The sequence below is a fragment of the Blennius ocellaris genome, assembly GCF_963422515.1.
Source record: "Blennius ocellaris genome assembly, chromosome: 10".
Taxonomy (NCBI): domain Eukaryota; kingdom Metazoa; phylum Chordata; class Actinopteri; order Blenniiformes; family Blenniidae; genus Blennius; species Blennius ocellaris.
In genome coordinates, this window is record NC_137659.1 from 16,036,349 (window position 1) to 16,180,527 (window position 144,179).

The following is a 144,179-nucleotide window of genomic DNA, read 5'->3' on the forward strand; positions in this document are numbered from 1 at the left end:
TGAGAAATTTGTTGAGCACTTCATACCTGGTACTGCTGAAAAGACACACACACACACACACACACACACACACACACACACACACACACACACACACACACACACACACACACACACACACACACACACACACACACACACACACACACACACACACACACACACACACACACACACACACACACACACACACACACACCTTGGTAAAGAATTAAGAGAGGAATGGCTTCTCTCCTCCGCTGACAGGGAAGGTTGAGCGGGCGTAATCACCAGGGGTAATTGAATGTAGAAGCAACAGTGCACAGTTTAGCACGGGGATTAACCCTTGCACCGTTGCTCTCTCAGCTACTGTGCCAATGAAGTTTGCTACAGTGCGACGTTGCACTTGTGATGGTTGGGAAATATTTAAAGTTTGGGGCCTGCGAGACCGACATAGTTCAGCTCAGTTCATTGTGTGATTCATCATGAGTGACAGGTAGGGACCGAAAAAACACCTCTCTGTTTGAGCCATGGAGCTGTCTTATTACCCACAGTCAGAACTTGGGTGCTCACGAGAGTTCTTTTCTCAAAACAACAGAAACAAGCAACCGTAATTCATCTTCATCTACGTGCATATTTTTTTGTGTTTTGTGGGGGGATTTCACTATTTTGGTGGAATCAGACAGCAGATGTGGAAATGGACTTGAGAGAAAGGGAATTTATTCTTGAGTAGTCCGTGGTGAAGCAAAGTAGTGACATTTTGTGCAGCGCACTTGACTTGAACTCATTTTACAACCATCATTTTTATTACAACATAGCAAAAAGCTGATCTAACCTTACCATGTTAAGGTCAGGTCCCCTACAAGATTCTGTAAGCATGAATTTCCATCTAAAAAGTTTGTGAACCTTAGTAGCAGCATGTGGCTGTCAGGAGGTTGCTTACGGAGTGTGAAATGTCCTCTCAGTGGTGTCAGAAAGACAGCAATTGCTTTGGGCATGTCATAAAACTGTGAGGTGAGATTGTATGATCTCTTATTGACTTGCGGGAATGTAAATTACGAGGCAAGAGCAAAGATACAAACATTCAAGTCTACCAGGACTGCACTAGAAAAGAGGGTGATGAACACAAGTGAAAAGTAATCTAATTGCTCCAAGGAGAAAACATTGTGCACATGAGTAGGTTCAACAATACATAAAGTAAAACTCAACAAGAATCGAGAGTCAAAAGAGCCCGGAAATGAATGGAGGCAGGGCGGGATGGAGTGAGATAAAGACAGGCAAAGTAGGAGAGACACAGACTAAGAGGGCTACTATGTCTCCATTTCCATGGAACCACAGACCGAGCTAGTTTCCACCAATTACATTCATGTCAGTGTGCGTCCTGGATTCAAAATGCAACAACACCCTCGAGGGGCCTTCACTCTCTCGGTACACGCCGCTCAGCATCTCTCCCTGCCTGTCTGCCACTCCCGCCTCTCCTGCACGCACGCACGCACGCACGCACGCACGCACGCACGCACGCGACACTGTGAATGCACATATCACACTCACGCACGTAATAATGTTATCACTCCCTCTAGCTTTGTCTCTTGTTGTCACCCACTCACTCTCACTCACTCTCACACCCACCTACCAAACAGTGAAACACTTTACTATCCGGCATCCAATAACACACACACACACACACACACACACACACACACACACACACACACACACACACACACACACACACACACACACACACACACACACACACACACACACACACACACACACACACACACACACACACACACACACACACACCTCCTCTGTCACTCCCCACCACTGTCTTCCAATTCTATTTCTCTCACTCGCTTCTCCTCAGGCTCTCCATCTATCCATCCACCCCCTACTTGTCTCATACTGTCTGCACATGCAGTCTCTGCTTCCCGAGTGTGTATGGTGCGTGCATGTCTCAGTGCGCGCCTGCCCTCCTCTCCTCTCAGATGATAGTAATAAGGCCGGTGATTGCCTGAGATTGAGATGAGGGATGGTGGCGATTGATGATCGTGCCTGTGACAGCCTGGCAGCATACTCGATGTCGGACCTTCATTATTAGCTATAACAATAACAGCAACACTCCGGCCTTAATTGAGTGAAAAACACTGGTGGCAGCCGGCCTTATGAACTGGAGGAGGGTTAGAGAGTTGGGGGGGGGGGGGGGGGGGGGTGACAGTGAGGCATAGAGGGAAAAGATTATGTGAGAGAGGCTGGGAAAAGAAGACAGGAATAGGACCTACAATGACGGGAAAGAGTGTGAATGCCCAGAGAAAAAGATGGAGATGGAGGAAATACAGAAGACATGAGGTGTGGTGAAAGGCAGAGGCTTGGGGAGTGCTCTGGGAAGAGCGTGACGAGGCGCGCGAGAGAAGCGTGGACAATTAGGACACTTTTATTGAGTGGTGAGATGAATAAATAATTGACAACATTCTGTTTGAGTGGGGAAGAAGGAAAAAAAAATGAGGCTATTAAAGCAGAAAAGAGGCTGCCCAAGACGACAGGGAAGCAGCCGAAGGAAAGATGGAACCAGGTTGGATTTTAAACAGTGAGTCATTTAAATTATGAAAATACTACACATTTTCTCACTTTGACATGAAATATATATATTTTGCTTAATATGTGCAGTCTTCAGTAATCCATTTGAGCTGACGAGGAAGATGCTGGAACTTTGAGTGGAGGGAAGAAAAAATAAATGTATCATTAGCTTTGCTTGTTAACTCTTATCTGTTTTTGGTATTTTGATATTTAATATGGGAAAAGCAGGTTGGCTTTTTCGTATAATTGTGCTGTTCCCTTATTAGTGCGGTTTACTTCAAAACATGTGAACACACCCGTCCAAACTTGGTTGCACAACAAAGAAATTGATGCCAGACCCACTTCCAAATCGATTCAAGTGTAATTCTAGTGGAGTATAAGCACGACAGGGACCAAAAAATATCTAAATATACCAAACACAAGATGGGACTGACATCTGACTTTGACCTCTCCGTGCAGCTGGAATTTTGTTGCCGTTTACAACAAAATCATTTTACAAGCTTCACAATGAATTCTAATAAAATGCCCCTTCAGTGATATTAAACGTTTTGTTTGGGATGTCATGAAAGTTTCAGAGTACATTTTGCTTCTTTACATTTTATGTGAGCTCACAGGAAGTGTAATGAATTTTAGCATTTTGACCCTAAGTGACTATTAAAAAAAGTCAAGTTCGTGTAAAAAGTGAAAGCTCTGTAAACTTCATCCATTTTCTCAGTTTGCTTGAGCCTTACAGCTATAAAGCAACAAGTTACATGCCAACATTGCATCTTTCTTTATTTTCTTATTAAATGGGCGTGACACTGGGATACCAAGTCCACACAATTTGTCCTGAAAACATAATTGCTCCACCAACTCCAGACTTTTAACTGAAGAAGAACTGACGGAAACAGCTTGATCGTGGTCGAGGGTGCAAACATTCACGGGTCAAAGTTGGCCTGAGGCATTTATGCTGACAAGCAAATGTATAACATTTTGCCTGTTTCTCTGAAATAATCGAGCAGATTTCTGAAATGCTAAAGCTGCACTTATTTGAAACAGTGCAACACAGGTCTGTGTTTGTAGACTGATGCGCACCAGAGCTCACCCCATCATTATCAGCATGTCGTGCACATGGCACTGAAACAAAATCCACAGGATCTGTGGAAATTTAAGTCCATACAGGCCAAGGTCAGAAGTCTCTGCTGATGACGAGTTACCTTTGAGCCTCCATCACTGAAGAAACAGCTGTGCCACTCTCATAAATACAGTCATACAGGCTCGGGAGGATCTCAGAAAACACGTCACTCAACTTTTTACCCTCTGGCATTAGGAAATAAAACCTGATACACTGTTATTCAAAGGGGAAGTCTTATGTAGCGGAGTATATTTATGTCTAAACTCACCTCAGATGGAACAGGAAAAAAAGGGGAAATGTGCATTTTAATCAATAAATCTTTAGACTAATGTTCAGGAACAGATGCTGGTGTGTATTAAACATAAATTCTCATTGACGATATCAGGACAACTTGTATAAGTTAAAAATATTGAATTACCTTTGACAGAGAAAAGTAAATACTGAGATTTCATATGAAGCCAATGTGCTTTCTCATCATAGTTATTTTAGATGATGCCAGAGCTCAGTACCTTCATTATACAGCAGCATGGCTTTGACTGTCTACAGTTCTGTTGAAGATATGTTCTGGAGAAGAATTGTGAAATTCAACCACGATAACAAAGAAACAGTTGTGTATTTTCTGTCGTATGTCAAGGCCAGCAAAACCAAAGCAACTGTGTAAGTTTGAAACACTGAAAAAGAAAAAAAAGTGAGTTCCAGTGATGAAATTCTATTTTATCTGATATTTGGAAAAATGTGTTGATGTTTACTAAAGCCAATAGATTTAGTGACTGAAAACTCGAAATATATTTTCTTTTGGACTTTCATTTCATAAAAGGTTCCAGAGAGATAATCGCATATTCGTGGTTGTAATGCATTTTTCACATTTCTCTTTCTGTAAACTGGGTTTGAAGTTTGAATAACAACTCACAGTGAGGTCTATGGAATATTCAAACGAGCTTGGAAAATATGCTGTGAACACCACAAACTCCATTCAGTTAACGTCCATTGATTTGCAGCCGAGACAAAAATCCTACAACCGTGGCAAAAACCACAGCTCAGTCAGAATTGTGTTTAATCGTAGTGGAGCAGCCATGATGTGTAAAAGAAAGTGAGTCCATTAACACTGTACAGACACATTTTTATGAAGAGGGTGATTTGTGATCTTTTTTTTTTTTTTTTAAAGCAGAAGCTATAAAAACATTGAGTTTTAATGACTGTCGGAGCACATTTTGTGTTTTCCTGCAATACGTGCAGTAACTGTGCAGGTATAGTTGTGTGCCTTGGCGCTCATGCCCGTTTCTTTTTTTTTTTTTTTTATCACAATGAATTTGTGAGTCAACATGAGATGGCAGTCAATCTGGGCTCTGCTCTCTCTCCTCTTTGACAGACTTGATTTAGCATCTCAGAGGCTCCACACCCAAAGCTGCTAATCAAATTGTCACGGCGAGCCGCAAACATGCTAACAACGTGGTGGTGACAAGTCCGCGGATCACACTAACGACATCATCACTCATATTAATAACGCAGTGTACCTCTCCAATGCCCTTCCTCTCTCTGCTGCCATTAAAAAACAAAGAAAAAAACATAGCTGAGGAAAAATCAATTTCTGCATCTGCACCTTGTTTCCGCTCCGTCGCTGAAGAGCGAATACATTAAAACATTAATCAGGGTCAAATCACACAATGCCTGACCCCAAAAATAAAATGAGAAACAAGAAAGAGAGAAGAGAAGAAGGAAATTGAAATCATGCTGAAGGAGTGGAGTGAGGACGATTGAGCTCTGATGAAGTGAAGGAGGAGAGACCAAATCAGAGCGAGCAGGCTGCATATTGAGACGATCGGGATAATTGCTGGAAATGAAAAATGGAAGGGGAAAAAAAAAAAAAAAAAAAAAAGGCGAGAGAGACAGGTACAGCAGGCTGCTCCGGAGGTGCCTTAATGACGGAGGGAAGCTCTCTGGTGGCGACGGCAGCAGCTGCCCTGAATTTTTATCGAGGGCCTCACAGTGAGACGGCTGAGCGACACTATGATATGTCTCACCCATGTTCCTGAGAGAGCAGCCTTTCATTAGCTGCCTCCCGACCCGAGGTGAGGGCGGCGGGGAGATGAAGTCAGTAGGAAATAAAAGTCGAAATTGTTTTGAGAAAGGGGGCAGAAAAGAAAGTTAATACTATAGAAGTTGTGAGTGTATTTATGGTCCTCTGAAAAATAAAAGCATTCGGTCTTCGCTGTTGGGAGCTGTTATGATGGATTTTGGGTAATGGAGTTTTGATGGATGAGCGGCGTCTGGCTGGGGTCTGAGTGGAGGGCGGGATCCAGTCGCTGAAGTGATATCTGACCACCAGATATCACAGCACCTCCTGGGTCTGGTGCTCTATCCCAACATGCTTAACGCTAACTAAATTTTGGAGGTATGCAATAGTGAATATCGCATAACCTTTTAACGCGTGCTATAAAATGACTGATAATCCTAAGAGACGAAACCACAGAGGAGCCCCAGAATTTCACTTTCCCTGTGATCTAGAACATCCAAATTCCCTTTTGGCCCCCTCATTTAAAGACTGCAATTAGACGGGGCAAAATGATAATGTTTTCGTCTTTAGCATCCCATTGGTAAACATTGCCGTGAGGATCAATTAACCAGCGGCTAATGAGCAAAGTGGGGGTCTGCCTCAATATTGCATTATTGTTCATTGGCGATTTTTAATTAATGGGTTTTGAAGTAAAAATCGCAAAAGTTTTTAATTGTTTTTCTTTTTCAAATGGGGGGGGGGGGGGCAAGATCAGAGTGTTAATTATAAAGTAGGGGCTTTAAAGTGAGGAGGATTTAGACTTTTAATTAAAGAGGAGTTTGATGCGACCAACAGACTGAGTTCAGTTGCCATGAAGGCCTCCGTCATTCTTCGCCTGCCTCCTCCACTGTTTTGCAGCCTTCCATTTTCTGCCACTCATTTGGCTCTCTCTCCACCCCTGCATGGTGTTGATGTCTCCCTCCTTGCAGGGTGTTGCTATCAGAAGCCGGATTAGGGACTTTGAGAGCTCTGCTCTCAAATGGTGAAGATGAGGCCTTGGTGGGGAGGAGGAGAAGGGAGGAGGGCAAGGGGGAAGGCTCAGTCACTCCATCGGATTTCCAAGATTGAATTAGTGAGCTTTAGACAAATCAGAGCCCTTTTGGACATGTTCACAATGTTGCTTTCTCCATTTTGCCTCATTTCATTTTATATCCCGTCCCACAGCCTTGCCTCCTTCTGCTCTCCTCCTCCTCCTCCTCCTCCTCCTCCTCCTCCTCCTCCTCCTCCTCCTCCTCCTCCTCCTCCTCCTCCTCCTCCTCCTCCTCTCTCTCTCTCTCCCTCTCTCCTCTGTCTCCCTTCCTCTTCATCTGCTCTCCCATAATAGCGAATAAGATTGTTTTCATAGCAGTGATAAATTAGACTGAAGTGATTAGCATGGTGTGAAACGTGATTACATACTGTAGCTTTCCTGATTTGTTGAACAGATGCCCTCTACCAGCTAGACTTTGGTAGGTTACAGTGTTAAACTCCATCTCTCCCACAGCTGGAGATCCCAGCAGACGTATACAGGTTAATTGCCTTGATTGTGGATATACCCCCACCACTCCTTCGGGATTGCAACTTGCAGCTCATTTGTTATTGCGGTTGCTGTGAACGGCCGCACTCGCCTACTCACACATGCAATAGAAAAGCCTGTTTGTGGTCCACTTCTTACATGAATCAGGAAGGGTGGAAAAATAGTAGCGGCTGAAGAGCAGCATTGACGTGGGATACTGAGTCAGGATCCAGTCACTTGACATCAAAAATTGATGAAGTTGTTAAAATTAGAATGTAAGAACGCAATATTTGCCAATCACGAGGATTAATAGGTTGGCTGTATTACTTCCTCCTGCAAAAGACGGATGTGAGACACAGTGCTGCTGCTTTTTTTCTTGAGGAGCCCCATCAACAGGGGGCGGGATAACATGAAAGAATAATAATGGGAGAAATGGCTGACCTCCTGTTGTCTCACCCCTTCCGCCCGTGTTGCTGTGATTACGCCAATCACTGTCATTAGCATTCCCTGCGATTAATGTGATTTCTGTGCTTTGCGGCACGCATGCTAATGACTAACACCCAGCTCCCTGCTCACTTCAGCAGCTGAAGCCGTCCGTGGTTCTCTTTTGAAACCACTCATGTACTGAATTAACCCAACTACCTGAGTTTTACTGTATTTATACATTCAGTGCAGCCGGCAGAGCCGCTCCTGATTAAGACAACAACCTGACCGAGCATTCAACTACACTGTAATCAGCCTTTATCAATTCTAGCTCAGTGTGATTCTCAACCTTCATCCGTCTTTTGCTCCCTTTTAAACTCGTCTCATTTGCCCCCGATATCCAGGAAAAGGGCATAAAACCGGAGGAGGAGCTGGGATTACCAAACGTCATTCTCTCTTCTCACCACTCTGTCTTTTTGACTTTGTTGCATTTCATCACGTGGGTTCTTCCTTTATCTGTTCATCCCTCTCTCGCTAATCTTTATTTCTTTTTAACCCGCTTGTTCTTTGCTTTATTGCCTTTTGTTGGTTTTATCTTATGCTTACTGTCTCCACATCTCATGTGTTCCTCTGCTTTGCACAAGGTTTCTCTTCAGTTGTACATTAAGCACATTCTTTACTGAGCAGATCGGAAGCAAAGGAACTAAAATACATTGCAGTTTATTATGGCAGCAAATATTCATGTCTCAAGGGAAAATTTATAACACAAACTGGATTTGGAATGTTTATCTGAAGCAACGGGACATCACTGTGAGAAGATTACAGCATTTTTTTTTTTTAACAAAACCGCTTAAGTCGGCTATTTTTCAGAAACCGTTATGTATGTGTTTTGTACATAAATTGTTATATCCATGTTATATCCACATCGCTAAATTTAGGGTATTTAGTATTAAATCCACAATCTCTGTCCCTTTAGGAGACCATCGTTTATGATGTCGATGTATGAACAATGTTTATTGATGTTGGTGAATGCTGGGCTTCAGCGTCTTTCTTTGCATGGTTATCATGTGTATTGACACAGGGTGCTTTTTGGCTTGATTCAGGCTTTTTTGAAATGATTAAGTTGAATATCATGGGAAAAGAACATGAACCCAAAGAATGTTATTAATGAGCCATCTTCTGGCTTCATTCATTGAACTGGTCAAACTTATGAGAACGAAATCATTAAAATCTACTCTGTCTGCATAAGAATACAAGTGTGTCACAACTTAGAGCAAATAACAAAACGACTAAGGGGCCGTTCGGGCCTGGCGTAAACATCCATTTCGGTTGATCCGATCACAAGTGGCGAGCCCTAATGAACAGCATGCGTCGTGAATGCATCCCGGGACGGTGGCATTGCAGGAAAATAGGTCATATGTAAAGGTCATCAGTGCATGCCATGTTTTTTTTTGTTTTTTTAATAGAATGTGCCAACTGCTCAGAGTTATACAGTCTTTCCAATTTTCCAATGACACTATGAAAAATACCGTCACTGTCCGTGGCCTGGGGGGGTCTTATAGCAGCCTGGGCAGGGGATACCATCCAGTGCAAGCTGGATGACTCATAACTGCGCCATTTGGCAGAAGTGACATGGAGGTAGTAATACATTCTGAACTCAAGTAGTTATCTCAAAACACACGATACGGACAAGTGTAAACGGTCTGCGTCAGGGCTTGCTCCATGCAGTCGGATCACCCCGAATGCATGTTTGACGACCAGGTCTGAATGGGAACACTCCACTACAGGGGCTTAGAAGGCCATTTACGTGACTGTCACTTCTTAGTCTTTTTGGAAATGCTCATTGTGTAGTGTGAATGCTATTACAGCAAGCAGCTCTTTAAGGTCAAACCTGAAAAGCTGCTTTTCTTTGGCCTCACCCCCCCCTATCTACTTGATGTACCATTTTTCCCAGCATGAGCTGCTACTTTCTGTTTTTCCGATCCTGAAGGCTCATTTGATGCAGGAGCGCATTCATCATGATTATGCTGCCCTGATAATGAGACATAGTGGAATTAATATTCATTTGTCGCTCGCCATCCACAGGGACTCTAAAATGTAAATGGCTGTACTCTTCAGTGGCACACCAGCGTCTGTCTGCGAGTCTAATCAAAGTGTGAAAGTGTGCGGATATTTCAGCAACTTCGGGAGCCAGTCAACCATACAGTTTGGTGAATATTTTTTGTTTGATATTACAATGTAATTAATGTGCAATCAAAAAGTTAAAGTTGTACAATGCTGGCGAGACACGGGAAGCATTCAGAGATGGGTTTTTTTCCTCCCTCCGTAGCACTTGTGACCAAGGCGCTTCGCTAATTAAGTGGGGGAGTTTACTTTTTCCGAAGACACAAATGACTTTTATTGGCACAACTTGCAGTTTAAAAAAGAAAAGAAAAAAGGCAACATATTTGGATTTTTAAAACTGTACCTAATTATACTGGTGACTGCTCACGCGTTTCGCTTGTTGCTGTGTTTCTCCCGAGCTCCGTCGGCGCTTTCAACTAAAACGCTCCGCTGGGATTTTGAAGTTGAAAATAACATCAGGTGTGATTTGGGCAAACTGAGTGTTTCCTCCCCACGCAGCGTTGACACAGAATCCTGCGAACGGTAGTAAATGAGAACAGTGAATCGGACATAATGTATTTGTAATCGCAACATGATTTATATACGCTGCCATCAGCTAAAATAAGTTGCAGTGAACACGCTTCATTTCTGAATTTTCGCACTGAAAGGGACCGCTGTCATTCCTGGCCTTGGACTTTGCAGTTTTTTCTTTAATTCCTCTCCGTGATGCTGTAGCCTGCCAACAGTCTTCACTGTTGCGTCTGTTGATGGTTGTGATAAGAGCGCTCCGACACAGTGAAGGGTTGGGGGGGGGGGGGGGGGACTCTGAGTGCAATTTAGTGAATTCAGCAAAACTTCAATCAAATCACACATCCTGGGAAGGTTAAAAATGAAAAGCTGCTTTTGAACTATGGGACACGCTCAAATCAAATGAATGTGTGCTTTTTAATGTAGGATTTATTCCTGAAATCAATGAAGCCTTTCATGAATGTGACTGTAGCAAAAGTAAAAAAAAAAAAAAAAAATAGTGATTCAGTGTGTTTTAAAGTGAGCCTTAACTACTGCTTTCTCACAGTGTTTGTGTTGATGAAGGACAGCAGGTAAGGCGCTGCTTGCTCAGGCTAAACGGGCTGGGTTGAATGCAAAGGTCCTGAGAGCCTTTTGAAGAGAGAACGAGAAAAAAAATAAAACAAGCTTGAGGGGTGGAAATGGAAAGAGAAGGCGATGCAGGGAGAAACCAGGGTGAAGCAGAAATGACCTCTGTGGTTGTGTTGATGACATGAAGTAAAATAAAAAAAGAGAGATGAGGAGAAGAGGGGAGACAAACTGAGCAAGGAGGATTAAGAAAGCAGCTGGTGAGATGATCCGGAGGAGAGAGAGAGCGAGAGGCATGAGGAGAAAAAGGAGATGGTAGAGGGAAGAAGAAGAAGAAGAAGAAGGGGAGGTGCAAGAGATTGATGAGGGAGAGTGAGAAACTAATTCTCACTTCACTCTGGGCTGGAAGATTAAGGAAGATTAGAGAGATAGAGTGAGAGAGGGAGCGAGATGGGGTGATAACTTGTAGCACATGCCACAGAAAGATCTTTCAATGCCTAATACAGAGAGAGAGAGAGAGAGGGAGAGGAGATGAGAGAGAGATTGAGAGAGAGAGATGAGAGAGAGAGAGAGAGAGAGAGAGAGAGAGAGAGAGAGAGAGAGAGAGAGAGAGAGAGAGAGAGAGAGAGAGAGAGAGAGAGAGAGAGAGAGAGAGAGAGAGAGAGAGAGAGAGAGAGAGAGAGAGAGAGAGAGAGAGAGAGAGAGAGAGAGAGAGAATAAGGAAGGAGACAAAGGGCTGGAGTGACAAGATCAGAACACGAGCAGATCAGGCTCAGAGGGGTCCTAATGGCGGTGATCCTTGAGCGCATAAATGTCTTTTATAGTGAAAGTCATTGCTAGCATTGTGCAATAATCCATGCCATGGGAATGCAGAGGCAAAATCCAGGTCATCTATATACTTCTCCACCACTCGCTTTTCCTGAGACTTCCCATCGGGATTCATTCTTTTGCAAAGTGCAAGTCTGTGTGACGGTATATTTTACTTGCTATTTTTTTTTTTCAACTTGCAAAATGGAAAGCCTATTTTCCATTCCCTGTCACTGACATCTATTTATTCTCTTGCTTGACTGTTGGTGCGAAATTTTCCACAGACGGAGCCATAGGATGCTGCTATACTTTTTAAAGCAAAAAAAAAAGTGATGAGATGAACACACAAAAAACACACAGAGATGCACACATGCGTGAGGTGAATACACACACACACACACACACACACACACACACACACACACACACACACACACACACACACACACACACACACACACACACACACACACACACACACACACACACACACACACACTACTTTGACGGATGTATGTGCCCACATGTTCGAGCCCCCGCCTGCTGCCACAGAAGTTTTCTGTAGTGAGCGAGAAGGGAAAGAAAGAGCGGAGGGGAAAGGGAGGGAGAGTGCTGCAGTAGCAGACTCAATCCGTCATGCAGGATTACAGTGTAAGCTTCTCCACGGCCATAGATGTGGTTTTTATGGGAGAAACACAGGGCTTTTCTAAACGCAGCAGCCCCTGCTATCCCCGCACCATATTAGAGACAAAAGCGGAGAGTTGAAGAGGGTGGAGGGGATTCTCTCCATGGGATCCTCACTGTTCAACGGCTGTCATCTACTCTCCTGACACGGGGCAGTAAGAGGGCTTGAGGGGACAGGTTGGAGGGCGACCTCAGCTCTCACCGCCGTGCCCTCACACGCTTGGAAATGGGATCATTACTGCTCCTACACTGAGGCAGAGGTGACCTTGAGAAATGACAAGACCCTCAATCGCACTGCAGTTGATGCTGAAATTGATATTTCTGTTAGCTGACGGGTTTTGACCTGCTCCTCACGTTATAAACTAAATTCATAGTCTCAGTACGAGAGCGATGCCAGAACATCCCAAATATTACACAGCATGAATGCGCCCCGCAGTGAAAAAAAATAAATAAAAAAATCGCCCTGAAAGTATAACACTGCCAAACTTTGATCTCCTACATCACCCTGCTGCATAGCAGTCAGACGGGCAAATGCAGCTTAGAAATCTTCCCTCAACGTACACCCACAGCTTTGTTGTACTTCTCTGAACTATGCAAGTGGAAGGTCCCAACAAAAACAGTGCTGCTCCGATCGCTGTCTTAATAAGAAGTGAAAAGGTGGAGGATGGCGAGCCGATTCGCCCATATAGCGGAGCGACTGATTTAGCTGTCGACTGCTGCACTGCTGATTCTCCACTGGCTGTTGCGCAACATCTTACTGCACAAAGCACTCAGTTTTAATTTCCACATCTTTTATCCGATCCTCACCCAAGGTGGCCCCGCAGTATAACCTGCCAGAGAGAGCGACTTAAACATGTTGCAATCTGTTCAGTTGCTCTGAGCCACTGCAAAAAAAAGAAAAGAAAAAGGAATAGATAAACAAAACAACAAACTGACCCAAATAGAGAGAGACAAAAGCGAAATGAATCTGGGATTGCAGCAACGTCATTAAAATGACATAAATACGCTGTCTGTTATGGTGCTGAAGCAGGGGAGGACCTCGGACGCATGAAAGTCGTGGGGGGTGGATCCTTTTGGGGGGGGGGGGGGGGGTATATGCTAATGAGTCTGAGACTTGCTTACTTCCACAAGGGGGGGATTAAAAGCGATGACAGTACAAGCTCCCAGGCCCGATCAGGCAGCAGAGCAGAGGCGTAAATGATGCAGCAAGGCGATGATAAGGGAGCAGGACACAACAACAACCCCGGGACAGATGGTTCAGACAAAACAGATACAAGTCAGAGTGGAATAGATGTGTGAAAGATGACCATTGGGCTCCGTCCAGTCAGTAAATGCACAAGTGGATAGGTGCTGTCTGGAACCTGAACCCAAGACCCTAACCCATGAGTGATATTGTATATTTAAATTGTTGAATGCAAGTTTTTTTTTTTTCCAGCTTTCTGATTTTTATAAATGTAGTCAGTTGTTCTCGTCGAAGAAAATTGTTTACACATCTCATTTGTGTCTCATTAAAAACAAATCAGTTTCTTTATTTTGGAAATTCTCAATTCTGACTTGTTTAAACACTCCTTTAGGGGAAAAAGGAATAAATCTGTCAAAGACAAATGATCCTATTCAGGTAAAAACTAACAAATGAAACAGAAGAGAAACTAGAGTTGTTTTGGTGTCCTCTGAGGCTTCATTGACGCTTTTCCCTGGGTGATGACATTTTAGTGCCTTTCTGTGAAAGTGGAAGTGGAAGTGGGAACCTGCTCTAATGCTTCGCTCAAACCAGGATTTCAATCAGGAATTCTTTGCTTGCTGACTGACATGATTTGAACCTCAACCACTTGGCAACTGGGTTAATAGTGTTTTTTTTTTTATGTCTCTTAGTTTAAAGAATTAGAATAGAATACATGTGAAATGCTTTATTAATCTTAGAGGGAAAATCTTGTATCATAGCTCCACATATAAAAATAAAGCACAGAATAAATAGCATTTAAGTTAAGAAAACAACAAAATGAATTTAAATAAGTAATACTAAGTATTAATATAATGGACATCATGAGGAATATTGCATTTTGGACTGGCTCATCCTCCGAATGTGTATTGGTTAACCATGCAAAACATTTCACTCCCTCTCTTTAAAAGAAAAAAAAAACAGTAAGTGAAATTCATAAATAAAGTCTGATTTACACATTTGCAATTTGTAAGAAGGAAAACAACAAATCCCCATTTTGCTTGAACTTTCCAAATCATGCTTGGAGTGTTGCGCTTTGAGTTTTCAGTAAATATTTTGTTCTTGTACATTGTCAAGATGGGTTTTGTCACAGTGCATCATCTCCCTCTGAAACTCTGTCTCCTGCATCTATAAACCTCCTCACTCTTCTCATCCTCAGCGTCCTTTTTCCATACGGAGCAATCATCTTTCCTGCATACCTCAGCTGCCCTTCAAACGTCCTCTGTAAATATCAGTGTCATAAATATGATGAGGTTACATTTACAACTGTACCATACATTATAACTGACATGTAACAGATTAGATTGTTAAAGACACCAAAAACTTGACTTGCCAATGTCCTAAAAACAAAAAGTCGCTCAGTAAGATTACATTTGTACGACAGTCACCAACTGTACTTATATTTTAAAATACATTTAATCTGTGCGTCTTGACAGGTCTGGTGGTTAGGTTTTAATATTCAGGATTCAGATTATTCACAGTGAATTTCTCCAGCAGAAGGCCACATGGTTCCCTGCTCTCTCTCTCATCGTCTCCCATTAGAGGTGTAACAGATACCTCCAACTGGGAGGAGACCCGGGGTCGGCCCAGGACCACTCAAGAGATATTAGATCTTTCGGTCGGGCTGGGAGCGACTTGGGGTCCCTTCAGAAGAGCTGGAGGAAATTTCAAGGGACAGATGCCTGGGTTCCTCTGATCTCCATGCTGCCAGTGAGACCCCATGTGGACGAGACAGGAAAGAATATGGATGGTTGGATTACTCAGTACAGAGTTGAGGAAAATCAATCACATCCTTGTTGAGACTTGTGAATTTGATCTTTCAGGAAAAAAAACAAAAAAAACATCTGATAAAAATTTGTGCTCATTTGTAAACCAATCAATTTTTCTTTTGAATCTTGCATGTGTTTAAAGAGTTCCCTTTTTTAGTGTAGATAAATAAAGATCAATGCTGTAAGGGAAGAAGAACATCTTAAGGTTTAAAATTGGGATCAAGCTGAAATGAGTAGACGGTTGTTTCTGAAGAGCTGAATTGATGAAGTATGACAAAGTGGTCAAATTCTAAAATTGATGTTAATTGAGCTCAGGTAAGTCTTCCAGAGATGAGCTGGTTGAAAAAAGGAGCTTATTTAAATATTATTTTCCTTCAGGCTGCTTAATCTTTCACTCTCGAGAAAGAAAAAGGATGGATCACTTTCTGACATTTTACAGAAGTGCATGTTCATCCGAGGATGACGCTGTGTTTTATAATGACAATGCATTTCGTCTGATCTTTATGACTGACTTTATTGATTTTTTGAGATTTGTTTTACCAAACGTCCCTCAGTAAAATGAAAAGTTTTGCACAGAGTAAGCTTTAATTAAAGAACTTACTTGCATTGCCCTTCATGTTCACATTTAATCTGCAGCCCTAACTCGACTGAATTGCCACCGTCAACTGAAAATAACAATTACTTTGTGACAGAAACTGCAGAACGGGTGACATTCCCTTCTGTGTCAGCTGCGTTTTGTGTTCGGTGCTAAGAAGCCTATATTATCTGAGTGAAGAGGATGTTTTTATTTAGTGTGTTGTGTTTTATTATTCTTAGAATGACCAAAAATATTGAAACGTAATCCACTCTAATTCCAGTGTTAGAAAGTGTGGGCGGTTTCAGACACTACTTGACAAGCACTAAAGCACATTGATGCATTAAGTACGGTCTTGCTGTGGCTGTAGACGTTTTATAATGCCTGTAGGCAAATGTGTACTAAACATATTCTGTATTTGTAAAGAAACATTTGTTCTCAGTCATTTGACAAATAAATGAATACAAGAAACTGCATTTGGGTATTGGCACAAATTCTAAACCAAACATGTTCAGTTCAGTGTTTTGCCTCTGGTGCAACTACAAACTGAACAAACATCTTTCATCATTTAAATATCACGCATCTGCCTCTGCACGTAGCCTCACCGGGGATTGTCGGTACACACCGAAACCCTGAACACCAGTGATGAACACATTCAGGGAAAGTTTTTAGCTCACAGTTGAGTTTCATTGATTTCATCAGAAGGCCATTAAAATCGAACCAACTCAGTCCTTCCTCTTTTCACATTCTCTTCCTGCCTGGCTGGGAGATAAACATGAAAAAAAAAGATCTTTAAATGTAAATTGAAGAGAGAATGAGGCCGATTAAGGTGGAGTATTGAGCGTCATTATCCACTCCTATTGGCCAGTAGCCTCGATGCTATTTTGAAATAGGCCATCTCCCCACTGCATCACATATTATCACCGACAACCTTGGACGTGTTGTGTTTATTAATCTCCGAAACGACCTTCTCCTACCTCACCGTGTCCTCTCTGCCACCTTCATGTCCAGCCTCAGTGCCTCTCCAATGGATCGCCCTTGAGACGTAAACAGCGGAGATGGAGGGATGCTCAGACAAAACATCTTAATGTTTAAGTACTGTGCAGTGAAGCGCTTGTCTTTTGAGCAAGGGCTAACTTTATTCACCTGGTCTATGATGTGTCGCGGCTCAGAGATGGCAGGGATAAAATTCCACGACTTCAACAAGCTTTTTTTTTTTTTGTGTGAGCGATTTTCTCTCATCGCCTGTCTCCTTCGAACATCTTAATGCAGACATCATATTCACATGTGCAACTTACGGGAGACAAAGTCCATCTGCGGTTTCTGAGGACTTCTGCGGAAAATGTCAGCACAATCTGATTGCCTTTTGATGATGCTCAGGCAGTCAGGCAGAAGAAATGAAGAGACAGCCTTGATAGGCATCAGGTGTAATTTTGGTAACTGCTTTGGCAGCTGATGACTCACCATTCGGAGAACACGGGCTGAGTACCTACCTGGAGAGACCTTGGCTGTAACCAGATGAGCTTCCTGACACAAAGACATACCCTGACCTTTACGCATGAAGATCATTGAAGCTGATCAGCTCTTTCGACTTCTCTGCAGAGAATCAGCGGAGAGGCCCAGAGGTGGAGACATGTCAGATGTTGTTACAGTTCAATGACACGGTAATAATTTGCCACAGCAACATGATGGAAACAGAACAAGGCTCATCCATCCTGAAAATAGCCTTATCTGGTATTGCGATACAAAAAGACACAAGTTTCTACACTGGTGCGTGTTCATAAGTCAGAGAAATTACAACGCTTGTGACTTGAAAATTGCAAAAAAGGTTTCAGATCAGACATCAAAGATTATGGAAATATTTTGCATTCACATACATTTTTTACTGTTTTTGGAATCTAACAGAAAGTTTAATTACTTCTTTGGGGTAAAACGAGGAGATGCCCAAAAATTACATAAGAAGGTATGATTTACTTAGAGGGACCTGACCTTCGACAATGCTTCATGATGTATGTAGTTCACGCAGTTTAATACAATTTGTGCATAATAATATACAGTTTACAATGTTAAGATTTTATTATAGTATTACTAAATCAAAAAACAATCCAGTGTGAATGTTGCACACTGAGAAAAAAAAATCTAGATGCAACTTCTGTTGATTTTTTTTGCTGCGTTTTCTACGGATTATGCCAACAGGCTTCACTTGTCACTGTATTGTTAACAAAATTTGTCATTCTGCTGTGGTGGACATCAAACATGTACTGTATGTACGGTGTACATATAGCCTGGCGTTCAAAGATGGTGTTGACTTTACAGTTTTAAAATTGAAAGTGACAGTAGCTGTAAGTAGCTGCTGTTGGATATATCATAAAACACAAAACATGGGCACAGAAAGAAAGCACTGGGAGTATGCACACCCTCTGCTATCTATGCATAATTTATGGGTTTAAAAGGCCTCACTGGTGAGCAGAATTTAGCAGTAAATCAGAGGCCTTCAGTGGGTCAGCGTTGTCACTGTTGGTATATCCACACGCTCTTAGCCAACACTTTACCTTATGACCAGACAAATCAGACTGAGAACTATTTGAACTCTTGCCAAGGCAGTAAAATATGGGCCACAAATGTTGTCCCCGTCATGACCTACTGGCACATCTCCTGGCACTGTGATTCTCTAGACTGTCTCTTGTCAAGATTTATTTGATCTTTATGGCACCTCTCACAGTTTATATACTGTAGCCTAAGATAAAGCAGCAGCACTAGTGCTTACATCGGCTGTGTCCAGTCAAGCTGCAGCTGGTTTCACCAGTATAAACAAATATGAGTACAATCTTAAAGGTTTATTTCTAAAATAAAAAATGGTTACACAGCGCCAAGTAATTTTTATGTTGACAATATTGAATATTTACACACAGTAACTTTTATCACTGTGGTATGGCTTACTGAATTACCTATTGTGGATATTTTACAGAGGTAGTCAAAATTATTTGAAATAGCGTTGTACGTGTTGGAAGTGAGTACATCGTTTGAGTCAACATGTCTTCACGTGGGAAAAGCAGGCAGTTCTACTATATTAAAGGTAAACATAGGATGTCTTCGTACACAGTGTTTTAGCTACCGCAAACAAAAATTATATCAGTTCAGGTGAACACTATATTTGAGAAATGACCTAACATTTCTGTCAGAAAGCCCCTTTTGGACGGGCGTGTAAAGCTTTGCAGGGCTCTCTTCTTTCTTCAAAGGAACCAGGCTCCAATGACACTGTCATTTTACTTCAGACCTTAGGAGTTCGCAGTCCACTGATGCTCCTGGCGCTTGTATCGTGTCATTATTGCATGACTTTGGTGTCACATTCCCAAAGTCACATAATGGGACACCATGACACACTTTGGTGGGATGACAGTCACACCGACAAACTGACTGCAGCAACTTCTATTTGTGGCCAGGAATCTTTTTTTTTTAAATACTTGACATTTATAACAAGAACAAAAACAGAAAAAGCCACAGAATGCCACACAGCCCAAAGTTCAAAGGTTCAAATCAAAACAAGGTTTCGTTAAAATAGTTGTTTTGACTTATTTAAAGTGTAAACACTGAGAAACTATACTTTTGTTGTAAGACTGGTGGATTTAATGAGACGGCTATAGCAGCAGTTAATCATTAGTAAGGCTTCTGTGATGGAGAAATAAGAGCAGAAACATCAAAAATGGTGCAGATGTTTTGATATACTTTTTCACTGGAGACATTCTGACCTCCCGTCCTCTGCAGGCAGTAATTATTTTCAAACAGTCTGATTTAAATTTTTTAAATTTTTTTTATGGAGATATTCATCATAATTTGCCCAACAATTCTTTCGTTTGAATTCTGATCATTGAGTATACAGTATATACAGAGGACACTTACGTATGCTTCATTTAGTTTTGGCATTCACTGAGCATGATGCATCTTTTTATGCATTTTCTGTACAGCTTCATTCAATATTAGGTCGCAGTGTGCTGGAGTTGATCCCCGAGGACTCTGGACGAAGGCAGGATACACCTGAAAACAGTCCAATAGTCCTTCACAGGGCAAACACCAAGAGACAGACCATCCCAAATCCACTCCTACGGGCAATTTTTAGAGGCAGCAATTCACCTCAAACACATTCTTTTTTGGAGAGAAAATTGGAGTACCTGGAGAAAACCCACGCATGTGCAGGGAGAACATGTAAACCGTCCGCACAGGAAGAGCCATCAAATCGAGAGCCTTGTGGTGGTGCTCGTCAGTCACTTAACTGTGGCCCTGTGATCTTCCCCTGTGGAGGGAAAATATTTTATGATCTACTTGTGTACTGGATTGTATTTCCCTCCTCGGAGCGTTGACTGAGCAGTTTTGCTAATACCTTATCTGTTTCAAAGGAGGACTGAAAAAATGTTATAAGGATTATGCTTGCTTTTAACATCTTTTATGACACTTAACATTATGCTATTCATGAGTGAAAGGGGGGTTGAAAAACTGATAAAACCACTGTTTTAATTCTTTTTTTCTTGGAGCAGTTCACTACATATGGGTTTGAGTAAATGAGCGTTACATAGCAACACTAATGAGAATTGACCTCGCAGCAGTCGTTACCCTTCAGTATGTTTTCTCTACGTTACTCCAGCCAATTGAAGCACTGTGAGAAAATACATTAAGATGCCCTATTTCAGCAAAAAAGCCCCACACTTACATGCAAAGTGTAGAGAAAGTGTAGAGACCAAAATCAGGGCAAGTTACTGAGAACTTTGGCGAGACAAAGGAGACGCTGCCGGACATTTATCTGTCTTCGGAAAAAAATATTTCACAAGCGTGAACTCTCCAATCTCTTGTATTTGCTGTGTTCATTGCACATTCTGTATTTCAATAGCAGCATTCTTGTGTTTTGTCCTACAAGCTCTGACTCTTGCCATTTATTGTAACCCCATTGATCTAGCTGAAAGCCAAGCAAATCCAAAGCCCCCTGTCGCTGCTCTGTTACACTGAGTATTTTTAGTCTTAATCTCACCAACAGGCAAACAGCCACCCTTAAGTGAACTGAATTCAACAGCTCTTATGCTTGCAAATGTATACCACTGGTTTTTTTTTTTCTTCATATTTTAACTGTGAAATGTGCCATCACATTGTTTACCTGTATTTGTTTCACGGTTTGTCCTCTGCAAAGCTCGGGTCTCAGTGGAGTTTATCTTATGTCCAGAGGCTCATGCTGGATGCTCTCCCAGGGGAGGTCAGCACCCGCTGTCAGTATATCAGTAAGGCCGAGATAGAGACAAGGCTGGGGACACAGTTGAAAGAAGGTATTTATACATTAACAGGCGAGCGCTCTCGTTTCTTCTCACCTCCACTCACTGACAGGTCCGCTTTTATCTGCCAAGGTTCAAGGCGAGGACGGAGTTACTTTATGGGGTTTGCACTTAAAAACTGCCCATTCGATCATCCAAGAAGGGTGCGACTCCCCTGTCCCCACTTCCCACCGCTGCCACATCCTCTCTTCACACACATGCTTACACAACCACAACCTTTCCATAAAAAAACACTGCTGCTTTTCTTCCTTCTCTGCGTCTTTTCTGGAGCTCTCCTTTGTTACCCCATGCATAATTCTTTTGGGGTGGCTCCTTTTTCTTTTCCCTCCTGGTGTGAAAGAGCACTCCCTTTCTTCTCATTGACTTGACTGTGTCCAGCGAGGCATCCCCCTGAGCTTTCTTTATTTTCCTTCCCAGTGCAGATATAAGTGGTATTTCTGTGTGTTCACATTTTTTTTTCCTCGTGTGACTTCATCAATGTGCATTTGAGAAGACAGATGAATGGGGCTTTGTGAGTTGAGGCATTTTATGTGTGCGCATAAGTAAATAAGTGTTTTATTTTCTGGAGGATGTTTTGTCAACAGGGCTTAAAGTAACACAGCATGTGTTTGCTCGCTGCTATGGAGCATATGAGGATCGGCACACTTGTGCTGTAGTGGTCTTTGCCTGTTTGACAGGACGGATGTCCAGAGAACAAGACAGGAGGTAAGGTGGTGAATTGTAATTAATTTTCCTTCTGCCTTAAAAATGGAAGATAATTTGAATGTGGAACATAATAGTTATTTATGACTCCAATTGTTCAGTTTACTTAGAGATAGGCTATGGGCAGATATAACTTATAAAGAAGGAAGCACACCAGTAATCACATAGGCTTTAAACTCTGAGAATATACTTATACTATACAATTTCTAGAACTCTAATTAGTTAGGGAGAACTCCCCGGAGCCACTAACTGCATCGCCTTATCATCCTTATTTACTGTACTTGAAATCATGGCACTGTATGCAAAGGCTATGGGTAAAATCCCCATCTTGATCCTAGCTAGTTTCACAAGAATGAAAACAACATTTTCCCCGTATTACATTATAAAACTCTAATGAGGAAATATGAGCTCCCCCGTGCTTCAAACTGGAGCACCCAATTATCCTCACTTACTGCCGCGGACACCCGTGCACCCGGGCTAATTGCGTAACAATAGCTTTCCCCAAAGGCGCCCAGCACAATGTAAAAAGTTATGACATAGATCAATACATTACAGGAGCCTCTGCTGCTTTCTGAGTGATATTCCTCTCTGAAAATGGTGTAAAAGATTAAAAAAAAAAAAAAAAACGAAAGTGGTTTCATTCTAACTTTGGTCCTTCAAAGAAAACCCCACACTGACAGAACCTCCCACACGAAAATGTTATAAATCTGTGCTCAGCTGGCAACAGTGCCATGTTGATATTCTGCCCTGCATCCCGCCACCTGCCCCAGGCTTGTTAACAAGGTGCCCGTGGCAATGATTGCCTGGCCATCAAACTCCCAGCTGATAAGTTCCTCTGGGAGGGAGAGGAGCTCTGTCATTGAATTCACCCCAATCACCCCCTCGTGCTGTACATTTGAGATAACATTCAGCCAAACCCAGCTTCACATCTTCCATAACAACCCGTGTGACGTGTATATATGCCTCATTTTACAGAATCTCCCCAGCATTTTGCTGCTGGACTCTTAACTACTGGACATATTCAGCTGGCCGCATTTTATCATATGATGACTGGATATACAGTATATTCACAATTATAGTGCTGCACCCTCTCGTCAAGACAGTAGCCAGCGAGTCACCTGTCAGTTCCAATGTTGCAAGGCCGAGGGAAGACATTGGCTGATTGATTGAAGCCTCGGTGTGTCGGGGGTGAGGGACGTGGTGACGGGCCTGTGATTGACACAGATGAAAGACAGAAAGAGAATGGAAAGGAGCAGCCGGGAGGATGGGATACTAAAACAATAGCATGCTAAAGAGTGGGAATAGAGGGAGATTTATCACGATGGAATGGAAAGAAGAGACAGGTGGTGAGTGGGAGAGGCGGGAAAAGTGTGCACAGAGGAAAAGGCAGGGTGGAAAATCTTTTTCTTTCATCTTTCTTTATTGTTCATCAGAATAATTTGTTTAGAGAAAGAGAGACAGAAGGAATGGAAGTGGAGGACATTTAGGAGAAGATGAGAGAGAAAAAAGGGGTGGAAAGTATTCCAGAAGGAACATCCCAACCTCAGTCAGGCTCCAGTGAATGTGCTGACAGGGTCTGTCTGCACCACAGAGGAGCAAGTGTCATACACCCAGGAAAACCACACCAGGCGGCACAGGACAAGATGAAATCGGCTCTGCCCAATCATCACTTCCAAGTTTCAACACCTATAGAAACAGTAATCACAGCTTGCCTGAGTTTGATACTTTTGTAAACAAGAAAACCCACAATCACTTTATTTAATCTGGACTTGCACTTCAACTGCATCCAATTAGGAAGCATTTCTAATGTTTTGGCCCCATACATGAGAGGGACAGGATATTAGAAATACCTCAATATGCCACAGAGCAGTTCAACAGCACTGCAAGATGTGGCCTTTGAAATAAACAAAGTTAATTTAAAGGCCCTGCTATGATCTCAAAGGATGCTGAACATTATTACCTTTGTAAAGACAGAAAATGTAGCACATCTGTTATAGCGATATTGAATCACATTAGACTCTACCTAATGAAATGGCAGGGGAGCATAATTTAAAGGAAGATTTCAGGTCTACAGTATGCGGAGAATAATAAGCGATCAATAATGTTAGCTTCTTATTCTTGTGGTGATGAAAAATGAAAATAACCCTCCTGATAGCAACAGGAACCACTCTAGAGTCACACATAGATTCCATGCTGTTGCAATGAAAAAATAAACCAAAAATCATCTATTTTATTCACCACATTAGCCGAGCTTATGTGCTTTGATTTCACCGCTCTTGTTGGTGTTATAGTCAACATCATTTGATTCGTACACACTTGGCTCTCTGTGCACTATACAGTGGTTTGTTTCATTGTAATGGAATCTGGCAAATTGTCACATTATTGACGTTCAAATGTCGAGGCTGATGTTTACCAAACATCGCTCAAGGGTGCCTTCTCTAATCTTAAAACAAGCACACCGATTGATATCTGACATTTTGATTTGCTGTAGCATTTCCATTAGAGGCTCGAGTGCATGTGAGACATGCTGAAAGTGCGAGTGAGACACCCGAGAATCTGGGAACCTTTTACATCACTTAAGGCACTGCGTGTAAAAAAGTGGCTCTGCTTGTGCGTCTTGCTTTGACATCCTGACTGATCAAGGATTTGTATCAATGGAGCAAATTAATCGGCACATCAAAGTGATATGAAGCTGGTTTCATGTAGTGTGGTCTCTTTTGTGCCGCAATCAGAAATTCTTGACAGTGGTTCATGTTAATCAATGCTCAGAGGGTTTTCTAATACGTGATATCCTATCTTTTTCCACGTACAATGGTGTGGTGATAACTTTGTCCCTGTCTATCTATTAGATGTGAGGAGGAACACTTGGGTCATTATGAAGGTTTAAATTGAAGTGTGTTCTGGGCCCAAAAAGCCCTTTGTACTTGAGAAAATGTGATTTCTGCACTGTTTAAAGGTCTGTCTTCCTTGTCTATGAGTCCTCCTACCTGTCTCTGCTGTTCCACTTTTAATTAACAGAACGCTGAATGATTAAAGTTTTAACTTAATTATCTTTATCTTTTCTCTCAGGGTGTTCAACCCTCCGTGGGAAACCGAATGAGACACCTCGCAAGAGGAGTGAGGAAAAAACAGCAGACAGCGGCTTGGCGAGATTGAGGGAGATATTAGACTACGCGGAGGAAAAAAAAAGAGAAAGAAGAGTGACTGACACCTGCCCTCCAGCTCAGTGTGAAGGGCATATTATGAGAGAGTGAGAGGCGGGGCATGAAGAGGGGGAAGACTGGAGAGAGAATGAAGACAACCAGAAAACAAGGCCTGCCTCACAGCAAACCTCACTCAAATTAAAACATCTCGCCACAAGACAAGATGATTACAAGAAGTTTGCTCCTATTGCTTTTCCTCTGCATGCGGGAGGGGCTTGTGGATTTTGGCTCGGGCAGTAAGATTCTACGAAGGCGTGGAGTGGGTGGATCGCACTTGCTGAAACTTGGGGAAAGCAGATCTCCGGACCAATGGGATGCAACAGTGGACTCGAATGCTATGCCTGTAGTGACTCTTAGAAATCTGATTAGTCACGAGCAGGCGGGTGACAGTGGATCGCTTTCATACTCCACCATGTTGCAGAATCATCCTTCTCCGCCAGTGACTGACAGGGAGCGGCAAGCCTTTAAGCCCAAGCGTGAGATTGACTCTGTCAAAAAGAAAGAAGCCACTTCCCATATGTTATCTGGTAACAAGAACATAAACCAAGACATGAAAAAAGTAAAAAACAACACCAAGAATGTTGACACTGCAAAAACAGGGAGGTCAGAGAAGACTTACACAATCCATCACAAGCCTGATCTACACTATAATAAAACGAGGTCTAAAACAAGCTCTCGATCCAGGAGCAGACCGGATTTAAGTGTTCATACTACTGGCGTGCCAGGAAAAGGATTCAGCATAGATTCAAACCGAAAGCTAAACCTCACTGGCAGCTACGGAGTACTGAAGCTGCTGTCTAAAGAGAACCTTGTTAGGATCGTCAATTCCCAAATGCAGAGTGTTCCCGGCCTGAGCTTTCCGAACAAGGGCAGTCGGAGCAGGAAAAGGGATTTGATTGACGTTAATCACGGACAGTTAGAGGCTCAGAGAGTGCCGAGACAAGATATGGCTGTCACTCAGTCTCACGCTGGATTTGATAATCAAACTGCATTTCCTTATGTAAGCCCAGTCACTACTCCAGATCTCAATCGAGACCGGGGCTCTAACACTCATATTAATCCTCTAAGTGAAGTCAAACCAGCTTTAAGCAAAGGGCAGGACAACTTGGGAATACAGGGCACAGATAGTGCTGATGGCAAGAGCAAACACCTGGGTCGTTTACTGTCAACACCTCGCAGCGAGGTCAGCTTCAGCCTCGAGAAAGAAGTGATGATGAGCCAAACAGAACCACCATTTACATTGACTAGACATCTCCCACTGTACATACCCTCTGAAACAAATGAATCACCATCTGTGCTGACAATGCAGCCCCTGGGAGTGCGACCAGGGAACAGAGAGGCAGATTCCCAGCGAGACCCATTAACAGAGTCAGCGAACACCGCTCAAACAGAACTCAGCACACCTCAGTACCCCGCAGATGAAGACAGCAAACTTGTCAACAGCACTCATGTCCTGAGGCTCCACCCTGCCTCCGAATGGAGTCACGGAACAAAAGACAGTGAGGTTCAAGCTGTCGATCCAGAAAATGGAAAGGGCCTTGTGTTTGAGGAAGCCGAGTCAGAGGTGGATGAGGACGTGCGTGACCGGATGGAGGGGAAAGGGCCTCGCTCTCGCAGCAGGAGGAGCTGGATCTGGAACCAGTTCTTTGTGATTGAAGAGTACGCTGGGCCTGAACCTGTGCTCATCGGACGGGTAAGGAAAAAGAAAAACTTCATTTATCATTTAATAGGGCTGTGAACTATTTTATGAATGTTTTATGAATATTTAAGACACTGTTACAAGTCTCTTACATGGCTTATTTAACCTCGGGTCATTCACTGAGGTACATGTCTTAAACAAAAGGTGATTGGAATAATTTAACCCCACAGTCACGCTCCAAGTTTTTTTGTGCATTATTATAAACCAGCAATTGGAATTGATTTACATTCCCCCATTGTGCTGTGGTGCCTTCCAGGTAGCTGTAAAACCTTCAATGAATCAATGGTGTACTGAGGCGCAGCAAAAGCCCCAGATCCCGCCAGCCCATGGGGCTAGTCATGATCTCTACCAATCTGTGCCCGCCAATGGGAATTGACATATCCAGGAGAATTAATAGCTTTACTTTTCCCTTCCACCATTGATCCTCCCCCCAGGGCAGAAGGCAAGAGTAGTCCAAGTGTTCCCTCATTTCCCTGTAGGTCAGACCTGTCAGCTGCATGAGCTCTTGGTCCTGAATCCTGCAAGGTCTTGCTAATACTATTTCATTCGGACTGAATTACACTTGGTTTGACAGGATTTATCACTGCGTTCTACATCAGCCCAACACATACAATACTATAGACCTTATAGCTTCTGCTCTGTAGTTTATTACAATCATCAACGGGGCATATCTCACCCTCTTACCTCCTTTAAAAAGAGTGAGCAGATGAGCATGTAAGAGGTCACGTTGACTGGACAGAAGGTGTCTCGGAGCGCCGCACTGTAATGGCTGTGCTCTCAGTCCTCAGCATGCGCCAACTGTCTCCGCACCCAGCTGCGGTAGATGAGCTAATTTATAAGCCTGTGTGGCCAGTTTGCTGAGCAAATGAATAGTAATGATCCCTGTGTGACTGCTGCGGGCTGTTGAAAGCCATAGAGTAAGACGTTGTTTTGCGTGTGTGTAAGTGCTTGAAGTAGGACTGGTGTTTTAAAAAGCCCCGGCTCAGCAGGCGGTGTCTCATACTTTAGGTAGACAAAAGGGCTCAAATTGTTTACTGTTTTTTTTGTAGGTTTAATGTCCAGATGAGCGCAGATGGCCAGGATCTTACGGGCTGTTTGCGCAGCCTCCCTGATGTTTCGCCAACATTTAATTTGGCTATTTTTGCCTTTGCACTATGACTGATGATGGTCTGAAGTGAATGCTGTGAAGCACTGTTAGTGAGCATGGAGAGGATGCAAAAGCCAACGGTCCAGCTTACAGATGGCACTGCGTGTAAAGCCATTAGTGCCAATCTGCTGTGTCAAGCAGGTATTTATGCCAGCACATTGTATGGCACTCAGGAAGGGAACAACGCCAGGCCACACACACACACACATACACACACACACACATGCCCATATGATAGTGCTGACACTTGGAGTTCACCCAGAATGCTATTGTGCATGTGCGTTTGTGTCTGTTGGGTTCGAGATGTGTGTGATTAGTACCCTACTGTATCACACGGTGATGGCACACACATGAATAATGCTCTTATAGATTTTAATGCGCTTATGAATTTTTAATCTCCTGCTCTGCTCCAGTGTAGGCCGGCGCTATAGGTAGCGAGATCAATGCGGACACCCTGGCTTGTGGTTTTTGTTTTATTTATTTTTTTCCGCCATCAAGGATCTGACTTCATTGTAATGGAGTGAGCTATGGTGGAAAGCTTGAAGAAATTGACTGTACTAGTCAGAACAGCTCCACCTGCCAGATCAAACTCAGTCCAAATTCAGGCTCATTCAGCTGCAAAGGCCATTGCCTATGACTCACAACACATTTCTCAATTGAAGGCAGTTATTGTCCACACTTTAGCACGCAACCTGTGTTCGTCTGAAGGTGCGATGCAGCTTTTTGCAGTATGTTTTTTTTTTTTTTTTAAATCCGCCTTCTCCCACTGAATCATGTTGCTTTTTACTTTTGTTAAACATGTTAGTCAGGTCACTGTAACTCTCCACTAAAGCTAGAAACATAAGCCATGACTATAATCTGTGATGTTGATAAGAGACAAAGGCTCTATTGCTAAACTGATAATGAATGAACGGCCAAGTCTGTGGACACAGAGTAACCTTTCAACGATATTTATAAGCACCTCCTGTATTTTCAAGTCTCTAAAGAAGACATTAGTGAGATTATGTTGTTACTGAAATGACCAAAGGCCTTTTTACCTGTCAGATCAGTTTTTGTTCATGTTGACACCCTGCTTTTCTGGAGATGTTCCTGTTCATGAGAGTTTGCCTAAAAGAGCAACCCCCCCCAACATTTTCACCAATGTATTGTCTGCTCTCTATTAACACTTTGTCTGAAACGAAGCTGTGTTACTATATTTTCTCACGCTGAAGTGTTTCTGCCCCATGATAATTGTGAATTTAATTGATGCTGTCACATGGTCTGTAATGGGGTTTGAAGTGATTGCAGAGGCAGTGTGAAAGAAACACAGATTTTTTTTTTTCTTGTGGAGAAAAGGCGCCTCAGCAGAGCTGGGATTAAAAAAGAAAAAACTCACCCCTTTCTGATTAGCTTTTCTTCTCCCCTTTACTCTCCTCTTGAAATGCTAACTGCCTCACACCTCGTGTGGGGAGAAAATGTGACACATAAAGCAGTTGCTTCCTGTCTTTTAGGAAAATCCATCTTTCCAGCCTCTCACCTTTTCAGCGACCTGTGTGTATGAGCTACCTGGCATGCCAGCAAATGTGCATATCTATTTCACCAGCACAAGAGGAAATGGACTCAGGCTATCATCATTATTAGCATATCATTAACATCATCATGAGCATGTATTATTCATATTAGTGAAATATGCCAGAATTAGACAATTAACATTGTCTGAAGCATACGCGTAACACTATAGCACAGTATGAATATATAACATTTTTGACATCAATGTGAAACAGTAATTAAATTCTTTTAGCGTCTGACACGTCAAACAATACCTATCAGTTCCCACAGTGGCACACACTTAGCTTTCTTTATGCTGAATCATTCGTTAACATTCAGAATCGAAAATTACTGTGCAAAATACAGTTTAAAGATTCTTTCTGCCCGAGGGTTTCTAAATAGATATAAATAACATAAAGTAACTGGTCGTAGTGTTTTTCATAACGCCTGCTTCTCCGTGCAGCGCCGCTGGGTGCAACGTGCCCATGTGCGATATTGCAACATTGCTCGTAGGAAATTGTCAATGTGATGCAAGGATGAGAAGGAGGTTGTCACCGCAATTTAAGAGCTGGTGTGCTCAGTCTGACAAAGTGCTTTCCTCCTGAGCTACGAGTCAAGTTGAAATTTTTTTCTATTTTTCATAAACAGAGTACATGAATTGAGCACTGGTATTTCTCTTTTATATGACTTTACTTTATCACTGTATGCACTTCAGCTATTTTAGAAATTCTGAAGACAGATCAGCCCTTTCATATTGGATTGGTTTTATCGACAAAAGAACTCGTTACCTACATGTCTCGAGGCAGCAGCACTGACCATTAAACCAATAAGGCTCAGAAAACACAAAGTGCACATATGATGAAATGTGAATGCTCCCTGTAGCTCGTATTTATTTTGTTATAGTCTTGAAATGTGCTTAATTTGCTAAGAATTTACGTTTGTGTAATAACTGTTATTATAGTGGTCCAGTTGGGGGTTAAAACCATATGGACATGTCTCGACATTCACTTATTCACGTTTGATCACATTCACCCAGTCATGCACGATTGTAGGACAGCTCGTCCACAGACAACTTGTCCACAAAACTACAACCCTGGGCAAGTCATGCACGGACAGCAGCCTCAGATGACATGGATGAGATTTCAGATATTTTTTGAGAACATAAATCCTTTACAATGTATTTTTACACATTATTTCTAATTGATATTTTACTAGATTTTTCATATATCTAGTATATGTCCATAACTGTGTCAGATATACTTAATAATCGCTTCCAAATGTGTCAACTACACTTTGAAATTCAATCCTTCAAATCACTAGTGCTGGAAAAAATAGTTGTGGATAAGTTGTGTGTTCACCCAAAAACATTGCCTTCTTGCAACAGCTGTGCTTGTGGTGCCTTCTCCTTTTAATATAACTAGAATAATAGATGACGAGTACGTCTTGTACCTTTTTAGATGAGAAATTTATTGTGATCCAATGTTTTGAAACTGGGTATTCCTACTTTTACCTCATAAACCTGTAAATAATTTCATCGCCTTTTCCCAGTCCCATTTGGAAGTAACAGAAAAGAAACAAGCACTTGTAGATTTCAAATCAATATTTGTTTCAGAGACTACTTTACAAGACCTTGTAGGTCATGATTCAAAGGTACAAACAACACTGTGTGGATGAAAGAAGCCCTCATGAAACTGTGGAAGAGAAAAGATGCATGGAACCGCAGAGACAAAAAGTAAAAAGGGTGTATGATGGTGCCAATAGGAGGGCCAACAAAAACTGTAAGCACACACATCTTCTGACAAGGAACCCATCAATAATGAATAAATAAAAAAATAAAAAAAACCTTCTCTTTGCAAACAACTCTCTTTTTGTACGCTTCAACTCTTCGTCTCCCTGTAGAAATCATTTAGCCTCCGGGTCCGAGCACAGCAGGGGTGAGACAGCAATTAGAGAGTGACTACAGTGTAGGAAGGAGGGAGGAGACGGGGGGAGATAACAAGGCAGAAGAGAAAGAGATTAGCATGCACAAGCAAAATGGGATGATGTGGAAGAAAAGGGGTAAAATGAAAAAAATCTGACAAGAGAACAAAGACGGGTTAAAAAAGCGGTTGTATGGTTGAGAGAGAGAGAGAGAGCAGTGTTAATGGCATGTGGATATACAGAGCAGAGGAGTAGAGGGAGAAAAAAAAAGGTGAGAGTGGTGGAAAGTGAGGAAAGGTTAATGGCTTACATCGGGCAGCAGGGAAGAAAGTGTGAGACGGTTAAAGAAAAAGGACAGGAGGGGAAGGACTGAGAGATCACACACGTTTCTCAAGCTGACCTCGCAACCCGTTGAGGCCTGAAGCGAGTCGGAGCAAGACAGACCAGGGAGAGAAGGAGAAGGTTATGAAAAGAGGCAGCCAGGGATCCAGGGCATCAGCGCGGAGACGTGCAGAGTTTACACGGAGGAAAATGCATGACGGTAGGTGAGGCAGAGTGAGAGAATTGGGAAAGCGGTTAAATACCATTTTATTGCAAGCCCCTGTGGAGGCCACATTTAAATGTGTTTCTGTGTTGAGTGGGTGCAGGATCACATAGAGGAAATAATAGGCGGGATGACTGAAGGAGCAAGACTACAGTGGGGGAAGATGAGGAGAAACCGTGGAGTCTATTAAAGATGGGATTCAAAGGAAACACGGGCTGCCTTTCTCTCTTTACTTCCAATCTTCGTTCCCTCTTTATAGCTCCTGTTTCATCTCCGGATAATGTCGAACAAATCAGCAAAGCAAGTATCTGAATTTAAAGCATCATTTTCGCAGATGTGAGAATGGCAGTATTTTATCTCCAAGAGTATATGAACCTCTTAGAGTACATCTACACCATTTTCAACTCAATATGCGACCGCATTTGAAGCTAACCCCAGGAACATGAACGAGCACAGGGGAAACCTTAACAACTTATGGTATTGTAATAATGTGAAATGAAGCACAAATTGGAGCAGGATCTGATTTATTGCCGTGGGTTAACCCTTCAAGGTTGGCTGTTGCAGTGGTGAGAAATATGGCGAGTGTCAAAGGGAGTGAATCGGTCTGCAGTAAAGTGACGGGGGGAGTGTGAAGAGCCTGCGCAGGAGTTCAATTCATGATTATGCATAGCCCAGTGTGAGCTCCATGACCGTGACCTTGAGCTAATATTTATGCTTTGGCCTGAACTGTGCGCTCCACTTCTCCCCGTGGCCCTGAAGGAGCCCATGAGTCAGGGAAGTGAGGGCAGGGGCAAGAGGGGAGGGGCAGATCAGAGAGAGAGAGAGAGAGCCCTCTTATCAACCTGTCTGCTACAACTGAAACATCCTGTGGGTTCATTTCCACACTAGAAATTTCTATGAGCACATCTTTAATCTTGACATGATTATTGCATTGTTTCTTCCTTAACACTATTCCAATGTTGTGTGCGGATCACTCTCATGTAAAGTAGGTCGTCAGGTCTGAGCTTTGAGCATTAGTTTTCTTTTTTTTTGGAGGGGGGACGATATTCCTACATCTATATGTATCAAAGTTAGTAACCTAATTACGGTCACAGATTTGTACTTAATCAGAGCAAGAATTTCTGCTCTGTTGCACAACTTGTCTCACATTAGTTGATTCTGTTTTTTGTTGTTGTTTGTTTTTGTTTAAAAAAAAAAAAATCTAAATCATTCACTGTCATCTTGTGCCAAACAAGTTTACACGCAATCGGGCAGCACAGTCAGTCTGTAATATTTGTTGTAAGGATAATTATTAGCAAGACGTATAAAGGTTTGTTGGCTCTTGGAAGCTGCAGAAATGCTAATATAGAGATGAGTGTGGTTGTTTTAACTATATTAACTGCCAAATCACAGTAGGCTGATGTTCAACATGCTCATTTTAGCTCAATGTGGTTTTATCACGCAATTAGTTGCTAATTAGCCTTCAGTCCCTCAGATTACACACAAAGACATCTATTCATGCTCTCCAGAATGACACACTGTCAGGCTCACAACATTTATCTCTGCCTTCGCTTACTGTTTGAAATGATAGATTAGTTTGATGATGTTACAGTGTGATAATGACAAAAGCACAACATTACCTAAGTTATCTACAGTATAACTGGTAAACGTTTGGAGTCAAAATAAATTTAGGGAGCATTGTCCTTACCACTTAGTTTCCTCCAAAATATGTGCAAGTTGAAAATGTTGACCCTAAAATATATACTTAAAATCTATACTTTAAAGTCAGTATCGAGGTGGACCATGACAGACAACTCACATTTCTTGCAATCTTGTATAAAGCCAACCAAAATCACATATACTTTACAAAAAAATTCTCTAAATGAGATTCAGCCATCATTAACACTATGGCATGTTGTTTGCAAAATGGTGCACCTTGGTGTATATTCAAAAATCTGATTGTTACTAGCAGAACTTCCCTTTCTATAGTGCACAGGCTCAAGCCTGGTTTTTCCACCTTTCATCAATCAAGGACACAAATGGGGAAAATGAAATGGCAAACTGATATTCATGTTATCAGAAAAAAACAACAGCAAAAATAAGACTTATTTTAACAATTAGCACACCAATTTCATCATAGTGTTTGCTTTGATTTCACATTTGTTTGGAAGGAAACAGTGACGTAACCAAGGCTGGTCAATAAAGAGTTAAGTTTAGACAAATCAGTGTTTATTTATGAGAATGGAGGCACCAAACAGCCGTCTCTCTTCAGTCTAAAGTTTATTCTACTAAACTCTCCACCAACTAAGGATGTTTCCATTGTGTAGGCGGTCTGATCTCGAAGGTCACTAGAGTCGCTTTTCTGACAACGTTTTGATTTTGTTCTTCTCGAGAGGACAATTTCTAATTAACACTGAACACAAAGCACCACTGAGGCTCATGGCAGTGTTATTACTTGTGCAAGAGTTTGGCCATAAACCACTGAAATGTTGACCTCACGACGGAGCCAGACGAAGGATTAGAGGATCGATAAAATCTTGTTGATTGACACTTCAGGGACTATCTGGACAACATGTACGTAATTGCAGCCCAGGCGGAGATACTGTATAACTAAGCAAAAGACTGAAATATATCACAGTCATAATATCAAAAAGGTGACAAAAACTGAGTTATTTGAGCTTTAATGTCTTTTGGCAGAAACTATTGTGAGCAATGGAGGCAGCATGAAAGAAGGGCCATGGTGGGTTACAGAGGGGAGGAGGTTTGTGGCGGGGGCATGTCAAGAGAGGAAAGCGTGGTCAGCATGAGATGGGCAAGAGGCCAGGAGAGAGCAGAGTGAAGGAGTTATTGTTGATTCCACACGGGAGGAGCTGGTGGAGGTGAGGGGGAGACAGGGGGAGGAGAGCAGCGGTGGAGGAAACGGAGAGGAAGGAGAAGGAGGGAATCTTTTGACACATGCAGGTTAATTTTTTAATGCATCCTAAGAGGCATGTCAGTGCCAACCCACATGCTGAGATGATTTTAATATGATGACACAAGGTATCAATAAAGCATGGTCTGTGGATTCTACACGACATACATTTTATATAACACAGGGAAAGTCTCTACAAACCATTTGCAGTGAAGGCCTGTATTTCTTCATGTGTTCACAGTCAGCAGATTTATTCACATCACTGTCTCATATGATCACTTTCAGCCATGTTGCCTGAGCTTGTCTTGATGAACCTCGTCTGATATGTTAAAGTTTCAAACCCATTCCAGTGTTTGTCTTGTTTGTTCAAGAGAATAATGTGTTCATACTGGCATTAGTTTAATCCAAATTTGAGAATGAAAACTTATCTAGAATCTGAAAAACAATTGTGAAATGGTGAGTTCTGAAACAAAATGAGTTTGATAAAGTATTTAATTAGAGATATATGTATCTGCTTGTGTACAATAATCTTTTTAAGTTGATAAATGAATCACCTAACATTGAGGCAGCATGGTGGTGTGTTGATTAGTGCTCTGGTGAAGAAAATCCCTGCTTTCAGTCTGCATGGGTGCCTTTCTCGATAGACTATATATTTCCTCCTCGATTTTCTCCTGAGTACAGGAGATTCAGGGTTTCCTCTTCCAACAATTAGCCAGAATCAGCTTCAGCCCACCAAGATAAAGTGGCTTGGAAGATAGGTGGATGTTTTACACAGTGATTCTCTTTTATCATAATATAGTCTCCTGATATGTATAGCACAATTGTTATTTCAAGAATTGCTGCGGGATTAATTATTGTTAATCTATCATACAAATTAATACAAGTGAATGCAGTAAAATAGTGTTCATGGATTTTTTTTCATGTACCTGCATAATCAATAAGATGGGTCTGTGTGTGTTCGTTCATGTGTTAACAATTATATTGTCATTATATTCTCACCTCTATTATTTTATCAAACTACAATTTGTATCACAGACGTGTACCAAAACATGATTCAGTGCTCTTTCAAAACAAACACTGTGACGCTGTGAAGCTTCTTTCAAAACACATTTTTTGTATTTTGCTTGCTTTCTGTTATTTTATGTGTAAGTACCTGTCAACCTTTGTTTTTACATTGCTGTGACCAAAATCCAATACGAATAGCGAGGCTAACAGCAAAAAATTGGCAACAGATCTTCAAATATATATTCATTGGTTCACCCTTTACACACGCACACGCACACGCACACGCACACGCACACGCACACACACACACACACACACACACACACACACACACACACACACACACACACACACACACACACACACACACACACATGTTTTTCCCCCATTGGCAAAAGCCATTCCTCTTGGCAGTGGCATGTGGTGGCATATATGTGGGCGATTTGCCCTTTTAAATGTACAGCAGTGAGTTAAGCCTCCAGTGGCCTTTTCCAAGCTCGTCTCCGTCGGCTAAAAATATGATGTGAAGTACACACCACCAGAGTGGAGCACTGAAGCAATAAAACACAAACAATCAGCCAACTAGTCGCCACACACAGACCCTCTCACATCAGCTGATTATGGTAATCAAAAGTGGGATTTGCATACTCTCAGGCTAAAAGCACAGTTTTGTCCTGAATAATGTATTGCGGAGGAAGAGAACAGTGGCGGGATGCATTGAACAGCTTATGGTGCTAAAGGAAAAGTCTAATAATGATGAATAATGAATGCTCTATTAGGACGTGTGTGAGTGGGAGGAAACGCGTGTGTGACAGGGAGAAAGAGATATTGCCTTCTTTGTGTGTGTGTGTGTGTGTGTGTGTGTGTGTGTGTCTGTGGAAGCCACATGGCGTGCCCTCCAGAGACATTCTGAATTAGATCAAACAGGAACAGGGCAACATGTCCACACCACAATTGGATTAAAGAGGCAATCGACATTAACCAAACTTCAATGCTGAATCAATGGTACATCGATGCTAAACAATTAACTGCTGCTCCTCACGACGAATCTAAACCGCCACTCGCTGTAAAGACAAACAGACGGGAAGCGAGAGAAGACGATTTCTAACGCTGTCTGACATTTCATTGCGAAAAAAAGGGAAACCACCCCCCCACCACCACCACCCCCCACCCCACACACACACACTAGCTGTGCAATTGGGTTTGATTGAAAGTTCAGACAAAATGTAAAACTTGTCACAGTATGAAGGTCTGTCTTGTGAAGTCAGAAGTGCTCTTCAGAGGCTGTCTGTTTTCTGCTTCTGCAGGGGGGGGGGGGGGGCATTTATGTTGGAGTTCCTCTGCATAATTGGATGATGTTTTTGTTCTGCGTGTCGGCAATGATTAGAGATGAGAGCCGGACAGTTGAAAGAGAGCATACACATTTGCATGCACGAGGATGTATGTGTAGGCCACACCTGGCCAAGTCCTTATTTGCATACATTTTCTGGATGTGGTCGTTTTATGCGGTTATAATGGTTTGTTTGAGCATCGTGGCAGGGGTGCATTCACATCGTAACAATTATTGGTTTTATTGCAGCTGTGGCTGAAAGTTGAGGATAATTATACCTTGTCTAATTCTCATTGTTGTATCAGTGTTGCAACTCTGATTGGCAGTCAACAAGTAGCCTGATGATCTGGTATTTTTCAAGTGAACCAACATTTTAACAAATTAGATAATCCACTTTGTTCTGACGTGAAATTTTGATTGCATGCACCTGTAATGTTAATGATAAAACTTAATTACACTACGCTGAATGCCGAATCAGGCACTTGATTCATAAACTGATGGATCTTTACATGGAACTATGAGGCGACCTTCACTGTTTGCCTCCGTTTGGCTTTTAAATGAGTTTGAAGAAGATGTCGGAACACTTGCATTTCTTGTTCTGACTTATTTTTAGCATTTACTATAGTTTCAGATGCCTGCAGTGAAATTAGACATATCCCTGCCAAAGAAACCAAGCCGTTTCCCTTTTTTCTTTTTTATATGATTAGGGATGAATTAGTAAAGCGTCATTGGGTCCCTTGAAGTCCAAAAAAGCGTGGTTATGCAACTCAGATGTCACATACTGTATTTGTTTAGTCTGTTGGGACAGACTGTCAGATATCTGATTTAACATTTAATTTTATTTGTGGCAGCTTGTTTGGATCTCACCAGTCTCAGACTTGGTCTGAAAGGATTTATCTTTATGTTTATCTTCTCAAATCTGCATTTTGTGACTTTAGAGAGAGCTGTTTGTTTTGTAGGTCTTGCGTTTAGGAGCAGATAAAGAATAGAGTAAATCTATAATGCAAAGGCCACCTTTATTATTTAAAAATAATCCTGTCATTTCCAATGCAGTCCCAAAAATAACCACATACAGTAAATTGGAATAACCTGTAGGAAAATCTGTGTTGAACTTAGAGGCTTTCAATAAAATTATTTATTAATAGGCATCAAAATTTCATAAAATAAAGAATCAGGCAAGCAAAAAAGAAAGAAAGATCTATGAATTATTCAAAAGTTTGGACCAAAGAATTACAGCATCTCTGACATACTGAGTATGATTTATAGGATAGAAGAAAACAGTGGAGAATCATTTCCTGAAACTGGATTGATTTCCACAAGCCACATGTATTTCACGTTTTTTCACAAATGTGTAAGAAACAGAATATTCAGTGGAAATACGTTTTTTTTTTTTTTGGGTGACATTTTTGGCAAACTGAACAATTTAAAAAGTGTAATATTAGAAATGAGAATGGGTGACAAAATACCACATTCATAGTTTGAATGGATTTAAAAATAGAACCACACCATTACATGTGTCTCCCCTTCAGATTTATGATCACTGAGGTTTTATCTTTAAATACATCCCGAGGAAAAAATGTCTGATTGCATATAGAAGGCCTAAAAGAAACAAAATGTCTCATAACTGTGTTATATTTCTAACAGCAAACATAGATTGTAGTACCAAGCATTTATGATTTAGGTTCAAACTGTGTGCCAGTGACCACACTGCACAAACAGGTTATTTAGAAAAATGAGCTCTGTGTAGAAGAATGGCATATATAGTTTTTATCCTCAGTGTCGGTAGACTTGTTTGATGCAGATAAAAAAAAACAACCTGTCAGGAGAATTACACTCTAGAAGTCAAAACGCATGGAAATGTTGTGGTTTGGGATTCCTTCACTGCCTGAAGCAGATGATGAGAGTGGTGTGAGCTTTGTATTGCACCATGATAATCTCAGAGACTTCTTGATATGAAGGTTTAATTTTTGTATTCATTTTTAATGAGGAAATAAAATCTATTTGGATTTTAACATAACAGCTTTGTAGATGTGAATCAATCTCTGGTTGTGCACATACAGTATGTCATAAAAGACCCCTTTTGGTTGACATACTTTTTCACACAGCTTTATGTATATAAAGATCACGCAAACCTATCTGAACTCGTGTACGACTACTTGTGTTGTGAATACAAATGTCGATGCTTTTATGTCTCACCCTCTGAGGCCCAGATGGGGATCCATTGCCCTCCAGATGGAAGTGTGAGCAGAAGCATTTGATGATTGCAGAGCTGATCATGGCCAACTCAGAGTTGTTGACTTTAATTATTGGTTGCTGTGTAGATGTTGGCCTTCACTTTGTGCTGTGCTCTATTAACTGAGCCCACACTGGCTGGCCTTATCTCAACTGTTTCTTCTTCTCCAGGTTGGTCCCCGGCAGCTCTCCGGAGACACACACAGACACACACACACACACACACACACACACACACACACACACACACACACACACACACACACACACACACACACACACACACACACACACACACACACACACACACACACACACACACACACACACACACACACACACATATTCATAGTCACGCCTTGGCTCTTTGTCCACTCAGTGGTTGAGCTCTGCCAAGTGGAGGTCCAGCCGGGGCAGAGGCAAACACAGAGTCATTACACCTCTTACTTTAAAGTTACTGTGGCCAACAACAACACACACACAAACACACACACAGACACACACACACACACACTGGGAGAGCCTGTTGTTAAGATTGTCACGTATAAAAAGATGCGCACAAACATGTGCACACGCACTGACAAACACCTTCACATACCCTCAAGCAAAACTAATGATATCGCAGAGGTAGGTAAAGCCTGCCACAAGGCAAGCTTTCATTTTGAACGGGCTCTCTGAACTCATATGGGCCCTGTCCCAAATTAATTTTGCTGCCGTTTTCCCAGATCGGCCTCTTTCTTCAGACATCTCTCTGAATTGGTGGGTCTGCTCCAAATCGATTGGCTGACCCTTTCCCCTCTGCCCTGCTTGACACTCTCTGGCTGATATGACAGAACTGGCTCATTCCCAGCCTGCAGCTTACCCTAAAACCCAGCGTTGCTGCACAACTTGACTGGTTGGTGGAGTTTGCGGTTGTCTTATAAGCTTCTGGCTATTTCAAAGTCACCAAACAGAAGACGAATAGTTTTGCCTCCTGCACGGGCTTGCAGGGGAGATTGGGGGATGTTCTCACCCTTGCATGGATGCCCTTGTACTCTTCCCCTGATGTGTTTGGGGAATTGAACCCTGCTGCCAATCACAGCGCTCAGCGGTCGCCTGCATAGCTGCTGTACGCCTATTGGCACTTCATGTGACGGTTTTTCACACTGTGACCTCACCTCCCTTGTTAGTCTCACGCACACGCACGCACACACACACACACACACACACACACACACACACACACACACACACACACACACACACACACACACACACACACACACACACACACACACACACACACACACACGCACACACGCACACACACACACCAAATATGAGCGGGGGGGGGCACCTTTCCACATTCATTAGGCTAATGCACAGCTGTGGAAAAAAAAGCACATTTTTCTGGTGTTTTTATGATTTATTGTGGAGCAGAAATGTGAAATTGTGTATATGGGATATTAGTTATTTAGGTGATTTAGAGGTTGGCAGAGAGTACTTTTCCTCCTCGCTTCATGATTTATGGTTATTGCAAAAATGTGAAATTGAGTATATGAGTATAAGCATATTACCTTATGATAATATAAGTAATTGAGGAGATTTAGGAGTCTGGGGAGGCTGAGTGTTGCATACACATCAGGCGCCAAAGAAAATGGATATGGCTGCTTATCAGACTGAAATCATTCTCCAAGCAGAGGTGACACACCAGTAAATTTGGTTTTTGTGGCGAGTGCCTTCATATTGTTTGGCTGTTGATATATTTGATGGCATATCAGTGAGATATGAAGTGCAGGCATTATGAGATGTCACATTCAGGTTGCCGGAGGTGAAATATGGTGAGAGCCAGTTGCGTTGTATCAAATATTGTTTGGTTATATTTGCACCCTGAAAAGTGTCTGAAAGATTCCAATTTGCGTCCCAAATTTTGCCGCCATAAAATATCCATACCCATTATATCCGGTTAAATACCTTGCTTCATTCTGCTCTTCTATTAATCTTGGAGGAACAGATAAGGGTGAGAGGTCACCCTTAAATGGATTTGGTTTCCTTAGGCAGGGTTCTCCTGCCTGTGAATGGCTCTGAGAGGTGTTTTCAATCAGCGCTGCCACCGCTCACTGTGGTAATGACGGCCGGGGCTTCATTAAGAAGCTCGTTAAGTCTCCTCGTTAAGCTGCAGGGCCGTTAAGACTTTGATTGTTAATGGCTCTTCGTTAAGGAGAGTGAGGAGCCGGGCTCCTCTGGTGGTCCGGACCAGCCGGGTGTTTTGGTCAATTGGCCCCAGTTGGCCTCCTCACAAGATGAGAATAAGCTTAAATCCAGGAAGTCTGCACTAGTCAATATTGAAACATTCTTCATTGACTGTTTGTCAACCTGGATGCATTAAAATATGTTTTTTTTTTTTTTTTTAAACTCTAATCCCACTTCAGTGTTTAGTTGTTCCACCAAAATATGCCAAATATGTGGGGTGTTCCAAAAAAATAAATAATTCAAAAGAATTTTTATTCACACCCTTGACTTTGTAATGATTGGCTGTGTACGTGCAGGATTTTCAGTGGCTGATCATTTGTAAGGTGTGTCGGAATTACTGATGCCCTTCCCTTGTGCCGTTTAAAAAAAAGAAAAAGAAAAAGAAAAAAGAAGAGCTTGCACTAGTTTGCTTGAATTTCTCCAACCCTGCTTCTAATAAGGCTGGTATATTGTACCAGAGTTGCCGTAGGAAGCACATGGAGACTATTTATCCGCTTTATTACTATGACTTTAGACAGTGCACTAACACCTATTGGAGTTGGGCAGTAAAACCCAATTCCAAGCACTCACTGGAGATTCTAAGATCCATTTGGATGCTGCATATCGATGTAGGGCGTTTCAACAGGATCTGCAGACACCGTGATTGAATTTACATGGCCAGGCCTTAATTGGGCAGTAAATATGCAGCCGAGAGTCGCCTATCTTGTTGTTATTGCAAGAACTCAGAAGCAGTCAGAGATTCCACTTCATGGTGCTCAAGGGGAGATGAAACTATTCAAAAAATATTTTTTACAATGAAGTGGAAAAACACAATTTGATAGTCTGAGAAAGAGCCAGTATGTTGAGGTGTTTATATCTCAGGATTTGCCGAGTCGGAGGTATAAGGTGTTGAGGTCATGATTGAGGAATAATTGCATGAAACTTTTGGAACGGACGAATATAGCGGAGGTCTTTTTATTACATACCTATCAGTTCACAGTTCACAGTTGCACAGTCGTGACTAAGAGCAAGACGGCCTTCATTTTCAGGGTTTTGCTATTATGCACGCTGCCCTATTATCACACTGACATACTTCATGTGAACTGAAGAGTCTGTCTCTTCGATTTGTTTGTGTTTTTTTTGGGGGGGGGGCCTGGGAGCTGTGAAAGAGGTCCGATTGGCTGAGTGTTAGCGGAGGGCATTGAAAATGGACCTAAAAAAAAGAAATAAATGCTCAGACGTTATGTGATGACACATTAATGAGGTTGTGTGCTAGGGGGAAAAAAAAAAAGGCAAAATGCGTGGAGAAGGTTTTGAAAGCACCCTTTCATCATTATCAACTTGTCTGCTAAATGCATAGCTTGAACAACAAAACTCGTGCTCCTCATTCAAATCAGGGGATTTTTTAATGAGCACAAACCTGCTTGTGAGTTCCTCAAGCGAGCAGGTTTGTGAGACTGACAGAGAAGTCTATTTAGGTGGATGAGGAAAATGTAAAGATTCTGATTTGGTATTTTGGCTTTTTATGTTTTTTTTTGTTTGTTTGTTTGTTTGTGTTTTACGCTGGGAAGCATTTTATTTCCCTGCGCTTAAGTGATATAACCAAGTCATTCATTAAAAGTTCCATAAAGGTAAAATTATAAGCCCTCTGACTTGTATATGCTTATATAAACATTAATATAACACTGGAAGTCATCTGTGAGTGAATAAGCGCCATTTTTCTGTAGTAGCTGCTGCAAGCAGAGCTCATATGACCTTGAACAACTTTAGAAATCCCTTTGAAGAATCATCGGAAAACTGTTATGGAGTTAGAGTAGTTTCTTCTTTTTATTTTGGTGATTTACTGTGTCATTCAACCCTGTACTGAAATGACACCACATTCGAAGTTCAGATGTAAAAAAAAAATTTATTGAATGATATTACCTGGAATATGACCCTGGCTGCACACAGCTTATTGGTAAGAAGCGGCAGGGAAGTTATTTCATTAAGTCATTTTCCTCCTTTTTATATTACTGCTCGTTTTTGATGACGCTCATGTTGCAGATGTAAAAAGAGAAGTAACTGCAAGGGCAGCGTAGGCTAATATTGGAGAAGGATTTACATTTAATGAAAATACCTGTGTATAAATGAAGCATTGTATGTATTCATTGTGCACCGCTGATCTTTTTATGTTAGTTAAGCTCTGACAAAGGTGGTTCTGCTGTAGCTCTAGGTGCCATAAGTACAAATCAGCCTCCTTTGTCTCTGACAGAGCAGGCCACAAAGACTTTATAGCTACTTTAAACTCCACTTTAGTTGAAGCTATGAGAAATTGAGTGGGGAGTCACTTTAACACATGGCCACTGTAAGCAGCTCAGCAGCCTGGTTTGTAGTAAAGCCGATCAAAGAGAACCCCCTTCATTTATATTACATGGTGTACGGTGGAAAGCCTTCAGAGCAACGGTGGGTATGTGTCTAGTTTGTGCATACTGCTCACACAGCCCCTTCTAATGCTAGCGAGAGTGCTTTCAGATTTTCCAATTTGCACTGTCATTAAAATAAAGGGATCCTCTCAAGGTGAAGTGTTGTTTAACTTTTGACTTTGTGCCGTGTTGCTCGAATAGTTTGAGTTTTTTTTTTTTTTTTTTTTTTTAAACTGGCAGCCCGGACTTATAAATGCTTTCTTTGCCATAAACAACCTTGTCAACATTCGTGCTTATCGTTTACCCCCCAGGAAGCTGCCGTATCTATGCCATTTCCCGCCTTGAAAAATGGCAACGCTCAAAGTAAATGAACATTTCGATTCACAGTATCCATTCTCATTTCATTTAGCAAATGTGCTTAGCTGTTGCCACGCAACAATGCTTCCCTGAGCTACCCCCCACCCCCCCACTCCCCCCCATCCTCTCCCAAGCCAAGTCTCCACTCTCTTCTCTCTATCTAAAGTCACAATGTCACACTGATGCCTAATTTAGTGCTCTTTTTTTTTTCTTTCTTTCTTTTCTTGGTCACAGTTGCTATTCGATTCACGTAGGTATGGGGGTAATGAGATTGAATCTTGATGTGCTCACTGAATCCTGCTTGCTTGTCTTTCTCGTTGGGGACGAAGGACAGTGTGGAGCCTTCCCTGATATTACCTCTCCCTGCATGAGAGGACGCCGGTCGTGCTGCTGCTCCGCCATCCCGCCGGGCGCTGATCCAATAAAACTCAACACAGGACTGTGATCGATACTTCATGTCCCACTGCCACGCAGCCCTCCACTGCTGCTCATATACACCTATTAGTTCAGGAATAATTGATTGGCCTACTGTTCGTTATTGCTTTGATTTGCTGCTTTCATTAAAGAACCGTGGGTCTGCATGTGCACAGACTAGCAAGCTCTGGCTGTCCACAGCTGCTAGGGAACTGAATGGAGTCTTTAAGTGTGAGAAGGAGAGCGTGTGTTTTGGATGTCGTTGAGATTAAGGAGATCCAGGTTAATAACTGCTCATATGGCAGAAACAGAAAGATGAGACGTAGTCAATGGCAGGAAGGTGTGTATGTGTGTCAGTGAGAGAGAGGGAGGTATTGTGAGAATTTCTTTTCTTGCCTCGCTTTAAATTCATTATATCCTGGAGGCATGCGGGGGGGATAATCTGTTCGTTTTGTCTTCGCTGCCTGTCTCAGAAAGAAAACAAACTTGATTTTTAACTGGTGTTCACTCTTGTCTTTTCCCCCCCCACTCTTTACATTCCTGTCCATCCTCATTTCTTTCAACCCTCTCATTACTATTTATATCCATTTATTCCTTTTTTCTTTTGTGTTTTTTTTTTTTCTACTCAACTTTCTAAACTCTCATGCAGCTCCACACTGATATGGACAGGAATGATGGACGCACTAAGTATGTCCTGCGAGGCGAGGGTGCAGGCTCGGTCTTTGTGATCGACGAGAAAACGGGGAACATCCACGTCACCAAGCCACTGGACCGCGAGGAGAAGGACGAGTACCGTCTCATCGCCACTGCCACCGACAGGCAGACGGACCGAGCCCTGGAGCCCTCTTCACAGTTCATCATTCGGGTGCAGGACATCAACGACAACCCACCACTTTTTGATGAGGGCCCCTACAGCGCCACCGTGCCCGAAATGGCAAACATAGGTACTGTGTGTTAAGATGAATATTGATTTTGGGGCAGGTAGAAGTAATGCACAGACTCAAAAAGGTGAAGGAGACAGTGAGAGAAATAATTAAATAATTAACATCTGATAAAAACATCGACATTGAAATGGTCAAAATAATAATCGTTGTCGTCACTAGCTGTCCTTTCTTTTTAACTAGTCAGCTAATAAATCCACTGTTACCAAATGTATCAATTTAAACTCTTAATAAAAAAAAGTGTTAGATGTTAGAGTGTAAAGATAGTGTATCATTGTAGGAGTTCATCTGACTTTTTTTTTGTACACAGTCAGTGCTGTTGAGGTTTCATTCAAAATGATTGCAAGCATTTTGGTCCTCTTGTTTGAGACCTGAAGGAAATTGTGACGATGATAATTACAGACAATGTAATCACAACTTTATGTTCAAGCAATAACAAGTTTTTTTTTTGTCTAGTATATATTTTTAGGGTCACTGTTGTGGTGCACTAATAATATGAAATTACAGCACCAAAAGACCTGTTATGCATTAAAAGTATTGCATATTTTAACAGTTTTAGGATATAGTCAAGTTTCGTTGTTATGAAGATTTTTTCTATAATGCAAACTACATATATTCATTGAACATGCTAATTTGCAATATGGTTGTTGAGTATTGTGATCGTGATATGACTTGCAATAATTAAAAACACACTTAAGTTTAAGACCCAGTTTAACCAGATAGTTTAAATCAAAACTTCCAACCAACAGTATGTTAGAGGTCCAGCAGTTTAATGACTTTGTTGTTTTTAGTAATTGCCTTTTTTGATTTTGGTGCTTTTTTGCTTCCAACTTTATCTTGGTTGCCATCAGGTATGATGTAATGGTGAAATGATGATGTGAAATGACGTGAAATGTCATAATTTGATAAGTCAAATATGTTGACTTGCGGAGCATGAAAGCATTAAACCATAAAATTGATTACACATCAGTCACTTGCGTATTACAGTTCAGTTGCAATATGCACACGGCAAATCTTGGCCTCATGCTGATGATAAATTTGTGATACAGTATATCAGTATTATATTACTATAGTGCAAATACAAATTGTGTATTTTAAGTCTTCCCCACCGAACACAAATGATCAGTTATGTTCTATCTTGAATGAACACTCTTCAGGGTTGTGCTTTAACTTGACTGTCTGAACTTTTACTGTGATCTGACTTGTTCAGTAGTCCACAGCAATGCAATTTGATGCATTTTCCCCACAGTCTTCACTTGAATATATTGCTATCTGCTGTCCAAGCGGCAGAGATGTGTTAAATTTTTCAAAAAGAAAGATTTTTTTTATGTTGAAACTTTCATCCAGCAACTTCTTTGAATCTAATCAACTTGTTGAATCTTTAATCTAGCAACATGGAGGCAATGTCATTGTACTCTGATAAGATGGCCTCCAGTATGTATTGGAAAAGCTGGTCTGGAGATAATGCCATCTCAGGGCTGGTTATGCACAGGTTCGGTTGCTCTTTTGGCTTGAATCTTTGGAACATGTCAGAGGTATTTCTTTATCTCATCATTCATGCCCTTCCTCCACAATGATTGAGCAATGAGAACTAAAACCATTCAAACATTATAAATTACCTCAATAGCAGAGTTAAGACCTTACCTTGACCTCTCAGGCTATTTAAACTGCAATCTGTATAAAAACCGAGGCTGTAGAAGGCCATATTGTTTTTATTGGTTTACTGTTTAATCAGAATAAAGTATGATACGGTCGCTGCTGTCGAGCTACAAGATGATGGATGTCCTACTTGACCACAGCGAGACAGTACGTTTCATTTCCTTCACAGTGGAGTGAATTGTCTGCAAGTTCAACATATTTAAATTGGTAGTCTGCATTATCCAGCCTGCATATAAATTTCTATTACACTCATGATGTATTGAAAAATGCAAATCATCAATTATCAGCAGTGAATTAAAGCCAATGATGAACTTGCCTGTTGGAAATTGACTTCAGATTAACTGTAATATAAACACCTATTATGAAAATCACCTAATGAGGGAACATGAACTAATATTTGAAACAGCAAGCATAATAACATGGCCGTTGACGTCTTTCATACGAGGCTGTGACAGCTGCAACAATGCAGGCACTTTACAACACAGCATGGCTGTAACATTAAAGCCTGCGAGGATTGCATTTAAACCAAATCACCATTTTGTACACAATGGGTTTTTAGCCCTCATCAGAATGAAGATTGCTTATTGTATGGTGCGGAAAACCTGGGCCAATTTACATGTCGTGCAATAAAAGAAATAGATAGTTTTTTTCTTTCCTAAAACAATGCAGACTGAGGCAGTGTTTATTCAAAACTAAACACATGGTCTCAAATCAAAACACCTTTTATAAAGCCTACAGCAGCCGTTAAAAACAATATTTTTGATTGATTGTTCTCCAAAGCTGTCAGCTTTAATTCATGCCACTTACCACCACATTATGGTCACGGCAAAGGCAGAAATCTGCTTGTGATGTCACTGTATTTGCATAGACTTTTTTAACTTGTTTTCACTTTTCATCTGTCATCAAATCAAACCACTCACATTCACATTCATTTAACTGTGTCTTGATAAACCTAGGCTACATTAAACATTATTTTATATAATCAGCTTAAAATTCAAAACTTTGAAGGCCTTGGAAAACATCTTATGAAATGTGATGAGGTTCAACATGAGAAGAGTGTTTTTTTCTGCAAAAGTAAAGGGAGGTTGTCTTTTCATATGATAGAGTTTTATTGGTTTGAGCGAGGTAGAGCTGATTTAGCAGTATTTCAATCAAGAGCAAGCAACATTTGGTTTGGGACCTGCCAGTTACATCCAATCAAGCCAGATTCACATCAACGTCTAGATATATATTTTCAACCGATTGCTGCAGTGAAACTAAATTATCCGCTAGTTAAAACACAAGTTGCCTGAAACTTGAGCTGCAGATCAATAAATAAATCTGTAATAGGTCATATTAACACTCAAGATTAGGTTGTAAAAAGTGTAATTTCTTCTGCAGAATCAAGTAGACTTACATTCACTCTGACTGGCATTCCACTTTGATGTTTACTGTCATAATAAAGCTCTGTCCATCTTATATTCCAAGCGATTGCTCAATAGTAATGTGAGCCCTTTATCTGTGACAAGTGATCATATTCGTAAACTCTCATTTATCTCGTATTCTCAGTCAGTCAGTGTAAAACAAGAACAGATCACTTTTATTCTGAATTTCAGTCCTCACCAAACCAAAAGTCCTGGATGCCCTTCTCAATAGTGACACTCAGATGTAGTTTCTAAAGGGCTCTCCGTGCGGGTACAAGCTAAAAGCAGCATGTTATAAAGGGCATTTGTCCTGGATAATGTCATCATATGTGGGGCACTTACTTTACCCCCCTCTGACTTTAATCTGCTAAAACATTTTTGAAATAGCTTCATACAATTATATAAACCTAAACTAAAATATGCCAAATATAAAATGTAATCCAAGTTTCCAAGAATTCTTTATAGCTTCATATATGGGCTTTAATGATCGTGCAACGTCATTTATTGTTGCGACTGGGCAGGTCAGGTGGTGCTGTTCAATTTTATTACTCTTTTTGGCATGAAATTGCATCTCTGTTTCCGGCTGCTCACACCAGACAGAGAAAATTTCATGGCTGGAGTTGTTGCGCGCGCGCACACACACACACGCACACGCATGCCCGCAGACAGACTGCTCCAAAATCCCAAAATCGAATGCAAATGGGTATACACTTTGAATGCGGCGCAGACAGAATGTGTAATAAGTTAGATTAATAGCTGATTTTTAATGACACTGTCACCAAAGCTGTTTGCAGAATGTATGAGACCCTTCGTTTTTTGTTGATTAAATACCTGTAGTCATCATATAGCAGCGTGAACGATACAATGAATAGGTTTCTCTTTGCAGTCACTAATTTAAAAGATGTGCTGCCTGTAATTATGCACAGGTCAAACAGTGTGGGCTATTATAATGATAATATTGCTCTTGTTGTTGTTGTTATTATTATTATTATTATTATGTGAAGCTCCACTGTTATGTCATCATGTAAATGAATGAAGCAGATTATTGTATTCATTTGAGCTTTTGCAGCTGCATCTTAATTGTATTAATGTGCCTGCACTTTCTGGATATAACCAACACTACAGAACGTGTTTTCAATTGAGCATACAAAATGAATGCACAGAAAAGTACTAGCATGATATGTACATTTAAAGGCGATAAAGTCTGCTGCTAATATTTCTCTATTCAGTTTTTGAGTTGTGTATACTGCATTCTTGCCTTGGGATTCAGTTTTATGGAAACCTGGACTCTGCTCTCAACTCATTTGGAAACCAACATCCACTTTATAATGGGATGAGGAGCTGATGTTACTGGCCATAACCACAACCTGTCTCCGCTCCAACTGTGAATAATCTATGCTGCCTTCTCATTATGAATACACCCTGCTGCAGTCTCTTTCCAATATGGCAAGAATTAGTTGGTCACACCCACTTGGGCTCACGACCTGTTTTTTTTATATATTTTTTTCTATTCTGCATCGTTTAAGGAAAACAAAGCCCCTCTGGTTGTGAAGCAGGGAAACGTGAAATGCTGTTACTCTGGCAGAAATGGTGGATTATTCAAAATGAATAGATTCAGAGAGTCATGGTATACAATAAAGGCAGGTTTTCAGAGCAAATGGCTTTTAAATCCAATGTGATTCCAGGTACCTTAGCTGAGAGAAACACCACCATTTGTAGTAAACTGGAGACTCTATGTCAAACTATTATTTTGGGTTTGGGAATATGCTTTCCTCTAAAATACAATGAAGATCGACACAATTGAAAAGGTCTTTAGTTATTCCTCAACTTTAACATTAGTTGATTTACACTTCAACCTTGATATTCCTGTGATGGTGGAATACAAAAAGTGTGATACAAAAGCTTTAAATGAATACTTCATTGCAGAGATATGTGGAGTTTTGGACTCATGTTGCATTGAGATGTTGGAGTGACAATAACTACCTGGGATTGCAATTCAACGCATGACTTCAGAGAGCCTGTGGGGAAACAGCTTGTATGTACAAAAAAGTACTCTAATCATCATTTAAACTCTGCTTAGCCTCTTGAAAATGGGTTCCACTATTAGGAAGCACTCCTGCCTTTTAAAGCAAAGCTGAATTGCTTTCAGGAAAACTTTTGAATTTGCCAGAAAAGTGGGTATTATTTAAAATAATTCATCCCTAAACTGGTTAGTGTAGAAAGTCCAGCAAAGTTGGCTGAAGGCCCTCACCATCTGCCACTTAAAGGTTTTTCCCAAACATCAAGGTCCCTCTTGCGAAGAATTGTGTAATTCAGATTAGAATAATGACCCTGCCAGCAGCCTGCCGGGCCAGGGCCCGAGGAGGGAGGGTGATGGAGACGAGCACTATTTAGTAATCCTATCAGCTTCCTTATGAGCGTCTGCTTCTCACAGCAGCACAATCTTCAGATTGAGTTGTTCAGTCAATCATGAATTCAATATTTACTTGACTATTCAATATTTACCAAGACGCTTTTTGCAGCACGTGTGACCGAGGGAGATAGTGCTGTGTCGAGGATCCTATCAAAGGCTCGTGACAAGAGCCATTTAAAAGTGTGGTTGGGATGTGGTGGATCGGGAGGTGAGTGGGTGGTGGCAGGGTAATGAGATGCTGATGCGAGATGTGATGGAGCCAAGCCAGATCCCCAGCTTGAAAGGTGTGTCTACAAGGGTTTTGTGTTGGTTTCACTCGACTGGGTATAAACATCTTGCCAGATGTGTATCAGTATTCTGGAAGAATGACTCACATTCAAAGTTTAACCTTGAGCATAAATATTAAAAACTGATATCTCATATACAGATATATATATAAAAACTAGGGAACAATTCCTTTTCTTATTCCCCGGGGGACAGATGTCTTATAGCTAGAACATGCGTTCCAGCCGGGTGCGTGGCAGTGTGAATATTTGATCCTTGTGGAGTGTGACTGGCTGTATAGCACGGTTGGCAGGATGCATACCAATAGGTCTGAATCTGTTTTGCACTTGTTGCATCAGCCTCAGAGTCAAACCGGGTGATACTTAGGACTGATTCTTTTTTTCTGTTCTGTCAAAACAAAAAGCATTTCAGTCTATGCATCTGTCTCATAACTTACTGTACGTATTAGTGTGTGTGTGTGTGTGTGTGTGTGTGTGTGTGTGTGTGTGTGTGTGTGTGTCTGTGTTATAGTCACATTGCAGTTGAATATTTATGTAAATTATCAGATAAAATAATATTTTGGCTTGTTTTTAACAGCATCAATATCTGTATTCACGCAAATCATGTCATTATAGCAATACTCAACATCATCATGTTTAACTCATCCTGAATCTTTAATTGATATTATTAACGATGCTCTGTTACTCCAAAGCATTAATACATTACTGCCTTAATACTAATTATGTATTGTTATCAAAGATGGTTTTGTCAAATGATTTTAAGTTTGTGTGATCAGACATTTTCTGAATCACTGCTTTTTTCATAAATTTGTTAAAGACTAAATAACATTCAAGTTTGTTTAATTGTCACATTGTTTTTCAATTTTGGATGGAGAAAATATATCTCACACTTCACTTTTTATTCAATGGTTATTGTGCATGCATAGATAGATAGATAGATAGATAGATAGATAGATAGATAGATAGATAGATAGATAGATAGATAGATAGATAGATAGATAGATGCTTTATTAATCCCAAGGGAAAATTAAGTCTTCAGCAACGATACAATAATACCACATATAACACCAAAAAGACAGAAAAACAAGCAGGTTAGTAACCAGATTAACATTAACAGTAAATGTTAGTATACACTCCCAAAAACATGTCACGTTTGAAAATATATATGGAAATTAAATCTATAAAAAGGATACAGTTAATAAATGCACAGTGTATACATCTGTACACAATGTATACCTATATAATACACACTATATGGTAAATGGACTTCACTTATATGGCGTCTTTTTGCTGAGATCAACCCCAAAGCGCTTTACATGATTCATCACATTCACCCATTCACACACACCATTAGAGGCTGCAGCCTTGCAAGGCACTGTCCGTCCAATGGGAGCAGTTTGGGGTTCAGTGTCGAACCCATGGACACATGGGCATACAGGCAGGCAGGGATGGCAAACGTGGGAATCAAACCTGCAACCTTTCCGATTGGGAGCATATAATATATTATGAAATGTATATAATGAACAGTGAATCATATCATTAGCACATTATCTGACTTCACACTTCTGTAGGTTTTACACTGCATTCCGATCGATCGGGTCTCAAAGGTCATGGAAATACTTCACCAGTACTTTCCATCGCATGAAGAAAATCTTTATACTAGACCTGAGTATTCATGGCATTTATCCTTTAATATTTCTCCATCGTGAACTGACTGAAAACCCATTTTGTGGTGTTCTCTCTTCCACGCACACACATATACACACAAAGTGCTCGCTCTCTCTCGCTCTGGCTCTCTCTCGCTCTCGCTCTCTCTCTCACTCTCGCTCTCTCTCTCTCTCTCTCGTCTCTTGTGGCAGTCTGTTGGTGGAGCCTTTTCAGACTTTACATCTACCATCTGTCGATAACCCCTCTGATTCTTAACTACCTGTAATGGATCAGTAATCAACTGATCCCCCGTCCCTCGTCCTGCCCTCTCACTGCACACACACATGCCCGTGCACACTTATCTACACTCATTTTCCCCATAGTGACTCTGTCATGGCTCTGATCAGAAATAATGTAGCTGCTCCCACAAATACCCTTCTCTTCCCTATCTTGTCTGACTCTGCTCCCATTGGGAAAAGTCATTTCTGCTGCACTTCAGTATAAATATAGACTTACAGAAATACACAAACACATGAAATGTGTTTGCAGCTGTTCCTCTATTCATATATTCTTATTTTTGCCAGCAATTTCAATAAAATTTCCTGCCAAGCTGACACTCCGTGAGCCGTAGAAAGAAGATTTAAGGGAGTGAGAGGGAATCCTGTTGACGAGACAGACGGTCCGATTGAGAGAGGGAGCAAATGGGAATTGGAGACGGAGATGAAGAGAAATGAAGTGAGACAGAGAGAATCGGGGTGGGGGTGGGGGGGTAAAATATTTGTCACACTGCTGTTGAAAAGAGATTGAAAAAGAAGGCGAGGGAGAGCGGAGTGGAGGTTGTCTTGATATAAAGCTTTCTTAAAGTACTGCTGTAGTCTGTCCACTTAGCTCCAGCCCTGCCTTGTCTTTCTCTTTTTATTCCTCCCTCGCTTAATTCCTTTCCGTCTTCCGTCTTTCTTTTTCAGTTTTTCCGACCATATCACTGCTCTCTTCCTCACTTTCCTCTCCCTCCTGTCTGTCCCCCTTGCAGGCACATCTATAATCCAGGTGACAGCAACAGATGCTGATGACCCGACGTATGGGAACAGTGCCAAGCTAGTGTACACACTGGTGCAGGGCCAGCAGTACTTCTCTGTCGATCCCCAGACAGGTGAGTGTGTTATATATCTGTTTGTGTGTCTGTGTCTGTGTGTGTGTGTGTGTGTGTGTGTGTGTGTGTGTGTGTGTGTGTGTGTGTGTGTGTGTGTGTGTGTGTGTGTGTGTGTGTGTGTGTGTGTGTGTGTGTGTGTGTGTGTGTGTGTGTGTGTTTGTGTTTGTGTACACACTACAATCACAACTCACATGGGTAGAGAATTGTAAAAGATGCGCAGATGTCGGAAAGCAAACATACAAACACTGCAGAAAAACAAATATACTCAAGATGTTGAAGAGCAAACAAGTGAATTCGGTCCTTCAGACAACACGCACGCATGCATACACGCGCACGCACACACACACACAGATCGATTGGCACCAGAAGCACACCTGCATACGGATATATTAGAATATGAGTGTGCCAACAGGTCGAGTTCAAACATCGGAGAATATCTGGAGCGGCATGCACAAATAAAGAGACACGTCTCTCGCTTTCACACACACACGCATGCATACACACACACACACACAACACACACACACACACACACACACACACACACACACACACACACACACACACACACACACACACACACACACACACACACACACACACACACACACACACACACACACACACACACACACACACACACACACACAGGCACCCCCCCATCCCCACCCCTTGTGAATCCCCCATTCTCTTGTCACACTTAGTCATCCATCTTTCCTTCTTCACTTTTCCCTCTTGTGCTTCCTCAAAGTCACACACCCACACACACACATATATTCGTCTCCCCCATGAATGCCCACGTCTGGTTCACCCCAGTGTGAGTTGGCAGAAATGTATTCATGCTGCCAGGGTTTGCATGTGCTGAACAAAGCACAGCATCAGCCTCTTAATATTATTTCAGGATGAAGCACCAGCAACAAGACATGTTTAAAGACAGACGTCAGCAAAGGTTTGAGAACTACAATGCAGGACCAAATACAAAAAAAAAAAAAACTCTACCTGTCTCCCACGTGCACTCTTGCTGTAACTTTTTGTCACACTTGTCACCTTAGGGCAAAAAGTTTTGTTATTGAGCAAGAGGTGAGGGTGGAGCGCTCTTGATTTATTTATTAATTTTACTTTATGATGATTACTTTTTTAGCACCATACCTTGGAGGGGAATCTGTTGCCTCAGAAACAGTTTGAGCTGTCTGAAGCCTCAGATGCTGTTATGATTGACAGGGCGCAAAGAGACACTTAATACTTGGCTCACGATGAGGCGTCTGAAGTGTTGTTGTTTTTAATTTAATTTTGTGTTTGTGTGTGCAGAAGTGGGCGCATGCTTGTATACCCGTTCATTTTGCCCACATGGGTCACAGGTGGCCGACACTGGCGGTTTGCTCATTGCATGTCAATGTTTGGTAATTGATTGCCTTGACATGTGGGGACCTCTGCAATAACCAAAGAGAGTTGCTGGCGCTTTTTTGAAATGCTAATTGGCGAATATAAGCTTAATTCTGCACAGTGTGTATTAGCCGTGACACTGTGCTATTAGACCAGCTTTAGTATTCTGAACATGTTGTCTCTCTTCTCCCCTCTTCACTCTGCTCTCTATCTCCCTTTTTCAATCACCATGTTTCTCGTTGGCTTCATCACCAAAGGTTTTATTCAAAATGTGCACTCTGAGGCGAGTGCGTTTGCTCATATATTCAGTTTGTTTGTTTATAAATTCTGCTCAGAAACCAGACATATTTCTTCTTGTTCATTTGCATTCAAAACAGCCCGCATAGAATGTGATTCACCTTGGGCTGCCAAGTCATCCAGGCTGGTGTTTTTGGCCGATGTTGGGCGAAAGCAGCCAGCACTCCATGTGCAACATGCAATCATATGTAGCAGAATGAGGTCATTTACACAGAGGAGGTGATCGATGTTGAATGTGTGTAAGTGGCGCGTCTTGGTGTGCTGTTAAAGAGCGTGAGACACAGATCGAGATTTTACGCTCTGTCATCATGTCGAGCTGCCACTGTGTGGTGATTTATCTTTTCCATATGAGCTTCTTCACATATCTGTGGTTATGTATTGGGTGTGTGTGTGTGTGTGTGTGTGTGTGTGTGTGTGTGTGTGTGTGTGTGTGTGTGTGTGTGTGTGTGTGTGTGTGTGTGTGTGTGTGTGTGTGTGTGTGTGTGTGCTTGTACGCCCATTCAACGGGACATTAAGTTATATATTGTCGCTGTCAAATGGAAACTGAGTGTTTCCAGAAATGTCAGAAAAGCTGTCAAATTGTCAGGGAAAGCAGCCGTGTCTCCAGCCAAGTGACAGTGGATTTCGATTTTGTCCAATAGGTTTCGAAAAGGGCTTCTAAAATGCCAAAGAGCTCTGAGACAAACTTTATCTGTCAATTAGACGAAAAGCAGCTTAATTAGGGGAACTTGAATGCTGAGTTTTCAACAGAGAAACTGCTTGTTATGCTTGATAATCAAAGGAATGCGAACAACACGGGTGAAGCTTACAGTGGAGGGTAATGTCAACATAAGTTCACATAAAAAAAAAAAAAAAGCCAATTGCATTTTTATAGTGAATATGGACAGAGGAGTCAGAAGTTATTACAACCTCAAGTCCAAAGTGAGAATCGTGTGGAAATTACAAATTAAATGAGGTTGCATTAACATATTCTAGTCATAAACTCAGATTTCATTTATAGTAGAATATAGTAAATTGCTTTCACCTTTTTTTCAATTTAATGGTAACATTACATCTCAAAAATGACATTAATTGCATTCTGTTTTCATGGAAATTGTTTGCATGATCTCATAATTATGTAGTAATAGACTTACAGTTGAAACATCCTTTGGAAAGCTTGGAAAAGATTTGAACTTTTAATCAATTTGCAAACATTTCAGAAAAACTTTTCACATTGTCATGGTGTGTAGAATTGTGAGGAAAATGAATACTTTAATTTAATAATAAGATTGTAACAGAACAGCATGTGGAACAAGTGTTGGATGCAATGCATATGACCCCTAAACCACCACCTTCATCAAATTCAGCCATAAAAATCATTGTGTATGATAAAATTTGATATTTAAAATTTGAATTAATTTCCCCCCTACTCACTGCTACTTAAAACAACAGAAAACAAACAAATTAACCTAAGCACCAGACTGCATGTTGGTGCATGAAATAACATGCAAACTAGAAATTACTTCGTATACTAATATAATGTCACTTTTGTATATGTTTTATGAAAATATGGTTACCAATTAATTCGAAATTTGCAATTCCATCTAAATTCATCTGGCTTTCTGATACATTGATGTATTGCTTTTAAGTCAACTCCAAAGGACTAACGAAATGGTAAAGTGCTTTTTAGCATGTGACCAAAAACTTTTCAGAGCTGATGGCTGCAGGCTAACTGAAAATACAGACACCCCACGACCTTTTATTAATGACTTACTAACTTGTGTTACTGCAGTTGTGGTGAAGTCCTTTATGAAGGGTTGCGACCTTTGCAGCACATAATGGGCATTTAGATCTGCTATTATGAATGTTAATAAGTCTTTAATCAAAGGTCACGGTGTCAATTAGAATGTTTTTATATTTAAATATTGGATACTTAGTTCAGCTCAGTGGTGTTGGTTGTTTGGACTTCTTCCTATTATAATACAATAATCCATCAAGTATAATGTAACATATGTTGTTAATTTAATGACATGCTTCTGATGATCAGAACTAAACAGATGATAGGTAACAAATCCATTCATTATCCACAGCTTGTAAACGCTTAATTTCTGCCTTATTAGAAAGTGCTGCATACGGCTGTCTGATAAAGAGGCTCGGTATCGTGATACAAAAGATGGGATGATACTCTTGTGCTTTTACAAGATTCTTGGTTGTTAGATTGTGAATAGAGCTGGATGAGATCCCAGCGTGCAGAAAGCTTTTGTTCCAAAACAGATTGTGGGCCAGAAAGTGCATTTTGGGAAGCCAAAGAATTTACTGCTTGTTAATGATACGGCCATATTTTATGGTCATTCTATGTTCTTTTTTGTTCAAAATCTGCTTCCGGTAAGTGCCTGTGGCCAGTCTGATGTCTCTGTGTCGTTTTTTTTTTTAGGTATTCTACGCACAGCTGTGCCCGACATGGACAGGGAGACCCAGGACCAGTACCTGGTGCTGCTTCAGGCCAAAGACATGGGGGGACACTTGGGGGGATTGTCTGGGACCACCACCGTCACAGTCAGGCTGACTGATGTCAATGACAACCCACCACGCTTCACCCAGAGTAAGTGACTCAGCGGCTCATGCTGACACCCAAAGGGAGAGCATGTCTGTCGGGGAAACAGGGTCAGCAGAAGAACAGTAGCATAAACCGAATGCTTCATAAACACGTGTCCATTCTGCACATTTCTTGAGTTGCCAGATTTGAGGGGCATCATTAAAACACATTATCAAGTAAGCGGTCAGTCACTGCATGGTGGCAGAATCTACTTTTAGGAACTTTGTTTTGCTTGCATTCACTTTCTAGTTCTCATTATGCGGGTGAGCTAAGAAAAAACAAACCCTGGGTAAACACTGTGTTTGTTTTGCACCAAGAGGCTGAGGCGCTCTTAGACCTTCTTGACCTGCAGGTCCTGTCAGGATTTTTACAGCAGCAGAGACTCCTGCGGGGCCGCAAAGTACTTCATCAAACATTCAGTCATGGATTTAACTTGCCTCGGTAATGATAGATCAGCCACTATTTCTAACTGCAGACGTTCTGTCAGATTACATCATATAATCTGACAGGGCTGTGATGTGGGCCGACCTAATTGGCTTTCTAATAGCTTTTTGATAACATTTAGCATAATGTGCCTGTTTTTGATCACAAAGTTCTTTTAGTGCAGAGGGAAAATGTTAACCCTTCTTCAGCTTTTCATTTCTATTTGTGATGAGTTAAATAAATTAGACCTTGTACTCATGGTCCAGTTAATAATAATAAAAAAAACAAATATTAATTTGCAGCACAAACTGATGTGTGTTTGAGGCCAATGTTGTTCTATTACCAAAAGAGAGAAAAAAAAAAAAATGGCAGTTGTGTCCAGTATTACTTCTAAAAGGACAAGCCTGTTCAACTATCAAGATAATCAAGCGACCTTGATGGTCAGTGCTCTCGTAATCCTTTACTTAACGCTGTCCTTTCTGTCATTTCTCGTCTCAGCAAGCGCCATCTCCTCCAATTAAATCGTGGACTTTCTTCCAATTAAAGAGGAAAGAGCTGACATTGTAATATAGCTTTCAGAGGACACCCCTCAATTTTGCTCTTTAGAAACAGAAAAGAAACATAACATACTATTTAAATCACAGTGTCATTGGAACTTGTGTATAAATGGGTAAATTAGATATAGTGATTATTCTGTAAAGCCAAATGACATGGATTTGATGAAAATATCCCACTGCGTTTTCTGAGCTGTAGTACTAACCACTACACGACAGTGTGGTCTCGTTTGAAAATATTTAGGGAATTTGAAGTTGTGAAAATTACTACCAAATAAAATTAGTTAGCAACTATATGCACAAATACAGCAACTTCCACTGAGGACAGTGTGTAATGTACACAGTGTAAAGGGATCACTGCTGAGGCAGAGGATTGGGATGATTTTGTTTTATTTTTGCAGACTGTATTTTACAGGTTATCAAAACTATTTTACTTTCCACTATGGGATTTTCAAGTATGCCACATGTCCATGTTTATTTCAAGGAGTGCATTTAAAAGCTTATTTGCTGAGTGATTTCAGATGCAACAGATTTATTTATTTTTTTTATCAATCGTGTGAAGAATATAGATCAGCTATCCATTCAGCTGGCTGTTACGCCGATATCTTCTTCAAATTATACACCCACAGGCCTATATTTTTTTTAATTTTTCAATTATATCACTGTGCAACATGAACTTCAAGAGCAAGGTTTTTGAAAAAGAAAGAAAAGATAGTCACTTTTTTTTAAAGAACTACATTGGTGTCACATAAAATTGGAGTTTGGTGGATGGAGGACATAAGAAACACATAATTCTTACAACAGTTTCACATTCAAAGTTTAGTCTGTGTTTAACTTTCATTCTCACAGACTGTCCAGCTGAATAATAAGTCAAGTTGAATTTGATTTGTTCAGCCAACACATGTGTCATCCTGCACTCAATGACAGATGACAACTGCTTTGGGAAACATTGACTTGCTTTTAGAATAACGTCACTCAAGCATGATTAATCTAGGAAAACCCTTTTTGCATTGGTGCTGATGGGTCTCAGGGGAATAATAGTAATATAGCACTGCAGGCCTCATATTTTGTGTGAATATTATACGTTGAAGACATTAGTGATACATCGTTGCACTCCGACCCACCCGATGTGCTCCCCATTAGGTTGGTAGAACATTATGTTTCCTTCAAAACATTTTGTAACATGGTGTAATTTCGAGGTGACATGACTGTCAGATCAACTGTGGGCACCACAAACTTTACCCCCACACTGCTTGTCAAGACTAATAGTTGTGTAAGTTATAATTAAAATGTTTCAAAAATTACACCCCTTTTTAAAACGAATTACTCTGGCATCCCGTAACTAATTCAGTCATATTTACTTCTAACAGTAACATAGAGAAACAGTCTATATACATTTTGCATGCTGCATTAGCAACTGAGCTGAACTGTGAGGCCGGGGAAATAAACATTACCATAGCAGAGTGCAAGAAAATCACTTTGAGGAATTGGATGAGCTTACAATGAAGGGTTCTTGTCCAACAGAGCACTGGCTTTAATGCCAAAATTGAACTAATGAAGTCCTGGTCGAGTTGAACCCCAATCAAAGTTAGTGTTTGGGACTGAGCTGCACTCAGGACTGGAGGGCTTCTTGGACGAAAGCTGGACTCATTCTCATCTGTCTGTATGATGAGGCGCCTCATAGTACCAGTGGCTGCTTTGAAGCCTCACTCATCTATCAGAACCTCCCGGCTGTTGCCTGTTTGGGTTCTGCTGATGTCTCTGCACGCATACTTTATTCACAACCTTAAAATGAGTCTATTTGTGTACATATACAGTACATGTATTAGCAGCCTGCATGCTCTCACATTTCTGTTTGTATACATCTGTGTGTGTCCCTGATTCTCTGCTTGCTGTTATTCGTTCTGTTCTCTCTCTCTCTCTCGCTCTCTCTCTCTCTCTCTCTCTCTCACACACACACACACACGCTCTCACTTGTGCTTGCACGAACACCATCAAAGCTGGCCGTCCCGCTGCTCTACTCAATTACACACCCTGGCTTTTAAAAAGACACCCTCAAATCCGGCCCCCACGTCTCCCAAGGTCAGCGCTGCTTATTCCTTGTGGCATTTAGCAGAAAGAGAGGATTACATTGGAGCGTACGAGCCAGGTATTGGCTGTACACTATAGCCTTTACAAGAAGAAAAAGCAGGTTCCTTCTTTGTGGGCTTGTCTTTTCACTGCACCCTAGAATTTCTTCTTCTCCTAAACATGATTTCAGGAAATAAGTGGGTTTGTTGTGTATGCGGTTTTGAATGCTGTCAGGGGATTTAGTATGCCCTACGGAGGTAGTATTGCAGAGAGGAAGTAGGCTGCTGTTGTTAGTTGTTGTATTTTTGGTTAAGTGATAAGTGGGAAAAGTAGATTTAAAAAAAATAAATGTCGATGTTTTGTTGGCAAACATACCGCTCTAACCACACTTTCCTTTGGGTCTAATTATCAAATAGCATACACAATGCTCCAATCATATTTGGACAGCAACATGTGTTGGATGTCTAAGTGATGCATTCCTGGGTGCAAGAAAAGCTTTCATCATATTCTCATCCATGTCAAATGAACTTTTGAAGGACAGCTGTGCGTTTTGAGCATTTGAGGTGACATATACATACTTGAATGTGCGATGAATAAAATCATCATTTGAATTGTCTTGCTCAAGATGATTCAAGAAAGTTCAAAGACTTTATCCCATCAATATCCCAGCATTTGTGAGATTTTTCTGCCGCGTAAGCATTAATGCTCACAGGAACGTGTGCTCCTCAGCGTGCTTGTTTTTTTCATGACAACACGTCAAATTCAGAGCTCATAAACCTTTGCTTCCAACCCATGCCCCAAAATCTGGAGCTAACAAGCTCGACGGATGTAAAAATATTGTGCTGAAGGGAAGTTTCTGATGCCATCTCATTTCACATCAACTCAACGCCTGATTAAGCTGTTAATTATGGTAGTGCTGTGTGGAATACATGGATGACTAATTGTGTGAGGGTAAACAACGGCGTTGGGTATCAAATCACTCCTCAAATGATCAACTTTCTGTTACAAAGCTTCAGGATAGTCAGCGTGGAGAATTTTCTGCACCTCTGGTAATCCACAGGGAAATTAAGATGATAGGACTTCCACAGCGTCACATAGCTTTTGTAGTGGGGCCAGAGTGCTGCTGTCGGGCTGACTTAATATATCATACACTTGTTTTCATGTATTTCTTTCATTGGACATGTTTTTTTTTTCCTCCCCTCTGTTTACTATAGCTGAATAATTTATGGCTGTGTGTACTACTCAGCTGAATCCTCCCCGGGATAAATTGAAATAGAGATGGAAAGAGTACCTAAAAATAAGATGACCACTTAATATAATACAAAGAACAACCTTTTTTTTCTTCTTTTAAATCTTAACCACTCAGGAAAGTGGGGTATGTAAAAGTGCTACATGCAATGAATGTTGAGGTGCTCAGAATACTGACATTCATGAAAAATAAGTGTATCCATATTTTTTATTTCTTTAAAGTATTTTTCTTGCATTTTATATTCTTCCACACATAATTCTTTGCTGTTTATACATTAAACCTTTATCGGGCACTCAGTATGTGTAACGCAAAGGTTCTAACCCTAAAACTTTGTTGAGGTATGTGTTTTTAATACTTCATTAATTTAAAGTCATTCTAAATCTGATCAAAAAAGATTGCATTAGGCATTGTCACTGTCCTATAGTACATTGTGTTAGTTGCAATAAAGTACACTGCTAAATGACTTATTTGGTGTTAAATAAACAAATACTGTCACTTGCAGTTTTATTCTGTATACCGTCGATATATTCAAGCACAGTGTTCCACATGTTTCTAAAATCGATTGACGATGTGGTGTAAGCATGAGTCATACAAAAAAAAAATCATTAACCAGTTATCAGCACAAAGTTATTTTTACTATAGTATTTCTTTGCATTATCATAATTTAGAAGGAAACAAGAAGTTCACTGGCTTTTCTACACTTGTTAATAGATGGATTGACCCAAAGATAGAATAGAATAGCAAAGAATATGACATGAATGAAATCAGAACAGCTTCTGATCTGACATTTCAGCAGTACCAATGTCCATGACAACTGAACTCCATGATGGAAAAAAGAAATGTAATATAGTTGAAAGATGCATTGAAAGCTTGAAGTTGGACCTTGAGCCTGAGAGACGTTTTGACAAACTGCTTGTGTAACTTAAGATGCTTATAAATTACATTTCACGGCTTGACACAACTTTTTACTCCCGCGGTTTGCTCACATACAATATAGAGAACTTCCCTGAGGCTTGGTACACTTTTGTTAATGAAATGCATTCAGCAGAGACCTTGGGCTGTTCATAAAGCTTAAGCACTCTTTGCACATTGCTTTAGTTTGTTCTCATCATGCCTGCTAATTTAAAAGTCTGAGATCATGATAAGATATGCAGTTGTAGTTCTTATTGATCCTCGCTGTTGCAATTATGTTGTTTCATAAAATATTATTTCATGCATGAGAAGTGCTGAAGCTACTGAATAGATAAATATCTCAAAGTCTTATTACAAAACTCTGGACTCACACGGGACTGTTGTCACACCCAGTTCTTCATAAGGTTGGAAAAGAATAACTCGGAATACTCAATATTCTATTGTACAAGACTTTTACTTTAATCTCAGTGCTCTAAATGAATGATTCACAACCACATTCTTTATCTGAAATATCAAATAGTAAAATGTCACTCTTTGCATGATGCTTCTTGGGGAAATGTCAACATTTGAGATGTGATCCACTCGAGTCGTCGAGATGTATCCCAATCTCTACCTCCTAAAATGAATCTGGATGCTGTCAAAGGGCAGTACACTGATTTACAGCCTCATGATGGTTTGTGAAGCATTTTCTACTCGCATAGAGGTTCCCAGATCTGTCCGGAGACCCATAACTTGTGCTTGCTGAAAACTTCGGGCTCCTTGGCTCTGCCTCCAAAAGACGTTTGAGTAGCAACTACTCTACTCGGTGACAAGTACGCAGACAGAGACGCAGGTGCTGCTTCCCCCTTTTTATGTGGTTTCCAAACAACCTTGGCTTGCCAACGGTGCCACATAAAAACGTTGAGGGAGCCATCACTCTCCCAGCGGTTTGATGGATGGAGAGATAGATGGGCTGACAGATGACTACATAGGTAGCGCCGATAAGATCAGTGTCATTTTATGCGCCAGGGAGATGAGACAGAAAGAAGAGGAGCGATAGAGGGAGTAGTTCAGAGAGGGCTTCATCATAAATATAACTAATTCATTTCCCGAGAGAGAGAAGCTGTAACAGAGTGTGAATGGGAGGAGAGTGAAAGAGGAGGTGTGTGCAAGCGAATGCACATCTTTGGGTGTGTGCACATATTTTTTTGGCTTCTAGAAGAGAGCGAGCGAAAGATAGAGTGGCGAAGGAAGGTGCGATAAAGTTGTCAAGGGAGTGAGACAAAAGGAAGAAGCAAAGGAGTGGGTGAGAAATGGCTCAGAGAACACAGAGGAAACCAGAGAGAGGCTGAGGAGACAAGGAGACAAATGTTCAAGGAAAAGGGAACGGGGGAGTGAATAAAATGGAGGTAATCGGCAGGGATAAAAGGGTATTATGTCCTTTAGTGAGAATGAGACACATAAGAAAAACGGCAAAGAGGCATAGAGACAACAAAGAGGAATGAGTGGGTGAGCTAAAAGTGTACTCACAGATTGCCATAATGGCTTAACCTTGTGTGCACATACTTTATCTGTGGACCAACCTTCTTTGGCATTTGTTGAAATCTGTCTTAATGTTTTTGGCCTTTGATACCTGCGCTCATATTTGGCTGTACACACACACACACGGATTTTTGCTATTGGTAAAGTGGGCAACTGCCCAGGGCTGTAAACTCAGCAGGGGCACACCTGCAGGTAAAAAACCAGACCAGCATCGTGACTCGGACACAAACTTTGTCTTTTTTTACTGAAACGGTTCATAGAAATGTATTTCTGAAAACAAATAAGCTGTACAGTTGAAACACTGCTTTGAGTGATGTGGTCAGGTGCATCAGTCCCAAAGTTTGGGGGGTGGGGGTTTGGGGGTGCCGTCATGTGCACAGAGAAGAACATTCCTCGCGAGCACCGGGGGGTGGAGGGTGGGTGTGGACACTGCACACACAGTGAGAGTGGAGAATACAGAGACACAAGGAAGTGACAGATTTTGTCATCTCCTGTCATGGCCGCTGACACACACACACACACACACACACACACACACACACACACACACACACACACACACACACACACACACACACACACACACACACACACACACACACACCCGGTACCCTCATGTCCCTTATCACACCCTCTCCCATCTGTTGTCTTTTTAAAACACCCTCAGCACACAATCATTTTTAGTCAGTGTGGCAGAAAGTGTCGGTGCTGAGAAATCCCTCTTGTCAAAGCACTTACTTTCGCAGTCCCACCATAAACTGCGGTAGCCATCATTAATGATGGTGTGCGTCCCCTATCCGTGACTATTTTTAATATTGGTCATCAAAGTTTCTTCAAATAAAGCCCTTAAATTATGAATAATGGCTTATGCAATATTGATGCATAAAAGAACGTTGGTAGACCACGAGGGAGGTAGAATAAGTTGCCTTTTTGTTCCCTTTATATAACAATGACAATCGACAGCCACCACAGCTGGCATCAGCCTGCATCATTTTCTATTATGCCCTCTTTAACAGTCCAATCACATTCAGTACAATCTAATGCATATCGAAAATAGCTTGTGTCCCCTTCAATAGGCCATCGATAATGAATTTAGTTAAACGCCATGACTAATGTGCATTTGTGGACTAGTAATGGGCACATCGTAGTTAAGGGACATGCGTGTAGGCCAATCCGGTCCAACGCGGCCGCCCACGTCCTGTCGCCCTGTCCAATGATCGCCACCCACTCACTGACGTCTCCTATTGTTTGGACTGGCACGATAAAGACGTGCAGCCAGCACTCTTTAGAATGCATGAAAGCAAGTCCTGGGGGCAAGTTCACCAAAGCGTGAAGGAGGGAGGAGGGAAACGACAAGATGGAGGGATGGAGACGGGGGGAAAAAAAGGGAGAGGAGTAAAGCTAATGGCTTTATGGTGACAGTGATAATCGGGCTAACTAAAAATCACTTTGTCTCATGCAGAGCTGAAGGGATGCTTGGAAATGAAATGAAGCAGGTTTTCAGGATTTTGTGTAGAAGGAATGATGTAGACAAATGTGTGCATCTGTTTATGCCTGCATACATAAACCTGTACCTTTATTAAAAGACAAATCTAATGCTGCTGTTTGTTTTATTAATCGCTGATTATGAATGTCTTAAGGCCTCTTTAGAAGATTTACCTGGACATTTACACTTTACATGCTCAAAACACTCTCCCGGCAGCCTGCACAGGATAGTGAGACAGAGCTGAAGCATGAAAAGCCTTTTCTGAAATGGTTCCCTCATATCACAACGCACAATTAGGCCTGCCATCGCAGTGCCCCGGAGTCAATGGTGGCACAGTACAGAGCTCTGCTTGGATAGATTCCTCGAGGCTTTCACCCTGCGTGGGTATGAATACGGCTGCAGCCCACTAACTGCACTGCGTGTGTGAGTTGTGTGTCCGATAGTTGTGCGAGTGTTAAAGTAGCAGGGTCAGTGAGCTTCGTGGGTAGTGGCGTTTTGTTCTCTTCCCTCTCTTGCACTCTTTTGTTCTTCTTCACTTATACGTACATGCACAACAAATGGGGCTTCACACTGACATTATAGCCACATCGAATTGGCAGCTCTTATGAGGAATTCATGGGCAGAGCTTCCCCTGATGAGCTTTTCTGCCACAATCCTTTGCAGCCAAAAGTGCCTGTGAGAAGAGATTCATCGTGCTGTAATCGCCCTACAAAACACAAGGTTTCCAAAAGACCTACACGCAGGTGATCCAGTCTCATGGGAGTCTGAGAGGATCTTAAATTCTCCTCACTCAGAGAATTTTGGAGGCTCACACCTTTGGAGTCATAATGGGGAAAAGTGGGAAATTTTAAACTTCATTAAACTATTTGCACCCATTTTCATCCCTGTTTCTTTTTGGTCTGTCTGTGTATCAGCCCAAGCGTGTGTAGGAATTGGGTGAATCTATCACGTTTACCTGCAAAGCCCCGACCCTATGCTCGCAGAGGACACGCATAAAACCAAGGGGGACAGGGCGCAAAGAGACTGTCTTGACAATTTTTTATTTTTTTGCATTACTTTTTCATCTGACCTGGCAGTGTGCCCCCTCACGCAGAATAATAGGAGCTAAAGCCATTCTCTTTTTGCCGAGCCATCAGTGAGCCATGGAGAGCCGAAGAAGAGGAAGTGATTTCCATGTTAATGGGAATCCTCCCAGCAGCGTCTGTGCCTTTCTCTTCTTTGCTTTCCTTCCATCGCCAACTCCTTGCTTCCTGTCTGTTTCGTGCTTACCTACCTTTACCTGCTGTCGTCCCCGAGCACTCAATCCTCCTGCTGTTGTCTTGCAACGTTACCTTTCACCTCTCAGCCTCTGTTTACTTCTCCTTTCTTCCTTTCCTCTCTGGTGCTCTCTTTCTCTCTGTCGAGCTTGATGAATGGAGTCACTGGGCTGTGAGAGGCACATCCCCAACAGGGTGTGGCAGGCCATTGCGAGATGCCTCAGATCACTGTGTGTTTGGGAGTGTTTTGTTTTTTTTATTTTTTTTTAATACTTTTTCTTGAGCCTGCCGCTCGTAGCATACACAGGAAGATCATCCCTCAAACTCAAGCCCGTCTAAATGGATCTGGGGGGAAAAAACATTTTTGACCGACAAGAGCACTCTGAGCGTCCCTGATCTCACACTACTAAGAAACTACACCGATGTCCACTTGGATGAACATGTATAATTCCCACCTCACTCTCGAAGGATTCCTGAGCAGCCAGCCGAACATGGCCTCCCTGAGGTCTTTGCCATCTTCTTCTGCCCTCACCGCATTCTTGACCCGGCTCTCCCTGGGCTGCTCAAAACGCAGCTGGAAGTGGGCCAGCACGTCATCTTGCCCAAGATATGCTAAGTAGCTCCATCCACTATACGGTCTCTGTCAGAAAAACAGCGGTGGGTAAACTACTGTGCTGCAGGGGTGCAAAACGAATCTCTTCAGCCCTGTACTCTCATCCCTTATACATAAAGGCAACCAAGGCCAAACTGAGTCCCCCTCTGACACTTTACGGCATTCTTATAAATCATAAATATACCTCACCATATTGGGTAAACAGATGATTGTTCTCTCAATAGAAAGTAAACTTTAGTCACTGCAGGAAGACAGACGTGACGGCAAACTGGACCCTACAGGGCCTTGCGGGAATCTGTAGCTTCCAGCTGTTTAAATGGGTTAGAGACAGAAAGGGGCTGCTTGTGTGATGTGGATGAGCAAAACTTTCATGATTTTCAATGAAAAGTGCACGAGGAAGGAAAGAGAAAAGCAGGAAAAAGACACCAGGCCTCAGTCCTGAATATAACCTCAAATAGTTACTCTCAGGAGTGAACAGACCTTTACTATAACCCCAAACTTTTCATTGGTATCCTGACTTGAAAGGAGAAAGGAAACTTCCATACTGTTGTTCCCAATACAAATATCACTCTACTTTTTTTTTCTGTAAGTAGTGTTTTCCTGCATGCTTATATTGTCAAAGCTGTGCACCTGCACAGTCATTGTTTTTGCACAACTGTACGGACGCTCCCGCGTGGTTTAGCAAATTGTAACTGCTGCACTTGCAATTATGGGTTCAATTCTCACCAGGCTCATTTTGCTACAGTGCGTGAATGCAGAGTAAACTGCTTTGCATAAAAAACATCCTAAACAGGAGAAAGTGGAAGGCGAGTTTCTTCGAGTAATCACATTATTTGCTTTACAAAACAAAAATATATACTCATAATAATAATAATAAATATGTTCATTGCACAATTACTCAAATTTGCTACAATTATCAGCACTTATTTTTAAAGGTGCTCGATGGTGTTTAGTGGACTAAAAACAATAGTTTGTCTTCTGAGCAGCAATTATTTTCTCTTCTCTTCTCTTCTCTTCTCTTCTCTTCACGTTGTTGCCACTACTAACCAAAGCCTTCTCATGCATGTTTGTCTTTTATTCCAGCATATCATTAAAAATATCAGATATTTACCTATGTGAAAGAAAGTCATTATTTCCACATGTGGACACATTCATCCAGAGGAGTTGTTCATAGCTGCATTAGATTTATTTTCTGGTGGAACTGATCCAGGGTATCCCACAACTGCTTTGTTGGGTTCATGTGCAAAAATGTAAGTTCAGACCAAGACTTTGGGATGGCACCGTATTGCCTCAGGAATATAACACAGATCTGCACAATGTGCAGACGAGCATTTTCATGCACTGAGTGCAGCAGCTCCAGCATGTCTGATGGTGCAAAGTCTCCTGATGACGTGTTCACAGCAGGCTTTATCCATTTGTGCCATGACAATGGGCGACATTTTGAACTATTTCGTCATCCTTCAGAAGGCTGAATGAACATCCCTTTTGTTAATAAGCATTTTGGAGGTTTGGAGTTTGTAACCCGAGTTACAATTTTATGTTAACACACATATTTATCTTAATGTATGGCAATATGTTCTCTCTTGGCTCTGCTTTTGCACTACCTCAGGCACCATATTAATATTTACAAGATATCAATAGTTGGATAATTAAAGTCCTCCCATACATATCCATTATTTAACCATTTGCTACGCCACTTTATCCAACTGAGGATCCTCTGGTGCTGGAACCGATCCCCGCTGACAAAAGTAAAGGCAGGGCAAACACTGAGAGACACACTCCCTCCTTTTGGCAATTTTAGAGTTCTCAATTAACCTCCAATGTATGTTTTTGGTCTCTGAGAAGAAACTGGAGGAAAACCATGCATGCACAGGGAAATCATATAAGCTGTGCATTCAATGGACATTAGGACGATGATGTTTTGTCAGTTCCGGGCTACTCAATGAACATTGTACTGACTGAAAAGGACGCTCTGTGTGGATATGAATAGCTCTAATTTAACAAACATCGTTATTTTAAGGGGATAATGGAATCTCATACAAATATTACATTCCTTTTATGTTAATAAAGCCTCTAACTCCTACACACTGCATCTCTAAAAGATTTTAGGAGCTACATGGTGATGGTGTCATGGCAGAAATATGCCCACACATTCAGCAAGAGAAGATATTTTATGACGATGAGATTATAAAGATATTCCATTTTGCTCTGGATGAAAAAGTAGAGCTATTCAAGCTCCCAAAAAATGCAGACCTTGCAATTTCATGGCCACTGGTAAAAAGTGTCTGGGCCACTACTATATGGCTCTATCGGAGCCAAGTTCTATTGGAAAAGAGTCTTTGATTGCTAGTACGGCACCTCAGATAATACTTGTATGATTTTCACTGCTACTCAACCTGGAGTTATTGAAAAGAAAAAAAAAACATGTCGCAAATAATGGGTTTGTTCAGTCATTAATTCAAGCATGATGTTCATGTTAGACTATATTTCTCGAGCTGCTGTGACATTACAGAAATAATTTACGAGCGCACAACAGAGGATCAGTGAGCCTGCCGAGTTTTCCACAATGAAAGCCAGAATTTTATACTGTTGATCGTGCCAAGCAGTGAAAAGTCATTTAGCTTAGTCACATCATCAGTTTTAATTGAAGGTGTAACAGATGTGAGTATGATTGTGAATAGTTATCTTGTTATTGTTTTCCATGCTCATCATTTACTCGAGGTTAGTATTCAACACAATGATTTCAATTACTCAGATTATGCACATTCCCATAAAATTTTACTGTTTTCCATTAGTAGTGGTTTTCTTGGTTGATTTTGAAACTGCGACTGTCGGAGAAAAATATGCGTTTTCCTATTTTGCCTGGTGTGTTATAAACATTAACTAATTGTTCTACCAGCTTGAAGTCGGCGCAAAACAGTTGGTAAATATATGTGAGGTGTCTCAATTTCCTCTCGGTGAGAATCAAAGAAGCAATATTCAGGTGCTTGATGAGTTCCGTCGTGTCCTATTCTGCTTCCCAAACATGACCAGCGGTATGGGATGCACACAGCCACAGTAAATCATGGCGCACAAACAAGTGTAAACAATATTCAGTTTTGGTATTGTTGAAATCTTTTTTAAGCCTTTGTCTTCTTTTAAGAACTTGCAAATTGATGTTTCTTGTCCCTTAAGAGGAAGTGTTTTTCATCTCGGCAAATCCATGTCCAGTCTGCAGCCTGCCTTCAGGCTTGGACAACACCTTGTGTTAATTAAAGTCGACCTCTGGATCTGCCCGCACCTACTGAAGTGTGTGTGTGTGTGTGTGAGGGGGGGGGGGGGGGGGGGGGGGGGGGGGGGGTGAATGAAGCGTTTCAGTCCTAAAACCCTTTTGACTAATTTCATCTGGGTCTAATGCTTAGTTGTCGTTGCAGAAAGTAATAATGATTGCATTGATAACCTAAACAATTAGGTAATAGGCAATAATTTCCAATAATTGTTATTCCCTAATTAAGTTTTACATCTTCAGAGCCCAAATAAGAGATGGAGGAAATGAAATGAAAAGAGAAACTAATTAAAATGGAGGTGGCTAATACCAGCATGCTTTTTATCCTTTTATTTTCTCCATCCCTCTGTTTCTCTTGCTCTCTATTAATATTTCATCTAAAGTTCAGTGCTTTCTGCTTCAATAGACAGTAAAATCACTGCTGGAAACATTGCTCTCAGTCACATCTCTCTCCATTTTTTCTCTCCTTTCTCTGGCTTTTGCTTTCTCTCTCTCCATCTCTTTCTCCTCCTCACTCACATCTCTTCTTCAGTTACTTCAGACCCATGTCGTATTTCTTCACACTTCTTTTCTTTCCCTCTAGCTTTTTTTCCTTCTGTTTCCCTCATTGCTCACGATATCTTGCAGGTGAAGGCGAATGTCAGCAGCAAGTCTAACTGGTTTGAACCGGTCGCAAACTACTTTTTCTTTTTCTTTGTCACATCAGTCACTCTTTCAACCAGTCAGACAGACAGTCAGTCAGCCAGCCTGCCCACCAGTATGTCAGTTTATCACTTTGTCGGGCTGATGCCGAGTCAAGTTATCATAAAGCGTTTTAGCCTCTTTTTAGTTGTTTTGATATCCCGGGTAGGCTGGAGCTGACAGTCACCTTCTAACCTTGCAATGGGCAATCATTCAAAATGCATAGCAAACGAGTTGCAATGCTAAAGGGAAATTGCTGTACAAAGCTTTAGAATAGTCAGTATTTATTTGTACATGCATGTCTGGCTTTGTCATGCTGGAACAGAGTCCACTGTTGGTCAGCATTGATCTTAGACAACTGGTTTCACCCCATGCCATCATGTCATGTGAGTAGTGGCATTATCTACTGTATATACTAATGGATTGATGGACACAAACTTTCACACACCCACACACACGCTTGGGCACACCCTGCCTTTTCCTCCCACTTCATTTGACATTAGGACTCGCTAATGGCTAATGGGCTACCTCTCTACACAAGGGAAGTTAAACGGCAACATGCAGTGCTTTATACTGCTTGCCCTGGAGCCTACAGAGGAAGAGTTCTATGCTATTTCATTATTAACCCCATTAGCACTGAGAAAGATGGCATCACTTTCATTTTTTTTCTCACTACATGCGATTTCGTTTTAACGCCGTAGTGGCTTGGAGAGAATAAGAAAAATTCAGCCTTGGCAGCAAATGCAAGCTGTGTTTTCGCCGCTCCAAACCTGCATCAGCTATCACTCCCCCTCTCTGTCTCATGATGATGCTTAAATCGCACTCTGCTCGCCTTGATCCTCCGTACCGTCTCTCTGGCCTTTTCCCTTAAGCCCTCTTGGGTATAAGTGCCTGCGTGATGGACTCCCCCTAAACGGATGCAGATTTTATTCAGGCTATTTTCAAAAACCAGCGCGTACACTTTAGCAAGCTAGACATTTTTTTAATGACTCCCCTAACTCGACGCTTTCCACCACCACCAGCACCATCACAAGAAACAAGCCTCCCCTGCCTCAGATAAGATGTGGCATCCTATTTTTTTTTTTTTCCTCACTCAACCCCTTGCTCCCCACCTTCTCTTCCTCTCCCCTCAGAGTGCTTTTACAGCACAGACCCTGGTCCACACTTGTCCTAAAAAAGCAGATCCCTGCTGCATTTTCACCCTCTTATTTCCTCCTCCTTTACCCTCTCTTGTGTCTCTTGTGTTGTATCTTTCCGTTCACATTTATCTGTCCTTTTACATTAACCCCGCTTTTCTATTACAACATCCCAGACCCCTTCCCTCAGTTCACCATTTTAAGCCCTAATTCTGCATTTTAAAACTTGCATTAAACTACATTCTCCCTTAATTAACACTCGCCACCTGCCATCACGCTTCATTTCTAACTCATCCTCTTGCTGGCATGGTCCCAATTCATCCAGTCACCTGCAAAATTTGCCAGTCCCCAGCCAATTTTACCATCCCTGGGTGAAGTGCATTTTGACAGTGGTCCTGGGCAATTGGAACAAACACGGAGCCAACAAATTCAAAAGAAAAAAATAAAAGGAGACATGAAGAGCGTGTCTTCTTTTCTGTGAAGAAGTGCCTAAATACAGCACAGGAGAGCTTTCGATCTTCTCTCCCTGGCACAATTATGGTCAGCTCAGTGGGGAGCACCGACATTAGTGAGACATGATGCATTGAGCCAGCATGCCCATGCTGTTTCCTCACAGCTTGCTCTAATGGCTTTACCTGTGCGAACAAAGGCAGAAGACAGACTCTATTTTGATTTTTATCAGGGACCTGTACTGCTTTTTGACGTTCTTTATGTGCAGAATGAGTGGGGATTCTTGCTCTGCCATTCACTTTTTTGTTGCCCTCCTCTCATTCTCCCCTGCTGGATTTCCCTTCTTTTTTGCCTTTCTCTCAGTCCATCATAGGTGGAAATGATGTGACTTGTGTTGCCAGTTGCTTTCCTCTGTGAACAGAAAGCTGATAATGACTAGGTCTAGCCTACTTCACTGACATCACTCCCCCTTTTGTCACTCTCCTCTTGAGTGCTCCCTGTGTGTGACAAGTCTGTATCAGAGAGAGTGTGAATAGAAGACTTCACTGTACTGGTGTGTTTCTGCCCTCTGAGACACAACACCCACATTTTGGACCCTTGTGTACCACTTCACCATACAACAGCACGGATCAATAGAAACCACAGTGTCTGACTTGTAAATAACTTTCCTAATTTGCTGTCTCATTAGCAACAGGCCTGTTTATGTTCAAGTTGTCTTCGTCTCAGCCTTCTGGTGCTATGTCAGTCCCAGATGGTAGGCAGGGTAGTCACACCACATAAACTGGCATTTAGCATTGATGTATTGGCACATGCTGTCCCTTTTTAGTCGACCGACCCCTGTCGGGCCACGTGGGTGTTGGCATACTCTGTTAGCATCAAAGTATATTTATTTAGAAGACTAGTTGTTTTCTTATTTTCAATTTTTTTTTTATCTCATGCCAGATGCCAGTTTTGCTCGTAAATGACACTCAAACATTGTATCAATACAGTATGTGATCGGTCAGTATTTACCGCTAATATTTTGGTTTGTATTGTGCTGACGTAACTCCCTTTAAAAAGAAAAAAAAAAACCTTTCTCAAAATTTTAAACCTGGCTGCAGCGCTTTGCTCCCATTCAGCCACAAGCGCATTAGTGAGGTCAGGCACTGATGGTTTTTGATAAGGCTTGGCTCGCAGTCAGTGCTCTAATTCATCCCAAAGGTGTTGGATCAGGCTCAGGTCAGTGCTTTGGGCAGGCCAGTCAAGTTCTATCATACCGACCTGGGAAAATTATTTTTTGATGGACCTGGCCATGTACAAGAGTGGATTGCTGTGCTCAGACTGGAAATAGACAAAAAACAAAAAGTAAACTCAGAAGCTCACCTTTTGCCAAGGATAGCACTAGAAACAAATCTACCTCAAATGAATGCTGGTTATAGACCCAACAAAGTACACATTTATGTTGATAAATGATTCTCTAACTCCAGCATGAATGTGATTTCTTGAAATACCTTTGCAATCACTGTTTCATTGTTGTATGTTTCCAATTGTTGTTAGGCAAAGTCAGATAGAAAGTATTTGAAGCATCTAATTTTCTACAATGTGCTTTTTGTAATGAAGTGCGACATTTGTGTCGAGGCTAGTTATTCAAGGTTGTCACTCTGCAGACTAGAATGTGCATATTGAGCCTGCAGAGTGCAACAAAGACGCTGTAAGGAAACGTGAACTACTAATTTGAGCCTCCTTCATCGTGAAAATAGGCTGTAAACAGCAGCATTGACCTTTTAAGTCCTCATATCAACTTGAAATATCACAAGAGTATCCAGCATCACTCCATTGTTGGAATAATGTTTCTGCCTGGCTGATGAATGTTAGTCCAATTTTCACTTCTGTTACCGCTCTGTTAGCAGTCCTTCAACACTCCTGAGGGAAATATGTTGCTCTTTACCTGTAAAATGCTCCACCAGCTAGGCGCTAACTGTGTCTGTCGGCTGTTTGCTCTGGTGCATGGAGTGATCTGTGGGTGTTTAGACCTTTTTCACAGAAAACATCTGTCTGACGCTGCCAAAACTGACACAGTGAGAGCAGCGAGAATGAACTGTAAAGTTGCTCTCCAGACAACTAAATTGATAAGCTGAGAGCTTCAAAGTGGAGAGAAACGGCTCTGTTGTGTTTAACAAATCCTTTTTCCTTTTTCTGTTTAGTGGCTCCAATTTACTCTTTGCAAATTCAGTCATTGTGTTCGCACTGTAATTTAATACATCATCAGTATAATATTCATTATTATCAGAAAAGAAGTTTATAAAGACTTTTCTGTTAAATTGAACATGTATTGTGGCATACCTCCTGTTGATGTTTTATGCCTGTGAGAATATTATCTTTTGAGTGGTCTTTCTACTCATTCTTCATGCTCTGATTTGATTATTTGAATTATTTGAATTGAACTGATTGGAGTATGGTGTTCAAGCATTAAAATAAACTTTAAACCACTATAGGGAATGTCTTGAATGTTAGTTTGGAAATAAGGGTGAACTAATTAGATTGTGAAAATAAAAGCTAAAAGTCAATGTTACACAAAACACATGTAGCCTAAATGAGTGAGAATACATTTTTAACTTTAATAAAACCTTGTTTTTGTTTTTTTTATGCTAACTTGACACTTTGTAAATTCAAAACGACGCCAAAGCTAAAACCTCATAAGTAGAACAATATGTTGTAGAAACATTATACATAATAATGACAAATTGTTTCACACTACCACATAAATGTTTAACAGGCTAAATGTGGAAATGTCTAAGTTTGTTTTGCTATTGGTGCAAAGTTTATATATTCTCTCCAAGTAAAGACCTTAGGTTAATTTGTGACTCTAACCTTGCCCCCAATTGTGGAATTGGTAACTTATAGTCAGTTGGGATTGGATCCAACATATAAAAAAGTGGATGGATGGATGGATGGTAAATCGAGGTGACTGTGCAGTATACAGTAAAATCGATTTTCCCTCAATCTTATCTCAGTCAATAAATTCGTAAAGTATTGAAATTGTGCTGCACCCTTCAATGACAGAAAATACCTGGGTAAAGCAAATGTTGCCATAAATCAAGAATTCATAGATTAATTGAGACTCATGTTTAAATACAACAGTAACAGTTATTTTCTGTCACGTCTCTGTCAATTCAATCTACTTGTATTTCTTTTTCCTGAAGACATCATCTTCAATGGGTTTTTTTTTTTACAACGTAGTGATGTCTTAGTATAGTTCTTAACAGCAATTATAATATACAAACCTGGACAGACAGTCAAGGTCAGCTGCGGGTTGACAGAGTTTACTCAGGCTGCTTTTAAAACATATTCAGTACTCAATGAACATGTTGCAAATATTTTTAATTTAACTGAGCTGTTATTTGACACATTTACTTCATTACGTAAACACAATGTACTGAAATTCCGTTTGTCTAAAAATATGTTTTTCAGTGTTGCATGTTGACTTGACTTCTCTTGTTACAAAATTAATCTTTTTTCCCCCCAAATATTCAAAATAAAATAATGCTGAAATATTGTTGATTTTGACTTCAGTAGGACTGAGGAACATATCGCTTGTTATAAATAACGGCACAGTGCGGTTTCATTATGTATATAAGCAAAGTTCACTTTGGTGCTCATAGACTTCAGCCCTTTTTAGTGACCTATAATCACTTCATTATCCCCCCCCCCCCCCCCGAAGGAAACATTAGTCTGTATGTCAAGACTACTTTAAAAACTGTCATTAGATGCTGTGCAGTACCATTTTAAGCTGTGGGAAACAGTTCTTGGCAGTATCAAGTGGAACACCTTGACTAAGGAGGAGGAGGGGGGGGGGGAGTAAATGAGAATGAGAATGAGGAAAAGGCAGTTTTTCACCAGGGGTTAAATTAAGTAAAGTTAAAAAAAAGAAGTAGTTAAAGAGCATTCAGCCTGGAGAGAAGCATATGGTAATGGGGCCAGTTCATGGCTTTTTAGAGCCACAAGGCCAGCAGTGAGCGTAATGCTCATGACATTTACATTTACATGTAATGTGTGTAAAGAAAGAGGCTGTGACGTCAGCTCACAACTCCTTATAGCTTACCTACACATATTTACTGATTAAAAACGAATATAAAAGTCATCAGAGAATGATGCTATTTGTGCTGTTATGTAATCTCCTCTGAGGATAGGTGGGCAAAAATCTAACTTGGGCAGCAAGGGAAATCATTTTTGGATTTCAGACAGACAAAAAAAAAAGACAAATATTCAAGTTTATGAGGTAGACATGATGGTGATTATTACTGAGAAAGGAAGTTATTGAGAATGACTGCTTATAGAAAAACGTAAGGTGTTTGATCAGCAGCAGTTTCATCTTCATCACAAAATACTTTGTTCAACTTCCATCTATCTGGGTTGTTTTAAGCGTTTCCTGGGCATCACAGCAACAACCTGTTGATTCTTGATGTGACGGTGGTGTTCAAATGATACGGATGCAAATTTGCATCTCTGATTGATTGCTGTGCTTTACTGTTATATTTTTGATCCATCATCTAAGGTTACGCTCTTCTCGTCTGATCCACTTCAAATTAAAATATGCCCAAGTGTAGCTCATTGTACAGACGGGTGACACTGAGAGGATGGCTCCTTGTTCTGTCACTTCTCATTTGAAGAAACACTCAATTTCTGTGGGAAACGGGTTCTCATCTCTCCCTATAGACAACAAAGTAATTAAATAGGAGTGACTTCAAGAGAAATGGGAAATTAATCAAAGACTGTACTTATCAGAACCACGTGTTGAAAATCACAATTAGCTGCTTTACCAGTTTTTGAAGTTTTATTAATTTCTATTAAATTGTGCGTGTATATAATCATCATCTTATTCTTCTTTAATAACATTTTTTCCCTTTGGGGACATACTACTTTATAACTAGCAGCTTATATGGTAATACATTTTTTTTTTTACTTTTTATTTACCTTTTTTTCAGCTTAATGTAGAACGCAATGTGAGACAAGATCAGTGATGCAAAACACAAACAAACAAAACATGTAATACAATTTTTAAAAGAAATTATGTATTTATATTATTGCCTGTCATAATTTAGTTTTTGTTTTTAGCTAAAGTGTTAAAATCTTGAAATTCCCATTGAAACTGACCTGATCAAACCAAATAACAGGATAAAGTAAGTGTTTCTCCGTTTGAACATGAAAGTGGAAGCCCCCCAAAAATTGACATTGTTCCAATATTCAAGTGAAGTGTGCTATTTTCATGCTTAACAGATGCTGCACGGAAATGTTGTCCTCCAGTCAGTATAAGTGCTGTGCAATTCCCTGCAAATCTAAAATGTAGGAGTGGGTCTATAAGTGACGAAAATCTATGGAAGGTTCCTAGAAGCACACTTTAAACAAAGCTCTCCTCTCTTTTCAACCTGCCTACCTCCATCACTTTCTTTGTCAGTGTGAATGCGAACCATTACTCAGCAGTCTGGCTCTAACTCCACTTCTGTAACTACACAGGGGCCCTGAGCTACTGTTGTGGATAGAATTTAAGTATTATAGCACCAGATTGTGTTTCCTGCATCAGTGTAGTGTTGTAGTTGTCCAATGCATGAGTGGATTCTGCTGCTGCACTCTAAATTAAAATCTATGCTTTGGACTTCCTTCTCGAACTGTGCTCAGCAAGAGAAGACCTCTTATGGCCTCAAATGAGAATATCCTCTGGAGGTATAAGGAAAACCTTGAGGATCCCCTGAACCCGGGGAGGGACATGCCTCGCTCACAAGAGGCAGGGTTTGGGGATTCTGGGGTGTCCTGCCGATCAGCTCCAAATCGGAGTCCATGGTTATCTCAAGGGAAATGTATGGCATGCCGTCTTGGGGTAGCGGGAGAGGATCGTCCCCAGGTGGAGGAGGTCAAGTATCTCTGGGTCTTATTCAAAAGTGATGAGAAAAGGGATTGTGAGATCGGCCACAAATTCGGACAGGCGGCTGCAGTTATGCAGTCGACGTACTGCAATGTTATGCTGAAGCGCTGAGCTGCACCGCAAAGCTCTCCGTTTGCTGGTCAGTCTACATCCCCACTCTCACATTATGGTCATGACCTTTATAACCAAGGTCATAAAGGTCATAATTGTGGGTACATATGGCTGAAAATAGATAATCTCCACGGGGTGGCAGGCATCACTCTTCATGATAGACTGAGGAGCTCAGCCATCTGGGAGGGAGTCCAAGTCTTGGGGCTGGAGGAAGTAGGTAGGAAAGAAGATAGCGCAGACTTTTATTAGCACATTGTAAGAAACGTGAACAGGGATTGACGGTTGCTTTAACACCTGAGAGGCCACTTTAAAAAAAATTTCGTCTACCAACAGTATTTTCTTGACCCACGCTTTGGTTTCACTGAATGTCAACAACGTATTAGGAAATCTTGTGATAAAATGAATGATTTGAACTCAGTGGTGCTCTTATTCCAGCTGTAATGGTCACAAATCTCTGGGAAGAGAGAAACACTTTTGTGTAAAACATTTATCTTCCAAAGATAACAAAACACAATTTGTGCCTTTCTTTTTTCTTTTTTTAAAGGGAATTAAATTATTCTGAAGTGTACAATATTAATATCATTATTTATGAGGTAGGCAGGAAGCCTTGACAGCCTTGGCCAAGGGCCCACACTGGGAAATTCTGAACTCTTATGATTAATATCAAACTGGTGTTTTCTTTCTCAGTACAAGAGTTATGCTGGCTCAAACATTATACATTTCTGTGTTAGTTGTTCGCTAACATGGATGAGAATAAATAATCCGAAATTGATCAAATGCTACGCCACGTTGAAGGTAATACCTTTAATAAGTGATAGATGCAGAGGATTTGGGAACTGCAGCACCACCTTCCCACTGCCAGCCAATAATCAGCCTCTACACAACATCGAAGCTCCTGTGAAGCATTGCTGTGGTTTAGATGAGAAAGCATATGGATCATTACATGATTGGGGCTTAGAAAGGAATAATGAGGAACATTAGAGGTGCAAAGTACCCATTGCTGTTTGATAGAGCGGTCACTTGAAAAGGTACAACCACATAAGACTCAGCCCACTGCTTTGGGCAAATATATGCACACCTGCATGTATTCAAAGCAAGGGTTCATATTTGTTTGGCTGATTTGACAATTTTTTTTAGTCCGTGTGTCGCCTTATGAATATCAAAACGTGCAGATGTTTTCTTTTCGCCTGTTTTGATTCTGAAAAGGCATTTTCAACATTTGAACTAGCAAATAGAAATACGAAAGTAATTTAATGAAAAGATTTCCAATTCAAATGGGCAACGGGATTAATTTTTTTTAATCTGGAAGAGGGGAGACTGCAATATTTCTAAAATCTCAGCTGTGACCTTGATCGAATAGCCTCGATCAAGGTCAGTTAGGTAAATGGAAATGACAAAAACAGGAAGGAACTGTTCCCGAAAGAAAGTTTAACTGCTTTCCAAAAAGCATTCATGCATGTTTTGATACACATTGATGAAATCTTGCCTTGTCAATCCAAACACCACAACAGAAAATGCTCATTGACAATCTGCGTTGTTTTCAAAGTTGGAAGCTTTGTTTGCGAGAGAGAGGTGTGTGTTTTTGAAACCGCAATATCACTAATTACTGGTAGAGAAACACACCTTACAGGTTTGACATCAGCAGACTTGAAAAGACAAAAAACAAACACACTGAACGATAACATTGGGTGCCAATACCACTTGAATGTGTGAACTGTGATCCTGATCCACAAAGTGAAATAATCTCGCAGTTTGTTTCGCTGTGATGTTGTCAGATTTACAGAATTCATCTGACTGTGTGTTGGCCCAGATACTGTCTCGTTGAAGTGCCGGCTATCTTTTATTCTGTCAAGCCAATGTGTTTGTGTGATGTTGTTCTCGCTCATGTTTACAGGTCTATCTGATTCCCTTAGCTTTAGCTGAGCAGATAACGGCTCTCTTTGAATGAGTCTGTCTGTTCTGTGTGTGCGAGCCAAATAGTGATATCTTACAAACCCCCCCCCCACGCTCACTTTCTTGCTTTCACTACCACACTCACTCCTGTCAGTGCAGCCATTGGCTTTTTGTGTGCGTGAATGTGTGGGGAGTGTGTGCACTCCATATGTTTATCACATAGGTGCATCAGATATATCAGAAGAGGAATGTGTTATGTGTCCTTTTATGTCTAAGTTGCAAAGCAACTCGTGATGTGCTTTTTTTAATGAGCCCTCCTAAAAAAGCAAATCAGCATGTTTAAACCTGATGGCAGCACAATTGAAAGAGACTGTAATCTTGATTAATATCTGCTAACAGGAGGGACGAAGCGACAATTCAGAAACGGAAAAGCAGATGCTTGTGTTGAGTGCTTGGCTCAGTAAAGGTGGTTCAACTGGTGTGTGGCGAACAGGACAGCTTCTTTCAAATGGAATCGCTTCTTTCACCTTTGTTCCGTCTGTTTGGGTATTCTGGTTATTTTGCACCAGGTATTCTTCCCACATTTTACCTTTTAATAATGTCTCACTGCTGAGTGCTGAAAAGCTCTTTCTGCCTCTCTGCACCTTTATCTCTGTCCTTCATCCCGTCATTTCTATTAAATTAAACGCTGCCTTATCTGTATTAAATGTGAATATCTGTTTGGCACAGGTGGCGAACAGCAATTTAAAAACAGTTCAAAAGACACAATTAAGTGTTTAACTGACAAATAAAGCGTATCAGCGCTAATGAAATGACAGAGTTTCCCTAATGTGTTTCATCATGTGACTCTTTCAGGTATGTGGTCCTTTTCCGTTTCCGAGCTGGCCATTCCTGGGGCTGAGATAGGGCGCATCGCAGCCACTGATGCTGACCTCGGCGAGAACGCCAAGCTGGAGTATACCATCCTGGAGGGGGAGACCGGCGACACGTTCAATATCACCGGAGTAAACCAGGAGGCGGTCATCACGCTCAACAAAGTAAGGCAATGGTGGACAGATGGAAGGAGAGGTGAATCAAGCGTGTGCAGGGGGAAGGGTTCGTTTGAAGGTTACGAGCGATGGTGGTAGAAGGAGGAGTTGAACAAAGCTCGCATGAGGGAGGGAGGGGTAAGAGAGCACCTACCGGAGTGAGTCAGTTTGGAAACGCGGAATGAGAAAGGGCAGGAAAAGAGATGGGGAACAGATGATGAGGGGGAGGAGAGAGGTGACACAGGTAATGTGGGCAAGTCTTCAGAGAGGAGTTTTGTCTATGAGTCAAAGTGTAGCTACCAGCAGGCTGTCTAAGCCCATTAACCTGGAATTACCCAGCAGTACACAAAGGTAGTGTAAAACCCTGTAAGATTTTATATGGCTCATCGATGTTCAGCTTTTCAGACACAATTCTAAAACAGCTGATCTGTGTTTATGTTAACGCTCCTTCCTATTTGGCTCCCATCTGATAAGTGCTTTAATGGCGTCCTGACAAACAAATTTCCTGCTTGATTCACTTGCAGTGAACCAGCCTCCTTTTTTTTTTTTTTTTTATCAATTTTTCCATCTGTTGACAGCAAACATAATGGAGCAGTCGTACGAAACTCAATCAAAGCATGACGCATCCAAATGCAAATTATTTGCAGTGGCTGATTATGAATTGAAGCCTTTGGGCCAATGTTGATGTGTTTTGACTGCTGCCTTTTACCAAAGTTTTGTCCATGCAGAGCAATTGCATGTGCTGAAAGATCAACCAGGCTATGCCTTTTCAATCTGAGTGCAGGTGGTTAATCGATCCTTTGAGAGTAATGTTAGATTATTTCAATTTCAAACAGCCTTTCGTTTGGCTGCTTACCATTACCAATAATCACATTATCATGAAGATGTGCATGCATGTCAGGGGTGATGAGAGCTGGCACCTGCTCATTATCTGTATAGCTTGTTAAAGCACATATGTGTCCGTATGGGACTCGAGAGCCCTGTGCTCACATATAGTGTTCACTTAATGAGGAGGAGGGCCCTGTGTGGGAGATATGCGGCTTTCATTCTAAATGAGCTGTTCAGGATTGCCTGTGACACGTCCATGAAAATACAGGTGTTTATTTTAATGTTGTCAGCCATTGTCTGATCTTTGGGTCGTCACTGAGAGGATCTGCTTACGTGGCTGTCTGTGCGGCCTGTGAGATTTGCCCTCCACAATATTATATCAATGAGACTGCAACAATATAAAATGCATGAACATACTTGTGTGTAAGTGATTGTAGGAATATAGGAGGATGTTTGTAATGTGGTTTCTCATAATAAATCCCATTATAAGACCATATGGAGCAATGAGCTCATCATACTTGTTATCTAAATTCTACTGATGGCAAAATAATGAGCTACACACTGGCCTTGGTGGGCCTACATGTTGTAATTTTAACATAATCCCACATGTTTCTTTTACTGCATTACTGTTAAAATCATTTCCCTCCCTCATACTGTATGTATGAAAAGACCTTGGGGAAGCCAACAAACAAATATTTCTCTCACTATTTTGAGCGTTTCCCATTGTTAAATAATGACTGTACCCTTTCAATTAAATATAGATCCCAATATGATTCTCATTGTGAATTAATTTCTGCTACAGTTTAAACACAGTACCTGAACACTGAAGACAATTAGATTAACTTTGCATATTCAGTCATCAGAATTTCAGTTTGGCTGCTTCCACTGAATCGGACAATAGTTGCAAGGCCAAACGGCACACCACCACTCAGGACAAGATATCGGTTTTAAAACAAACATGAAACCAAGTTTGCATAATTGCTGAAATTCTGCATGAAATACTAAGGGGTAAGGAAGTACTACTACTACTGCTATTAATATTTTTTTTTTATATATTTGTTTATATATATATATACAGAGAGAGAGAGAGAGAGAGAGAGAGAGAGAGAGAGAGAACTGGCATTACATTGCATTTCTCCAGCTAAATAGCCATCTTATACTCCAAGTATATACTGTATATAGTCCAAGTAGAGACACATCCTATAAATTAACGAGACGCTGCACTCACTGCTCATCATAACACACTCACTGCTCATCATAACACACTCACTGTACATCGAGAGCTGTAACTTGGCATTTTTTAATATTTCAGATAACTTGAAGTTGAACGCTCCAAACACCCTGGCTCATAAAATCCTACTGACAACTTATTATAAATGCACACTGAGCTTCTTGAAATGTGAGAGGTGTATTGTTTTGAGGAAACATTGAAAAAAACTTGAGTTTTGCTCCAAAATTTTTGCTATTTGCATCTTAAATACACAAGTGGCTTGGTTGGTGCAGTCATGATACAGGTGTGTGTGTGTGTGTGTGTGTGTGTGTGTGTGTGTGTGTGTGTGTGTGTGTGTGTGTGTGTGTGTGTGTGTGTGTGTGTGTGTGTGTGTGTGTGTGTGTGTGTGTGTGTGTGTGTGTGTGTGTGTGTGTGTGTGTGTGTGTGTATTATCAGTGTGTCAGCCTTGGGTTTGTAGGACTCGTTAAAAACAATCCACACCTAGAGGTAGTGTGTAGAGCAGGATTTCCAAGCCTGCCACGAGCTCCTTTGAAGAGAAGCAGAGCGGTAGGGAGAGAACTGGATACGGTAAGAGATGCAAGGAGGAGAAGAAATCGAAGGCGAGCACAGAAGAATGAGGGGAAAAGAGTGGGGATGAAGAAGAGGAGAAAAAGATGGGCGCACTGAGGGAGGGAGTGTTAAAATAAGGTCCTGTGAGGCAGTGACAGCAGAGAGTGCAGTGTAACAAGGACGTGAGTATAAGAAGGAACCATAGAGAGACGTGCAATAAGACAGGGAGAGAGATGCCAAGACAGCAAGAGCTGCAGAATCAGTGACAGTCATAAAGACGAATTAGCACAGCTCGAGAGTAAGAAATACCCACCTCGAAAGACGAGCTGGCAAAAAAATAGGGGAGGAAAAAGTAGTGATAAGATGGATCAAAAATAACTTGCAGGGAGAATGGAGACAGCATGGCAACAAGAAGTCAGAAAGAAGAACAGGGAGGCCAGGCTGGAAAACTGCTGCGTGTAAACGGAGAATCGATCAGTTCAACATACTGGATGGCAGGTGAAACAGTCAGGGAAATGACATGTAAATAAATATAGTGAACACTTCCCACCCACAATATTCCTCCCAAACATCGAGACTCAGTGTTCTTCGAGACACGAAACAAAAACGTACAATTAGTATTTCAACATGGCCTCCTTCATGCTGCTTTGTGCTGCTTTAATCCCCCAACAAAGACGCCACGAGAGGCAGAGAAAGATTAGGATTGGATTGTTGCTACGTGTGAGACATTAAATCAAAACTGGAGAATCACAGGTGACATGTGTATTCATTTGGTGACTGCGAGCAAAATGGAGAATTGTTTATTTCATATTGAAAGGATGCTTCGACGTATGTTTCCCAAGTCAACACCGATGTGGCCTGAGCAACACTGGAATTTTGAAAACTCTTCACAGGAACTGAATGGTAGAAGTGAGCTTGTGGTCTTAGGTTTGAAGGTTCAAATCCACTGCTGATAGGTTAACAATATTTCTTTCTTTCTTTCTTTCTTTCTTTCTTTCTTTCTTCAATATTATGCAGGTGTTCAGGGAATCCATACACGACTTCTAAAAACATGTAAGATAGGCTCCAACGCTAATAGAATTAAAACAAACAAAGCGTAAAATTAGTGCTGAGCCCCCCCCCCCCCCCACACACCTCGGTTTCCACTCCATTGGGCAAAGAAAAAAAAAAAGAAATGAAATCACCGTTCTTCTTTCTGGGCGTATGTGTGAACGTGTGTATACAAGCGTGCATATGTTCAGGTTGCGTTAATAATGACTCGCATGCCCCGATGTCCGTTTTTGGAGTCCCACAGTTTTTTTCACGCTGTGAAGAATTTTTAAAAGGGGAATGAGTCGATCTGTGTGTCTTTGGAAGGAGGCGATGATACACAGCCGGCCTTGACCTTGCTGGTCATCCTTCTGCCGTGGGGCGGACCTGTTTAAACGCTGATCTACTACACACATTACCACACACACATGCTCACACAGGCAAGTAATGCGTAGAAAGAGAGAGGCACACCTACACAAGGACCAATAAACCATAAGGATGTATCCGTACAGAGGAAAGCATCGATATACAACACTTGACCTCTCAGCTCCCTGCGTTTAACTGCAGGGAAAAAGGGGAAAGAGCTATGTGGAGGCGCAATTGCTCCTCTGAGGAGACGACTGAGAGCGATGTGGTATTCGTCTTTACCTCAGACGGACGTGTCAGATGGGTGGTGGGTGGGAGCTGCAGGAGGGTTAACAGCAGATTAAGAAGGAATAGAGTCAAGAGAGAAGGAGCTGGTGGAAGGATTTGGGAGATTGCTGAGAATATGTGATCGCAAAATGGAGGAGAAAAAGAGGGATGCTTACAGAAAAATTTTTAGGAAGAGAAGCATATGTGCAGAGACAGAGGAGAACATGGTTTCGCCATGAAAGGGTGAGGGTCAGACAGGGACACGTGAGAGAAGCTGGGTCATTAACAGCCTCCAAGTCTGGGGTGTTGAGTGAAGCCGCCTGCTGCTTATCACTGCTTATTTACCATCAGTCCCACAGAGACCCCCCAGCAATAAAAAGATTTCTCTCCTCCCCCCTAGTTTCCCTTTCCTCTATCGCCATCCATCCCATTACCCCTCTTTCCCTTTCCTCATCATAGGTCGCTGTCTTCTCACATTTTGTGGCCCTCTTCCTCTCCCTCTCTCTGACACACACACACACACACACACACACACACACACACACACACACACACACACACACACACACACACACACACACACACACACACACACACACACACACACACACACACATACACACACACACACACACACACACACACACACACACACACACACACACACACACACACACACAGACACGCAGTGCTATGAGATGGGGTGCAAAAAGCACACACATCTACTCGCATCCCCTCCGCACTCACTGGCTCCCTCCCGTTGTCCTCGCACTGTTTTCTATCTGGAGGCCATGTCAGAGAGTGCGTTGTTTGTCTGCGACTCTGACTCATCCCAGGTCTTCCTCATTCGCATTCATGCACACGCATAGAAAGACGCGTATATCCCAGCAGAAAGTGCCACATACTAATGCACATATCAACAATCCATTCACTCGTTTGAAATGAATGTGTTCTTTCCAGCCTCTCGTGCTTTTTCTACTCCAGTGTTTATTGTGTTCCTTTTTGCTCTCAGACTGGCCAGCTCCGCCGTCTTCCCATTATGTACTAATTACACATTGCTCTTAATGAATGTACATATTGTTGCTAATAGATTTTTGATACAGCGTGTGGACAAGGCCACAGTGTAAGTAGCAGGTAATTGAAGAATTAGCATAACACTCTCCAGCAAAGTATCTTCTTGACATTGCTCTGCAGCAGTGCCCCCTAATGGCGAGAGGGTAATGTTTGTGGGCGCTCGAACTGGTGACTTTTGGTTAGGGTTTCCTTGAAATCAATCCACTTATCACAATCTAATCATCTGCTACACTATAAATCAGCAGTGAAATACACAGATAATCATGTCAGGAGCTGATGAAAGCAGTGCGCTACATATAATTCAGGTTTTGTGATGAGACACTCAACTCATTTTCGAATGGTTGGGTTATTTTTTCAAAATTTTGTTCAGATATATTCACTCCCACAGCAATGGAAAAAAAACAAACTTTGTCAACAAACTAGAATAATGTTCTGTTTTCAAAACACCTCATTACAGATGGATCCTGTATCCAGTACAATGTGTACAACAAAGTAGGATCACTAGATGCAACACTATTCATACCACAACATCATTAAACAAATCTGGTGGTATCCCAATTCAGGAGGTTCCCTTTTGAGGTATGTTTTCCGGGTGCTGTGAGTTGTGTAAGCCTGCTATTTGTGAGCCTTTCATTCCTCTTACCTGGGGGACAAGCGAGCTCACGCGTGTGTCAGTTTGTCGTTATTATTTCCATATGCTCTCACTTAAAACGGCTGGCTAATCCTCGGTCACACGCCAGCAGCGCGCCCAGGATTATCTGTGTTTGTTTTCTCACGCAGAGGAGAGATTGTGTTAATCTCCTCAGAGGGGGAAAAAAAGAGCGAGAGAGATGGAGAGAAAGAGAAAAAGAAGGGGAGCGAGAACCCAATGTCTTGCTCAAAAGTTCCGAAAAAAAAGGAAGACACAAGACCTCTGAGAGGGAAATAAGACAGAGACAAGTGACAGAGGGAAAGGGAAGGCGGCAGAGGCAGAACAAAGTCAAAAGGGAGATTTAGTGGCGTCTTTGTTCTCTCGGCTCTGCAGTTGTGCTTGTTGGCAGAAATGTCCAAAGCTGCGTTTGTCATCAGACAAATGTGATGTATGATCTTGATTTCGAATGCAGAAAATCAAAAAAGGATCTCAAGCTGCCAAGGACATCAGGGCGCTAAACACACGCGAGCAGGCACATCGAGGTCTGTACATATACACACTGCACTGGAAACACACATCTGTAGGCGACCACATATGGATGTGCTCACCTGCTTTCATGCTCATTTAGAGAGCTTTTATATTTTCACTCAGTTACAGTACAGCTGGGGAGACTCTCCACCTCTGTGATTTGAAGGCTCACCCTGCGGTAATGTACAGTCACTCACTGTATATGACACACACACACACGCACGCACGCACGCACGCACGCACGCACACACACACACACACACACACACCTCTTCTCAGTCGAGCGTGATGCCTATGGGTGGGCCTCTTTGAGGAGAGATGTATTATGTATTGGCAGTCTAGCATGCAGGTTAGCTAATTAATTTCTGCTAACTCTGAAGCAAATTTAAAAGGGAAATTGTATAGAAATTTGAATTTCAAAAAGGACTGTTGGAGCACCACCATACAGGACACACGAAGGTTACACTTGTAGAGTGTGTGGGTGTGTAAGCGCAGGGCACTTTTAAGTGAAGGTGAGAAGTGTGAATGCATGTATGCAAGCTGATGAGTAACTTTCAAATGTCAGCGTCATAAATAATACCTTAAATGCCATCATGATAATGCTTGTTTTGTCCAACTTAAAGTCCAAATTAAAAAAGAAAAAAGGGTAATGACAGTAAAGGAGGTCATTGTTTTCTGCTTGACAAATGACTGCATTTATCCATTGATCCTCCATCTATAGCCACTTTATCTAATGTATGGTCTGTTGGAGCTGGATCCTTTCTCAGCTGACAGAGGGCAAAAGGGACAGACACAAACCACCAAACACACCTTAAGTCAATTTAAGTTCATGAATTAACACAATCGATCGGTATGTTTTTAAGTTGTGGTAGGAAACTGATGTACCAAGAGGAATCAGGCATAGAATCAACATGCAAACTCCACAAAAAAAGGCTGAGGTAACTGTTCTATGCATGTGTATATCGTCTACAATCACACACACTCATATTCATGCTTATGGGCATTATAGAGTTCCCGATTAACGTCAAATGCATGCCTGTGGGAAAATACTGCAATACAGAGAGAACATGCAAACTCCATAAAGAAAGGCCCCTGTCATCATGATGTGAGAACCGACCATTACACCACTGCGACTCCTGATAAAGGACTAAAATGGTTCAACTTTAAATTGTTCTAAACTATTACGAATTGACATTAAGCTGATGGAGATAGAAAAATCTAGTATGGCCAAACAATTATGTTTTTCAATGTAGTACAAACATTGTACTACCGGTACCTTGAAAAATAATTGTTTGTTCACTTATTTATTACCAATTAATCTCTGCTCCATTATTCAAAGTCTTTCCGGAGACAATCAAGTAATTATGTCCCATACCACCTGTGAAAAACGGTGACTTATATTGTGTCGCCATTGTGTTCTGCAGGTGTTTTAAGCAGTTTATAGCCAAGATGTTTAGATTCTGATCCCTCTTGCAGTTTGAGGAATCTTATCGATCCTAAATCCAAGCTGTGGCAGGGCAGCAACCTCAAGCTTGAAGCCAAAGATATGAGGCAGTGCTGTATTTCCAGTGATGGGAACAGATGGGCTGGCTCTCACACGATGCTGTTCTCAACATCATGGATCTGTCTGGGATCACACGAAGAGACAGAAGATACAAGTTCTGCAAGATGCTTAGAAAGGCCCTGATATCAACAAAAACTGTTACGGTAGAAATACTGCCACTGTAAAGGTAAAGGGTGGTCCAACTACATGTTGATTTCCTTTACACTATGTGTGACATTATTCTTTAATTATCTTAAAATCTTAACTTTATTTTTAGTGCCTTACTAACTTTTCTAGATCACTGAATATGTATGTGGACAGACTCCCAGTAGCGTCTACAGTAGGGGGTATGAAAGACTTGCTGTGCGCATTTTAGTAGAAGTGTTAAGTGCAGGAAAAGGACTTTGGTCACCCGAGAGCCAGCATTGTGCGATAATATAAGAATCAATATGGGTGAATAGCACATTTTCTTACATTTCTACCCTCCTGATAATATCAAATGTATGTTTTGTTTTTTTGTGTTAAACTTTTATTCATGCTAAAAACGTACGTATGCTACTTTGACTCTTAAGAAAGACAATCCTGCAATGTCTGAACAGATGGTGGTGCTGGAGGCTCGGATGGGCATCGTTTTGTTGTGGCTCAGTGGCTTTTTAACTTCCAACTGTTTCTTTTTTTAGTGTTTGTTGGGGTTATTTGTGTTGCTGCTCTCTGGCACTTTATTGTCATTAATCATGCACTTTGCTTAATCTTGCTTGCCTCGAGTTAAAAAGTGATCAAACCATGCAAAAGGTATTTCCTTCCATGCTTCCCACACTTCAATAATTTCATCATCAATGCTTTGCACTCATAATGAATACCGATGTCTATTGATCAGTTTTACAATGTCAGGAGAAAAACGATCTGCCCTGATTGCAGTTTACCATTCACGTCTCCGCTTCCCTCTCGATCTGCGTTACAGCTGCTACAGCCTTGTGAAATCAGCGCTAAGCTATCACTTCAAACCAGGCTAAGTCACAGTCTTAACCTACAGTGACGGTGAAAATCTGGGGATAAACAAAATCAATGTTAGTGTGTTTAATTTCAGCTGGTTAGAAAGACATTTGGAGTTTTGCCGAGGACATTCCAGCATTTAGTGAATGGAGTTTATGTAACTGCTGTGCTATAAATTCTCCCGGTTGCTAGGCACGACAAAATTGCAGTTTGAAAGGGAACATGATATTGCCCTGGTTCGAAACAAGTTCATTTAGTCATTGGAGTTTTGCAGATGTTTGTGGCATCTCCTGCAGCCTCACAGGTCCACTAACATTGCTGCATGTTACCCATATTTGATGTCTGCTTGTGTGTGTGTGTGGGTGGGTGCGTGTCTGTGTGTGTGTGCGTGAGTCAACAGAGCGTTTGAGCAAACATGAACGGGGAAATTTTTCACGAGACCGAAAAACACAAAGGAGAAGAATGGTCGGGCCTCTGTGTGATAAGTGCTCCCTGTGAGGACGTATGAGGGAGAAGAATGAACGTGTGTGTTGTGGTTTTGTCAGAGCTGCCGCACTGCCTCATAGCACAGTCTTGACGGGAGAAAAAGCCAAACTAGGTAGAGGCGGGTGAGTTGGGGATTGGGTGATGAAGTGTGTGAGGTGGCAGAGGAGGGGGAGCAGAGTGATAGAGTGCTGGATGAAGGGAGGGTGGGTGGGTGGGGGGGTGAGGTGATGAGTGTGTGCTCACAGTATAAGTGACACCTCTCCTCCTCAGACAGATTGTCTCTCTCTCTTCTTAATAGGGACCCAGTTAGAGCACCTTCTCCCCTCCATCCACCCTGCACACACACAGGCACTTCGTCTCAATCTCCATCTCTCTATACTCTCTGATAGCTCAACTTGTTTATTTTTTTTCCCCATGGCAGATATTCAACAGATTCCCTGCATTTCAATGCCTTGCAATTCACCCATTTTTATGCATAATTTTTAATCAATCTGTGCATCTTTTCTAAAACTGCTGATTTTCTGTGAAGCAGCTCACGCTGATTTACAGCTCAGAGAAGTGGTAGAAAACAGATCACAAAGGAAGAAGAGAGGCGCTGTCAATACTCTCTCTCCTGGTGGGATCCTCCAAATGATTTTTTTCACCCCCGTTTGAATCTGACAGCAAAAATTGTAAATACCCCGAGAGCTCATTTATCCTCTGTCCAACGTGCATTTCTGTGCCAATCATTCGGAAATTATTCATCCGCACTTGAAGGACACACCAACAGAGGATCTGAGGACGTGCCGTCTCAAACGAACCACTTGTTCTCGGACACACGACTCCCACACACACTAAACCTCAAACATTCATTCTGAACCAAACACAAACACATTTCTGCTCTGGAATTTAATCAACAGCAGGTGTATGTCGGGATGCCTGTGTGAGACGGTGGATGTACGTGATTACTTGTGTGCGCCTGTGCCCTCGCTGACAATCATCTCAGCAAACCAGATCAGAGGCTATCTCTCTGGTAGGAGATGACATGCGATCGCACGGAGGCCTCAGACAAACAGGCTTCATAACTTCTGTGTTGTAAACAATCACCAGGGCCTCAACCTCTATCCCAAATTAAATCTCTTGAACCTGTGAAGATACACGGATACGACGGAATTTGTAATGGTCTTCATAGCCTGGTGTGAGTCTCCTTGGAGATAATAACATCACCATGGTGATGCAGACGTTGTAAACAATGGAAGCATTTTTGTGACAGGACACTGTTGGAGTAAAGACATTTTTACTGGAGGTGTCTGTTTCAAAATGCTCAAAACAAAAGACCCTACACGGGATAGAAAATTAGGTTTTTATCATTCAAATCGGGATTATAAAAAGTTTTCCGTCCATCGCAGGAGTGGTGAAAAGTCATCTTTGACAGGGTTCTTCACAAACTTAAATCATAGAACACACAATTAAAATAACACATACATAATTTCAAAACGTTGTTGCTGAACACTGAAACATTATGTCTCGTTAACCCTTTCACTTCCAGATTTACGTTTAGATGTTTTGGCTTGATGTTATGTACCAAGCATACAATAAGCAGTGATATTCAGGATTGTTAACAGTTTAACAGTTTTTGACGTAAAAACTCATCTGCACATGCTGGTGAATCTTGTCCAGGACTGAGAGGTCAGAGGTCACTGTAATACTTTAATGAGTATGTGTGAGTACATATTCCACCACTCATTTTCTGGCATTATTGATTATTAAGAAGGTTTGGGTATGAGAAGTACAATGCCAGTCTTGGATGGCAACATAGTTGTAAAAGAGCTTTTTTTATTATTATTATTTATTTATCTGTATGAGTCAAATTGAATTATGGACTTAAAGTATCAGTACTTCATTCAAGAACTTTCTAACCAATAAGATAACAACTTAGAAGAACACCAGTAGTAGTGTAGAAGGCATTTCACATTTAAAGCTTGTACATTCTTAAATATTTATACAATATAAGATCCACGGGGTTTGTTGATGTCCAAGGTTAGTTGTGATTGTAAGGTGTGCAAATGAAAATTTCTACCTCAGATGAAAATACAAAAAAAATATTTTCTTTGTTACATTTTTTCTTTACTCCCCAGGGTGAAAAAGACCTGATAATATCATGATATATTAAATGTCACTGACTTACTCTCTCAATAAATTATGACTACTGGTAAAAAAGGGAAAAGGGAGATTGGTTTTGTTTTCCATCAGGGAGAAATCTAATATTTATGGGCTTAATCTGTTTGCATCCCAGCGATACAAGACAGGAGACAATTTGCACCGCCGAGATGAAGGTGAACTTCAGCTCGGCGCCCTACTGTATGTTTTCTAAAAACAAGTTTTACTCTCACATTTCACAAGGTCTGAAAGTACTACCTACATGTTTGCAACATAACAACAAAGCCAACTACCTGCCAGGTTCCCACCAAGACAGTTTCCAGTGTTTTTGCATTCACTTCCATCGAAAACAATACCAGAAGTGAATGAAATATTCATTGCCACAACCCCGAGTGCTGCACATGCATAGACCTACCTATCTGTGCTACGGGAAGATAGCAATGCTAATCTGTGGCTATATAACTCCCACCAATTCACCACAATCCATCTAAACTTTCTGGCAGTCAACTCCACAGTTACATTAACACATGAAGCAAAGCCAAACATCACCTCCAAGTAGTGTCAAACCAACCTTCGCCACAGGAGCTCCGAAGAATCCTTTCAAGCCTTTCAGCTATGGGAAGCTCATTGGCAATGCTGTAACATCAGCACCTCATGAATGCCATTTCCTACTTTGCACAAAACACATCATCTGAACATCCACCCACAACATGCCTTCAAAGTCTCACTTCAAAAAACCCAAATGTCACAACATGTAAAGTCACCGTGATATTCCTCATATCGAATTATTTTCAACTGATTTTGTGGGTGTGTGCCCATTTTTACTGCCGTCGTGAGCGGTTATCTTTTGGAATAATTCATTATTTGCCATCGCTCAGTTTTTGATATGTAATTTAGGAGTAATTTGTGGAAAATGTAGTGTGAGAATTAGTCTAAATGAAAGCACAAAAACAAAATATTGGATCCGATGTTTGCAGCCGTGACATTTGCATAATTTCCTGCTGTTCAAATGTGTCACCATTACTCATTCCACAGTATGTAAATGCCTAAACCTCACTTTGATGACTATACACATCTATATCAAGGTTTTGTGTTTTTTTTTGGGGGGGGGGGTTAACCAATGTGGTGTTACATTGCTAACGCACCTTCTTCCACTGTTCTCCTCAGGCTGTGGACTATGAGAGTAGGAGCTCCTACTCCTTTTCTGTGGAGGTGCTTAATCCCATTGTGGACCCACGCTTCCTCCGTCGTGGGCCCTTTAAGGACCGTGCTTCGATCCGGGTGGCAGTCTTGGACGCTGACGAGCCACCAAGGTTTTCTCGGGCCCGATATCATATGGATGTGTCTGAAAACTGTCCACCAGCCTGCACTGTGGGTCGGGTCAGCGCCGTCGATCCTGATACTGGTTTGACCAACAATATCAGGTACAGTATCATTCCTCTTTTAAAGCTTGTTTCGGTTGTGTTAATCCTCTGGGAAGATTGTGGAATACATCATCACTGGTTTTTTTTGTCAACAAGCTACAAAACCTTATTTAGTACTCTTAAGTGGTCTTTTTTTACATCCAAAGTAGCTCTCTCCTTGGGGTGCAAATCATTAGAGCTCCCCGATCATGACACTCAAGTCACATTACTACAACAATTTTAAAACATTTTGTGATAATGCATGTTGCAATTTATTGCTTTTTTTTCCAGCTGCAAACTATGCCCCCCAAAGGAAAACTTTGTCAACATCCATTTAATGTCATAAAATCAAGTTTTCAATCTGTTCATCTCACTTCAGTCATTTTTATGAAGGCAAAATAAGATTGTAAAGCTGACAGCCACTCCAAAGCTCTCATTAAAATTCTTATAAATGTAGCAGGCACCTGACTATTCATTAAATCTGTGTACTTTTTTTTTTTTTTTAATGAATTACATTTTATAGATTCAAATTAAAATCCATTCAGGAAGACAATCTTTTTTCTGTGCAAAATATTACAACTGCTTTATTCAGGTCTCCCCCCTTTACTGCTGATTTCCTCTGCTCTTGTTGAGTCGGACCAATGTGTGATATCAATGCTGTCACAGAATCCCTGAAAAAGATATTTCAAATATTCACTTGTCATTAAAAGAAAGAAAAATAGTTGGCAGGTGAATCTTTGAAAAAAGAAAGAAAAAAGAGGAGTAATGAGACATAGGACAAATTAATCATTGGTTGCTGGGAGTTATATTTCTTTGTTGTTGTATTTCTGAGCAGAAACGTTTTTATAAACAATCATGCACAGTCAATTCAAACCGAGCTGCTGCGATAAATGAAACTAGACACAACAGTAAGAGCTGACCAAATAAATATAAGCCAAACAAAGTCCCACGCCGTGTTCCTCTGAGCCGGACAGTCGCCACAGATGCTTGTAGGTTCCAGGCTTTTGCTTGTCTTTGCAGAAGGTTTTGTCTCCGAGAGTTTGAGGAGAGGGGAGCAATTTGTCTTGAGAAACCACAGAGAAGCGTGTCCAAATTAAAAATAAAAGTGAGTGTATGGGGAGCAAAGATAGTTGGTATATTCGCAGAGATATTCAGATAACTGGTAGCACTTCAAAAGAGATCCTATCAGCTGCGATAATCTAGCTATATTAATTCTTTGGCCATTTGAATGCCGACTCCTTATCGCTTCCTTGCACACTTGCCCTGTCTGCTTCTTTCACTCTGCACCCCACTGCCATCCCTTCATGCTTCGTCTTCTCTCCACTCTTTCTTTCTGTATTTCTTTCTGCCCTCTCGTTTTACTCACCTTCCTTCTCCCAGCACAAGTATCTTTCTCCACTCACCGTACTTTCTCTTCCTCAGGTTCTCCATTGATCCTCAGTCAGACCCAGAGGCTCTGTTTCGTATCGTCCCAGACACCGGCCTCATCACCACAGCCATGGAACTGGACCGGGAGCGCGAGCACTGGCACAACATTACAGTCATCGCCACCCAGAGAGGTCAGAGGTCCCTGTTTGAACACTACTTAACACTGAGAAATCATCACAGCCTCTTCATTTGAGTATTTTTTTCATCAGAGCCAATATTTTTCACCTCTGACACCTGCAGTAACTGATGAGTAGGTGGTTTAAAGGAGGAAATGGTGTGCAGTGCGGTTTCTCCAAAGCACAGTATCCCAGCATGTGATGCAGCTCACTAAGCAGCTTAGCTCTGGAGTCATCAAGCCATAAGGGGAATGCTGTTTGGCGCCACAAATGGTTTGTTACAGCGTGCCTGGGAATCGATCGATCTATATTGTGTGAGTTATCTGATGCTGCAATAGATCTGTTCTCATAAGGATTCAACTGGAAACACAGAATTAAGTCAACAAATCGAAGACAAGTGCTGCTCTACAGGCACAGCGCGAGAGCAAGAGGGGATGGAAAACACCTTTTAGTTTCAAAGCGAAGGATGCCAAGGTGCAACACACTGAAGCATCTCATAGAATAGATTTTAATCCGGAAAACATCATCAGTATTAAATAGAGGGAATCATAAAATGATAATTTAGTTGCTGTTTTGGCAGCTTTCAGTCAGGATCATGCCATGCTAATTTTGTTAATTGTTTGAAATCGAGCAAAAACGTTAATGAATACAAAACACAGGCATTGGTATCGTTTTTGTATCATGATAAAAACCTGTGAGCGAATATCTGCGGGGAAAGTAATTTTTTTTTAATAAAAGCATTTGAGAGTAGTAAAGAAAAACCCTTAAAGTGATAGCTTGAGAAACAAAACACATTAAAGGAACAGTTGTTGGACAGAGTCGTAAATATAAAAAAAATGTCCATTTGGGACTTTCCAATCATATCTGTAATTCTCATTCTTAAGCCTAAGTTTTATTACAGACTGATACACACAAACAGAAGTAACGCACACAGTTAATCGGGACAACTAAAAACTGCCCGTGTATGAACATGAATTGGGCTCTTATCTGAATTAAAGATAACTTGACATTTAAGTCGTGATCATGTTCTCTGTAGGAGCATATAGCTCATGTAGTTATATAAACCTCCTTTTTTGGTACCACTGAAGGTCTTTGGCACATACAGGTCACTTTCCTCAAACCATCCACCTGCTATACTGATTCATCCAATTCAGAGTTGCAGTGTGGATCGAGCCAATCCCAGTTACTTCTGGGCAAAGAGTTGTAGAGTTTGGTGTTGATGAGGAAAGACTGTTGTTTGTTACTTGTCTGCTCGGAGCATAAGTCTTGTGCCTGATTGCGTACAAACCCTTCATGGTGGCAGATCGCAAAATGGCAGCATGAGTCATGTTAATGGTCAATATATTTTTGAAGAAACTGACAAATGATGTCCTCCTGCTGATGTCGAATGCTGGCTTAGAAAACATACATGTATGGGTTGTTTTTGAAGGCAGTGACAAATAACCTGTTTACTCGTTTTGTTTGGGGTTTGTATTACTGTAAACAGCAGATTCCTCATAAATCCTGGCTGAATTCCAGTAACAATTTGTTGGCAGGTGACAAATCATTATACAAGCGATCCAGGTATTGTTAGAGGATACCATCCAGTGTCTGCTGTGTCCCTGGACAGGAAGTTGTTTTTCCTGCCACAACTTGCTCCGGTCAAAGTTAATCTTTACTTAGAATCTACTCAAGGCTCACTGTGGCAGCAGTGTGTTGTTGGTAGGTATGTGGTGGCAGCACAGTGAGTGCCTGTCTTGAATAATGAGCTCTTGCTAATAAACAGACCGGTGGAGGCTGTGTTGACATAAAGCGCAGTCGGAGTCCTGCCATGGCCACGGGCAGGCCAGCTCAGCCAGTGGCGTTACAGCAAGAGCTCATTTTCAGCTTTTCAATGATAGGAACCAGTTGCTGTCATCCATGACACAATATTACTGCTCTGGGTTTGAGAAGAAGTGTGGGAGTGTTTGTGTGCATGTGTGCGTGTGTGCGTGCGTGCGTGCGTGCGTGCGTGCGTGCGTGCGTGCGTGCGTGTGTGTGCGTGCGTGCGTGTGTGTGTGTGTGTGTGTGTGTGTGCGTGCGTGTGCGTGTGCGTGCGTGTGGGTGGGTGCATGATGGTGTGTTCATTTTACAGAAAATACAGCCAGTGATGTTGCACGTCTGTTTGTCAGGTTAAAAGTGTGTGCTGGTGAGGCCTGTGACATATCAGTCCAAAATGTAGCAGTGAATGTTCAGAACGCTCAGACTGACTTCATGCGTGTCATGTATGGCTTTCAGAACTTCATGTTGAAGTGTGTGTACAGGCAAGTGAATGGGGTGTGAAAAACCATATAACCGATCCATTTAAACTGCATCATTCCTCTGCTTCTCCCCTCTCTTTCTTAAAAACCCACTCTTTGACACTTTTGAGTTGCTTTGGCTAAGAATGGAATAGTGTGATATGGAAAAATCTGACTGATCTGCTAGGGAGACATCAGTTGTACTCCAGCTGGGAGCCTGTGAGCTGCAACACAAGCCAAATGAAACCAAATGTACTCTTGTTTATATAGCCAACTGTGTGCTTGCTAATGTGATCTGAGTGTTGTTGAAGTTTTTGGACAAAGACTGAAATGCTTGATGGTGCCTGTGAGGACAATTGGATGGAATTAATGGAGTGCAAAGTTGTACCCCTGAGTGTGTCGAAAGCGCACTGGTGCTTATTGCAATGGGATTCACGCAATTTTCCACATAAAGCGGTGTGTGTGTGTGTGTGTGTGTGTGTGTGTGTGTGTGTGTGTGTGTGTGTGTGTGTGTGTGTGTGTGTGTGTGTGTGTGTGTGTGTGTGTGTGTGTGTGTGTGTGTGTGTGTGTGTGTGTGTGTGTGTGTGTGTGTGTGTGTGCGTATACATATTTGAAGGTTATATTAAGATGTGCTTCTCTCTTATCTTTTCAGACAATCCCGGCCAGGTTTCCAGAGTTCTGGTTGCAATAGAGACCTTAGACCTGAATGACAATGCACCCGAATTGGATAGACAGTACACAACAGCCATGTGTGACTCATCGTCCATTGGGCAGGTCAGTATGTGTTTCAATGAATTTTTGAGGTCAGAGGTTTTGTAGGTAATAAAAACAAAAAAATCTGAGAACTACAATTTCAACCCCTTATTTATGTATATAGTGTGTGTGTGTGCGTGTGTTACAACGTCTTATGTACGCCAGTGGTGTTCTTGGTTCTCAAATCCTGGTTCCCCCATGGATAATATAAAAATCCCTCAATGGTTTTCATCAATCTTGTCTGTCTATTCACATTCATGGTGCATTTCTTCACATGAGCACCTAACCAGAGCACCGATCCTCTCCGGTGTCATGGGCTGAATTTTGGCCCTAATGTGCCTCTGTATAAAACAATAAAACATAGATGACATGTCACAAGTTCTGCTATTGTTTTCAGCCATCACCTTGGGGACAATTTCCTCCAACTGCATTGTGCTACTGCTTTCTTCTCTGCTCACGCTCTTTGAAAGGTTGCCAGTTGTGCTGATGATTGTAATTTTTCAGGACGATGTAGGCAGAATTCATACAGTTATACTGTCTACATATAAGGTGTTTATGACACATTATTGAGTTCAGCTCACCTGCCTGCTGGGACTCGGAGCCCAACACACAGTCACATTGATTACATATATAAAAGTGAGTAAAATGCAGCTCAATGTACAATAAAATAGGTTTCTGCTTTGTCAGAACTGTATGGACAGAGTTAGTACCAAAGGCTCACAACTTTCTTCAAAATGTCAGTTGCAGTCTATTTGTCTGATTTTCCAGGTTGTTATCTGACTTATACAAGTAGAACATTTTTAATTCATACGTACTGATGACTTTGAATATATATTTTTTTCAATTTGGAAAAGTTAAAGTTATAATAATCAGGTTAAAGAAAATGATGGCTTTAGTTTGACTGACTACCTGTGACTTCTTAAACTGTATTTTGTGTTTAGCTGCTCCGAGCAGCTGCCAAGCACTCAAAGAAAATTATAATAACTGATGCCCACAAAGCAAAATAAGGCTATAAGAACACAGCAGCACATTTTCAGGTAGCTGTCTCCTCCGGGCTGTAATTTAAGAAATGGCAGTTAGAGAAAATGGTAGAGGTCAAGCTGAGGTTTGGAGGACTGAGAATCCTTTCAAAGACTGTTGCTGATGGGATTGCGAGAAGGCAAATCAAAACTACCTTTTAACTGCAAAACATGGAAGCAGACTCTGGAGTGACGGTGTTCTGTTGTACTCTGCACAATGAGTCATCAGAAGAACATTTCTTCTGCATCCTGCACATTCAACTTCAGAAATGTGCAAACTGTCATCTCAACCAAACCGACATGCCTTTTTGAGAACAAACCATGTGGCTTACTTTGCTACAATGGAGCATGTGGCCACAATGAGGGGAAAAAAAGTGGTAAACCGTCTGACGTGGGGGTTAGTCCTAACTAACGAATTAAACATACTTTATAAATCCCCTTGGGATGGAGTCTTGCTCATATTGATAACCTGTCAGCTGTAGGGTTTAAACCTGTGAACTCCCGATCCCAAATCTGCTTCTCTAACCTCTCGCCCACTGCAATACACATATCATTTTGCTGGTCGAGGGAAGAATGGAGTCAATAAAACTGCAAATTGTACAATCAAACATCCCACTGTCTGCAACAAACAGGATAATAATGCTCGTGCTGAGCATCTTTAAACCCACAGTGGAATCCCTCAAGAGGCATACATTGAAGGCTTCACCCAAAAGGTCCCTTGACAGAATGACTGAATCAAACAGGGTCAAAAGAATCTCTTAAACATTTGTTTAAGAGGAATGTGTGAAGATTCCACAACATCTGAAATACTGCTATAAAATCTTTTCAACATGTGCTCTGTACATTTTGGGATCTTAAGTACCAATTATGAGAAATACTACAAGCTTTTGTTATTCATTGCTGCAAAACACTGGTAATGAAGGCTGAATTGTTTTTTTTTTCCAATGACCTGTTGAAGCTATTCAAAACTGGTAAAATTTTAAGTGGGCTGAAAATGATGTCGCTGTAAAGTCTGGACGATTGGCAGATTATTATTTAGTCTAAGTTTTCAATAACAAGGTCATCATGTCAATCGCATTCATTCATTCAATTCAAACTGTACTGGCTTCACAAAGAAGATTCAAGTACGTGAAAACAGAAAAGATGCATGTAAGGACACAAATAATGCAAAGCCACACTTATTCAAGGATGAGCGCATATAGAGAGCATGAATTAAAAAAAAAAAAATAAGCTGCATTTATTCAGATACAGCAGTATACAGCTCTGGTGTTTCCATTCACCATGCAACCAGGTGAATCGTCCATGGCCTGTTATCAGAAGGTAGCAGCTATTCACATTATAATTAAACTTGAGCCGCTTCTCAAGCCGTCTCCTTCCTTCCCGCTATCCTTCATGCTTTATTTGTGCTCGTGTCTGTTTTTCTGCATCACGGTTTTCTTACTTGATCCTGCCTCAATTATAGAAATCATCCTCAATCTCGCTTCAGAAACTACATTTTCCCTCGTCCCCTTCATCCTCAGTCGTCCAGGCTGGCTCTATCTCTGTAACTCAGTATCTTGTCCCATCTGTTGTTTTTGCCTTTGTTTTTCATCGCCCTGCTTGTGTCGTCACTAAATCTGTGATTCTATGGCAACGACGATGATTTCTTTTCGCCTGTGATGTTCACATCCGTGTATCTGTACCGTGTTACTTGAATGAGCCAGAGACGGTTCAAGAACGAAAGCTTGTGATAACTTGAGACGTGTTTGGTTTGTGCATGAACGTCTCTGTCTGACAAGTCATTTGGCAAAACGCATTTGAATATTCACGCGCAGCGACTGATAACATAATGCGACTGTACATAGCAAATCTTCTCGAGGCCTAGAGACACTGACTGACTAACTCAGAGAGCATGCGGCACCCTTCATCCCTGCTTTCAGTCTTGTAACCAGCACTCGAAAGCTTCCCTGAAAGAACCTCTTGCATCACGGCGACCAGCATTTTTCATTAAAAAGAAATTACCCATCAGCTCAGGCTGTTGGAGATTTCTTTAAGATTAATTTTGTGCTGATTGCCAATGAGGATTTTATTTTTTTTCGCGGATGCTCTTAATGAATTGAAAGCCACTCTGAACTGTATTTGTGAAAGGCAATTCATGTCAAATGCAGTTATTCATTTTATGCGAGTATCAGACACAGTTTGTTTGTGCCTCCACGCTAATTGTTTGGCTTGTTTTGATTCCTGCCAACGTCGGCTAATGGTTTGCAGCTAGAATCGCTCCCTGTTTAAGTGTTTTTCCTATTTGCTTCATTTCGTCTTTTTTTTTTCCGCTTCTGTGTGCATTCCTCATGCACGCACTCGCACACGTACACACACAAACACACATTCACACCCTCCCCCTCACATCACCCACTCTCCTCTGCTCTCTATCTCTATGTTTCAGGTGGTGCAGGTGTTGCGAGCGATTGATAGAGATGAGGGAGGGAATGACAGCACTGTGTATTTCAGCATCCCTCCGGAGTCCAGCGCTGCCCGCAACTTCAGCGTCAGGGACAGCGGTGGTAGGCACTCAATCTTTCCTTCTCCCTGTATTTCTCTTAATTCCTTTTTTTTTTGGTCCCTTGGCAGGCACACTGCTGTTTCCCCTACTTTTTTTTTTTTTTTAAGACTCTTAATCCCACATATTTTCAACCGCCTTTCTTTTCCCATCTTTGTCTTTCCTCCCATTCTCTTTCTTTTTACCTTTCTCTGAAACCCTCTGCCTCTCTAACTCCCCCTTCCCTTTTTTTCTGTCTCTGCCTCTCTCTTGTGCCATCCATCTCCCAACTCTGGTGGCCCCATTGTTTTGCTTTGTTATTCTCCCCTCTTTTGTCCGTCCCTTCTGTTTGCCTTCTCATTTCCCCTACATCCATCGTCTCCTCACGACTACTACATACTCTTACTGTTTCAAATGAAAAGCTTTTGAAGAAATCAAGTCTGCATCATTTAATTCACTTCAACTGAATGAAATTTAGCTACTTATTATTTGTTTCTAGTACATTCTGTGTATTTCCTTCTTTTCTGTCCCTTTGTCCAGTAAAAATACCCACTTATATTGTGAAGTTGAACACAAAACAAACCTTCTAGCAAATAGCTGCTCTGATCATGGCTATGTTTTTTTTTTTACTTATTCAGAGCTTGAAAGATATAACATTTTTGCATTCACCAGCGGTTTGTGCTAAAGATTGATTTGACATTTGCTCAGAAATAAACAAATAACAGGCCCTTGAATGTTTTTTTCAATCGAGAACAACATGTAGACTTTTCTTACGAGTTCACTGTCAATGTTTTGCACCAAACCTCTCTGTATACTCAAGGCACACCAAATATGATGAATAAAACCAATTGCATCTTCTTTTTCTCTTTTCATTATTTTGCAACTGGCAGCAGGTACTGTGCAGTACAGGCATGATTACAACCACTAGGACTGTTCTTCTCTTTCATTTTGCTATCATGTTGATGGATTGCTGCCAACAAATGTTGTGGAATAGTGTGAAACTGAGGAAGCTTTACAGCCTATATGTGCTACACATTTGAATTGATGGGCAATAACTGCAAAACAAAACAATGTTCCATGAGTGGTTAAAAGCTCTGCAGAATACTTTTATGTGTTTATGCATTTTTGCTGATCTGTCTCGGTTTGAGAGCTCAGGATGTAGTGAGACTGTTGAAATGTCCAATATTATATTGTGTAAAATTATAATGGCTTTGCAAGATACCTCTATGTATATGGGTATTAGTTAAATGCAATGCTTTGACAGATGATTTTATACTTTTTTCTACAGTATTCTACCTTTCACTGTCATAAGAGTGTGCATGCCAATGGCAACATGCAATATTTCACGCTGTACTGCCTTGATTTAATTTGGATACAGTTAGGAAACTATCCATCCTTTGTAAGTCATAACATGTAATGGTGCAATTGCATAGAATACAACAATGCTCATGTAATGCATATGTGGGCAATGTTGACTGATGCGTAACTGGAAATATTTATACAGGTTTTGTTTAATCTAATATTCCTTACTTTAATCATTATCAGCACAACCCTACAAAGTCACCAGGGGCAGGTGGGCTGGGTACTGTTTGGATGTCTTTGGCACCAAACTGGCTACCAGCCAACTAATTGTTCGAAAAGCGGGCACAACAGTGATGAATGAACGGGGACTGTTTGGATCATGCATCAGTAGGATAAACTTGCTGACATGTGAAATCAAAGGGGGGCTTTGATGTGTCATCCAACACAACAGAGCAGAAAAATTGGAAGATCATGCTCGGTCTCCATATGGACAGCTTGTTTGACAGAAGCATGCCAAATTATTGGCTTTGTTGTGGAAAAGACACTGATTTGCTCTGTGATTTGAATGAGACTTTCATACGCCTTTTTTGCACAACTTTGCGATGTCATTCATGCTGACGTAACACTTCCCATATGTCTTACCGTTCATGGCCTTGCATAGTTAATTGACGAAAAACTCTCCCCATCACAGATATTTGACAGTTCAAGATTCAGATCAATAGGTCATTGTCTTTTTATTTGTTGCCTGTGTCCATGAAAACTGTTATATATCCACTCACAGTTTATAATGATCATCACAATGAGTGGAACTTACGATGATGTGAAGTAAATGAAATTGTTTTGATATTATATCTCTATTGTGTTGTTAACAAGTACAAGCCGACAGGTGTGAGAGACTTGGAATGGGACGGTGCCCCAGTGCAGATGGATATAATGGCAGTACATTACTCAAACCATATTTCAGATGCTAGTTTTAAATGTGAAAGTATATTAGACTTAAAGTTAAAGTTTTTCAGCCAATTGGGAACCATAAATCAGTGTGGCTACAGCAAGAAGGAAACCACTATCAGTACTATCTGAGACTCTAATGATGGATTCATATTACCACAAATTAGTATCATTGTTATTCTGTCATGAAGTCAAACAAAGTCAAACTATAAAAGTTTTGAAATGAAACAAGAGGAAAAAATAGACCTGAAATTGCTAAGGTGGATGTTTATTTTCCTTATTTGTTTCTTGTTTCTTTTTTTTTCTTTTTTTGCATAAATCAGTCCCTCGATGATGAGGATCATGAATTTCTAAACATGAACACAGCAATTTTGGAGTGTAATTTCACAAATTACAACAACCTGCAGCTATTCAGCACAGAAATGAAACAAATAAATCCAGGAATTTACCAGTGAATGAATCACAAGTGTTTTTCTACCCTGCCTGTCCTCTTTCAGGCCCGACTGCCAGCCTGGTGCTGCTGTCCCAGCTGCAGCCGCTGTCCCGCTCCTCAGCCTCCACCTTGACCCTCTACGTGCCGCTCGTCCTCCGAGACGGAACGTCGGGGCTCACCAGCACAGCGACGGTCACCGTGTCCGTCTGCCCCTGCCTCAGGGGAGGGGCCCGGGCGGGGGAGAAAGAGAAGAACAAACAGAACGACGGCGAGTGGGACTGGGAAAGAGAGGCCGTGTGTCTCCCTCAGCAGTCGACGCTGCCTTCCCCCGGGCTCAGCACTGCCGCCCTGCTGGCTATCCTGGCTTGTGTTGCGACACTATTGGGTAAGTACTTTGATGTATGGATCGATAGTTTGTGCACAAACATGCAGGGAAAAAAAGATGGTGAAGGACTAGTTAAACCGCAGCAGTGTAATATGAATGAAATTATATTGTCCCATGGAACATGCTTACTTATTTAAATTACAGCAAGGATTCTCAGTATTATATATCCACTGAAGACATATAGTTTAGATTTACTGGCTATAAAGGGGTTTTAATGCTAATCTATAAATAAAAAGTTGGGTTAATCGCATTTAGGGCTGTTTACCCTCCTCTGCATTCCTGAATGTTTAATCTGCATAGGAAAATAATGAAAGCACCAGCGTAAATATTTCTCTTAATCACAGCCGCTCAGTAGCAAGGTTTGCTTTTCCTTGCAATTTTGGTCCAGTTATTTCCTCCGGCAAGGTCAGCGCTAATCACGGCTAAAACAACAATTCAGAGTGATTATCTGGGCCCTCCGGTTTTTGATGGCAGCTAATAAAATGTCACCGCCACCTCTGCAGGAACTCAAATGCTCAATTGGATAATGTCTAGGTGCTGAGAAAGCTTTGGCTCATGGCCAGCATCATTGTCATTTCTATTCAGTCCGTTGGATCACTTCTCATGCCCTGTTGATGGAAGCATTATCATTCTGGAAGAGGGCAATTCAATCAGGACAGAAACGTAACATGGCGTGAAGGTGATCGTGTGCAGTGCCTTTGCTGGCGTTAGGAATTACGATCTCGAAGTGACAAGGGAATGCAATATTGCAGGGAAATATGTGAAAGTTTATAGTGTTTGCTTCAAGTTTATGACTTTAAAATAGAGATTTTATGTTGTTCCAGGGCTATTTTGTTTTCCTTCCCGATGAGAGGTCCATTTTTATCCCAAACAGCATAATTGGACTTTCCATAAAATGCCAAATGTTTCTCCAGAAGCTTTGACAATCGCTCCATCAGTATCCCATCTGTTTATTAAAAGGGAGCTTGGCATACGTATGGTGCACATTGAGCCATTTAGTCGCCACCCGTTTTGTGTATAGAGGCTCATACTAATGGAGGAATACCTCCACAAAAAGGCATGAAGGTGATCCCGCAAACTATTATGAAAGGTGAGACTTTTCCTCTCATTTATGAGATCACTGGATTAGTTCCATGTAAATCAAATAATGCAACCTCCAACAGCATCAAGGCTGTAGATTAACAACTCAGCCACAAGCACATATGCATACACAGTAATATAATAATGTGTTGACTGCCTCCACCGAAACAGCGGTAGTGCAATCAAAGCACAGCAACTAGAACTAATCATGATTAGGATTTTTCACAAGCTCCAACTTTTTGTGCTGATAAGAGTGTTAGTTGTTGTGAATTTACTTTCGGAATTGTTTGATGCTAAATTATCCTGACTGGGGAACCAGATACCGTTAGAGGCTCTGTTTCTGAATCAATCGCCTTAAAAAGTGTACAGTTGAGAAAAACTATCTTACTATATGAGCATTATACAGATGAATCAATCACTTAATGTATATGAGCAGTGATTATTTTGAGTCAGAAACTCTATTTTCCACTTTTGTAAACAAATTAAGGACGGCAACAGAATGGAGGAGACTCCGTCCAAACCTTGGTGCATACAGCGATACCTTTTTAGGGTGTTCAGTGTAGGTGCTCTTCCAAAATAGATCTCATGTGGTCCAGTTTAAATGGAGCAAGAATCAGAATGCAGCAAGGACCTGAGTGATTTTAAACAGATTTCATGATGCTCTTTTAAAATCCTGCAGACATGATACAAAGCTTTTTAGTTGTTCTCAGCTAATAAGAAGTACCAGCACAATGGTTCTGTGGCATCATTTAGTGTAAATGAGCTATCAAATAGTAATTTCTTCTACATTTTGTGGTATTTCCATTTCCATTTTTTGGTGGAACAATGTTGAGCAAACCGAAATTAAGAAAGTTTCTTTAATGTTTTCATTTGGAACTGCACATGTGAACACATTATAAAGTGTTATCCCTTTTCTGACTTGAAATCCTAAATTTATGTTGATTGTTCAATGAATAAATAAGGCTATAATAAATTACTTGCTAAAAAGCTGATGTTACAAATCGCTATGAAATTTGCCTATGATGAGACAGTTGGGGTGTTGTAAGGGCTGGTGTATCTCAGCAAAGTTCTTTTCTCCTACTTGCTTGTTTTTGAATTTTTCTTCATGAACAGACTGTCAATGCCATAATATTTGAGATTTTTTTTGAACGTGTAATAGATCACTTTTGGTATGAGGTCTTGATGGCTATCGTACATTATAGATAAGACCAACATTTTTGAAGAATTCTACCATCAAGTATTTACTGTATGAAAACAACAACAATTATATTTTCATGCCAGTCAGACCATTACAGATCAATGCCATGTTTCTGTATGGATTTCCTAGGTATTCTTGTTGAATAGTTGTCAAATAGCTACAGTACATAGCTTGGCTTTTTGCCTCAGCCATGGGTCGAATTCAGTTCTCTACTTTGGGAATATGGAATTAGAGTCATCGAGTCATGGGAGACTAAGGCGCCCATTTGGCTGGCTGGAGCTCAAAGTCAATTACAGAGTGGAAGCTTGCAGCCTGCTGATATGATATACCAGCCCTCTAACCCAAGGCCTCCTCTGTATTGGCTTTGTATCCATGTGTTACACCTCTTTGTCTCCATGAATTTTTCCTCCCATGTCCACACCCCCTTCTTCCTCCTTCCCTTTATTTCCCCCGTGACTTCTGCCCTCTTTCTCTCTTGTTCATCATTCTTTTTTTTCCAATTTCTCCCCTATGCCTCAATATCCTTTGTTCCTGCTGCCACCCCCCTCGATAGCGGTGAGCGCCCTATCATTGTCTCTACGCCGTCAGAAGCGCGACTCCTTGTCACCACTGGAGGAGGATGACGTCCGTGAGAACATCATAACGTATGATGACGAGGGCGGAGGCGAGGCCGACACTGCTGCTTTTGACATTGCCGCCCTGCAGAGTGCCCCGCACAGCTCACGTTCACGTGGCTATCGCACGCTTGACAGCAGGAATGTGTAAGTAGGCATGAGGGGTGTGTGGGAGAGTTTGTTTACATGTGGTAAGACGCATGTAAGGGTTGTTGTTTAATTACATCAAACCGCTCCGTTGGACTCTCATTATACGCTAAAAGGGAGACACTAAGGAAACAAATTTACCCCTTTGGAGTGAAAGCTTTTATCGCAGTCCAGCACTTAGCCGATCCACTTAAATAACTGATTGAGCCGTAACTCCCAGGTCAAAATCAGTTACCAATCAAAACGCTGAGACAGAAGGCTATCAAGCTCTGCAGTCCAATGAGACCACTTTGTTTTGTTCATTTTGTTAAAGCTCCTTTATGTTCTGTTACATCAGAGAGTTGTTTGCACCCACTTTGATGTTTCTGGGAAACATTGTTATTGCCTTTGGACTAATAATTAGCTCCTGAATTCATGCAAGCCATATGGAGGGGCCATAAACAAGTACAAAGACTGTCCTTAGTTTTATCGAAAATTGCTCCTTGCAATTTATAGGGGTGAACAAAGCAAGAAAACCTTCCTTCTAAATCAAATGCAATCCACTGTAATATCCCCTATCCCCACCTGTGTATAACTTTTAATCTTTTCTTTTTGTTGACACTGTGTCACAGAGGAGTTGATTGTTTTTAGATGTTGGATTTTGCCCAAAAACTTGGAAGCAGCTTCACGGGTCTTTTGTAATATAGTCTCCATAGGATACGCCATACTGTACTCTCTGGATTAAAAGTGGGGGATAGTTTAACTTTGGCCACTTTGAAAATATCTGAGGAAGTCCACAAACTTCATGAAGGTCAGGAGTACATAGGACTACACCTCCCCAGCACCCCAAACCCCCAAACCCATTTTAATTAGTTACTTGGTTCACTTGTTTATCTTCTCCCAAGATGACCCTGTACTCCAGCAGAATACCTGATCATGTGGATATGATGCTACACGGTGTGACAGCACCACATCATTCGGTCTCAAAATGAAAAGAGAAAATGTTCCAGGGGAACATTAGCTGGGATCCATGTTAGTCATCCCTGATGTCAGAAAATGTTCAAATGTGACACTATATTGAGGGTCCATTCCGTGTTGTGTCTTTCAGTCGTTACTCCCATCGTGGTCAAGAAAAAAGTCGCACTTACAGCTGGGCTCAGAATCCAGGTATGGATCACAACTACTCAACACCCGGGGGACCCCTTTATGGCCGCCTCTGCTACAGCAGCCACACATTACCAGTTCTGCGTCGTGCACCGGGCGGGACATTTGAGCCAGGCCTGGCCGAGCTGGCATATCGCTTCCCTGGAGGCTTGCCGGACCACTCTCTGGTCATCCAGAACCAGGGAGCCATGGTCGGACCAATGGAGTCTGGAGCGGTATACATAGCTCCCACGGACATCAGCAATGGGAGCCGAACGGGAAGTCGCACAGGAAGCCGTGACGGGACAGCACCACAAAGTGGCATGAGCACATCAGACGGGGGGACGCCGAGGACCAGTGACAGCCAGGACAGAGGAGGAGGGACGAGGACTGCAAGCAACTGCACAGAGGGGAGCAATGACGAGAAAGTTAACCACTGTCAAGATGTGGACTGGGTAAGAATGACAGAGAGCCTACGTTCACATCATTTGTTCAGATGTTCTGTAGTTCTTCTGCTTTGTTTCAAAGGAGAGCTTAATGCACAATTTTTTGGGGGAAAGAAAGATTAATTAATGAGAAAAGAAAAAATGTATGGGTACTAAATTGGAGTAGTTATGTAACTCTTCTCTTTGATCCAGTCCAAAGAGACTTGAGAGAGATGATGAGCCTTAGCACTTTACTTAGCAATGTTGTCTGTAGCAGTCAAAGCAGTGATTTTGTGGGATGAACTGTAATTATATAACTAATGATGACATGCCTGGTGCATCTACTGCATCGTGCCTATTCGGGTGCATGATGCAAATTGTCTATATTATAGACTAGTGAAGCTAATCTGACTAATGTTTGCATTTTACTCTGCTGCATGATTACTTATGTGAGAAGGTAACTACATGTTCAAGCAGAGGGAGAAAGTGGTAGATTTCACATGAAATCCTGAATTAATATTAAATAAATCGCTTGATGAAAGATAGATGGCTGGTTAGAAGACTTTATTAAAGTTGAATGAATAACTTAATTATTCAATTAACTCAGTAAAAGCTTAGTGAGAAACTAATTAAGCAAATGTAAAGCCATTATTCCGTTTGTGTTTCACTAAAAATACTGCCTGATTTCGATGATAGCATTATAACAAGGCACACTAGTGGTAATGGTGTCCAGGACAAGAGTGTTGGCATGAAGCTCCTCAGAACAATCAGTACATTTTTATCCGAGTGTTTGTTATCATTTCTGTATTTTGTTTTATTTAGTAGACCACAGCAAGGCTCTGTGGACCTTGATTTATTTAATTTTCAAATGTTTTATCTCTCTATCACTTCCCTTTCCATCTCACATTCACAGTGCAGTGTTAGCTCATTCTAGTGTTCAATTAATCTCTGCCTTCTTCCAACTCTGCTTTTCCTCCACTCTTTCCTATTCAATTTCTGCCTGCCCAATGTCCAAACCATTTTTTTCATCACCATGTCCTGCCTTTTTCTTCATTGTGGCATTATGTCATGACCCGCTCATCATTCTGCTTTTGTTATATTCTCCCTCCTGCTTTGGCAAATTGCCTCTTTTGATGTTGTGTTACTGCAACCAAACCTAACACGCAAACGCCCAACCCCAGCCCCGAACTGAAACCACTCGTGCTCACCTACCTCCCATTCAGGTGCAGTCGGAGACCCTACCCAGGGAGCACAACCTTGTCATGACCCGGTCCGGCTCCATGATGGGCCAGGGTCACAGTGCAGGAGGCTGGGTGTGTGACTCTGCAACCCTCCCGTTGGCTGGACGCCGGGCCTCTCGTTCTGGTTTGTCTCCAAAACGCACTGGGTCCAGTGTAGGTGAATCTGACTCCAGTGGAGGAGGAGGAAATGGGGGAGGAGGGGGGAGTGGAGGTGGAAATGGAAATGGGGGCACCTCCACAGATGGACCACAACAACCTGCCAGTGGACGCAATTATGCCACTGTCCTGCAGGGGGAGGTATCAGGACAGAGGGACTACCCCGGCAGCCTGGGTAGAGGAGGACTCGAGATGGGCAGCAACTTTGTGGTTGCAAGGCCAGACAGAGAGAATGGAGGAATATCACTGGCAGGGACTCCATCTGTCTATCCAGACGCAACAGGCTTTATTGGGGACTGGCGAGATCGAGTGGGCCTTGGGGGATATGTTTTGGGGAGGAGAGATATGACCCCTCAGCTTCTACCTTTTCCAGGCCAGCCTCGAGGAGCATATGCTGGAGTGATGGGTTTTGGAGCCGGCTGGGTCCCAGGGATGGAAGCAGTGAGAGGGGCACCAGGGCCCGCGGGTCCCTCCCTGGCACTGAGGGTGGGTGAATTCCTACGTCTGCGGCTTGCCCAGGTCACTTTTGACCCCTCACAGCCACCGTACGACTCTGTGCAGGTGTACGGCCTGGAGGGGACAGGATCCAGAGCTGGTTCCCTGAGCTCACTGGAAAGCGAAGGAGAGAAAGATGCAGAAAAGGAGGATTGGGGGGCAGGGCTGGATGAGTGGGGTCCCCAGTTCCAGAAGTTAGCTCAACTTTTCAAAGACAGGGAACGAGAGAAGGAAGATAAAGAAAATGTTGAAGAGAGTGCCAAAAAAGAGAAGGGAAAGAAAGAGGTTCAAAAGAAGAATGAGGGAGGAGAGCAGGCTGGGGAAGAGGTGAAAGACTGAGGAAGGGTAACAAAAAAATGAAACAAATAGGGGGAAAAGGGGTAAGAGAGGAAGGAGGCAATGGGAGGATGATGAAAAGGCAACTAAAGCTAGAATAATGTGGAGAGAAGTTAAAGGGGAGAAAGATGAAGAGGCAAAGTAATAAAAAGAGACAGAGAAAAATGAGCCTTGGGAGGATGGAGAATGCAAGGGCAGGGGAGGGAGTGATTGATGTAATTTAAAGCAATAAGTGTTGAAACGCTGATATGGTTGAGCACAGATACTGAGACAATGCAGAGGCTGCTTCAGCTCGGGGCAGCAACAATTTGTTAAACGCTTTGGACACAGAAAAACAACCCAAACACCCAAGACTCGATTTAATTCAACTCTCACGTATGGAATAAGAAACAGCAGGAAACAAGAAGGAAGACGTCTTTCGCTTTGTGTGTCAGTCTAATCTTCCTGTCCGCATGTGTGGTTGCGTGTGGGAAAAAGTCTACAAAGAATTATGGATGTGCGAGCTGAAGTGCATATAGGCATTTGCGAGCGAGTAGATGTGTGTGCATATTTATCAACGACGGAGCAAGAGTTTCAGGAAGAAATAATGATACCCAGAGACAATATAAAGATGGAACTAATGCTACATAAGCTTAGTTTACAAGATGAAGTGCAAGAGCAAACATTAACAAGGAAGTCTGAAAAGTAGGATGATACACTGGGAGAAAAGAGATATTTAAATATAAAGAGAATGGGAGGGTAAGGATGCATAGCAAGAGAAATGATCTTAGAAGTGAGACGATTGTACAGAAACTGTTACTTTTATTCCATCTGCAGTGGCAGAAAAGTGAATTATTCAGCTTGCTACTCCATTCCAAATGAAAATGATGAATCATTTAAATCCTGCAAAAGATTCTCCTTCCTCTCAGCCCACAAGGAAAAACAGACATTGTGAAAAATTTAAATGATTTAGGATTGTGATCCCCCCACAGCCCCACCGCTCCTATCCCCCCTTTAGCATTTTGTAGTTGAGTGTTGGTATGTTTACAAAAATTCACACATCCATACACACACACTGACACAAAAGAAGTGATTAAACATGGTAAGGCTTTGATTGTACTCCAGTAAATTATAAAAAGCCAAACCATCCTTGGAATTACATTTACTGTATGAAGTAAATATGACTATTAATGATCACGTCAATGTTCTTTTTAAAAAAGATGTCTGTTTTGTTATTTTTTGTTGTTTTTTTTTTTTTTACTGCTAATACCCCACCCTCTCCTTCTGTCTCCTTCACACACACACACACACACACACACACACACACACACACACACACACACACACACACACACACACACACACACACACACACACACACACACACACACACACACACACACACACCTCAACACCTCAACAGTATCACTTGACACTCCGTAAGGACAAAGTATGCATGATTTTTCAAGTGTAACTAAACACCTAAAGCAGCAATCACTTCCCACTTTGAACATCCGGACTGCCCAAATGACAATTCCCCCCCCCCCCCCATCCCTAATGAAACTGTAGAAGAACAACACCGGAGAGACTCCGGCAACAGACTTTTTGTTCTTTGTAAAGGTCAGGATGCAAAAGAGCTGGAGTTTTTAGCTGGAATGCACTTTTGTACTGTGTGATGTTCAATAATAGATTATGAATCATGTCAAAGATTACAGCTGTTTTATAAGATGTCAATTCAAGAAAGTATACGATGTTCGATTATATGTAAAGTCATTTCAAATGTATATACCACTGAATATTATTGTTGAAAGAGAGTATATAAAATAAAAAATCCGTAAAAAAAAAAAAAAGAAAAGACAAAAAAAACAAAACAGAACCTAGATGTCCAAATGGAACACTGTTGGGGCTGTCTGTATGTTCTGTAGATTAGAAATGGATTAACTGAGACTTACTTTACAGCCTCCTGGACAGGCAACAACATGTATTCAGCATCTGTGTTTGGGTTCATTGTGTGGTAGTTCTTGTCTGTGACGGGCAAGCCAAGGATTCAGTTGTACATGCGGCCTCTGGCAGAAGTTTGTTGTGCAAAATATTAGTTGCAGGAAGACTGTGAGCTGGCCTGTCCCAGAGAAGAATCATTTTGATGAAAATCCAGTGGAGTGAGGAGAAATTCCCCCAATGGGCATATAAAATAAATATTTTCCCCCAAATCTGGATTATTATTCTGCAAAAATGAAATAATTCTCTGAAATGGAATTTGTAATGAGTTTTGTACTGCCTGACAGATATGAAGGTTTTATAGATAGTTTACTTTTCTTTTGAAATGTGACCAACTGCACATTAAGTGAAAGTGGCTTCTTTCATCTTTTATGCGTTTCAGGCAATGCAACTCGAATATCAAATTAATATTGCTGTTTGCTTTACCTCAGCGAGGTTTTTCTTCAATCAAGATTTTGTTTTCAGATTAATTCAAATGACTTTTGCCACATACTGCAACCACAGTGTGAACATGTTTTGGTGTGCCACTTCAGAAATGTCACTGTTCATTTGCCACTGGTTCACTGTAACGTGACTCACATGTCAAGCAGAGTCAAAATGCCAGCTTTGCTTGTGTCCACCAGTTTGGTCCACCATAATCTTGTGGTTGAAGTCTTCTGTCAACATGTAGGTTAACTAATTGGGAAGAGGAGCTACTTACTGATTTAAATGATTACCTTCATCTATCTCTCTGCCCTTTACCTGAGCCACAGATTCGTCCGTACTGTGCCAATGTGTCAGCTGGATGGTACCAGGACCAATGTACGAATAATGCACAATAAGCGGGGAAGGGCTGTGGGGGGTGCAGAACCTCAGGGAGATCTGAGCTATGAATAATTAAGGATGACATGCAATACTACAACATCCCAAAGCTACGTGAAATATTTCATCAGCTTGTGACATTCGTGGAAATTCCAAACACTTAAAGGACAGTTCTGGTTAATTACAACGTGGGTCCTATTTGCAATGTTTCTGCCATGCCCGCCTTCTGTAATATCAACACTGTGACCAGCCAGTTAATTGCTATGATCTGGAAGTGATAAACATTGCTCAAAGGATGTTTAATGAGGCAAAAAAAAAAAAAAAATCTAAACTCATGCTTCCAGGTTAACATTGGCCCAGGATTTTTATGTAAGTATTTAAAAATATCTACCTGACACATTTTCAGTTATTACACATGTATCCCATCAATAAGATAGCTGCAGATATCAATTCACAAGGAATTATTGCATTGAAGCGACATTTGAGGTCAGACTACAATCAGACCTTTGAATCATAAGGTTTTGAACAGAAGTTTGGAAGATGTTATTGCAGTTGTCTTGCAGATTTAATTTTTACTAATTGGTCTGTTGAAGTGGCCTCTACCACATCAGTCTTGTGACACTGAAATTAATCCCCTCGAATGAAAGTTAAAATGAAATGGCATCTGCCAAGACTGAACACAAATAATCAAATACTAGAAGCACTAAGCTGCAGCACCAGTAATATGATCCTTTATCAGTCCAAACAGAATGATGAGTGAGGGAGCACTGCCACACCAGGCCTGAGATAAGGATGAAGCCTAATGTACTGCCTGTTGTCCACTTGATGCACAGTTATTAGTGAGCAAATCTGTTGACCTAACTAAAAGGTTGAAATGCAAATGTGCTTCTGCCATTATTATTATTTGTTTTTTAATAAGCATGAAACGGCTTCAGTTGCATTTGCACGGCCTGTAGTGTGGATCACGTCTGACTTAGACTTACTGTACTTATATAAGCTAAACAGGCTAAATCTGCTTCAGAGATGCTAATTTAAAAGTTTAAAGAATGACTTTAAATTACTACACCATGCATATTTATGTTGTTTCATAGTTTCAGATAACAATGTCTTTTACAAAGCCGAACTGATACTGCATGCTTATTTGTGATTGTTGCAATCAAACTGAATTGAAGAAATCAGTGATCCTCAAATCAGAGATAGCAAACTACAATATTGGGAGAGAAAAAAAAACAGCAACCCGAGCTTGGTCAATGTGGCAGTCAGAAAATAGTCAACCAATCATAACCAAGGGTCAGTTCAATTAAAAAAGGCAAACTTGTTCCAGCCTGTCTATGGCTCTTAAAAGAGGCTCTTAAAAGAGGCTTATAATATTTATATAATATAATATTTGGTAAAGCAAACTATTCTCTGTTGTGTAGCATTTTCTGAGCATTTTCTGAGCATGCGACTTTAGCCAATCTTCTTTTTTGCCTTGTTTGACATTATTGTAGATATGTTTCCATTTTATCTGTCAACTGGACGTCACCTGTGGGCAGACAGAAATTATTCAAAGGCCTAAGCTGAAATAAACCAGAATGTGTCCGTACATTTTATTGTTGGAGTGAATACTGATATCTAATCAGAATATTTATACTGCACAAATGTGATGTTTACTGTGCGCAGTGTTTCCCCCAGTATTTATGTGTAATGTGCCAACTTCCTGAATCTCTCAGCCTCTCAACACACAAACAAAATGAGAATAAACAAGTCTCATTTTCATAATGGTATTACCAATTCTTGGGCAGCCATAGCAAAAACAATTAGAATGGTTATACCAATAAGCCACCTTTCTCGCCTCTCTGATTATATGCTTTATTCCTCAAACTTGATTGGCTCCAGGTGTTTCATCTTTACTGATTCAGAGCTCTGCTCTGGCTGATTGGTCAAAATCAAAGTGATGATTCTCCCGATTTGTCTTATTTCAGCATTCTACAGAACTGTGCTGACTAAACCACTTGACAAGAGCTGATTATCCCACCTCCTGAGCCCGGCAAATTGGTTCAATCAAAAGGATGATTAGTGGAATCAGTTGTTTTAAATAGAATAAAAGCCTGCAGACTCTGCAGTCCTCTAAAGCTCTTTTTCACTCCTCTACGCTAGCTTAAATTTACCAAGACATGAAGGTTGTCCTGTCAGGCCATTTGTCAAGTCCTCCGAAGACGCAGCCCATATTCGGAAGACAGGGAAATCTCACTCCAAAGACAAGAGCAAATATTTTAGCATCTTGTGACTGTCATGTTGTTGGTTCAAGGTCATGACCTCCAGCTGGTCCTTTTGTCCTAAATAGGCAGACCCCATCCGTTCTGCACCCCCAAGAGACCCCATTGCTCCTGCACGATGTTGATACAATTCCACAATTGCGTGCTGAACAAAGTGTATTTATTTCTGTTGTACTTTTTCTTTTTGTAAATTTGAATAAAAAAGGAACTATTTCAAAGAGATGAGTCAGACCTGCTCTCTGCTCCTTTCTACAGTGTCTAGAATTTTTGGGTTAATCAGACTTCTGTTGCGTAAGTGTGCCTTTTGCAATGTGTGTGTGTTTATGTACGTATCCAGTGTGTGCGTGCATGGGTTTACATATGTCTGCGAGAGAAAGAGACTGGGATGGATAGCTACTGAGAGATGTGCTGCGCAGTGCATACAAATGTGTGTGCACCCTATGAGCATGCATCTTGTTGTGAGTAGGTGGGTGTGCCTTGTCAAATTGGCCCCTTGAAATTTCCAAACCAATCTGTGTGTGTTTGTGTGTGCGCGCGCGTGCGTGCGTGTGTGTGTCTAACTGCAGGATGAAGGAACACCTTGTCTGGTCTGATCCAGCCCGATGGGTGGATGTGAGGTCAGTAATAGAGGACAGACAGAGAATTCTGCAGAGCAATCATGCTTTTCAGACAGAGGGGGGAGAGTTTTCTGTTTGTTCACTGGCAAAAGAAGAGGACATTTTGAACTTCGGAGCAGCAGCAAATAGAGCAGACCTGACAGCTGCGGCCGTGTAATAAGAGGCCCCTTCGTCAACCTTTGCAGCTTTCCGGAATTCTGCGGAGTTTGTCCTGCTGAATGATGAATTGGGGAGATGTGCTCCACTGCTGTGTGACTGAATGGCTGGTTAAAAAGATTTATTACAATAATCAAATATGAAGGTGGAGATTATTTCTACATGATGGTTTAGAGAGCGATCGTGTTAGCTGGGTCTCCGGTTGATTACAATCATAATGTCCGCCCTCAAGTCAGGAAAAGAACCAGAAGCATGGAATTAAAGCAAGGGATAGTGAGAACCATCTTAGCAGTTAATATTCAAGCCCTTTGAATTACATGAACTGATATCTGTGTTGAGTTAGGGCTGTATCTGCAGAATGATGCAGAAAAAGCTCATGTCGTCTTAGTTGGCATATCTTCCTCCCCATCATTATGCGGCTCATAAGTTTGGCTTGGACCCTACGGGGGCAACATACTATATTTGAAAAGGATGTCAAGTCAGTTAGAGCTTTGACTCTCTTTAACCCAAAGCTGATAAAAGACATCAACATGTAACTGACAGAACATGCCTATCGATTTGGAACTCCTATATGTACAGTTTTATCAGTCTCCCTCAAGCATCAACACCGCAATGCAGTATGCTAGGTGTGATGTGCTGTCATGGTGCTGTCAATAATTGCAGCATGCATAATTGATCATAGCATAATGGCAAAGCCAGAGATAAAATGGGCTCGGTTAAAGCTGTACTCCTGGGACCAACTATACTGAAGAGCTTGCATCATGGGGGCAATACCTCTGTGAGTAGTATGCAGGTGTGCATATTTATTACTGGGGTCACAATTTTGTTTACACAATGACAAGAATTTATAGGGATGCATCTTCTATTCTTTCAGAATAGAAGATGCATCCCTTTTAATTTGATTTTAAATCAAAACTGAAGACTCACCTTTTTAAGTTGGCTTTTAACTCTGCCTAGGGCAGTGTATTTTATTTTACTCTGTACGCTCTGTTTTATGAATTTCTGGATGGCTTCAATAAACTGCAGCACCGCCGCACCTCCGACAGACAGCACCTGTGTTTTATTTAATTTTTTGTTTTTATGTATTTATTCTCGTATTTACTTCTTAATGTATTGTTTTAGCTTTGTTGTAAAGCACTTTGGATGTCACCGGGTGATTATAAAAGGGCTATAGAAATAAAGTTTGATTTGATTTTGATTTTTGATTTTGAAACGAAGAAAGAGACTTTTAGGAACCAAGAAACCACTAAAGTAGATGAAGATGTTTTAAGAGCAGGCTCGGCCTTTGGTTTAGGTAGTAGGGTAGGGCAAGTTGCAGTTGAAGTTAAGTTTTGAGTAAAGCTGAGAAAAATAGATGTAAGTCAATGCAGTGTTCCCTGCATATATTACATGCATGTGAATCCATGCTTTTGTCCAAATCTTTACAGTATTTTGTGTGGACTGTATTCTTCATAATATATAAAGGTCACGCCATGGTTTTAAAGCCAATCTTATAATTGCATTAAGGTCAGGGTTACAGTCAGGTTGGCCAAGCTGTTACTATGGTGGAGATTATGCTAAGGGGTCATGGAGTGCACATTAATAACCTGGCCACACAATTTATGTTGTGTGTGAATGTGAGGGCATTTCCTGGTTGTTTCAGAGTTCAGTCGGGTTTTGGGTTCAGGGTGGAAGTACTCTATGTACAAGGTTACACATGTGATGACTGAGGTTGAGGTAAGGGTCTAGAGAATGCATTATAACCACTAATGTCCTCATGAAGACAGATAAGTGTGTGTGAGTGTGTGAACTGAAGTACATGGAGATTGCTCATTCTGTTTGAACCTCACTGACACACAGAATCCCTCTGGCTATTCTGTGTGTGTGTGTGTGTGTGTGTGTGTGTGTGTGTGTGTGTGTGTGTGTGTGTGTGTGTGTGTGTGTGTGTGTGTGTGTGTGTGTGTGTGTGTGTGTGTGTGTGTGTGTGTGTGTGTGTGTGTGTGTGTGTGTGTGTGTGTGTGTGTGTGCGCGCGCATTTTTGCATTTCAAGTGCGTGTACAGTATTGGCTTAAAGTGTGAAAGCATTGAATTTCAGCAGCAGTGAACTCAAGGCAAAAGCAGCTTTTTTCTTCTTCTTCTTCTTCTTCTTCTTTTTTTAATGTGACAACTGCTTGCTCCGTTGTTAAATATCTAACAACCGCCTAAGTAGCTCTGGTCACTTCCTGTCCCTGTGGCTTTTTACCCATTTCTCTCTCTCAACTTCTCTCTCGTCCACTATCCCTTTTCTTTTTCTTACGCTCTCTCGCCCATGCGTTTTGCTCGGTACGCTCTTAGAGTTCACTGGCTCATTTGAAGTGGAAAATTAAATCTTCATTAACAATCTTAATTAGACTTCGATCTCCCCATAGCAAGCCGACAGAGAATCCATAGTGTAACAGGGGGAGACCCGCAGCAGGAGTGGGTTTCGGTAAGGTGGTGGTGGTGGTAGGGGGGATTAGTGGGGGTAATTAGTAAATGGGAACTTCGGGGTAAATTACACAAGAGGTATTTACAATTCAGAAGCAATGACGATGGGTGGAATTACTGGATAATTAAAGTAGCCCACTGGTTGATGGAGGACAATGAAATGAGAGTTCGACATGTTTGAGTTGTGTATTGGCCAGTGTACAGTTCCCTGTGCTGCATTGTTGGCAGGCTGAGGCTCAGTGGTGGGGTTGGACATTAAAGAGCAAAAGGAGGGCATTATTAGTCAGAGATCTTCATTCGAATTGCTTCTTGTCTTGTTTCTGGTGACATGGTGTTACTTGAGGCGACATAATCCCTTATCATGCTTTCATAAGCATGGATCATTTGCCTAATACCAGGCAGTAATCATTCAAAGATGCTGCTAAGCATGCACCCAGTGGTCCCTCTCTCATCTACATTTATATACCACAGTGCGTATTTTAACAACCCTGAGCGGAGATCCGGTGGAGAAAAAAACAAAAGAAAACAATGAATAAATAAATTATGCTGGAACCCAATTAAAATAGGCATCCTCTTAAAATCAGGAAACTCACCTTTCTTGCAACACTTCTATTCAATAGTTGTTTTTTTTCCTCAATGATGGTCTTTGTGCCTACTGTTGTTCCATTGTAGTTTGTTATCATATCTGAAACCATCAAAATATCTCCACGGCCCTCTTTGTGGACGCAATGACCTGAGAAAAAGAAAAGGATTTTCACCCTGAGGGGAAACGAGACGACTTGAACTGACCTGGGATCTAATCCAGTGACAGGAAGTCCACAGAATCAGCACGAGAACGCAGCCTAAGTGAGACTGACTGTGTCCCTTTAGAACAGGTTATTTGTCTATGTGTCCAGCTGCTTTTTATATTTTCAGGGGACATACAGATACACATTGCGGTGGAATATTTCTAAAGGGCAGGAGATAGTGTCCAGACCTTCGTTTTATTTATCTCCTCGGTGCAGTTCCCTGGGAGCTGAGCTGGTTGGCTGCTCCGAGCAGGGTGATCATATCTGCAGTAATGTTGTCGTGATGGGAGAATACTCAGGCAAAAAGTCTGAAGGTGTGTGTGTGTGTGTGTGTGTGTGTGTGTGTGTGTGTGTGTGTGTGTGTGTGTGTGTGTGTGTGTGTGTGTGTGTGTGTGTGTGTGTGTGTGTGTGTGTGTGTGTGTGTGTGTGTGTGTGTGTGTGTGTGTGTGTGTGTGTGTGTGTGTGTGTGTGTGTGTGTGTGTGTCTATATATTTGAAGGGACAGGCTGTTTACACAGTTGATCATTAGAAAAAAAAGAAGAAATAACCAATTACAGACCCACAAACACCCCGATGAAGAGAAAGCAAGAATTAAGTGTGTTCATTAGCTCTTTGTGTCAAATTGGTTAATTGTTCAATGAAGTGAGTGGAATAATAAGACGAGGAGGATGCTGTGCCTTTGGTGAATTGTTCATGGGGATTTCTTATCATCAGCTGTCATTGTCCTGTAGATCATGGAGAAATGCTTGCAGCTGAAGGCAGCAAAAAAAGAAAAGAAAAAAGCCAAAGCCATTGTTTGGTCAACTGCCCACTCATTAAATACCAACAGACACTCAAACAGTGTGTGTCGCCATTATCTACTACCCTTGTCATGAGAGGGATTTTTTTCTTTCTTTCTGGGCAGCACTCACCCTGAGATAAACAAATCTGTCCAAGTGCACACAGTCGTGGTTTAGATTCAGAAAGGATGACTCAATAAAAAAAGTATGTATTTGATGCAGGTACAGTGTAGAATGACACATCTCTAACAAGGGAATCAACAGCAATGTGTCAAAGTTTTGAGGGCTGTTTATCTCTTCTGTTTGGGAGCTTTAGTATTTTCTTTGTCGACGATTATCATTTCTATTCTGTGTATTTTCTGTCCATCTATCTCTCTTTCTGTATCTTAACTCAATATGCTCTGTGGCTTTAATAATGTAAGTGAGGAAGAAAGCATGCCCTCTATGCTGGTAATGCTGCCCACAACATCTCTTGTATTACCGTTAATTCACTGAACTTATGCTTCTTGCAGGGCCTGTGTTTCTAGCCATGTTTTGCAGACTTCTTAAATTGCTTTCCTTCTTTTCAGCCCGACTGAAGCGCAGCAATCTGACTTAGGTCGGCCGTGCCTATTTTTTAGTAATAGCTTGTTGTGCTACTGTATGTTGTCTATCACATACTTCACAACATTCCCATAATTCCTCCTAAATATTTAAAAGATTTACCAAGTTTGGGATTTACACATCACTTAACAGATTTAATAGAATGTGATTAAATAAATCCAGCTTGCTAAGTAAAACATTACTCAAAAACTTTTAATCACATGCTTCAATTCCTTTAGTGCCCGTTTCCTTTAATTTTCCCTCCAAACAGAGTCACAGTTCAATCTTTTTATTCCAGTCTGACTTATCAACTTATATTTGCCTTTCCCGCCCTTTGCTGAAGCTATATGATTAAATTATTTACTCCCTGGATTCTGTAATTGTTATGCCTGCAGCATATGTCAGACAGAAACACTTTAGATGTGTTTTGAACGATTTGATGCCAAATTTCCCAAAATCCAGCCTGACAGGTGTTTTATCTGCGGGATCTTCTCCAGAATTTATATTTACTGTAACCGACTGCACAGCATGAATATGTGCGGTTGGAGGGGCTGAAGCGGTTAAGCCCACCTGAACCAGAATTGTGTCTTTGAAAATAGAAGAACAAATACGCAACTTAAAAATTCATCACAAAATGAGTAAGCTGCCTATAAAAATATATATATATATATATATTGAAATCTGTGTTACTATTGTTCAGTCCAGCTCAACCAGACATTTTAATAACTGGGTCAGCAAATTATAGTTTTTTTGGCCCTTTGTTTAGTTTCATCAGCCTGGCAGCAGAGGAGAATAGATTTATTCATTGAATACATAATATGTTCAACAATGAAGTTTGTACTTTCTCTTAGATATGGATATGTAAGGGAGATATTATATAAATATGTAAATTATTTGGAGGGCATATTTGATCAGTAAATAGATGTTTTTGTTTTTTTCCCCTATAATTTGTGTAAAGCCAGAGGGCAGAAAACAGAGACTTTTTTATGATGATTTCATCCAATGTCCAATATTTGAAAAAAGCCCATGTTAGTTCTCTTTTGTATTTTCTCAGTGTGGTTTATATGATCTAAAAGCAGCTTCTTTTGAAGCACTGAAAACTGTCCGTTCAACTTAATTCCTCAAAACACAACCCTGCAGTGTTTTGCGATAAAAACTTGAAAAAGATGCCAGTTCACTGCCATGCAAGAGAGGTTTTCATTTGAACGGTGCAACAGGAATCATTGTAGTTCTTAGTTAAAGTCCAATAAAGAACACTTAAAATACAAATCTGATCTTATTTGGGAGACAAAAAGAAAGTCATTCAGTGTTTGTCTTGAAAATAGATATTATATCACATAATGTATCACATTATTATGTGATTTCTCCTTTAACGCTACAACCGTGTGTACTTCCTCTTATCCATATTTTTTTCACAGCTCGCATATCTTGAAAATGAGGACATAATTCAAACGTTGCAGGCTCTGATTGGCCAAACAACCCTGCATAAGCATTTATAGACCTGGGTCATCATGAATAGAGTCGTGCTGGACCCTTGGGCAACTTTCTTCAGTGAAGACGTTTGATTGGAGCTGTCTGTGATGATTTATTCCTGGTGTATCTTGCCTCGAGGGAGAATCTAAATGCCTTTGCTGGGCCTGCAGAGACCCACGATTGGTTGTTTTCCTGTTAGAGGATTCATGTGGTGTTGAAATGTCGGGTTAAGGTTTTGGGCGTGGTGACGGCAAAATATTTTGTGGTTATATCAGAAACAAATTGTGCAGATTAAAATCTTCTGAGGCATTCAGAACGACATCTTCGCAAAATACAGATTTATAGACTCGGTCTTGGTCATCCCAATAAGAAATTGTGAGCCTCAGCTAGGTTTAAATAAAAAAGAAAGAAAGAAACGTGCAAAGATCAATCTTGGAATTTCCCCTTTTTTATCTTGGTGAGTTTCTTCAAAGGCTAAAACACAGCAGACGCCAATGACCTCTGTCACCTGCTAATCAGTGAAACAGCATGGACAGACCAAGCACTGGGCAGATAACAAGGCAAGAAGAACAAAAAATTGATCAGACACCAGCAGGTTAATAATAGAAAGGGAATTCTTCCAGTACATAGCTGAAAGTCCAACTGAAGAAGAAGTGAGCCTGGTCACAGCACATAAAACTGCATGAGTAACCTTCAGATTTGATGTTTAAAAGAAAAATGTCGATAGTCTAAAAAAGTCCGGATATGTTCACCAGAAGATGCATTAAAGCAGTTGTGTAAAAGTGTTGACTAAAAACTGATACATAAATACTCAGTGCACCAGCTGTATTGAGTTTCTCAGACGTATTAGAGGAGCCAGAACGCTTACAAAACTGTTATATTTTATTTACTGTGGACTGTATTGGAAGCCATTGTTATGGAAAAAAGAATATTGATTAACTGAAAAGGTGAAGAAGCAATCTGAGGCGCTGGAACAAATACACTTGTGGATGAGTTGATTGAAAAACTGTCAATACTTGCTGAGAAAATAAAACACCAATCAGTTATGCCGAAATGCCATCCAAACCTTCCTGGCTTTAGCTGCTCTTTATGTATTTGTCCTTTCAGGTTCATAGCAGATTCAGAAAAACACAAACGTAAAACTAAAGCTTCTCATCTCACTTACATTTTTCCATCTCACTTGTTCACCAATAAAATATTTTACACATACCTGCTGATTTTCCTGGTTTCTATAGGAGCTTTTTTTAATAAAAATTTTTTATTTTATTTGCTGCTGCTCACAAATGTTGACACTGAAAATTGTCTCTTTCTGATGAGCTGCTCAGTTTGATCTGCAGGTTATCAAGTGGAGGAACAGTCACCTGTGATATTTGATACAAGGAAAAGACAAAAGGATCATCATGTAAAGCATAAAATATATTGACACATTGATAATTTCTTGAGACCTGCGACACATATTAGACATGCTAATTCATAGAGTTAGTAGTTTGCATTTACTGTGAACGACAGTCCCAGACAATGCAAGGAAAGAAGTACAAAGGGAAGAGGGGACTGATTATGACAAATCCATTCAAAAGAATAGTAAGAGAGGCTAGTTTCTTCTGATGTGTATCATCTTTAACCCTTTGGCGTGAATGCCCATATGCGGAAACTTCTGAGTTCCTTTCGGTTTCTTCAAAACTATTGATTGTAAATCGATGTTGGTCTGAAAATGATTAACTTAGTTTTTAATAAAAAAGCAAACAGCATTTAGCCTTGAAATATCTTTTTTTTTTTTAAACCTCAAATATAACTACCAGGGCTAAGCTGATCATTGGAGACGACTGCATTGTAATCTCCATTTCACTGTCAGTGTATTTCTTTATCTTATCGTGTTTTGAAACCTTTAAATCCGAAGCTCCACCTGCTGTGGAGATCCTTCCACCCAAGCTAGATCTGACGTGGGAGGAGGGCACAGCATTGGCATCAAGAACTTTTATGTCGGAGTCAGTTTAACAGTTGTTTTAATTATTTGAAGAAAAAGTGTTGGAAATAATTTTTCTAAACAGGTGTAATGTATTTAGAAAACGCACACACACAATCATCAGAAGCAGATTGCTTCAATCTCTCTCTGAGCTTGCTGATCTGCTAATTTGAATTAAACACTCATGCATGTTTTGAAATATATCAGGATTGACAGCACAGATTCGGTGTCAGAAGGATATGGGAGCAATCAAATTATATTTTTTAGACAGTTCCTTCCCAGCTGTAACAGTAGCTGAGGAATGAAATCAGCGGTAAATGCTCCCAGTCAAGACTTTGACTGTAGCTTCAACTTTTTACCATTTCTCACCAAACTATGATGAATGCCTGTACACATTCATCACATAATTCGATCGTTTAAGAGGTTAAATTTTGTTGTATAAATAGAAATAGAGCTTAAAAGGAGAGGCCTGTAAACGTCTTTAAAAGGCACATTTGACGTCACTATTCGTGTAGCGATTGGTGGGTGTTTTAATGTGATTGAGCCATAACCGACTCAGTGTTTCAGTGGTGGGATGATGAGACATTTGTGTGGCAGCTTGGGTTTTCTACTTGTTCTCTGGCTCCTTCTCACAAACAGAAGACATAATTGGTGACCTCAAATTAGGAGTCTGTGCACGTGAGAGAGAGAGAGAGAGAGCGAGAGAGCGAGAGAGAGAGAGAGCACTTGTCTGTTTCTCTCGGCGTTAGCCCTGTGACAGAATGGTGACCCTGCCTTTCACCCAGTGTCCGCTGGGATTGGCTCCAACACTCTGTGACACTAATCTGGATAAAGCGGATCTAAAGGACGGATGATATCAAACAAAAAGGCCAAGCTAGTAAGTTTAGTGACCCTCGGTGCTCTGTCAGATCACTTCCTACAGATGTGTCGGTGTCATGTCATCCTAATAGCATTTTCACTTGACATCACTTCCTTTTGTCCAGTCTTCTCATTTGAATGCAGAGGGGAGTAGAGCAGGGTATGTAATGAAAAAGTAGCCGACGAGCTGGGAGAGGATCTTGGCCAGGAGAGAGGAGCAGCATGTGAGAAAGTTCCATGACTGCTGGAGAAAAAAAAAAGTCAATTTGAAATTTTCACCAAGACTTACTGATTTCTCCGAGCTCGAAATAAAAAAAAAAAATAAAAAAAAGGGGATGCAAATGATGCTGGCTGGCAGCAATGAGAAAAGGAAAAGTTACTTTCTCTGGTGTATAGCAGGCCCATATGCACCACAGATAAGACACAAATCGAATTTTTGAAAGATACTATGATCATTTATTTTCATTTTTCAAAGTCCTAAACTGAGCTCTCAAATGTAAGTTCTCAAAACATTAGTTACGAGGTTTGCATCAACCACTGTGTCTTCAGAACTGTGTACTATAATCCAAAAAAGATAAAAACCCAGCTCTGCTTTGATCATCAAGGATATCGACGCTGCGGTTTATATCAAAAGAGATGAGGCAAGCATCGCTGGCAGATGTGAGAGTGACCTCACCAAAGCTCACCGTTGCTCTGAATGCAAGCACCTCCTTAACAAAAACTCGCTTCTCACAGTGTACCTTTAAACGTCGGCTTTTAGCTCACCAAGTTGTTGACCTTTTCCTTAGATCTTCTTGAGAAAATACAACCGTGAATGAAAAAAAAAAACTAGTGAACTACTGAACTGCCTGCAGAAACATGGCCTTGGTGGTGCGTTACTCACAGAGTGGGATCAAGCTCAGATGGCTCCTCTGGAATACAGTCTTTTAAAAAAAAGTGTACAATCAAAACTGAGAATCAGGTTCCCAGGTTGCTGGCATTGTCTGAACTATAAGTTGGACGCATTTGTGTCAGATGCACTTGAGCACTCTGCAGAAGGCAATGTCTTCATCTTTACAAGTTCTACTGTCTGTGTAATCGGTCTCCAAGGAACCTGAAGAACTTGATGCTGCAGTAGGAGTGTGTTTTATTGGACTATTTGAAGCCCCAGGATTAAGGTGTTACCTTCGAGTGGAGCAGATGCTGCTTAGGAAAAGGTGCTGGACTCTGCTACTGAAACACGGTTGCAAGGAAAGATTTGAACTTTGATTGGCGTGTTGTTCTTTCATCCCTCTGATAAATATGGACGAGCTGAGTCTCGGTGGGTCATGAACCTTGTGCTAATAATATCATCACTGAAGTGATAGTTGTACCAAACAGCTGTAGTTTCAGAAGGTTTGTGATCAAGCATAAAAATATTTAGTTATTAATTAGGCACCCTAATATATCTAATGTAATGTAGCAGATCAGTTTAAGATAGATTTATTCCCCCAGGCCATAAAAGTAATTCAGAGATAGAGATACGTACATGGAAGGGGGTTATAAATCTTTCATCAGGCCGGGTAGGATAAATGATTACAGATGTATTTGCTTCACAGCTTTTTCACTTTTCTTCCATAGATTATGGTGAGTGGCACTGTAAGGAAACGTGTTTGAACATTTATGGGATTTCATAAAGACGTTAAAATATATTTCAAAAGTCTGCTTGTGGATCAATTCCATAAAATTCTAACTTTTCAGTGGAACAGCGCAATTTTTTGATAAATGTTTAAAGCTAGCACACAGATACACACCGATCACAGAATTTCCATCAGAAAATGCAAAAGTGTAAGTGGAAAGTGTATTGAGAATTACTTTGGACCAAAGTCTTTTGAACTCTAGATCCCACACATATAACATATAAGGATTTAGCTCCAGTTTTTAATGTTGGCTGCTTCCATACATATTACTGTTAGATGAGGTGAGAATTTCAGAGCCTTGTAGATGCTCTGAGATTATATTGAAATGAGCATATGCATGTGCAGATGTGCTCTCTTTCAAGCCTGGCATCAAATCTCATTCATTTTAAAAAGCCACTTCATGTTCGGGTAAACTGGGTAAATTGTGAGCACTTAGGGAGAGCATCCATTTCAACTGAAACCAAAAAGCACACCACACAGCTGACCACATTGACAAGATAAACCCCAGCCAGCTACACGTGGCATGTGTACATTGGTTTGTGTCTGCCGCCACCTGCTGGAATAACAAATATTTAAATTGTCGAGTTTCTCCCTTTCCTTATAGTAATTCTGGTCCTGTCTGGAGTTTATCCAAGCAAGCTCAGAGGGAACGCACCCTTCACAGATCATCTGCTCATTACAGGGCTAACTCACTTGCACAGACCATCATTCATATTCACACCTTTGGTCAATTAAAATTCTCCAGTCTGCCTGACGTGCAAGTCTTTGGAAATCTCCTTGAAACCTCACAGTCTAAAAAGCCTGGAGGAGGAATCAAACCTTCTTGTTGGGAGATTAAGGCAGCAGGGGACTCGGGGGCCAGAAGGCCTTGTCTAACTGATGTTCTGAATTTCAATATGCTAGTTAAAATGATTTATTGCATTAATCAAATTAAACACGAGAGAAGGGCTTATACCTGCAAGAACGTTTGGGGAAGGATTGTGTTGAACCTCTACTTGTATTTGTAATTCTTGGAGCTGCTTCTGCAATGTGTTGAGTTGTAATGAGTATTGGTGATAAAAATTCACAGTACTTACATGAAGTCAGTTAACGTGAAATCGGGTTGGAAAAAGAGGAGCAACAATGCTGCTCTCTCTGCTGCTTGAGACACGCACGAGTTCTGCCATGTCAGTTTTATGTGAAAAACCGGCAGACATATGTTTGCCATTATTTCTATACTTTGCTTAACAACACAACACAACACAAAACAAAAACTTCAGACCTTGAGTTTATACGAGCAAAAATGCCAATTACTGTTTGTGGTATACACTCTGGCATTATCTCAGGGTCTCTGCTATGTATAAGTGCTGCTTTCTTTTGTCATATTTGACTAAATTGTGTGTATTATTGCTGGTGCCTTTTTTTCTGTTGGTTTTTTTTTTTTTTTTTAGATAGAATGAATCAATATTACAATATGACCCATAGTACCTAATTTTACACATTTTAGTCTAATCCTAACAAATGCACAATATTTAACAACTCCCACCCGGGGTCCTCCGTCAAAACAATAACAGAAGATGGATCACATTGCCAAACAGTGTGGGATCTGGGGAGTTGTTGCTTTCATCCATATGTTTGCACATTATGGCGGGGGCACTGCAAACAGAAGTGAGTAATTAAACCTAATCCATAGGAGAGCAAATCAGACAATTCTTCCATAATGTACACAATTAAGAACAATAAATGCAATGAGTGCTGTCCTCACACTGATTTATCATTTATCATTTTTTTTTCATTCTGTTCACATATGTTTGATAAATTAACTGTTACTTCAGAATTCTTTGAGCTTGAAGGTTGAGTGTCCAGCCTACTTTGAATGGTGACAGCTCATCCGTTAACCCATTCAGCTGTTCAGCCGTCAGCTGTTATCACTGCTATGTGTGCTAAGTGTGGGATAATCAGGACCTCCTCCATGTCGGTCCATCCGACTCTTACTGAATTATTAGATTTATATTATTAACGATTATGGTTACGTATTGTTGCTTTTTATGTTCATAGGTTAAGCTTAGGAGTGAAATGTTGCTATTTATTCATTTATTTAGTTTAATTTTGTGTAAATTATTACATTTGAATGGCTACAGCAAATACACAGGCGTATTAATTAAGTCTATGGACACTTGAATCTTTACAGTAAGCACTTCTATATACTTTATATTAAGAAGGTAAATCCTCAAAAAAGTGAAACTGTAGCATCTCCAGTGTCAACAACCACAGGGACTCAGACTATTATACTATCAAACAATGGTTTTCATGTCAGCTGCTCTTAATGCTGTTTCTCTTCTTCCCTATCGAGTGTCTTCTTCTTTTCCCCGCAGTGTCTTTCCTGTTTGCTCCTCTCTCCTGTGGTTCCTAGACTTTCATGTCTTGTCATGTTGTCATTGTGATTAAATTGCCAGTCTGGTCATGGTTTTTAACAGATGTTTGTTTTATCTCTGCTTTATCAGGTTCATGCTCACATTCTCTGGTGATTTTTCAAGTTAACTTTTTTGCCAAAATCTTTTGGTTCCACCCTGCATTTGTCTCGTCCTGATAACCGTATAGTGTTGTCAGCTATTATTTTCCCCTCATTCATTTTGTGTATATGTGTTTTTCTCAGCTTGTTCAGTTGGAAATTCACCTTGAATGCAACCCTGCCTGTTTTAGTGTCGCCTTGTCGTTCTGAACTTGTTCGTGCCTCTGCCTTCAGCTCCTGCACTCGCCTGTACATCTACAAAAGCCCACCTGTCTATGTCTACAATGTCCAAGAAAAGTTGGAAATATATTTTTTGTTGGTTTTTGTGTTGTTGTTTTTTTACAGGGATGAATTGGTATTTCACATGATATTTATAGTTTGAATTGGTTTTAATGATTGTGAGATAAATATGTTTAAACCATCCTATAATATGAATATATCAAGCTATTACCAATGATATGCAATAAAACGTGTTTTTTGAGGCACAAAAACATAGAATTCACAGAAATCAATAAAAGCACCTAAAGTCTTGTTCTGGCATTTTTAGATGGTTTTTGTCGTCTTTGTGTTTAATGTTGTTCTGGAGTTATCTGTAATTCCTGACTGCATTCAGCCATACATGTTTCTCCTTGGCCAGTTTGTTGATGCTACTCAGTATTCTTCATCTGTTCTCACTGCATTTTGGCTTTACGTTTTATGAATTATTCAGTTGGGGGTTTTTTTTGGTTTTTATTTTTGTACATTACTGATTGTATTTGTTTCAGTTTGCAACTTGGATCCTTTCATCGTAAAATACTTTTAACGATCAAAAAAGCAACAAAAAAAGAAAAAACATTAAAGCAACCTTTACATTTCTTCACCAATCCAGTTTTTTAAACCAGTAGTTTTGCAATATTTAAAATCAGTTAACATTGAGTCACACTGGCAAATTTCATGTCTGCTTTATAGCTGAGTTCGGATCATGGCCTTTTCAATCTTTTAACAATATTTCTTTCTTTTTTTTTTCACGCCCTGACCAAATGTGGCTGAAACCACAAACTTGTGAAACAAGGCCCCAGGCTGTTATAACTTTAAACAATAATGCATTTTGCAGAAGTACTGTAAGTCAGATTTTCCAAAACTCGAAGTCACAGGGTGTGTTTAGAATGTGTTATCTGCTTATATATGTATGTCCGACATCAATATATGATGTGTGTACTATACATTCCTCACCCAGCTACAGGCTTTCTGCACACCATAGGGTGGTTCTTGTTTCTCTGACTTCTTGCTTCAATAGCCTCCCAGCCAGTGACCGTTCTTTTTCATCCAGTATCCATCTATCTGTTGACGACCAGCCTCTGCCTGCCTCCTTCTTTTTTCCCTCTTGCTTCGACATGATACAGAAAGGCGTCTTGTACTGTTGTCACGTTTCAATTTTTACAGTTGCTCCTGAAGGATACAATCAAAACAATTTTAAACTAATAGAATAAATTATAGCAAAATGTAACATTTTGACTCTGACGCCTCAGTCACCAGTGGATCCGTAAGAGCACCAGTAATGGGATGATAAAGTGTGTGGATGCAGAATGTAATTTGGATTGGCATATTTTCATTAATGCTTTTAGTTGTTTGTGTTCTGTTTTCTTTTTCTCAAGTGCCGAGCCACAATAATGGCATTTTCTATTTCTCCTATTATTATTATTATTATTATATCCAATTCCCTGAGGAGAGGCTGCTGCAAGAGGTCAAGATAAACTCCCATGAGAGACTTTAGCTCAAAAAGACTGAGATTAGAAGTGAAAGACAACACTGCATTTGGTCTCAGGATAACAATTTAATATATTTTACAGACTTATGGACAGTGGGTTTTTATAACCCAGCTGTCTCAAATCCGATACCTCTGATCACTGTCTTCATCCCCTGCTGATGCAGTGGTGGAAAATATGGACCACAGCTGCTTATTTGATAGCTGCTGTGAAGGGTGGGCAAACATGGCTGTCAATTAGATTAAAGGCTGGGAAAGAAGGAATTCTAAATGGGCACTGGGAGGGTTTAAAAGAAGAAATTGCACGGATGAATCAAAATGGAGCTACCGGTCGATAATTAGGGCCACGATAACTCTTTTTTTAAGTGGATACTTAAAAGTGTTTCCTCTAAAAGTAGTGAGATGGAAACACTTGCATATTAAACAGTCTTGTCTTAGTATTAAATGTTCTGTTTCAATATAATACATATCCCATATGAGGTTTGACACTATCCCTAATCATTAAGAAAACATTAATTTGATATGAGTTGGAGAAACCAGCAGAGGGACACAATGTGGGGTATTCTCTAGCACTCTGACCTCAACAGTGGAAATATCATTGCTTTGAGTCTGAGCACTTGGGGCCGTACTTCCTGTGTAGAGTTTGCATGGTTTCCTTGTGAGCATGCATTTTCTTCATGTAATTTGGATTCCACATGCCTCAAAACCATGTGTATCAGGTTATTTGGTGAATCTGAAAACGTAGTGAATGTGTATGACAGGAGACTGTATCATGCTCATGTTGGCCAAGCCAGCCGTCTCACGTTTCTGTTTGGTGAAGTCATTTGCTGCGAGATTTTTATGGTCGCTCATATTGGGAATTTTACAGTAATGTCTAGGAGTAGAGTCAAACGCTCGGTTTTCAAAATAAAGGACATTTTGAAATGATATGGTTTTCATGTTTGTAACCGCAGCCCCAGGTAGCTAATAAATAGCGGGGATGTAGTAGTACGCTGGGGCGGGGCCCAGATTCAATTAGTAACGCCTTATTTTAACCAAATTTTACTTTTTCCAAAATGAAAAAGAGCCAATAAATAAAGAAAAGTAAACTAAACAATATGGATAAATTAAGTTGACTCCAATAAAAGCAGGAGAATCCTTTGATAATCAAATCATCGGCACACATAAAGGAAACACAGTTTGTTCCGCGCTAATCAAATATACTCACAGGCACCTAAGCCATGCCAATCATCAGTATCATCACACTAATTATGCCAGATCCCCCCCCCCCCCCCCAAAAAAAAAGAAACCACCCAAAAAGCAAAAACTGTTTTGGATGATTTGGGAACACACTGAAAGAAAATGTTGTATTAGTACTCGTCTTTGACAAAGTTAATCCGTAAATTATGGATTCTATTTAATAGATTTTTTTTTCCTGTTGTCATTGTGAAGAAACAAAGAACCCCCCCCCCAATTCCCTCTAAGGCTTTAAATAAACAGTAAAGGACATTTGTCACTGGTTCATATCAAAACACAAAAATCCCCTAATTGTTTTGTTGTCTGCCTTGCTTTATTGAAAAGTAATTTGACTCGGGGTCAGTGATCGATTAGACTCTTCTCATTCAACCAGTGCTTCTGCTGGAAGAAATCAACAGCTATAGCTCTTTAGAAAAAAGTACACACGCAATGTTTATTCTCGAAATCCTGAACCTGTGGTGATATATTATCTATCCTACCACCGATCGTTCTTCAAAGATTTCTCCTTTGATGCTCAGATATTGTAAGTGGCACAGCCTGTGCCGCATATAAATCTTTACATTTGTCAATCATTAATCCTCAATGAAGTCTAAAGCACCCGTGAGAAATATGTTGAGAAAATCTCCATTTCAATGTATATGATCTTGTTTCAAGTCCTTTTTCTTCAGCTTGAGTAAAGTCATTTTGAAGTAGATATATCACTCTTTAAGGTCTAAGCTTGTTACAGGCTACAGCATATATGACTCTTTCTCACCTGAGGGGCAGATTTTAGAAGTTACTCAACTGTTTGTATGTGAATCATTGATATAGAGGTATGAAATTGTGATGAATGGGTCCAGCTCAGGAATAACACCTCTGTTGCACCATGGAGTTCGTTCTCTTTCAGCCTGACCTGTTCGACTACATATCATGAAGAAGCCCACTGTGCACCCCTCTCATTGTGAGAATCAGAGGGGCTTGAAGGGCAGATCTATACAGGGGTCTGCAGTGGAAATAATCTCAGAAAAACGAAAAAGAAGGGAATCTTTGATCATTTCTGTTACAACAAATCTTCTGCAGCGTTGATCCCCCACCTGGAGATTTATTTGATACCTGCCACAGTCCATCAAATGGAATTGTGCGGTGTGGGATCAAATACAGGGCGTGATGATTTCAGGTTTACAGAATGATGCTTTGGTTTTTGGTGTTTTTCCCCTTTTCAGAGAAAAAAGTGGAATTAAAATTAGAGGGAAGACAATCGCAAAATATTTCTTATTGTCCTGCTTGTGGCGTCAGCCACTGCTCTTTGTATATGAGTGTTCTCGAAGATGAAAGTTTAATTTTCCACAGAAACTTTGACTTCTTCCCTGAATTTTCTTTTTCATTTCCAAAGATAAATGGCTTTCTTCTACAAGCGACTGAGCAGTAAAAATGAAAAACCTTGGTTTTTATTAGTTATAACAACTCCAGTTTGGCTCTGAGGTCTGACGTTGGTAAATGGAATTATTGTTTGTCACGGTCACAGAAATATATTTATGTGGGCCTAAAGGAATACGAGTCTGGGTTATCGTTTCTCATTATGAGCAAAACTTACACCTTAGTGACCCAGTGGGATGTGGATGTCTCTCAATGACTGCGATAACAATGCTGCCAAGCATGTGTGAGCATTGTTCTTGTAACCCCCCCCCCCCCCCCCCCCAATGTTTATAGCCTGGTATTTGCTATTTCTCTCCTCAATTCTGGCTCTCTCTGTTAGATAGAATTGTTTCAGCAGTTTAACGGTTATTTCTCACTGCAGATGACGACTTAGTAATTAATAATCGGGTTTCCTGCAGAATTTACAGTCTACCTTTTTATTTCCTGGCCCAGCTTTGTTTCAGTGTAAATTGCTGGGAAAGACTCTTAAGTCGCTCTTTATTCTCAATTAAAAAAATAAAATAAAATACAGATTCAGTGTGGTTACCTAATGCCATTCTGCAGCCCTCAAAGGCACTACTATAACACCCATTACTACATAGTACGTAGTCCAGCTATAAATATTTTGCAGTTAAAAACATTGTGTTATGTGAAGGAGGCTTGCGTAACATAACTGAGTTCAATAAATATCAAGACTCTCAGGACCACAATGATATTCAGCACTAGCTGAAGACTGCGGTAGCAGAAATGCTGTTACATTATCAAGCATCGTGTCCTTACAGGACAAAGCCTGAATTTTCTTCGTGTTTTGCAGATTTTGAGAACTTCTCTGATAACTGCCCCTTCAAACACAACACAAGACCATTCCCTTTTGTTTTAGTGCAAATGGTAAAGTGATGGCGTGGCTCAATTCCCCGTTTCCCCCTGCCCACATGTAAAAATGTCCATGAGCAAGATACGGAACCTGCTCCCAATATCACCTTGCTATACCAGCCTCCACTGGTTTTGGGGTAGTGGTGGCTGAGAGGTGAGAGAAGCGGGTTAGGAGTTCACAAGTTTGACTCCAACTGCTGACATGTCACCACACTATGAATCCCTGAGAAAGACCCTTGACTCTTGATCCCCCCCGTGTGTGTGTGTGTGTGTGTGTGTGTGTGTGTGTGTGTGTGTGTGTGTGTGTGTGTGTGTGTGTGTGTGTGTGTGTGTGTGTGTGTGTGTGTGTGTGTGTGTGTGTGTGTGTGTGTGTGCGTGCGCTTCTGGGTTTGTGTTTGCCCATGTGGTTAACTAGATGTAATCTACCTTTGCCTTTGTATAAAGCATTGTAGAAAACGTATGTTTCTGCTGACAAAACAAAAGCTTATTTGTGTCGACTGGATTTAAAAGAAGATAATTATTGTGCAACAAGTGCATCAATTTGCCTCTTTAAATGTTTCAACCCACGTTGGGAAAATCATTTTATCTTTACTGAGAAAAAGACCTGATGTATTGGTTGGTATCCTTTTATGACTTGGAGTTTTTGTCAGTGTACTTCCTACTTAATGAAATATGATCACATAGTATCCCACGTACATTTCAGTAAATCCCATATGCATTGTATTGTCTCAGATATTACAACAATGGAATCATCTGAAACATTCCAGATTGCTGAGCTACTTAAAGATGCTTCTGTCTTATGAACATCTACTGCACAATTTAGCAGAGAGCTGTTACTTACTGATATTTAATGAGGCTGTAAGCTTTTAAAATCAAAATATAAATATTCATAAAGTGCATACAGTGTGTTGATGTCGGAGACGATTGATACTGCAAAATCTTTGAAGATTTAAGCCTTATAAAAGTCAGGATTTTTTTTTAATATACAATATGTAGTTTTAAAATCAATATGATGATTAGGAATACTTAGTAATAATTGTGAAAAAAAATGCCTCCGCTTATATCTTTATGTTTGATCCACTACATTTTCAATTTATCGCTTCATTAATTATTTATTTAAGGCAATCAGTAAGTTACAGGCTTTAATTGAACTGCAATATTTTAATGGGTCTATTTAAGATATTCTTTTAAATCTGTGGATGATAGTGATTGCTATAAGGATAAAGGAGTGCACACGCACGCACGCACGCACGCACGCACGCACGCACGCACGCACGCACACACACACACACACACACACACACACACACACTCCATCCATCTAATGGAGTGGAGTTGATCCGAGCCAGCAGTGGACGAAGACGGTACATTCTGGATAGGTCACAAATCCGTCACATTGAGAAAGTCGCACACAGTCACATTCAATCAACAACTTCTAGAGACTTTTATCAAGGTCATATTTTTACTCAAGGTACTCAAGGAAAACCCATGCAGACATGGAACGAACATACCAGCTCTACATAGAAAGCTCCTCTGCTGGTCTCCAGCCAGACACTGACCATGAAAACATAGTGCAGCCCTGCAGGTGAAACTAGAAACATATGAACATCACTTTAGTGTTCACATTTTTGAAGACATATGATATTACATAATTCTAAAGGGAAGACTCACAACAAACAACAGTATATGTTTGATCCATTGTGCTGCAACCGAGATCAGACGTGCTCTGTTTTGTAAAATTGTTTTCATTTGGTATTTACACCCCAAATTAAGTTTTTATTTTGGTGCTGGATTTTTTCTTTCTTTCCTTTTATCCAAAAAGCATATCCAGATCCTTTGAGAGTCAAGCTGTCTGAACAATGCTTCATGTAATCTTAATATTTTGCCTGATGTAATGAGAGTTGTGCTTGTTACTGCTGCTTAGTTCAGATGCATCACACTGCATGTATTCTCCTTCTCACACAGAACGTTTTCTGGTAAACATGAATCATTTTTCTGTTCAAGCCTTCCTCCTGGTGAATGTTGGGGTGCGTCAGCCCCCTGTCGCAGGGAGGAAACAGATGGAGGAAGAAAATTAATGACTGAGTGAATAAGGATCTGCAGGTATGCTTGACTGGCTGCTCATATTTTCTTCATTAGAGTGGTTTCTCTTTATTTATTTCTCTTTTTTGCAGGCATTGTGTTTTTTTTCTCCAAAAACTATTTTGCACTAAATGATGTTTATCCATCAGGAATCTCATACCCTTTGATGAAAGGTACTCTGTGTATTGAAGAGATGGAAAATGAAATCATAACTCACACTGTGCTATAGTTGCATATCTATCGAATGCAAGTTTTATTTCACTTATGTTTGGCATTCAGATTTTTGCATTCATGACGAAAGGCGGCTATTGTTGCAACCTGTCGCCTTTGTACAATCATTTGATGAACTGCTATCCAAAAAGTGGCACATGAGCACCGCTTGGTGCCTTTGAGACTTTTAGCGCTGAAGGAGCTGCAATAATCCACTGCAAGTAGACACTCTAATCATTTTAATGAGCAGACAGCCCGGTTGTTGCCACTGATCGCACAGCCGTATATTTAGATGTACAAACATTTGTCCACTCTTTCCTCTCTTCCTTTCAAAGCCACACACCTGAATTGAAAGTGGTGTGCTATGAAACTGGTGAAGTCTTGCCTGCCACTAAGAAATGCATGCAAATGTTGGAGTTGCATTCCTCCTGCAAAAGCTTCTGACTATTTGAATTATTCTAACTGCTCTTTTTCTTGGTGTCTGCACTTTTCCCCACATCTTTCAAATGTTTTTTTTCTTTTTGTATCCCCCAGGAGGATATCTGCATAATAACATTTTCTGTAATAATGAGCACAATGCATTAGGCAGTTTAGTCCAGGCGAACAGATACACATGACAGAATAGCATTTAAAATGTATCCAATTTAGCTGTTATCTATACTGCCTTGATATGATAGATCATTGCTTCATCAGAGATATAAAGCAGTGGAGGCCGAACTGCGATGCATCTTCCTGAGGGTCTACATAACTTTCTGAAAAAAAAAAGAAAAAAGTAGGTAACTTAACTGCTGAACTGATGTGAAAAATCAAAAACCGTAATACTATTATATTTTTTTATTGGCTCAGAGCTACAATACAACAACCACAAAATCACACAGATTGTGCGCTGCAGCTTTTCTCTGCTGATCTTCTATATCCCGTCTCAAATAACTTGGCAGAAATTGTTTGCACCTGGTTGAACCCATGAATTATCCAGTCGATTATTAAATTGGCTGAGAAAGCAAGACTATGTATTTGAACTCGTGCTGGACCGTGAATGCCATCATTCGGTGAGATCCACAGAGGGCTAAATCTGCTGTTATTCTCTAGTGATCTGCTCTGCAATACTTTCTGTCTGGCTGCTACTTGTTCATCAGGAACTCTTGTCATGTTATTCGCTGACTATTATTCGCTGACTTCAAGGGAAAGCTACAGATCCATGCCAATAAATCAATGCATTTGTGAATAAGCTTATTTTGGGGGGCTTGAATTCTTCTTTTTTTCTTTTCTGTCATGCCAATTCACTGAGTCTGTTTGTGGTCTTCTACACTGCTTTATCCAACTTAAAGTCATGAGGCACTGGAATTGATGTCATTTGACTATGGCTCAAAATAGCACTGTCTTCACACTAGTGACCTCAAATGCAAGTTTTTGTCCAGAATATGTGGAGAAATGCAATCATGTTGAATCCATACAGCAGGGCCCTCAACTGGACGAGAACCAGAGATCTCTTCACTATGACCAATACATCACTGTGCATCCCATACACATTAAACGTACGTTTCATCTGATATCTTTTGCATGCTCCAGCATCCAGCACATATTCTAGCAGCTGTACCCCTGCTGGCTACTCTCTCTACCTCTCCAGTCCTGTCCTGCATTAGCATTTAGATTTGTGTGATTTCGGGATGTTTTCCCTCTGTGGATTCATGTTCATTCAAATGTTTCGCATAGAAGCCTCAGCCAGAGGGGCTCTGAACTCACAGACGACCTTTTAAAATTTGTTCCTGGACAATTTCAAGAGCAGAGTCACACCATCAAACCATGAGTGATTGTGGCAATAGATGTTTCAAGACGGATGTGAACATCCTGTCTCAAAATTATTCAAGTGAAGGTGACACGTCCTCCCTTTTCTGGCTGGAAATCAAATGCCGGGCGTAATGTTACATCTAAAACTTCAAAGTTGTCTGAGAAAGGACAGCAAAGTCCTTTAGGCATCATGTCCAATCAATACTCTTTTAGTGTGTGACATTAACAGATCAGTTGAGCTTTGAAATAGAAAGCCAGAGACTTCAGCTCTTCAGCCCACGCTGTTATCCACTCTCCCATCTTAAAAGTGATCCTCTGTGTTACTGCTAATAACTCTCTGACTTCCTGTGTGGATCTTTCTTCTTGAGGCAAAAATGCAGGGGGAAAAAAAAAAAGGGATGAGAAAGAAATAAAATGTTGCAACAGCAGGAACTCTGACATAGCAGAGTGTGTAGCCCCTGGCCGAGTGTGGCACATGCAGACAGTCAAGCTGTCTTCCTGTAGCCAGCTGTTTCACACTCCCTCTTGATCTGTATGCAGGCTCATTTACCAACTGGCTGCTGTGTATTCTATTTTCTCAAGCAGAGTCGCTGCAGTGAAGGTCAACTAGAATTTATGCCCTGGGAAACCCTAAAAATAGATGGAGTCAAACCCTCGAGTGCATTTGAGGAAATGCTTGTGTGATAGCAGTAATGGAGAGTAACTAATTACCCTGCGCATCTGTCTGTGTTTAGCTGCTTTATTTTAGGCAGTGTGTCTCGTCTCCATAGAAGAGGCGCAATATTGGACCTTTTTACTCCATCTGAGGTTGTTTGAAGGTCAATAAATAGAAGATGGAAAAATCCTTTTCTCACTTTCCTCCCTATACATTACATAGGCAGCCACCACTGCCTGAGCCCCACCAGCCAGCAGAGGACTCGAGATGGCTGACCCGGGGCAGATTGGCGCTCAGCCAGGATCTGCGCCAGCCTGTCATATGAAACCATACAAATGCTCTGACAGTGCAGGAATTGTGTTGTCTTATGTTCGTGTCGCGTCTCCTCTATTCAAACTAGATTGTTGGTGGTTCTGATGAATATTTCATAAAACTGTGTGAGGTGGTGGTATTAAGATGTCTAAAGTTAGTAGCAGTTTCCCGAACAGACTTTCTTTAAAACCTTCCCAAATGGATAAATTAAGAAGCTGGCAGAGATGTAAGAACGAAATATTTGCCTCTATTTCAGAATTAAATTGAAACGACATGGGGAATGGCATTTGTGCGGCTGTAGCAAAATGTATATATATTTTTTTTATCATGAATTACTCATCACATTAATCATCTGATCCTTATTAATGATGAGCATAAAAGAGTCGCTTTTTTTTTCTAATGAAGTACTTTTGGGTTATTACTTCCAACAAAAAGACAAAATCTACTGAATTGCTATTACATTAACGTGTCACAATGGCTTATTTTTACTGAGGTCACAATTACTTGATGACTCACTTGAACCCCAAGTCACATCAAAACCCATTGAATTGAATGTAGATGAATCAATCATTGAACATATTATGACAAATACATTGCTGAGGGGCAGTTTATGAACATCTCTCCTCTCCTTCTTACCGAGTATGAGAGCAAGAATAAGCAAAGTCTATTTGGGGGGCCCAATTTAATCACTCAAATCAGATTTAATGGATTTGATTGAGATTGTGCTTTTCATTGTAACTGCGAACAAAGAATAATGCTCATAATGTGCTATAGTATTATCTTTTGGATGATTGTGACCTGAACAACACCAAAACCTTAATTTTTTTTTTTTATGTGCCGCCAGCAATGAAAAAAAGTTCTTAAATGTCATATTGCCGCAGGGCTGCATCACTGATGTGTTTTACGTGG

General features: G+C 41.0%; 1 protein-coding gene across 1 annotated transcript; it reads left to right on the forward strand.

Annotated features, from left to right (window-relative positions):
- Positions 1-26,722: 26,722 nt before the first annotated feature.
- On the forward strand, positions 26,723-111,778 carry cdh24b (cadherin 24, type 2b; the record flags this gene model as incomplete). Its single annotated transcript, XM_080503075.1, has 13 exons — positions 26,723-26,808; positions 45,443-45,737; positions 54,171-54,290; positions 58,384-58,551; positions 82,920-83,101; positions 95,924-96,180; positions 97,582-97,718; positions 100,614-100,735; positions 104,156-104,273; positions 106,996-107,316; positions 110,148-110,355; positions 111,443-111,689; positions 111,740-111,778. The coding sequence occupies exons 2-13, from the start codon at positions 45,455-45,457 to the stop codon at positions 111,776-111,778; spliced, it is 2,202 nt and encodes a 733-aa protein (XP_080359201.1). The 5' UTR covers positions 26,723-26,808; positions 45,443-45,454.
- Positions 111,779-144,179: the final 32,401 nt, after the last annotated feature.